The 118,111-nt window shown below is 40.8% G+C and overlaps 2 protein-coding genes across 2 annotated transcripts; one reads left to right on the forward strand and one right to left on the reverse strand.

Moving 5' to 3' along the window:
• Window positions 1–9,817: 9,817 nt before the first annotated feature.
• LIN28B (lin-28 homolog B) lies at window positions 9,818–81,986 on the forward strand. The gene is made up of 3 exons (XM_035109315.2): window positions 9,818–10,584; window positions 50,547–50,731; window positions 77,706–81,986. Exons 1-3 carry the CDS (start codon window positions 10,228–10,230, stop codon window positions 78,076–78,078), a joined length of 915 nt encoding a protein of 304 aa, XP_034965206.1. The 5' UTR covers window positions 9,818–10,227; the 3' UTR covers window positions 78,079–81,986.
• Window positions 81,987–94,332: 12,346 nt separating this feature from the next.
• BVES (blood vessel epicardial substance) lies at window positions 94,333–115,629 on the reverse strand. The gene is made up of 9 exons (XM_035109313.2): window positions 115,458–115,629; window positions 113,829–113,877; window positions 111,320–111,553; window positions 109,823–109,947; window positions 104,732–104,919; window positions 103,926–104,034; window positions 100,572–100,739; window positions 98,066–98,207; window positions 94,333–97,052 (listed from the first exon to the last, which is right to left on the reverse strand). The coding sequence occupies exons 3-9, from the start codon at window positions 111,540–111,542 to the stop codon at window positions 96,946–96,948; spliced, it is 1,062 nt and encodes a 353-aa protein (XP_034965204.1). The 5' UTR covers window positions 111,543–111,553; window positions 113,829–113,877; window positions 115,458–115,629; the 3' UTR covers window positions 94,333–96,945.
• Window positions 115,630–118,111: the final 2,482 nt, after the last annotated feature.

A 118,111-nucleotide genomic window follows, 5' to 3' on the forward strand; every position in this document is an offset into this window, starting at 1 on the left:
CAACAAGCTTTCTGCGTTGCAGGAGGTTGGACTAGATGACCCTTGTGGTCACTTCCAGCTCTACAGTTCTATGATTCTGTGATCTTCATGAGAATAATTTGATGCCTGCCCAACATTAGTACTAATAAAATGCAACATAAAAAGTGTTAATAGTGGCTTGCTGATGGTATCCTATTTCAGAAAACCTTTTATCTTGTATAGAAGAATTACATGCAGGTGATATACTCCTATTTCATCTATTTCATCCTATCACAGACTTGTACATGCTTACATGGGCATAGCCAGGATTTTTGTTGGGGGAGGGATGGGCAGAACCTCAGTTAGCTATGTATTTTTATTGCATAGGTAGGCAAACTAAGGCCCGGGGGCCGGATGCGGCCCAATCGCCTTCTAAATCTGGCCCGCAGATGGTCTGGGAATCAGCATGTTTTTACATGAGTAGAATGTGTCCTTTTATTTAAAATGCATCTCTGGGTTATTTGTGGGGCATAGGAATTCATTCACCACCACCCCCAAATATAGTCTGCCCCCCCAAGGTCTGAGGGACAGTGGACTGAAAAGGTTTGCTGACCCCTGACCAAGTGTATGTTTGTAGGACTGCAGCCTAACAGGCCTCCCACCCCAATTTTTTTCTGTATTCCTCCCCCCCCCCAGTGTTCTGCATACCCTCCCTTTAGGAATTCTGATACAGTACAACATAGCCTGTTGAGATTGATATCAACCATAGGCACAAACTCTCCATTTCCTTCAACTAGTGAAGGAAAAGGAAGCTGGCTTGGGTGGGGGGGTAGTTCCAAGAGTTTGCTTTTTCATTTGCCGGGCTAGGGGTTGCTGGAGTTAATTCTGCTGCTGTCTTGCAGATTATATTAGGCGCTTGCAAAATCAAGTAGATGAAGACAAAAGCTTACAGATGTTTGAACTGTATAGAGCCCACACCATCTTATTTCCAGAGGATCTCTGATCTACGCTTAGTACCCCCGGCGTTCGGCGGATTAATCACAGACCAGGATGGGTTGGGGGACCACCCCTCCCAGCCAGTGCTAGCCTACCTTTCCCCTTATCCGCCTCTTGACTCTGCCTCTTTCCATCAGGGATACGGTATGCTTTCTCTCTCCAATCCCTGTTCCTAGTAGCGAGAGTGCCTGCCAGCCGGAAGGCATCAACACGACGCCCCCCGCCCTTTCTTAAAGCTAGCTATCTTCCATGTAGCCGCAGGCCAAGTGGTGGTTCCTTTATTGCGTTCCTCCCGAAACTAGTTTACAGGGTCAAACTCATTCTCGCTCATCTGTTTTCTGAATTTATTGGCCAATAAAGCGCGAAGAATCTCCCAGCCGGCCAGCCAGCTAACTTTCTGGTCGACGGGTGCGTGGAACTTTGCGCGCGCTTACCTGGGAGCAAGCCTCCCTTCGCCAGAGTGGCGTTTACTTCCGAGTAAACAGTGCCCTGGCTTGCCCTGTGAATCCTGAACGTTTTGCAGCCGCCTCTTACCGCCAATCACTCTTCCCAGTTACTCTTAGCGAAATTCACCTTCGATGCCTCGACGGTGAGCCTCCTAAAAGGAACTCCTGCAAGATGCCCCCGCTGCTCCCCTGCGTTGAAAAGACAAAAGTAAAAGCTGCCGACGGACGAGGAACCACCCTGGTGAAGCTCCGAGTAGTCAAAGCGCCCTAGCGCCGTCGGCTCCACTGCCCCGGACTTACCTACCGTATTGAAACAGGGTGACCGCATCGATTGCTTCGGCTTAGGAGGTGAAAGCTACGAATGCACGTGAATGCAGCTTGAACGTGTGAACAGGCTCCGCCGCACAACGCAGTGGCACAGGCGATGAATGCATTGTGGTGTTGCGGTTTGTTGCTTTCCCTCACCTGCTTGTCATCGCTGGATGAACACGAATGCTCCCTTCTCGCACGGCATTTTTCCAGCACTGCATTTCCCCGGCTCTCCCCGTCCTCCCTACCATGTTCTGGCGCATGTTCAATCCGAAGCAAATTCCATTGAGTTAAACGGGGCTTGCCAAAATACTGCCTTCCTTCCAGTGGCTCTTGAACGCCAACTCTCGTCAGCCCTAGCCAGTGTGACCAATGGTTACTGTCAATGATGGTAATAGTTCTACAGAGGGTGAGGGTGACATCGTTGGTTCCTCCGCCCTCACACGTATGTGTAGTGTTGCAACTAAGATTATACATAAATTACTCAGAAGTAAACGTCCTTCAGTTGTATGCCCATGCATAGGATTGAAGCCGTGATGTAGCAATGCTGCTTTTTCCTTTTTTGTTCCTTAGCCATGACTTAGGAAGTAAACTTGGCGAACATGCATTAACTGATCTCGGAATGTGCTCAATTGTCGTCTTTGGCTGGAGCCACGCGGCTCCCTGAACTCCAATGTATTTGAAATATGACACTTCGCGGGGTTGGCGGGCAATCATAGGAGCCCCGAAACTTTCTCTCTTTCCCACACTTTGGGCTTGGGGACTAAATTCTTTCGAAAGGTGCTACGTCTACCGGATACAGGTACCGTAGGTAGCCGTGTTGGTCCGCCGTAATCGAAGCAAAATACAAAAAATCCTTCCAGTAGCACCTTAGAGACCAACTAAATTTGTTATTGGTATGAACTTTCGTGTGCATGCACGCTTCTTCAGATATGTCTACCGGAGTAACCACAGCTCGTTAGGTTAAATTAGAAACGGTGGTGGTCGTGGTGATTATTAGTATGGCATCGATTTCTCGAGAATAACAGTCTGCAAACTCGGGCATGTTTACTTGGGATCCCATTATCTTACTCCTAAGTCAACGTGATTAAGGTTTTCAGCGCAGCTTTGCTAAATAGACAAAAGGTTTTATTTAGATTTAAAGGCGCTGCAGAAGGACTCTTGGGTCTCGCTGTGAGACAACGTGCCTACATCTCCGATAGCTTCTGATTCGAATGGTTCCTTGTTGCTTAACGGCTTTACGCTAATATATACACACCTGTTTTGTGTGTGTGTTGGTGGGAGTCGAGGGAAAGGAGAAATTGCGGGAAGGGGGTAATTGGTCCCCCCCTTGCTTTTCTTACGCTCCAGATAAAGAAGGTTGTCTTGTTGCTAAGCTAAAATATAAGGAAAAAAGGAATTCTCCCAGCATTCTTCAGGGTACTCGTTACTTTGAACTTTTTGCTTTGTCCGACGTGGGGTGGCTGTGTCGCCACACTTCTCTCGTAGGGAATCGGAGCCGTGTACGAAAGCACGTGTCTTTCGCGCCTCCTGTGCACTTCCGTGGACTTTGCGCAGATGAAAGATCCGTTCCTAGTTTTCTGAACGTCTTTGGCAATATGAAGAGGCAGCCCCCTTAAAGCAATCTTGCCGTGCGTAACACAGTAAAGAAGCAACTCTCGCAACGGGTGGTTCCAGGAATCGGATCCTTTCAGAAACGTCGAGACTTTGTGGTTGTTGTTGTTTGTTTGGGGGGTGGCAGTAAAATATAAACCAGGAAAGGAGGAGAATAGGACGCGCGCTCCCACACACCCCAAAAATTGAGCCGATGGCCATAATTCAGCAACAGGTAATGAAGACTGGGGTGGTTCCTGTGCCTTCATTCTCACGGCACCTTACTTCAGGAAACAACTGTGCGTAGGTCGAGGGCGCTTTTCCTTGCGCGTTTGGTGTGAGCGGGGTGGGGCAGAAGCCAATTTCGTGTGGCCTCTTTTTCTTCTTTTTTGAAACTTGCCTTGGGCGTCAGCTTAACGTACGGGCACAAATTAGTCTTCCCTGCGGTATTTTAACTGCCCTTCTCTATCAACTGTCATTGGAGGGAGAAGCCGTTTCCTCGTACAGCTTCAGCCTCCCCCCCCCCCCGCCTTGGAAAGACCAAAATATGGACACGGACGAATTTATCTGTAATCATAGACGCATACAAAAGCGCACGAGCAAGCGGGCGACGGAACTTGGTATCCCAAGGCTACTTTAGGAGAGATTCTACCAGGTGTTAAATAATATGGTGATGGTTGGACAGTGTAATTATTAATAATTTATTCAAAGGAAAATGTCTTTTCAAAATGCTGCAGAGGTTCTATGCGTTGTGAAAATTCCTCGACGTAGACCTGGATAATATATAGTGGGATCGGGGGTGCAGAGAAAGAGCGGGGGCCATGCTTTCAGGTCACTAAAGGAGAGCGGCGAATGCGGAACAGCCAGCAGCAAAGGGAATTGAGGGGAAACTGAAAATCGGTGTGTGCAAAACAAGAGTGCCTCTGAACATGTGCCGATTGCTTTCCATTATCCTAACTTGGATGGACACACTCCTTGCAGAAATGTTTTCTGGGGGAAAGCAGATGAGGGGTGGGAGAGTGAAGCCTTTTCCAGGGAAGGGTGGCTTTGCTGGGCGCCGGCAAGTCTCAGAGGTCAGCTATGGAACAGTTCCGGTTTGTAGGACGCCTGCGGCAAGAGAAGCCCCCTCTCTGAGATTGTGCTGCTCCGGGTCTGCTTTTGATAGAAACCAGGGGCTAAATAATAATAATAACCCGGGATGCTCGGTTTCCTCTCGCTGGACCGCTGCGACAGCATCAGGGGTTGGGGGGGGCGCTTTCGTTACAGGCGGGCAGCAAGGCTAATCCCCGCTTTGCTTCGATCCCCGCTCCAAGCCGCTTCATGCTGCGCCGCCACCCGAGGATGCAGAGAGATGCTTGCCCGAAAGATGGGCGTCGAAGTTTTCTCTTTGATCTGAGCACGTGCATTCCCGGGGAAGCCTCGCTTAGGAAGGACGGGGGATGGAGAGACCGGAAACGAAAGAAGGAACCCAGTGGACGCCGCTGGGCAGCCCAACCCGATCCATTGCAGACAGAGGCGCCCCTGAGCTTTGGAAAGCTCTTGTCCAGGCAGGTCAGTCTGGTGGAAGTAACGTAAAAACTTCCTGGGTTTTTTACATTCACACACTTCCGAATTTTTGTTGCTTCTGCGCTTGATTTCTCTGCTCACTCCCTTCCCCACCGCGTTTCGATTTAGGAAGTTTGCGAGAGTTCCCAGCTGGCTCCGGCTCTCTACCTTCCACGGAACTTAAAAGGCCGAGGGTCCGTGGCAGGAAATGAATGAGCCGATAACATCTGACACCAGTGACCAGTCCGCTGACCCCCCCAGCCTTAATTCCGCTAAGACTGGAGGCCTCCAAATTTGGGGAAGCGCGCCTTTCGTCGAATAGCGCCGCATCTGCTTTTCAGATACTGCTGCTTATGGTTTCCTACGTCTTAGGCTACTGTTGCACTGTTTGTAATTATTTCCTGAGTTAAAAGGGAAAGGTACTCTTCAGAAATTAGTCATCGTTGCTGAATCAGACGCTAAACGTCCACAGTTCAAGCTTTTTTCTCTCTCTCTCTTACATGTCTTGGTGTTTCCTTTTGAGAGAATTCCTAGAGTTCCTGCATGTTTACTCTTAAGTAAGTTGCACTGTGTTCAGTAGGGCTTACTGTCCTGAAAGTATGGTTAGGATTGCAGTTAAAGGCGCAACTCATTGCACAGGTTGTCATTTCTCTCTCTCTCTCTCTCTCTCTCTCTCTCTCTCTCTCACACACACACACACACACACACACAGAGAGAGAGAGGAGATACTGAAAAATATTTTGAACAGAGTTTGCAAAGTATTACCCGACAATTACGTTTTTTTCTTACCACCCCTGGCCAAAGGAAACACATTGCATTGGCTTCTGAGTCAATGGAAGCCGGGCTGTTGCCTTAGTAGGCAACAGAACTGCATAAAGTGATAAATCAAGAGAGTTGCTACATAACTTTATGGAAATCGTTTGACCTTTCAAAAAGGTACTGTACTCTGAAACATAAGTATATTCATCGCTTTCCTAAAGGCAAAAATCAGTCTTGTTTATTATGAGACATTCGTTCGTGGACTTGATGTCTCTAGGAAACCTCATGCTATAAATGTGCAAGTCTTTAGTGACGAAGGTTCAGTGACACCAGACTTTGAGGGACGTGAAAGCCTCTCGTTCGAATTTCGCAAAACAGCATCCGGAAGAGAAGGCGCACAGATTCATTTGTCTTGTCCCGCTGTTGCTAGAAGCGTGTAGGAATAACTACAGTACTGTATTTGCTCCCCTCTGCCCCCAAACAAAACATACTCCACCAACGCGCATCTCCACCCCGCCCCTACCAAGCATATAGCACTTTAAATAAAACAAAGATCTGTCCCCCTTCCTGAAAATGGAGAATGCACCTATCTATCCACTTACGCGTGCAAGGCCGGGCTGCAGAGGCCATGAATTTCAATGAAGCGCAGACCGATTCTGCGCCTGGAAAGGGCAAGCTCCGTGAATTCAGCGCAGGGCACTACTCCGGCGACGCAGGGCAAGGAGGAGGGGCCGGGGGAGGGGCGGCAGTCGAAGCCGACACTGCTGGGCGGAGGGAGGCCGGTCGAGCGCCACTCTTGAAATAACCAAGAGGAAATTTACGGCTGAAGACGGCGAAGGAATGTCCTGATCTCGGGCGCCTGCTCCACTGAAGCCCGCGACGCGTGCATTACTTTCATTCAAGCAGAAAACCGCCCTCGTGGCACGAATGTTAAGAGGGGATCACCTTGGTGCCAAAAAATAAAATCGCGGAAAGAAAGCTCCTGCCCCGCAAAACAACCAAAAACGGGAAAGGGAAGAGTAAATAGGCTCTTTTAGCCAGTCCGGAGGCCTTCTGTGTTTGTTCAGACTGCCTGTCGCCAGTTCTAACACAACGGCGGACAACCTTGCAAACGCATAAAAGCATATTCAGGACAGATCAGCAAACTGGGCGGAGGGAGGGAGGGAGGGTGGGCAGAAGAGGAAGGAGAAAATCTATCTTGCAACCTGTCAAGCCGCAACCGTCCAACCTTTAGGCTACGAGAAAATTTTTGTTTTCTTACTTGGCTTGAGTGGTGAGACCCGGGGGCCTGAGAGCACTTTTTTTCGGGTAGAAACGCTGAGGAAATCAATTGGTGGTGGAGGAGGAGGCTGATCCATGTGCTTAAAAATTGGGGGGAACTCTGGAACAACACTTCTATTAATTTCTGAAATAAAATATATCGATCAAGGTATCAATTTTTACCACTTGTTCCAAGTGGTGAAATGAATATTATAATGGAGACTGAGCGCGCGTAATTCCTGTTAACGGTGGTTCGGTCTTTTTCTTTTTCTTTTTTTTTGGAAAAGGGATAAATTTGGGACCGCACAGGGAAAGTGCTACCAGTAGTGTCATACGGCTGGCGGGCTCCTTAATGCCAAGAAACAGGGTGTGCGTCCAAGCGCCGCTCGCAGGCCCAGTTTATTCCTCTTCCCTTTGTTTTCTCCCTCCTCGCTAGCTCGTTTCCTCGGGATTCCCCCACCCACCTACCCGGCGCTTTGCTTCCTCACTTCTGGCAAATTCTCTCTCTCCCCCCCCCCCCGTCTGCGCTTTTCTAGGGTCTCTCCCGACCCAACCCAACCCCCCCCCCCCGCGGCCTCCTGGAGAACAATCGTTGCTGATGGAGGCTCCCTGCACCGCTCGGCTTGCAAGCTGGCCTCTTATTTAGGAAGTCATTAATCACATCCCCTTCCCCCGGAACGCGATGGCGGAGGAACCTGCGCAACGCAACCCCCGGCCGGGCGCCTCCCGCCCCCCCCCCCGATGGCCGCCCTTAAAAGCTTCAGAACGCGAAAGGCGAACGGAGGTGCTATCGCGTTTCCGGTGGGCGTTTCAGAATTGTATAGGTAATGAGCTGGGGAGGGGGGGTGGAGGCGGCTTTCACCGTGGATCATCCCTATATACTGTGCCTACATGCCATGGGAATATGCTTCATATGCCATTTATGTTCAGCGACTATAATTTGTATGTCAGTTCAAAGCTGCTTAAGAGCAGGCGCTTTCCTTCCCCCCTTTAGTTCACGTGGTATGTGTCTTTTCAGCAGTGTGATCTTAATAGGGAGGATATGGATCGTAGAATTGGAAGGGAACCCGAGGGTCATCTAGTCCAACCACCATTGTAATGTAGGAATCTCAATTAAAGCAGATATCAAACCTCTGCTTAGAAACCTTCCAAGGAATGAGTCTACCGTCTACTCTATCCGATGCTGTTTCAGTTTGACGTGGTTTTTCTTCTATGTATGATATACGCCCTCAACCCATTAGCGAATTTTGTGTACTGTGCTGGGCTATGTCCCTATATCGACAGTGGTGGGGGTTGAATTTCTTTGCTTTCCCACCAACAGGCACCTTTTAATTTGTAATGCTGCCGCGCACCCTTTTGGGGCGGGACGCTCCATTAAACTCGGTGGGGCTTACTTTTGAGAAAACATATAATAGGATTACGCTGCCAACCTATTAAGATACCGATCCTATGCTTGAAAATAAATAAATAAAATTATTATGCATGGCCCTGCTAAAATAAGTCCCACTGTGTTGTGAGATTTCTATTTTATTAGCATTCGTCAGGTAAATGTGCATGGGATTAAATCGCGGCCTCATACATCCCATAATCCACTGAGTTACTTTCAACGGGATATACCGGTAGCTTGCATCCTTACGCCAAGACCCTAAGGCTGCAGTCCTCAACCCTGGGAGTAAGCCCCAGTGAATTGAGTAGGACTTACTTCCGAGCAGAGATAATGGCTAGGATTGCGCTGTAAATGGATGAAACAAATAGCGCGTTTAGGATTGCCCCTTTCCTCGGTTTCAGGTTAGGTAATTCGCTTGCCGGCCAACGAGGCGCGCGCCCGCCACGCAAGTGCCCCAAACCGAGGGCCATTACGTATTGGCATTTGCACGTGGGCAGCGAAAGATCCGCCGCTATATAGGCAGCGCCGCAGCATTAGTGCCCGAAAATATCCCTCTCGAACAGACACGCCCCGCTCTTCCAACCGGCGCCTGGATCTACGTAGGGAAACGTGTTCAGCCGCGGCCAGGCGAGGGTGTTTTGAAATTCCGCCGTTCATTCATAAATTATTGCGGTGTGTCAAGCCCGCTCGAGGTGCCGATTGGCTGCTCCTCCCCCTCCTCCTCGCCGAACCCCCTCCTCGCAGCCGAGGTGAAATTAGTAGCAAGCAGGCATGTAATTGACGGAGTCACGTGCGCGCAGGGGCCCAGAAACGGAGCGAGAGCCCAGCCGGGGGCGAGGGATCACGAGAGGGCAAAGCGCAGGAGAGCGAAGCGGGCGGGCGAGCGCTCGAAATCAAGATGTTAAACTGAGTCAAAAGACTCCCGCGAGTCAGCCAGGGGGAGCTTTTCGCCTTGCCACTTGGGAGCAGAGGGCCGGTGGGGCAACATGGCCGAAGGTTATTCCCCCACCACAATCCCCGGCCAGCCTGGCTCTTGTTTTGCCTAGGCTTTTTGTGTTCTAGGTTTTACTTTCCATCGTTTTCTTAAATATGCAGTACATACAAGAGAAGTAGGGGACTACTGAAGAAAAAAAGATCACTGGTTTTTTTAAAAAATAAAATCAAGGACGTGAAGGGGGGAACTTCTGTGGTTGTGGGTGGGAGAACCTATTGTGGGCGAGCTTTCCCCAGTGCTCTGCCCCGCCCCCTTCGATTCACCCAACTTGAAAAGCTTTCCGAGGGGGCTTCTGTTCGAATTGTTCCTGCGCGATTGAGCAAGCAGTGGCCAGGAGGGGGGAAGAAAGGGGGGGCAACGAGGAAACTTTTGTACACCTGCCCCCTTCTTCCTCTCCTCGAGTCCAGATTAAAGTGATTCCGGAGTGGGAGGGGAGGATTCGGCGGAGGAAGGATAGGGGAAGGCGCTGAGCGCACTTGGAGAAGGAGAAACACGCCGCTCGCTGCTGGATGGGCCGTTCCAAGTGGTTGCGCAATCGCCTTCTCTCTCGGCTCGGCTCGGCCCCTTCCCCTCCCCTCCTCCTCCTCCTCCTCCCACCTCGCCTGGCCAGGCAGGGCTCATTCGCCTGCGAATTCCTCTGGGGAGGGATGGGATCGGTGCTCAACCAGCAGTACCCAAGTAAAGTATCGCTTTCTGGGGTGGTTTATGTGGCTGAAAGATGGAGTTAAAGGGCAGGATCGCACGTATGTACAGAGCAAACGTGAGCTGGGCTGCTGCGTGTGGGGGGAGTGTGAGAAATAGAAGCGGAGTGAGTCACAGCAGATGCTGCCTTTCCTTCGACAGTGCCCTGAAGCTTTGGATGTTTTTGGTGCGTGTGTGCGTGTGTGTTTTTTTTTTAATAAAAAAATTACTACTTCCTCTGTGACTTTGGTGTACTTAATGTTTTTGTGCGTAGGGGAAAAACAAAGGTTGGTTTCGTAATGTTTGTTCGTGCGTGCATGTGTTTTTGTGTCATCTGTAGCAATCGTTCTTGCACAAGCGCCAAGGAGATGTTACTAGAATTTAATTCTTTCCCTTTTTGTGTGTGTGTACGTACGTCCTTGTTCTCCCACAATCTCCTCTTCAAATCAGCGGGGGCGCGTAAAGGTGGAGATGAGCCCGGGAAATTGCCGGAACAAGAAGAAGAGGAGGAGGAGGAGGAGGAGGAGGAATCCCAGGTTTTCAACGGAACAGGCCATTGCAAGTGGTTTAATGTGCGAATGGGGTTCGGATTTATTTCCATGCTCAACCGCGAGGGAAGCCCCTTGGAGACTCCGGTTGATGTCTTTGTACACCAAGTAAGCCCGTTTTGTTGTTTTAGTCGAATCTCAGCCCCCACCCCCACCCATTTTCCTCTAAGCGATGCTTTCGTTTTATGTGGTCTAAAAACCTCTTCTCTGCATGCTTCCGTAGATGTTTGTGAGCTCTGTTTAAAGCCAGCTTCAGATAGCAGTTTCTGTTTGTCATCCAACCGCCCTCCCCCCACAAATGAGATCAGTATCCATGGCTTGTTGGTCCTGCAGAAAGAAAAGTGTACTATCTCAACAGGTTTTTTTTTAGTAATGTACAAAGTTTTGCTTTTGTTTAGCCTTCTCTTGCTTTGTTTGTGGGTGGATTGTGTTTTAGTTTTTCGTGATAGAAGAGATTCTTCTCTGCTAAAATGATACCGTAGTAGAAAAAAAGCAAGTCACCTAAATGACACCCAGGCTGGAGCTCTGTGCATACTTATCAGAGTTAACAGTGGGACTTAATGTTTCAGTAAACATGCACAGGATGGTGCTGATAACTTTCCCCATGGTGAAAATTAAGATCCTTTTAAGTGCCGAGGGCTCTTTCTTTCTTTTAAAAAAGCTAGATAGTGTTGTGGTTTGTTTTTATGATGTTTATGTTCAGATCAAACAGTAGTGCACAACTTGTATTTGTTTTGCTGCAGTGTAGTGTGGATATTAAGAGTTCGTATAGTGGACTATGATTTATCAAAGGATCACTGGTGTTTTGTGTTTTTGTGTGTGTGGAGGTCTTCTGACTGGAAAACATTTTCCTGACATGTATAAGGCCATTGTCTCCTTAAGGGCAGAGGGCTCAAAAGCCAAAGTACAAGAGGTGGCTATTGTCCTCATATATGTGTCTATAAAAGCAAGTCCAAGCCAATGTTGATATTTACTACCTATAAAATCATTACAGCAATAGTGGGAATGTAACAAAATAATAATAATACCTGTGGCATGTGTGTGTTCTTAGAACTGTCTTCTTTACCCCTTGATTTTCTGAGCCCTGAAAAGCAGTACGGTAGTTCAAATATGAATTGTAGTGTTCTTTTTATTGTAGTAATCTCAAAAGGGTAAATCATTGGGTTACTCATAGAATGAAATACCCTTAAGCCTAAATATATTTTGCTAAACTTCAAATTGATTTAAATAGAAGTCCTTAACCCCATATGTGCTTACTATTGGTTATAGTTTGTTTTCAGAACATGAGTTGTGACCATATGAGAACTGCTAATGACAGCCTTACGTTTTGTAATGGTGGTAGTCCTTTTCTAGCAAACTGACACATTTGTGTGCTTGGCTTTAATCTCTGTGTACGGTGTATATATATCATTCCTGAAACCCTAGTTTGGTCCAAGCCCTGCACAGTTTGGGAGTCCCCCTCATCTATTTTGTGGGTCCTATTTATAATAGAGCAGACTTTAATAAGGACACGTGACCTCAGTTTTAAAACCACTTGCTGTTGCAATATTCAGTGAAACTGCTCTGGAATTAGTGACTTTATAATTTCTATTTCTACCAATAAAATTGGATAATGATCTCCTGTGATTGGGTGTCTGTTTTGTAAACTAGAAGTGTTACTTCTGTATAATTTTAAACTTTCAGTTTGACATTAGCACATGAAAGCTGCTCCTTTTCTTATGTGCCTTTCTGAAATATAAGTACTGAAGCTGTTGTCAGTGTTGACTGCTAGCAGCTTCTGGGCTTTGCTCCTGTTCTCCCCTGCCACTTTGACCTTTCTTGAGGTCACTGTATCGAGGTTTACAATGCTAAATGCTTATCATGTTATATATGAAGGAATGTTTTTCTGGTCATATGCAGTATTATTTTCTTTGCTCTTCAGTATGAGAATCAGAAATGTTTACAGCATAACTGAACAAACAAACTCATTTCCAATAAGTGCCTTTTGATAAGATCACTCATTGAACTGATCATGCAGCTGGACCTGTGCTTTCTGACTTCAGTGCTGCTATTCCACTGCTGGAATAGTATCTGTTTGTGATGGACTATTCATTTGGCTTTGAGAATTGCAGTGGCAAGACTGGTGTCACACACAGCCCTCTTCCAGGGTTTTTTTTTTGATTCTGAACAATGTATTATGTTTGGAGGTGGAATATACTACTGGCTATTGGTATACATTTTAAAACTTGGGTAAGGAGGGAATGGTGTTTTTTAGAAGAGTGCATTTGATATCCCACCTTATCACTAAGGCTGAGGGCAATTTTTTTTATCTTATGTGTTCTCTTCCAGATACAGTGATGCAAGTCATAGTTAAAATGGAACTGAGATAAATACCCTGTGTTCACTCTCTGTGTCTCACTCACTCACTCACTCACTCACTCACTCACTCACTCAGAGTCATCACATGATAGCTGCAACAATCACAATTGTATGTGAAAGAGCAATCATGGAATCTAATGCCACAGTTTGAGATTTTCTATCACTTTAACTCCAATCTCCACTGAAAGTTCACAGAAACACACACACTACTGCTTGTCAGGTGATAAATTTTCAAGTGGTGTAGGTGCATATGTGACCTGGCGCCCAATAATTTTGTAGTAAGCGGAGTATATGAATCCATATATGGAGCCAGCGTGGTGTAGTGGTTAAGAGCAGTGGACTCGTAATCTGGTGAACCGGGTTCACTTTCCTGCTCCTCCCTATGCAGCTGCTGGGTGACCTTGGGCTAGTCACACTTCTCTGAAGTCTCTCAGCCTCACTCACCTCACAGAGTGTTTGTTGTGGGGGAGGAAGGGAAAGGAGATTGTTAGCTGCTTTGAGATTCCTTAAGGGGAGTGAAAGGCAGGATATAAAGTCCAAACTCCTCCTCCTCCTCCTCCTCCTCCTCCTCCAATGATCCCTTCTCCATGTACTGAACATTTATAGTATGCAGTAAGCAAAGCAAAGCCAAAACCAAGAGATAAATATAAATGTGAAGGAATATGTTAACTCTCTATGATATGTGTAACTAGTATTGTCATCTAAGTCAACAATAACATCTCTTGAATACTGTATGTGTATTGTGAATGTTCATAATGGACTGTCTTCATGTACAGCATTTTGATGTAGCAGTTCTGTGCTACCAAGGGGTTGTTCTGAGAAAATGTTGAATAGATGGGAAATTTGTTTTCAGTTGCGTTTAGCAGCATGTCTGGAAGTATTTAAGAAATTAACTGCTTATAATTGTGCAGGTTTTAGTTGGCATTTGGAGATATTTTTTGCTTGTGGAAAAATGTTCGGCAATAATGGCAGTAATTGGAAATAATGTTCCTGCGTTGCCATGCTTTAACAGAAAGTATGTTTTGCCAGCCTAACTGGGACAAAAACAGTACTGAGGTATTGAAGTGAACATGCTGAATTTGTCAAAAGGAGGATAATATTGGAGAAGGGAATGAGACAATTTGTACACATAAACCCTATTCATACATTTTGGAGCAAATACGAGTGAGTTTAAAGTGGTGGGGGAATGAGGCATTCAAGCAGCCCCTACCCCCATTTATCCATGCCTACATCATCTCCACTTCAGACCTTCCTACATTCAATGTCAAGGTCTGAAAGAGGATTCTAAGTATGTCTGGGTCAACATGCTAATTCAGATATTAATGATGAATGTTGAAAAGCCTGCAACATCGTTTGCATGTGTGGACATTGTGGAACCTCCCCACCTTAATCCCACATTTTTTTGATCTGAATTCATAAAGAGGGCTATATATTAAGATATAATCTTAATTTCAGCAAAATTGGAACGAATTTTGGGTCCATGGTTATTGAATATTTGATGCTTCTTTCTAAACGGGGTGCTAGGAATGATATAATTTATCCACTACAGTTTCAAATAACCCATACTTGAACTAAACATTGTGCATGTGTTCATTTATTGTAGCATCAATTAATCTTGAAGGATGGGAGCAATGAGATTGTTGGGTTTCCCCCCTGCTTATCCTACTTATTCCAGATTTATTATTTGGTGGTAAATCCTATTGATGCTAGCTGAATTCTGTGCAGTGGATTAAAAAAAATAATGGATAGACATTGTGATTTCTTTTTTAAAAATAGAATGGCTTCTATGCTTGCTTTTCACATGTACCTGAAATTATCCTACAGATTGACACAATCATATTTCCTATATATACTTGCATTAATGTACGTCCTATTCAATACAATATGATTTGAGTTTTGAGTAGACCTGCATAAGATGACACTGTTAAAACTGCACTTCCTTCTAGCAATATTTTTACTATCTTTAGTATTCCCAAATTTTAGGAATGTGGCATGTTTCATAAAAAAACAATCAAGGCCCCAAAATATTATGACCAATCCAATTTTTTAAAAAAGTATTGATGCTTGAATAAGACACCCATCTTTACAATACAATCCTAAGTGTGCTTATTGAGAAACAAATATTATCAAGTTGGATCCCAAGATCCTGTGCCATTGACCAAATGAGTCCTCCTACTGGGCTTTTAAGGTTGGTAGAAGTTCCAATCAATGGATGGGTGGAAGTAAACCTCTCATTCCCCCCCCCCTGCAATCTTTTCCACCACCTTCCCACACTCTTCCCTCCAATTATTCAGAGCAAATTGTTTAGGGCTGCTGTGGGGGTGGGAGAGTGCAAAATATGTTAGCAGAAGCAGGAATGTAATTCTTTGGATGTAAGCTTAGCTGCATCAAGGTGTGTTGGTTACGTCTAGTATGTATACTTGTGACTGCAGATTGCAGCTTATTTGTAGCTCTTACTGTGAGAAACACAATAAGAGAGCAATATGCTCTCTTTGATAAATGGATGGAAGAGTAATGTATCTTTTGCCATTGATGAATCCTGAGACAGAGAAGAGGAAGTCTTAAATGTCCTAGAGCCTCTTCTTTTTTGCTTGTTAATAGTTATGTTGAATTGGGCTTTATCTACAATTAAAGATTTATGGTTGCAGCCTATTGTGTCATTCTGTTCACTGAAAGCTCTTTGATCCAGCATGTTTAATGTTTAACAGACTATTGCATTTTAATATTTTGTTGGAAGCTGCCCAGAGTGGCTGGGGAAACCCAGGCAGATGGGCGGGGTATAAAGAATAAATTATTATTATTATTATTATTATTATTATTATTATTATTATTATTTTCATTTATTCTTCCTTCACTTTGCACCTCTCCCAATTTTCTCTAGAAGGATGGGTAATCCACTGGAACAGCATGGAAGGTGCTTTAAGGAAGAGAGAGAGAGAAGGAGGGAGAGGTGAATTTGTACAAATCATCTTTCTCCTATCTCTGGAAGCCATTGCTGGATCAAACAGCTTTTCATGTAAAAGTAAAACATTCTTGTCTGTACACTGCAATTAACATTAACTTCTGAGCCAACTGACTATTCAAAATAAAGCTATTGAAACTATTAAAAATAAAATAAAAATAAAAACAGGCAGTGGAGCTCAAGGACAAACAATCTTACTCGTTGCCATCTTCATCCAGAAGCTTTCAAGGAACAAAACAATGCTATTGAACACAACTCTTAATAATTGCACCAATTTAGACTGCAGTTATAAATTCCATTTACCTGGAATTGCACCTCATTGAACTCAATTACACTGCTTCTTAATGGATACGTATAGTTTTGCACAATAGGTTGATTAAACCTTGTAGATTTGGCTTTTTTCATATTATAAGCTGCATAAATGTTGGTCTGAAGTATTCTGAAATATTGGAATATTTGCTAACATTGCAGTTGAGACATGGCTGTAATTTTTTTTGTCTGTAATTTAGAATGACCAGATAGTCTAAAGAGGTGACAAGAAACAGACTAATTTCTTAACTTCTTTTTTGAGGTAACTATTGGAAGAGAAGTTTTCATGGTGGGAAATGTGCAAACCGTTTCAACACCCACAACTCATGAGCTTTACCACAAAGTTCCTTTTTAAATAGGCTAGAAGTGAGAGATGTCAACTTCTTTTATCTTTCTCTCTCCTTTATAATGGGACTAAATCACACCCATGGCCAGATAAATGTACTCAGGAGCTCTTCACTTGGAAAATTTATCTCACATTGATTGGCCAGCTTCGCTTTGCCAGTAGTGGTTTGCTCAAGTCAAGAGAATAACTGTTCAAGTCTCCTAGATTTCAAGCAGGGCCAAAAAGAGCCCCCACCCCTAAATTATTGACTAAAATAGTCAATAATGATAAATTAGTGCATGTAACAATGGTGTTTCTCTGATAATTGTGCACTTTCTTCCCATCCAGCTATGCTACCTCCATTTTCATGTTGGTAGATTACAAGTATCTGCACACGAAATGCACACGAAAGCTCATACCAAAATATAAACTTAGTTGGTCTTTAAGCTGCTACTGAAGGAATTTTTTTATTTTGCTTCGACTCAGACCAACACGGCTACCTACCTGTAAGTATCTGCTGGTTATTTACTTAAGCAAACACCATATTATTATCTCTCCTCCTGCTCCTGCTCCTCTACCTCTACCACCACCACCACCACCATTAAACCATGACTTCTCAATACATATTAACCTGTGTTTACATTTGGTAATTGGGAATCTGAGCTTGGTTTTCAATAAGAATCTTGGGAAATGCCTAGGACATCCAAAGAAGGAAGCACTTATGCATATTGCCCATTCTCATCCCTATCTTCCTTCCCAAGGTGGAAAATAATACAGGATTTTTTCAAGGCCCTGTTACTGGAAGGAGCAAACATTACATTGTTTAGCAAGGATTCATTGGAGATTTGCTAGCACCTCTGGTGCTAGTAGCCATGGTGATTCCAGCTTCAATAGCATATTATAACAGCTGAAGTTTGAAAACTCACAGCCAGCTCTTTGAATAGAGTTGTCGGTCCACCATGAATCCAATTGGTAATAACTGAGCATCACTGGGACCTGAAATATTTATTTGAAAAAAATAAAGCAACCCAGTTGGTGGAATGCTCCAGACTGTTAAGGATATACAGCTACTGCTGATTTTGTTAGAATTTTCTTAATTGGCATGTGTGACATTATGGGGCTCACCATACCATCAGAATATATGGGTGAAGTCACAGAAGAATTAGCTGTTGGGACCTCCCATATGCATTTTCTTTGTCTCTTTCTTCCTGGCGGTGCAGAAGCAATGCTGGGTGCAAAACTACTTTCTGAAAACCCTACATCTGAAAACAAGTGACCTTAAAACAGAGGATTATTTGAACAATGTATTTTAAGAACTATGCAAGTTGACATTGAATATGGAAATTCAAGTTAAGTATGGATCCCTTCCATGTTGTGGGCCTTCTATTGAGCTTCTGGTGTCTCTCTCTATATATATTTGGTATCTATATTTGGTATCTCTCTATATTTGGTATCCTTGCTTCTGTACTACTAAGAGATCCACTTTATGTGCATTGATATATATGAAAGTAATTTCCAGAACAGGCGTGCATGACCATCTCTTTTTACTTGATTTAGCACTGGTCTGTGATCTTGATCTGCTTAAAAGTTGCTAAGCTGCAAATAGAAAATTATTCTTAAACAGTTTGCAAATTTATTTAAATGATTTGAACATAAGTGTAAAAAGAAAATCTATTGAAAAGGACAGCAAAATGGGAATGTACATATGTAAATTGGTGGTCCATAAGCATGGAGCAAAGATCAGTGAAACAAAACAATTTTACGTCTCATCTACTTTTCAAAAATTCTGGCACTGGATGACCATGTCCACAGCTCACTTAAGTGGAGAACTCCTATTTAAGCAAGAGAAATTCATTAACTCACAATGCAGTAAAGGCTACTTGGACATCTGATTGTTAGCTGTCTCCTTGAAACATGAGAGCAGATTCCTCAACCAAATTTGCTAGTGGCTTAGACACACGGCTGCATAATAACCACAGATATTTAGTATCATCTCTTTGAAACTTAATACCTCAAGTTATATAGTTAGAAACTTGCAGCTTGTTCTACTAAGTCACAATATAAATTGAAATTTAGCTTTGGATATTGACTTTGTATTTTCATATTTCAGTTTGCTGTGGCTATGCATTAACCCTTCATGCACTGCAGTAATCGGCTCAGGTTATCAAAGCTTGGGTTGAAGCTGGTAATAGACACTTATTTCTATGGAAGTTGTTTGGGCTTTCTGTAACAAACCTGAATTCAGGAGTCCCCTCACACTATAGACCTGTTCTTTCAAGGGCACTGCATCATCATCTAGAACAGGCCATCTACCTGATTCCCAGATCTGAGAACTGTCAGCCCACACCATCTCTTGTCCTGGGTTCAATTTAAACAGTGATCTCAATGGAATTCAGTCAGATTAGAAGTAGTTGGTCCTGTGGCAATGGCACTTTTCTTTATTAAGACATTTATGTTGTGAAATTACTGTTTTCTATCTTCCATGTTGCTAGCTAGTATGTGCTAGTTTCTTTTTAGGTACTTTATACTAGTTGTTAGATTATGCTCAATAGGGGTAATAAAGCTTAGGCCATGGGTAGGCAAACTTAGGCCCGGGGGCGGGATCTGGCCAAATCGCCTTCTAAATCTGGCCTGGGGACGGTCTGGGAATCAGCGTGTTTTTACATGAGTAGAATGTGCCCTTTTATTTAAAATGCATCTCTGGGTTATTTGTGGGGTATAGGAATTTGTTCATTTTTCCTTTTCAAAATATAGGGACAGTGGACCGGCCCCATGCTGACCCCTGGCTTAGGCAATCAGGAGATGAAATAGTGGGCTGAAATTCTAAACTTTTCTTTTGTAAGTGCCTTGCACTGAAAGTAGTAGGATTTCCAATGGATTAACCTGTTCCTGCATTATAAATCCACCTGCAGAAAGATGTTACACATGGTGTTATTTTTATTGTGGGAAGTGGGGTTATTTACCAGCTGTTGCCTATGGCAGGGAGAGACTGTATCCTGTGCTAGTGCTAGGGCAATGCATCTGCAATGCTTCATTTTGTGCAGTAGGCATAGTCATTATAATCTAATCATGCTTACGGTGAAGCAATATGATCAGATATTAGAGTTTTGAAATTTTTATCTTGGACCCATCCATTGCTGTTTACATCCAACTATATGTAGATTTATCCCAAAACTTCCTAAATTTTAATTCATGTATCATTTAAAAGAGAGGGAGCAGAATCCGATGGGACACAAACAGACTTTCAATTATGCACCTTGATCTCTCTCCACCCCCACCCACCACAGCAGCCCTGCATGGGTGCTCAAAAGCTGCTCCAGAAGGTTTCCCAACACTCTGGAGCATATTTTGGGTAGACATGTTGGAGTGCAAAAGTTGCCCTGCATGTATGGAAGTCTGTTCCACTTGCAAGCAGACAGCATTGCACGGAACCCACCTTTTCTATTTTACTAACAATCAGATGCATATGCAGCTTTTTAAAAAAAGACATTTGCTTTATTAAATGGCTTTTTTAAAAAAAACCAAAATGTTTCTGTTTACCCTGCACTATTTGTTTTTAATAGAGTTTCCTAATTTTAATGCAGTTTAAAATTGTATGTATTGCCGTTTATGCTGCCTGGAGTATGTTATATGCTTACACATCAGTTGCTGTAATGGTAGATGCGTTGCTGAAGATGCAGAGAAAAATGAGTTAACTAAGGAATGAAACAGGAACCCTGTCAACTTCCAGGAATTTGTAAAGCTTTAATTTGACAGCACTTGGTACTGCAGCAGGAATGTTGCTGATCAATGTGTACTTTATCATTAATTTTTCAGATAGGAAGGGCAAAGGGTTTCTCTTAAAGCCTCTTATTTCATCCCAGTAAGAGAACTGTGCATTTCTTAATTATTCCCAGATATCCAGCTAGACAGTTCTTTGGTACAGAGTACTGTACTGGTACTCTGATTTTCTACAAACTAAAATAACTTGGTTGTGTATAGTAGAGGAGTCCTTCTTGAAAACCAACAAAATCAAACTACCCTGAATTGCATTGGCTTTGCACACCCAAGCAGCAACTGTTATTTCATTTTTACGACATCATTTGGCAAGTTCTTAACTCAAAGGTCTCTTGAGATTTTATTGGCTAATTTCATCAATATTAACCTATTGGCTGATATGCTGCCCTTGTAAAGTATTTACTGCACAGCAATTTATCAAGAATGCTTACTTGTACACTTAAAAGTGTGACTACACAAATGCTTAAAGATTTACAGTGGAAGAGTCTGTTTATTGATTTTTAATAGGCTACTTATCAAGGCCACAATGAAGTCCTAACATTTTTCATTCCTGTGCTGTCTGCTTTGCAATGTAATACTGTGTGTATAAACTGGTGCAAAATTATATTTTTAGTTCCCCACTCCACCCCCGAAATAGATAGGGGGAAAGTTTACATAGGCTTAAGAGTGAGTGCTACTTTGGTGGCTTAGAGCAATCACTAAGCTTAGGACAAAGACAGGAGAGAGATTCCAGAACTTGTCCCTTGCTTTGCCCTTCCATACCTGCATTAACCACAAAGATGGATGGGAAAGAGAGCATGCAGGACACTCTCCCTCCTATCAGTCATTAGACCATTGACCTACTGTATATGGTTCTTTTTTAGGGGCAGGGTCTAGATCAGAGATGGGAAATCATGGGTCAGCCCTCCAGTCTTCTCTGTCTGGTCCTCATAATTCTCCCCACATCACATCCTTTACTTGCACCCCCCTTGGATGGAATGTGTCCTTGAACTTGGATCATGTAGGATAGAGAGGTGCATTTGTTGCCTTGTGTTTTGCCTCTGGCTCTGCTCACATAGTGCTTCTGGAAGGGAAGGTCCTTTGGCTGAAAAAGCCTCACTACCCCTGGTCACACCTGTGAGACACTTGTGGTTAGTTTGAGCAAAGCCTTCCAGGAACAACAATGAAGGTGAAGCAGAATAGCTGGGGAGGTGGTGGTGGTGGACAGGAAAAGGTTAGAGCTGAAATTGAAGCTGGAGGTAGCTACATCCTGTTTTGGTAACCAGAGGAATACTACCTCTGTGAATATAAATAAAGATTCTGTTCTAAGCTATCATGACTAATGACCAGCGTGTTGTGTACTGGGGGGGGGGATTAAACCAAGAGAAAGTGGATTTTGTATCCTGCATGAATTCTGTACTCTATTTGTAACTTTGCATGGTTTATTTTGGTTTTGACAAGCATGAGGAGAGAGCATTGTTATGTTCAGTCACATTTCCCTTCTTTGATTTAAAATGGCATTGGCTGCACTTTCAAGCTGCACCGCGGCTTCTTTCTCCAGAACTGTGTTTCTCAGAAAGCTAAATTCTGCACTAAATTCTGCACTCAATATCAGATTCTGCACTCAGGGATTTTGTATTCTGTGAAATACTTTCAGTTACAAACCTTACAGCTAATCAATATTGATGACTTCTGGTGAATAAAATTACTTCCAGTGGATCACACTTCCTTGCCTACCCCTTCCTAATTGCCTAGCAACCTTCTAGCCTTTTTAAAGTTCAAAAAGTGGTGGGAATCAGCCCTGGCAGCACAGATCTGTACATTATGGAGGCTGCATATGCACAGGGTCCTTTTCCTCCAAATTTCTGGAACCTGGGATCAGAAAGGGGAAACCAGCCCTGTGCTCAGTTTTCACATTGCAAAGAAGGCCAGTCTAAGGGCTGGCTTTATCTCTCCTGCACAGGGAAAATGGCATGGGCCACAAAACAGATTAGGCAAGCTAAGCACAAAGTGTGAGATCTTTTCTATCTGAATTATTATTTGCAATACATACTGGCTATTAAGTAGTTTCCTAGTTGGGTGAGGGAGAGGAACCAGTCAGCTGAAATCTGCAAGATGCATTGAGTAAGAATGGTTGCTAACTGGGCTCTTCCAGCACTGGTTAGTAACCTTTTAGCACTTCCTTAGCACTACACATGTGTGAACAGTTCAGAACTTGCTGCCCTTTCATCACTAAATACTGCATCAGGCTAAAAGCTCAGTGCAAAACACATCCTCAGTTTCCTCTCTCTCTGTCTCTCTCTCCCTCTCTCTCTCTGTCTCTCTCTCCCTCTCTCCCCCCCTCTCTCTAATGCAACACAGATTTCGCATTAGAGAGGCCTCTCCAAGATGGGAGGTGGTGGAGGGAATATGGCTTTCTTTTAGAGCTGGAAAAATATTCACATTTTCGTAGTGTTTCTATACAAAGTCCTGATTAAAGTATTTTTTCAAATATGCAAACCATGAAAAGAGAAGGATTGCAAAAACTACAATATTGGCATAGCTCTTCAATACATTCCTGAAACAAAATCCTAAATAGATTCATTCACTAATGAATGTTTTACTTACCGTAGTTTTACAAGAGTCACAAAAGTAAGTTTAAATACTCCTGTTGGTGAGAAAAGTAGCTATCCAGACAAATTAAAGTGGGTGAGCTTGAATTCAGTGTTGAGCTTGGATTTGGTTTTCAGTGGGTGCGATTCAGCTAATGAGGTCCGCTAATGGAAACCTGTGCAAGAACTTCCACTAATGCAATGGGGCTTTCACCCCTTTCTTCACCAAATTGGCTTGGAGGGTGGGCAGAGAACTGCTAGAGCAAGCATGTGGGGATGAGAGCAAGGAAACCTTCCAGCTGGCCAGCTGAAATGATTCTGCTGATGGAATGATAGGGGTGCAGTCTTTTCCGATACCTCCCGCAGCCCCTTGCCCCTCCTAAAATTTTGTTTCAGAACACTGTAGGGTCTTCCAGAGCATCATGAGAGGAGGCACAGGGGATGAAGGATTGGCAAATATGACTTCTCGCCCTACGCCAGCACAAAGCCTTTGCTGTATCTTGGTGCCTTGGTCACTGGATGGCCAATCTGGATTTGGTCCATTGCCTTTTTGGTTGACCAACAATAGTGACATTTGAAAATAGATTTTTCACAGGTGCAAACAAGCATTAGCCTACATTATACTCGTTTAATAGCATAATCTAGTCAGCATTCCAAGGTTTTGCAGTTTGTATATGATGACTATTGTCTGATTCAGAATATGTACCCGTATGTGCTAACATTTGTAAAGGAGTTCATTACATTTTTTTAAAATTAAGAAAAAATACCGCCTTGGGGGGTGGGGAGTAAGAAATCTGATGGTGTAATTAAGCTATTTATGTTCATTTTTTCATGTTCATGAGCTGTATTTTTTTCTTTTTAAGTACAGAGACAGCATCACACAACTGTATGCATAATATCATTAAATTCCTTAAGTGTGATCATTCTCAAGCGTTATCAGAAAATCATAAGTATTTTTTTACTTTTAGGGGTAACAGCTGCTTAAAAGATGCAATTTAATTTTTATTTGTTTTACAAATGAGAATAAACAGAACTCTTAAGGTGCTTTCTATTGACTGGAGCCTCCTGTATGCTGGGCCCTCCAAACTCTGATCTATTCATTGATAAAATAAATAAAGAAATTTTAAAAAATGTCCAGTAGCACCTTAGATACCAACTAAGTTTGTCCTGGGTATAAGCTTTCGTGTACATGCACACTTCTTCAGATACAAAAAAAGAAGGTACATGCACCTGAAAGCTTATACCCAGAACAAACTTAGTTGGCCACTAAGGTGCTACTGGACAATTTCTTAATTTATTTCAACTCCGTCAGACCAACACGCCTACCTACCTTGAATCTTTATTCATTGTTAATTTGTGTTGCACATAGCAATGGGAATACAGACATTTTGAGACTAGCCAATGGTCAAGGATGATGGTAGATCATCAATGTCTGGAGGGCACCAGAGCTTTGTGCACCAACATGCAGCATGCACACCTTAAAGCTGACTAAACTGTACTTTGTGACGTAGTCTTACATGCAAGCACAGCCAATCTGTATGTAAATAGGTAGACTCCACCATGGGAGCAGGGTCGGGGCGAGGGAGTGCTAGAGTTCTGTCTAGTCAAGTTGCGTGGGATCAATTCCAATCTGTTACCTCTGAGGATGTGGACAGGCTGCTTGGACGAGTGAAACCAACCACCTGTCTTCTTGATTTGTGCCCATCCTGGCTTATAAAAGCTAGCCAGGAAGGCCTGGGCGATGGGCTTTGCGGGTTGGTGAATGCTTCTCTCTGTGAGGGAGCCTTCCCAGACCTGCTGAAAGAGGCGGTTATTAAACCGCTTCTTAAAAAACTATCTTTAATTGCGTCCAATATGGCCAACTATTGCCCAGTCTCAAATCTTCCATTCTTGGGCAAGGTGATTGAGCAAATAGTTGCTGAACAACTCCAGGCATGCCTGGAAGAAGCGGAGCATTTGGATCCCTTCCAGTCGGGATTCAGGCCTCATCATCGGACTGAAACTGCCTTGGTCGCACTGGTTGATGATCTCCAGCAGGCTAGGGACAAAGGTGAGAGCTGTTTCCTAGTTCTGCTGGATCTCTCAGCGGCTTTTGACACCATCGACCATAACATCGTTCTGGACAGTCTAGGGGTTGGGAGCTGGGGGCACTGTCATACAGTGGTTCCACTCCTTCCTCCTGGGCCGTGTTCAGAAAGTGGTGGTGGGGGATGAGTGTTCAGACCCCTGGAGCACTTGTGGGGTGCTTTAGGGTTCTGTCCTCCCTCATGCTTTTTAATATCTACATGCAGCTGCTGGGAGAGATCATCAGGGGGGTTGGGCTGGGTGTTCATCAGTATGCAGATGATACCCAGCTCTACCTCTCTTTCAAATCAGAACCAGTGAAGGTGGTGAAGTTCCTGTGTGAGTGCCTGGAGGTAGTTGGAGAATGGATGGCGGCTAACAGATTGAGGTTGAATCCTGACAAGACAGAAGTACTGTTTGTGGGGGACAGGAGGCGGGCAGTGGTGCATGCTCTAGTTATCTCTCAATTGGACTATTGCAATGTGCTCTATGTGGGGCTACCTTTGAAGGTGACCCGGAAACTATAATTAATCCACAATGCGGCAGCTAGACTGGTGACTGGGAGCAGCCAGATGGGCGGGGTATAAATAATAAATTATTATTAGCATTATTATTATTAAGTTTAAATGAAACTCTATTCCATGTATGCATGCTTAGGGTGACAGTCTCTGACACCTTTTTTAAAAAACAAAACAAAACTCTGAAACATCAGCACACAAACAGCTCTGTCTGATATAGCTTCATTAAACACTAACTAAAATGTTGCAAATAAATCTGTATTGACTGTTTTATAGCAATTGTACCTACACATACCAGACAACATGTTAAACCACACTTCAACACTATGTGAATGAGATTTTTATTCCTGATGGTCTCTCCCCTGCTCAAATTGTGCTGGGATTTCCTCTCTTCTTTCCTCTCTGGTTTTTGGCAACCATAGTTTGCTGTTGAATGTGATTTCTGCATATCATGCAAAACTGGGTTGGAAATTGGGAGCACAGTGTGGTATCCAATCCTGATTTTCAGGGCCAAGTAGAAACAGTTTTCCTGATCAGGCAAAAGGACAAACCATTGTTTTCCCTGAAAAAAAAATGAGGGAGGGCATAAGAGGCCTCTGAAGTTCATTTATAAAATGCCAACCCTTTTAATTGCAAACCAGCCCTCACTGTTCCGTAATGCACTGCTAAAGCCTAATGATCCACAGATGTTCTAAGAGGAATGATTTTATTCAGAAAAATAAATGGCTTCATATTCATATAATAATGATATTGGTGCATTGTTGCTGTTTACTGTTTTGGGTGCCCCTCCTCTTTTGCTGTATACAGCTTTATTAACACATGCTAACAAATAAGCAAGTCTACCCAACGCTCCTTGCTACCCTGCTTTAATTTAAAAGTTTCTTTGCTGACCAAGTGCTTCACCATTTGTGCAAAGTCAGCACTGGTCTTTCTCATCCAGTGGCTTTTCTTCCTTTCTCTCTCCCCTCCCCCCACCCCTCCCCTCCTTGTTGCAATGAGTGGCATGGCCATCCCCTATTCAGCAAGGCTTTCCCCTCCTCCATTTTGTGGAGATAGGATATCTCCTGTTTAGGGCAGTATTGTGGTACTAAGCATAATGTCAGGGTTGGTTTTTTTTTTAAGTTAAAAAAAATCTGAAAAGGCCATATAAAACCATTTCCTATTTAACAAATTGAAATACTTGCATTTGAAAACAAAACAAACAACCTTGTGGCTAAATCACAGTGGATGTAAACTTGTAAGTGCTGAGCTGAAAACTGCAGTCTGCCTTAAGGCTTCCCTCCCCCACTCTACTCAAGATTTAGAAATGGTGAGGAATTTGCACCCTCTTGACTCAGGTTGCAGATCCTCTTGGTAAAACCAGGGAAGCCGAGAGGTCACAGCTATTCATTGCCTATTATTTCCACAGGCATTCCATTGCTCTGCGGAGTTGTCAGAACCTTTCTTTGCTATTGGTCTACAACAGATTTTAGAATTCCATTTTTGTTAGCCTATTATGATGTGCATTGTGTGTAAAAAAAAAAGTGCAGCAATTCTTAATATTAACCTGCTTTTCATGTCACTGCAAATGCATCTAAAATACTTTAAAAAAATATGTCAGTTGCATTAAAGCTGTGTACAAAAATATAAGCATAGTGTATCTTTTGGAGCAAAGTAAATTATTATTGCACACTATTTCCAATAGGATATAATAGACAGGAAGTTGGAACAGGAACTGGGACAGAGATGGCTAATCCATGCGTTGTTGGATTCCCAGCTCCCATCAACCCCCACAAGCACAGCCAGTGGTCAGAAGTGACAGGAACTGTAAAGGTAAAGGCTCCGGGGTTGCGGCACTCATATCGCGTTATTGGCCGAGGGAGCTGGCGTACAGCTTCCAGGTCATGTGGTCAGCATGACAAAGCCGCTTCTGGCGAACCAGAGCAGTTTACCTTCCCACTGTAGTGGTACCTATTTATGTACTTGCACTTTGCACTTTGACGTGCTTTCGAACTGCTAGGTTGGCAGGAGCTGGGACTGAACAACGGGAGCTCACCCCGTTGCGGGGATTCGAACTGCCGACCTTCTGATCGGCAAGCCCTAGGCTCTGTGGTTTAACCCACAGCACCACCCGCATCCCAGACAGGAACTGTAATCCAGTAATATATGGAGGGCCACTTTTAAAGATAAAGATATTCCGAACTTAAAAATGGAAAGCGTACTGCTGGTGGTCAAGGCAAATCTTTAGAAATTTAGTATAAACACTGACAACTGGGAAACACTGGCATGCGAGCGCTCCAGTTGGAGAACAGCCTTTACCAATGGTGTCATGGGCTTTGAAGAAACTCGATCTCAGGACGCAAGGGAGAAACGTGCTAAGAGGAAGGCACGCTTGGCAAATCCACACCGTGATCAACTCCTGCCTGGAAACCAATGTCCCCACTGCGGAAGGACGTGTGGATCCAGAATTGGCCTCCACAGTCACTTACGGACCCATTGTTAAAACCATGTTTATGGAAGACAATCTTACTCGGCTATGAGTGGTCGCCAGAGGAGGAGGGCCACTGGGTAGCCACGCTGATCTAGGAAATCTAGGTTCAAAACTTGCCTCTGCTGTGACTATGTGGCATTTTGCTTTGGATGTAACTCAGTAGTGTGTGGATGGGCATGATCCTTGATGTTTTATCTGAGCCATTTTGAACACAGTTTTGGAAAAGAGGTGTGTCTATAGTAAATCAAATCAAAAATTTGACCGCAATCCTATACACACTAACTTATACCCCTTATCAATCAGTGATACTTCTGAATACAAATGTAGAGAAGATTGTGCCACACATATCCTGTGTTTAAGATGGGAGCATTGACCCACGAAGGAGCTGAACTTTATAGAGTTGTTAGAAGCCTATCACAAGGGTGGTAAACCTCAATGCGTATCAATATTCCTCTCCACAGGGTTATTGTGAGGAAAATTTAAAATCTCTCTGTAGTGTAAATAATAGCATAAGAATAAGCTTTTTAATTTGGTAATGTTACTAGGTTGATAAGACTAGACACAATGTTGCAAAAGTTAAAAATGTGAAAATTTCTTTGGTTTCAATTTAATGAATAAATAAATTTATTAGGAGGCATTTTAAACATGTGTGCCTAACTCTACCATTGGAATCAGTGCTGCTCAGCATGATTAACATTTGCTAAATTGTGCCCCCTGCTTTAAGAAAATTGCCATATTGAGGAAAAGGCTGTTCAGCTGAATAATATACCTGCCCCCTCTCCACTTAATATTTGTCCTGACACTTCCCAATAAAGGGTTGTTTACATGATTTAGTATTAAAGCTGCAAATACTGTAAACCAAACCCAAATTGAAACAAATGTCTTATGTTTTGTTCTTATCTCTGCATCCCAAACACAGCTTTGGTGCAAAACCTTTTGGACCACAGATCTGTCTAGTTATCAGATACTCTTATTTATTCAAGAAGCCTTTGAAGTACACACATGGCATTGGAAAGGGGAAGAGCTTTTTTTTAAAAAAAAAATGCATTTTTTTTTTAAAATGGCAGAACAAGTTGAGGTGACTCTCAAGAAGTAAAGAGGTTGTTTTGTTTGGAAATGATGAATTGATGTCCCAACCAAAGTCTTTTGATTGTAGCTCTGGCTTTAGATAAAATGCCTGAATAATTGCTCTTGCAGTGGGCCTGGGGAAGATGCCGTTTCACTTTTTTGTTTTGCTTTTTTTAAAAATTGGGTGCATTCAAAAGGTTAAAGTGGGGCCTCCCGATAAGATTAACTCAGCTCCATTATAGCTCCTTGGCATGCAGGCCCCACCCATGAATAGCCCTGTGCTGCTAATACCATGCCTTTGTTTCTTTTGCTGGAAGGGTGTTTTATAAATATCCCCTCCCCCCAGAAAGGAAAGAAAACAGCTCTTTCCCTTTCAGTGCCTTTGGTCACGTGACTTCCCTTCCTCCCCCCCCTCCTGCCCCCGTGAGTCATGGCTAGGGGTTGAAGGTGAATCAGAGAATGATTCAGAGATCAGAAATCCTATTTTGACATTTATAACAAATTTGGGCCGAAAATGCTTGTAATTGAATTCATAACCACAGACTAATAGACACACACACACACACACACACACACACACACACACACAATTACCTTAATTGATGCTTATCCTGAAATGCCAACATATTATTTTTAAGGGAGAGAGAAATGTTAAAATAAAAAAGTAGTAGATTTATAAGGCTTAAGCTGTAGAACTCAATAAGAGTTTAAAGGGAGGTAGGGAGAGAGAAACGGAATTCTTTCAAGTATACACATGTATGTGGGGGTGGCACATGGAGGCAGAAGGAGAAATGTTTCCTGTTTCTGGATAACTTGAGGTTACTGAATGATACCATATTTTCTTAGAATGTACATGGATGCTGAAGTGGGGGAGGGGCACCAACCCACCCACCTAGCTGGTGATGGATTTTATGTCAGACTGAAATCTAAAGACGGAAATGTTTGACCGACAGCATTGCAGGCTCTAGATCTTGTTGTTTTGCTCATTATTGATAATTTGGTTTGGTTAGCTGCCCCCCTTTGAGGAAATGTTATTTCCTATTCTAATTAAGTACTTATGTCATCTAAAATCATGGCGCTGTTGTAGGTTGAAATCCTAGTTAAAGGCTCATTTTGAGGGTGGCTAGTTTGTAATTGAGTGTTTTCTGTCTTGCTTTTTTAAAAAAGAGCAATTGGTCATATTTCAACATCAAAACATTGAAAGATCTCTGCTGGAACCCTCCATTCATTTTTATTTTTGTTTGTTTGTGTGTTTAGTTCATTTTGTCTTGGTTTTGAGGGTCTTATCTTGTATGATAAAGCTAATCTGATTGATTGATGATGAGACAGGCTGATTGTTTAAATGTTTGTGCCTAGTTAAGGAAAAAAAGGTAAATGTACCCCTGACCATTAGGTCCAGTCGCGGATGACTCTGGGGTTGAGGCGCTCATCTCACTCTATAGGCCGAGGGAGCCGACATACAGCTTCTGGGTCATGGTGCCAGCATGACTAAGCCGCTTCTGGCGAACCAGAGCAGCACACGAAAACGCCGTTTACCTTCCCGCCAGAGCGGTACAGTACCCATTTATCTACCGTATATTCCGGCGTATAAGGCGACTGGGCATATAAGATGACCCCCAACTTTTCCAGTTAAAATACAGAGTTTGGGATGTACTCGCCGTATAAGAAATATGACCCGGCCTATAAGACGACCCCTGACTTTTGAGAAGATTTTCCTGGGTTAAAAAGTAGTCTTATACGCAGGAATATAGAGTGTACTTGCACTTGACGTGCTTTCGAACTGCTAGGTGGGCAGGAGCTGGGACTGAACAATGGGAGCTCACCCCGTCGTGGGGATTCGAACTGCTGACCTTCCGATCGGCAAGCTCTAGGCTCAGTGGTTTAGACCACAGCGCCACCTGCATCCCCTTAGCTAAGTATAAGTCAAGTCAATGAGCAACTGTGTTATGGTACAGAATTATTTTAGATCTAAAGCACCTTTGAACATTTTCCCATAAATATTTTTTCTTGAAGTTCAGCAATGATTTAATTATATACCTGGTGGTGGGGGTGTCATGTATTTCTATGCTCAAATTACCCTTCTAGACTTCTGTATATACTCCAAAGCAGTTGGTACTGTCAACTCTGATAAGCTTGGAGCAGGGTGGAACTGAATATAGTTATGGGGCATCCCATTTTGCAGCAGGTGATTAAGCCCTGTCATAACTGTCAACACCAATGACATGGTGGAGGGGGAGGGGAGTAGACTAAATATTTGCTAACTTGTTTTCAGATTGGAGGCACTGATTTGTGGAAACTAGCACTTGAAATAGCTGGGTCTGAGGGGTATGCCTGTGTTTAAGGGAAACTCTTTTTAAAAGAGAGTTCAAATAATTTGTTCCTCATTAAGAATTCATGAATGAATTAGAAAACAAAGGAAAAACTGAGCCATGAAGATCTTTTTGGTTTTAAAAATGTGATCTTTTTACCCGTATTTTCTTTCCTGGGACAATGCTACTGGTATGGTTTTTCTTCTTTCTCTGTTCAATGTTCAATGCAGCTGCTTAGGATTTCAATTTTGTGTTTTGTTGTTCTTTATAAAGATATATTTCACCCACAAAGCATTAGTTATTAGGCAGCTAAGAAATATAAAAAGTAAATAAGGCTTGTACCAGTTTTAATGACAGTAATGTTTCTGACTAAGTTACAGGTAGGTAGCAGTGTTGATCTGCCAAAGTCGAAACACTTCTGAAGAAGTGTGCATGCACACGAAAGCTCATGACAACCTTAGTTTGTGTCTATTTTAGTATGGTGGGGAGTGGTAATTACCTCTTTTGGATGTAGGTCTCCAAAAATTCTTCATGTGGTAATGCATAATGTTTATACTAAATTTACTGTGCGAGTCAGTCTAATCACACAAGCATGTCTTGAATGCAGGGTGCCTTCCGGGATTAATGGTTATACTTGCTAAACCTGGGCAGCCAAAATGCTTAATTCAAGTGCAACATTGTAAGCAGATCTTAACAAGTAAACAAGCTTGCGGAAAAGTTCAGCTCTGTGTGTTTTAACTTTGGCCTCCTTCATTTTAGCACTATCTGATTAGCCCTCATAACACTTACTTTTATATTGCTTAGCAACCCAGAATGAGGGGGAAGCTGATTAGAACAAAGGCAAAGTCAGGAAATTTTCAGAGAAGTAGAGAGGGGAGAAAGAGAGAGAAAGAGTTTGCTATCAATTTCTCTGTTTCAGTGTATTACATTCTCCCTCTTGCATTCTAAGAGAAGCATCGATGGTTTCCCCCATCATGTTCATCCTTGCAGCAACTTTGAATGTTAATCAAGACCCTGACTTGCCAAAGTCTCAAAGGGAACTTTACTGAGTAAGAATTTTCAACCTAGACCTCCATGGTCTAAGTCTTCAATGCCCAGTTCCACAGCATCTGATTGATGCCTGTTTTAAAATTGAGTGTTAGATAGGGAAACGTATCAAGCCTGCATTCAGGATATAGTTTATGTCTTGTAGTACTACTTTGAACCACATTATAGTTTGTGGTGGGTTTTTTGTGTTTTTGTTTTTTTGCAAACTGGCAAAACTATCCATTTCTCCTTTGATCTTGGAAGTTAGCCATACTGAGATAGTGGTGTTGTCAGATCTAAAGCTTTGCAGGCATTATAGCCAAATCCATAATGGGTATACGTCAGCACCACCATGATACTGGACAAGGCAACATTTATCTTGAAGTCAAAGGTGAAATCATGGCAGCTCCTGACTAATCTTTTCTCACATAAATCCAGTGAAGTCAATATGACAACTCCTTTAATTAAGGCTTGATAAGATTGACAGAGTTAGAAACATCAAGCTTTTTTTTATTAGAGAAACAACAGAGGTATATTTAATAAGGGGCCTGAAAACTCATCCTTAGTTTTGTGTTTTTGACCACAAGATGATATTGACTCTTTTGTTGATTGTTAGTACTAAACATTTCTATGGTAACTTTGAAACTGTGATGCTACCAGTGTCTTATCTTTAGTAAGAAAACTTTACAGAACCAAAAGATGGATAGTGAAGTTCATGTTTTGCTATATAGTGTGTTGGTAGATCTGGTCTGTGAATTTTCCCATGTCTTCTCCAATATCCTGCTTCACTGAGAATGAAATTGCCAATTAATTTCATGGCATGTATAACCCTGTCTTTTCTCTCAAAATGAATCCCAAGATGGCAAACACCAAAGGTGAAAGGAAGTGGAATATTCTAATGTCATCAAATAACGCTGTGTTTGGGACATAACTCGTATCTGGTGTCCATATTGCGAAGACAGAGAACGGAAGCAATAGATTTGAGCTGTGAGAAGGTAGTTTTAGGTTAAACACTCAGAGCAGGTGCACAATGGGAAATCTTTACCTCATTTGCTAGAGGCTTTTAAGGAGAAGCTGGATAAAGCTTTTAGTGACAACAGTTTTAGCAAATCATTCCTTCAGTACAATGTACAGTATATAAAAATTCTAAAATGTATGATGAAGATTGGCATGATCTTATGTATGTATTTATTCTAAAGCATGAATTAAGTCTTAAAGTATTTTTCTCTATTCATCTGTGGCAACACTGAACTTCCTAACTTATTTAGGAATATTAATATTTGAAATGTTTGAGAAAGCTGAATTTATTATACTCCCCTATACTTCTTTCGTATGTGAGTTTGTTGGGTGCAAGTTGAAAGGAATTAGTTTTTTTGAAAATTTTGCTCTGTCCTGTAATACAGAACCTCTTATTTTGTGTTTTTAAAATTTTCATCCATGAATCCTTCTAGCTTGATTTTATAATCAGGGTTCTGTGAGGATTCTTTTTCACTCATGTTTTTCAAACACAGTTGGATGCTTCAAGTATAACACTAAAGTTTGGCGTCATAGCAAAGCCTAGGGTCATTTTTGTATTTTCAGTTAACTACAGCTTGCTGTGTCATCTAAACCCAGACAAAGTGGATAATCTTAACAAGAGTTGATGGAGACAAGCCAGCTTCAGGCCAGTACCGTATTTGTGAAGCTCACCTGTTTCACTAACCATAGTTAAGGTTAACCATGGTTTAGAGTTCAGAGACAAGGATAAACTGTGGTTGCTTGTAGCAGTGCTGGAGACGGAATGCATGTACCTGAGGCTCATCCTCTTAATGCTTAATAATGGCTTATAATTATATATGAACAGGGTCACAAGTCCCAGTGTCAGTTTGGGGTTTTTTGCATGTTGAACTGGAACCAGTGTAGCTTTGAGGAATAATAGTGTTGCAAACATTACAAGGCTAACTGTGGTAAAGAGAGCCATTGTGATAATGTATCAGTGGGAAGACTGAAGGAGATGGGAGCAAAGATAAAACTGCAGAAAACTGAAACAATGTGTGTGTGTGTCAGAGGGGTGTTTTGAAAAGCAGGATGAAGTTTAAGGGTTTGACTACACCTGTGTATTATTCTGTTCAATTTCTCTGAAAACTGTAGAGATTCAAGTGAGCCCTGGAGTTACATGATGATCAGTATTCTGTTTAACTCTTTATCTTCCCATATGTACTTTATTTTAAAACATAGAATAATAAATATAAGAATATAAGACATTGTACTTTTTTTTTTTACTTGCTAACCTGATGTCTTTGGGAACTCCAAGGACAGGCTATGAAGGCAACAGCGCTTCCCCAGCAAATGGTATTCAGGGACATTCCTCCTCTAAATTTGAAGGTTCTGTGTATCTATAATGGCTGATAGCCATTGATAAGAATATCCTCCACGTATTTGTCTATATCGCCTTTAAATAAATCCATCTAAGTCACATGGTTCAATCACATTTAAAATGAGGCAGAAAAAAAATGAACATGCTGTCTAGTTTGCTTGTTTTAAATAGCAATAACAGCAAATTAATAATAAAAGGGAGGATTTTATGTTTTAGCAATCAAAATTGATTTATTAATTTATTCAATAATCTATTCTAGTATTTTAACATTTGTATGGTTGTAAAGTATGGTTGTAAATTTTTATCTATTTTGTTGTTTTATCTTTTTTGTAAACCACTTTGAGGGTTTTTTTCTTCAATCATGTATAATTCCTACTAAGTAAGTAAGTAAGTAAGTAAGTAAAGTTAGGTATGTGCATGGGCCCCAAGATTCACCTTGCATCTGTTTTTTTTTTAAATGCTGATTTATTTCTAAGATGCTCTGTACATTCTCCATTTCCATGACAATTTTGGCTTTCAAGACATTTTCTATTCTCCCAATCATTGTAATGGGGAATCAAAAGAACAGCTCTAACTTTCCCTCCTTTGGGCAGAAATGGATGAAATTTACACCCATAGGGAGCCCTTCCAAAGTGTCGGGGATTTGGGGAAAGTGTTCCTTCCATAATTCATATTAGGGCAATATATTTATTAGACTGACAAAAATTCCTAAATTTATATTAGTTTCATCTTTTAAATGGAGTTGCAACCATTTGCGTTTCTCTTATCTTAAGATAAGATGTGGTTGAGTGGTGTATATTCTTGCTTGTATGTTTTTAAAAACTTTCTGATGCTTCTTCGTTCCTTCAAGATAGAACTCCAGGCTTACAAACTGAGGCTATCTGGAATGCTCCCTTTGAAATTCTGAAGAGCTCTGGGGCAGGGACAGCAGAAGCTGAGGGATTGTTTAATAAAGCAGAGCAATGTAGGCTTTTTGCTTTTGTTTTTAAATGAAGCTTTTACCTTTCCAAAAAAAATCCTTAGTGGCTGTTCAGTAATAAAAATAAATACAGAACTCTTCAGTATTTGCAGGCCACATTCAAGACAGCCTTGAAAAAGCCTGTGGACCTAGAGAAACACAGGGATATAAGGGAACATAGAATGAAACAACAAAAAAGCAACATGAGAGATTCTGCAGGCCCTCACTTGGGGAGGTATCGACACCATGATTTAATCCTGGGGAGAGACCCCAAATCATCCCAATTCACCTTGCTATCCAGCCCCCATTCAAAACTAATGCACACCCCAGTTGACAGAGGTGTTCAATGGATACCAGCACTGAACATCACTGAGTTTTATGTTAGTTTTTAAAGTTTGCTCTTTTTCTTTTTGAAGAAGTGTTCCACAGGATTTCAACAAATTAAGATTTCCTCCCCCAGTCCAAGGTTACAGTTGTTGTTTTTAAAAAAAGCAATGGAATTTACTGTTGGGGTTTGAGGCAATATAAATTGGTTCTCAAATGAGCTCCATAAAGACAATATCTGTGTTAGCAGATACATCCTTTTGCCAAGGGTGAAAGAAACTGCTTGACTTTGGGCACCTACCTGTCATTCTATATTATCTTTAAGCATCCTCACAGATATCTGTTGTAAACAAAATATAGGTCTAGTTAGGAGGTTTGTTGATTTGACTCTTAAAGGTTTTTCTGTGTGGTTCGGATTTTCATTATGAAATAGGAATCTTTAAAAAAAAACCCAACTAATCAGTGAGAGACATTTTGTACCAACTAAGTATTTAGATTTTAGAAAATAATAGATTTCCCTCATTGTTTACACAGTCTGGCAATGACAACATCTTAGTTACACCTAAGTCAAACTAAGAGATTGTTAGCTTTGAGAAATAATACAAGGAGCGAAATTTGAATCTTTAAATCCCCCCAGTCTGTCATTCACACATGATAACCTTGTAAATATAAGTAGATCTGAATAGTTTCCTGTTTCCAGAATTGTTACACTATTACAATGAAAAGACAAGATCATAATAAAATAGAATGCAGAGTTTTAAAATGGCAGCCCCAGATGCTAGTTGTTGCCAAGTTGTTCCCTCTGGTGCAGCAAACTAACAAATAGCTGCTTAATTGACTCTGCAATCTGTGAAGTCCTTTGCCAGTGACTTGCTTAGAATCCAACCAACTGTTGCTCCTGTTAGGCCTTTGCAAAGGAGATTTGAAGGTCAATGGTTCAAATCTGGTTTATGTCAGGAGATGTTAAGTGTACATGTGTTTTTCATTCTTTCAACTTTTCCTGTGGAATAAAACCCTGGATTTTAAAATTTCAGTGGCAACCTTTTTTTAAAAAAAAAAGTGCATAGATTGTGTATTTATATGTGCAATTTCAAATTTGAAATCCTTGGTTTTTGTTGCATTTGAAAATTCTAGAACTTTGTCAAACAGATGGAATACTGGGTACATTAAATGTTAACTGTGCATCTTCACTTTTCTGAATCTTTCAGAAAATCAGATTCAGCCCCTGTAGCCCTCAGTCTCCCACCCCTCTCTAACACACACACACACACACCTCACATGGGAATAGCATTTTTATAAACTGAGTTGCGTAGAAAGCTCTGTTTTTATTGAATATGCACCAACTGATTTTTATTTTTTTAGGTTAACTTATTTAACCATCTCAATGGTGTTAGAGTGGCTGGCTATTTCGTTCCATATGGTTAACTTAGTGTACAGCCATATGGAATGCTGCACATAACATTTGTTCACAGTAAGGCAAAGCTGGAATTGTTTGCACATGAAGGCATGGGTGTGCCCACCGCCTAATAGCTTAGGAAAGAACATAAAATGAACCTGTTGGATCAGGCAAATGGCCCATCTAGTCCAGCATCCTGTTCTCACAGTGACCACACAGATGCCCGTGAGAAACCTCGCAAGCAGGATTCTATTACAAGAGCACTCCCCACCCTGTTGTGGTTTCCAGCAACTGGTATTCAGAAGCAATGCTGTCTCCAGCTGTAGAGGCAGTGCATAGTCATCATGGCCAATAGTAATTGATAGTCTTCTTCATGAACATGTCTAGTGTTTTAAAGCCATCTACGTTGGTGGCCATCACTGCCTCCTATGGAAGTGAGTGCCATAGTTTTAACTTTACACTACATGAGGAAGTACTTTCTTCTCTCTGTTTTGAGTGTCATGAGAGAGGTAGGAAAGCTTTTCTCTATCCACTTTCTCCATACCTTTTCCTGTTTTCCTGCGCATGTTACCTGTGGCCCTCCAGATGTAGCTGGACTCCAGCCAACTTCCACCAGCCCTGACCCTGGGCATGCACTCTGAGGCTGATGGGGGCATAGAGTCCCAGCATCTAGAGGGCAAAAGGTTCTCCACCCCAGCATATAGTTTTACCTCGCTAATGTTTCATCAGGAAATTTGGGTTGTTGAGCTTATAAATATTTCTCCTTTACTGGAGACAGTGTATATCAATGTTCCCTTCTTAGATGAATAATAATGTGTATTATTTTTGTAGCACTTAACATCTCGGTATTGTGCAAAAATAAAGCAGGTATGAAAAGAGACATTTGAGGGGTTGATAATAGAAAGGTGGGAAATGGAGATGCATGAGTGCCTGGTGGGAGTTTCATAAAGGAAGACCTGAGATAAAAGTTGTAGGCAGGTGAAAAAGAAAGAGATCCTTGGTTGAGAAAATAGAAGCTTGGCACTAAAAGGAAAGAACTGAGGAGGGTCACAGAGAATCAAGGGAAGAATGGTAAGTGTAAAAGGAATGTGATCACTTTTAAATAAAAAGGAGTTTAAATTGAAGGCACCAGGTCAGTCAACATATAATTCTAAGCCAAGCCATAGCTTTTCCTTTGTTTACAGCTCATTGCCTGTCTGGAAGGGACAACGCATTAAGCCTAAGCATGGCTTAGTGGGCAGCAGGAGCAGCAGCAGGAGCAAAACAGTCTGCTCTCTAGGAAGCTGCACATTCATGCTAAGCCATGGTGTGGTTTAGCATGACATGCAAACTGGGAAAAGGGAAGACAAAGGTTATACAATAAAGGAAATGCATGGTCGGTGTAAAAAAGAAGAAGAACACGAGTAGCAGGATGGAGGTATAACTGGATGGAAGTGAGAAAATTGGAAGAGGAAAAAAGCAAATTGCAGTAGTCAAGTTGAAAGAGAATCATATGGTAATGTCTTGGCAAAGGATGAAGTCTAGAAATGTTTTAGAGTGCAATAATATTGTATTGCAGTAGGCTAAAGGTTTCAGGGGAGAGGATCAAGTATAATCTCAAGACTGTACACCTGAGTAAAAGGATAGATGACAGCAGAACCAATAAATCAAATAAGAGAAGGAGCTGCTGCCAGAAAATCAGGAAGACAGTTGAGAAGTTCATTTTTAGATGTGCTTAATCTAAGAAAAATGTGAGGAAGACAAGATTAAACAGCAACAAGACACAACACAGGATTAAACAACAAAGCAGAAGGATATGGGCCAAAAATGACTTGCAATTCATCTGTGGAAAAATTAATAATCCCACATGAATGTATAGTAGTAGCCAAAAGGATAAAAAATAAACACAAATAAGCGGAAGTCCTAGGACTGACCCTTGGAAGGACAGCAGGAGAAGGGAGGAAATAAAGAAGATGAGCCAGAAATAAAGGGAGGGGGGAATGAGTAAAGAGCAACCAGATTGCATAAAAAAGCAATCCATATAAATGTTACTTGAAAAACTAATGGAAGATAAAATAGACAACAAAATGGTAAGATCATTTGCGTAAAAATCAGATACGGTAATTCTAAAAGACTCTGAAATTATCACCGGTAATATATTACTAGTGATAAAAATCAAAGCAGATTTAGTGGAGTGGCAGGCATAGAAAACCGACTGGAACAGGCCAGCTAGTAACTAATCATCAAGAAAAGACAGACACGATGTTGTAGAATTTCAAAAATACAAGGAATAGTAGAGAGTGGAAATTGGAAAAGTCAGCAAAGGACAGAGAACTGTTCTTGATCTAAAATATGCAGAAGATGGAGACTTGAAATATGCAGAACAATGGTTAAAGTTAAACAATTAGGAGAAAAAAATAATAGCTGGTCAGCAACTTGTCTTGCTAGAGTGCCACTTGAGAGAGTCTTGGGGATGGCTGGTGATTGTGAATGGGTTTCTGGGCAATCTCCATACAGTATTGAATAGGTGTGCCACAATAGTTGCCCTATTGCGGTTTAGACAACTCAAATGCCTCTAATGTTTTAAAATATTAGATCTTGCTTACTGTTATAATGTGCCAAATCAGATTTGGCAAAGACTGGGATGAGGTGTGTGGTTTAATTAGTTGTTTAATTTGTGGCAGAGGGACATAAATACTTAAAGTGGAGGAACAGAGAATTGGACAAGGAATGGTTCAGGATTTCATGGCTACCATATAACTATCATTCACTGGGCTGGTCCATCTCAAAGCAATTTACAGCATTTGAATCCTACCCTTCTAATAAACTACTCAATAATAAAAGCAATAAATACCGATAAAAATCAGGACCACAGTGCCTCAATGACCACCTATCTCTATATAAACTGACCCAGACTCTGTGATTATCATATGAGGTCCTTCTTCATTTGCCTCCTCCATGAGAGGAGGTGGCAACACAAAAGTGGGCCTTTTCTGTGGTGGCTCCCTGTTTCTGGAACGCTCTTGCTAGGGAGGCTTGCCTGGTGCCTTGGTTATATATCTTTAGGTGCCAGGCAAACACATTCCTCTTTGGCAATCTCTCTCTCTCTCTCTCTCTCTCTCTCTCTCTCTCTCTCTCTCTCTGTGTGTGTGTGTGTTTGGGTTACTGTTTTCATTTGTTTCTATACTATGTATTTTTTATATTTTTATATTATATAGCCACCCAGTGTGACTGGGGAAACCCAGCCAGATGGGCGGGGTATAAATTTAATATAATTTTTAAAAAAATATTGACTTACTACACATAGCAAGACATACACTGGACTGCTCTTCACAAGGCAGTTTGGTGATCTTATGGGCAGTTTGGTGATCTATAGTTTGAAGGATTTTCAATAATCGAGTTGCCATAAATAGATCACTTCCTGGTGATTTTTAGACTCAGTGGCCTTGACATTTTGCAAAGAGTAAATTGGGCAAGTTGGGTTGGTCTGCCTTGCCTTGGCGATTCATGGATTCAGGCAGAGGGAGTTTGCAGTTGGTATGGCTGATGTTCCTGTTGTAGTTAGTTGTGGAATGCAGAGATGACTCTGGTGGTATATACCAGGGATGTCCAACCGGTAGATCACAGTCTACTGGTAGATCCCTGGGTGATCCTGGTAGATTGCAGGATCCTTATCTTGTACAAAAAGTTACAGGAAAAAAGCTTTAAAACTCTGTGCAATCCTCCCCCCAAAATCTCAACAACCCTGGGCAATCCCCCCACCCCACGCACACTCCTCCTCCCTCCAATGACAATGGGTAGATCACTACCAGTATTTTTTACACTGGGAGTAGATTGCAGTCTCTTGGGAGTTGGACATGCCTGGTATATATTATTGCTCCTAAGTGCCCTTTCCTGGGGAATTGAAGCCAGTCAGCTCCTTGGTTATATGAGGGAGCTTGGAGCACAGAAGCAGCTGGCATAGCTGCCAAGTTATCCCTTTTTTTCAGGGATTTTCCCTTATGCTGAATAGGCTTCCTCGCGAGAAAAGCGAAAACTTGGCAGCTATGGCAGCTGGGAAGATGGCTAGAAGAGAAGCAGATGACCAAGTCAAACCCAAGTACAGTCTTCACAGTCTGTTGTGGCATTGATGGCACCAAGAAGGGAATGTTTTTTCAGTCATCATTGCCTTGACACCGCATCTTTAACTGTTTTAAGTGGAAACAGTTTCACAGGTGGTATGCATACATTCAGTTAAACATATGCCAATGGCTCTCCCATGTACCAGTATGCCCAAGCTCCAAAATGCTGGTAAAGTGCAGCTGGTTACACTTGTAGTGGATGTGTTATTTATGCAATGTGAATATGGTATCCTATGTTGTGGTCAGGTCAAGCCTTGCCTTGGACCTGTATGGTTGTCAGTGGCAGAAAGGAGGGAGCTTTGCTTTTAAATACTTTTTGAGTTTATGGAACCCTTGAAGCTTTAGGTTACTGAACTGAATTGTAACTATATGCAAACATAGTAAAATGTAAACCAGACTTGAAACTGAAAGTGAGAAACTCGATGGAAAAAGAAGAGAAGCATCAGGATTAATAAGAAATCATTTAAACCACGTGGCTACTCAAATACTGTAGAGTCATTCTAGATAAGAAGAAATTAGCATATTTATAACACAGTTTGCACACATGCAGAATTTGGGGACTATGCTGCTAAGCTAGTATGAAGGGCCTAGAATACATGGGGAGATTAGGTTTGTTGGTACAGTACATCAATTATACTGTATTTATGGTTTCATCTGATTTTTTTTATTAAAATGGTAATCCTATATGATAACAGAAATTAAATCCACAACCCACAGATCACAGTAAAGTTACTAATGTCCCATATAATTTTAAATCGTAGCTACTCAAAATAATGTGCTTTCCTTTTACCCTGTAACTTTCTTCAGAGCTTCATGGAAGAAACAATGCAGCGACTAAGTTCAGGTTCTATGGGAACCAGCAATCTTGGTTTCTTACCACAAGAAGTGTAAGCCAAGCTTGCTTCTTCACCCGCAGCTAGCTCATGGTTTGTCTGGTGGGGGTGGGGAGAACCATGAGTGCACATTAGCATGCTCCATGAAGCCAGTCTCTGGTTTGTTTACCCCTGGTTGAGAACACGTAGGAGTGGTGGGTGAGCTTAAATGCTCATTTTTTTAAACAACATGTCATAGTATATTTTAAACTATAGTTTAAGTGATGTGTGAACTGTTTGTGTGAAGAGAATGTATTGGGGCTTCTTGGTAGGGGATGTACGCGGACAGCAAGTCTTGGTTTGGATCCTGATTTGTTGCTTTGGAAAGCAGCCTGCCTCAGTCTGAGGCACTTTGCAGTTCACATACAGTGGTACCTCGGTTTACAAACTTAATCTGTTCCAGAAGTCCGTTCTTAAACCAAAGCCATTCTTAAACCGAGGCGCGCTTTTCCTAATGAGGCCTCCTTCCGCCAGTGCCCTTCCACCATTCGGATTCCGTTCGTAGACCGAGGTAAAGTTCGCTAACCAGAACACTACTTCCAGTTTTGCAGAGTTCTTATACCGAATAGTTCATAAACAGGGCTATCCTTAAACCAAGGTACCACTGTATTTGGCTTGGGACCCAATCAGATCTGCTCAGTTGTTTCCCCCCACTATTCAGAAATTTTATATAAAACCCTTTCCCCCATTTAACAGAAATGAATGAAATTTGCAAGCATCCTAACCTCTCCAAAATAGATAAAGCCTGTGACATAGGTCCAATAACTTTTATTCTAGACAGCATTTAACATCTTATTTTAGAAATAAATAAAAAAGAAATGTTACTCCTTCTGAGAACATAATTCTTCCCTAATTCTATGATAGGTACAATGATTTTCCTGCAGTGGCAGCTGTTAGCTTTTGGTTGGTTAAAAAAAAAATCACTTAATCTCCCTTAGTTTTATGTGGATGGTTGGCCTGAACATTACAGGCATGAGATAAATGCTCCTGCAGAAGAAAAATGGCAGATTGCAGACATATTGATCCAGGTGCTTTTTTTGCTAGGTATATTTAATTTTGAGATGGAAAGAACTGCAAGGGATTTGCTTCCCAGATAAAAGTAAGCACACTGATTACAAGTGTGGCCTGTTGGGCTCAATGGAGTTCTTCCTCTGCTCTGTCCCCACTTTGGTGTTGCTCTCCCTCTGTCACCCCCCACCTTGGTGTTAAGCTTAGAGAGATTACTTTCTCTTTCAGTGGTTGCTTGTCTGTAGCATCTTTTATTAGCGTCTGGGTTACCAAGGTGCCACAAAGTGCTTCAGGGGACCTGGCTTCAACTTAGGTCACATTGCCCACATCCCCGCGTTGCCTTTTGCAAACCAAAAATCCCTCTGTGGCATCTTGGCTTCCCTTCAGGATTGGTCCAAATCTGATGCATATGTGATCATTAGGTGGGAAGTCTGTATCTTTGCTGTTGGAATATAACCTCATAGGGTCTTCCTTTGTATCCATCTGTTGGATACATTATCATCATCATCATCATCATCATCATGGATACTTTATTATTATTAGCATTAGCATCATCATCTATAGCAACTGTCATTTTTTAAACCTAGTAGTAAATGACAACACCGGTGAACTGTGCTCTAAAGCTCTCTTATGACCATTTTCATTCACAGTCTATGAGCTGTAAGCACTGATCTTCTATTCATGCAATGTGTTTATTTCATTCCAGGCAATACAATATTCTCAGTTAGGATGAAAAAATAGTGCAGGCAACTTCCTCAGAACTGGCTTTATAAAAAAAACACATGAGTTGCAAACTATTATCATAAATGAAAATATTATGCAAATTATCAGCTAAACATGAGGCTTGGCATTAACCAGCAAGCCTAGTACACTATGTACTTATTCGGCAGCAGCTTCAAATGTGGAAAAAGTTAATCATTACTTGAAAAATGTTGATATACACAGGCATAGGCAGAAATGATGGAGTGAAAGTTGCACAACTGTGCAGAACATTACAGCCTTAGTACCGGTAATAGGTAGGTAGATAGGGCTTCTTTTTACTTGTCTACAGTTCTTATGCAAAATTTGGCATTACGTCTTAGACTTCTGTTTATGAGTTTGAATTACTTGTAAACTAATTCCAGTACTTCAACACATTTCCAGAGATGGTTAGTCACTATTATAAGCTCCCTGTGTTCAGATACCTATTAAATATTTTAAGTGATACGCCATTTCTATCAGGCAGTTGGCTCAGGCTAAAGCAGGCATCCCCAAACTGCGGCCCTCCAGATTTTTTGGCCTACAACTCCCATGATCCCTAGCTAACAGGACCAGTGGTCAGGGAAGATGGGAATTGTAGTCCAAAACATCTGGCGGGCCAAAGTTTGGGGATGCCTAGGCTAAAGCATATATTACCGTACATTGTTTCTAAAAATGTAATATATTTCTACTACTGATTTAGTTAAACTTCTGAAACAACCAATTATCTGCAGTTTCTATAAAACCATTTTCTCTGAACTAAATACCTAATTATTAAAAATTGTGTTGGCCAGAAACATCACTAATAATGCTATAGCAAGCAGTGAATCTATCTATCTATCGATCATCTATCATCTCCTGTGCTTCACATGCACTTTCAGTCACAAATGTTTCTACATTTGATAATGTTGATAATTTGTAAGCTGGGATATAAAATTAATGGGTATTCAGCTTGTGTTTTTAAAAAAACTATTACTGTAACATAAATGACATGCATCTGTTTCATGTTTATAATTTTACTGCCGTATTTAATATTTCAGGAAAACAAGTTTGGTCTCAAAATTGCTAGCTGCACTATACAAAATTATCAGTTAGAGACTATTTATCCAAGGTGCTTTAAAAACTTCCATTATAATTGAGAATTATTTTCACTGAGAATATACTATTTTAAAACACAGAATTTCTTTCTTTCTTTCTTTTAAAAATAGTAAATATACTAACCTAATATAATTTGCTAACTCTTTAGTTTCTCATGTAATTTATTGATTTTATGCAGACCTGGGCTTTAATAGACTAGAATCTCTATCAAGTGGGCTTTAAAGAGGAGCAGAATCCCAGCTGTTTCATGTGCACTGACAGATGTGGCCATAATGTACAAGTAATTTCTCTTGTGAAGCCGCTGAAAAGGCTTGTGCTATAGACAGCGCAAAAGCACAGCTCACGGCACAATGAGTGTTTGGCTTCTTCTTTGTTGCATAATATTTGCAAGTCCGTTTCCCCCCCACAAGCACATGTAGAGCTCCAGTTTAAGTCTGGTGTCTTGGTAGACTAGTTTGGAAACTGAATCATCATCATTAGTAGTAAAACCGAAAACAACAACAGAATGTGTCTTTGTATGTGTGCTGTAAATAAAGATGTGTTTCCAGGAGCCTGAGCCATAAATGTACTTTTTGTGATGCAAAGAGTTTGCTGATTCATTACCTTTGCATTCAGAATATCCTTCAGTATTGGCTAGAAAAAAACATGTTAATAGTTATTTAAGCTATGTGGATTCATAAGTCAAGGTGTGTATGGTAAGCAGGGAGGCAGGCAGGCATTGTGATCCACTTCCACCCAAATGCAGTGTAGCATGTGATCAGGAAACTCAGATATCTTGGCAGGAACAAGCTCTATAGCCTCCCAGTGCCGATGAAATATGTTTTTGAGATCTGCAGAAAAATGCCACACCATGAATCCTCCTCCTCATGAAGAAATATTTAGGCACTATTGGCTTATTTTTATAATTAACATTTACGTTTAAGGCTGGCTGTGAAGTTGTCAAATATGCTAATTTAATGGTATAAGGTTGTGCTTCTCAAACCAATGAAATAAAATGCAAGGAAAATATTGAGAGCAAGGTGAATTTCTATAATAAGCGAAATATGTGTGTGTTTTTCTCCTGAGCTTTGCATGGTGCATCAGCAGGTGTTCGGACCCTGACTGGAAGCCCACAAAAGAGAGGAAATTCTGAATTAAGGCTTATTATGGGAGCCCTTTCTCCCTCCCATGCTTGTATGCTAATAGGAGTAACACAGGCATATAAAGAGGTGAATAGATAGCCATAAAGAACCCCAACTTGGAGTTTCCTTCCTTTTGTGAATTTAAGTCAGATTCTGAAGCACCCACTGACACTGGGCACAATGCATCAGAAACGTCTTCTGTACAAGAGCACTGGAATTAATGGGACTCTCAGAAGGATGGAATTTGTGCAGAGGATGCTGCTGGTGGAATATGTAAAGCCAACACTTTTTAAAGACAAAACACTAAGGAATAATTTTATCAGGCATTGTTTCTTGCTCAGTTTGCGATTATTGCTACAGTAGCTAACTGGTGAGTTAAGCTTAAGCAGCCAATCGACCAGAGGGTAAGTAACACTCATTTATCTAATTATTTAGTTAATTAAAGCATCAGCTTAAACTAATAAGGGCACAGGAGCTAAATCCTGTAATAACATATAGCTCTGAAGCTAAATCTGTTGAACGGCAGATCTGTAGAAACCTAGTTTTCAGTTCTACCCTAGCCGGCAAGTTTAGGGAGGTCACAGATACCCTTTATTATTGTCCCTTTTTTTGTTTTCCATTGGTTTAAATGTAATGTAAGTTGTTTTAGTTGCTGTGGTGTATGGCTGGGGGCTTCAGCTCTTGTATTTGCTAGTTGTTCTTAGCCTATGTGATTTTTATTCTTTATTTTATTGTGTCTTTCGTTTTGAGGTTCTGTGCAGGGTTGTATATTTATTTCTTTATTGTGAAATTTTCCTGTCCTGTTATGTTTTTGATTGATTTTATATGAGCTCCGTCTCCCATCAGCCCCTGCCAGCATGGTCAATTGCCAGGAATAATGGGGGTTGTAGTTCATCAGAATCTGGAGAGCCACAGCTCCCACACCCCTGCTAGATGGTATGCAGTAGCAGACAGTATTGCAGGATATTGACATGTGAATGTGGCCCAGGTGAATGGCTAGTGGTGAAGATGATGATGGTGATGATAATTAATTATTTTATTATTTATACTCAGCATGTCTGGCTGGGTTGCCCCAGTAGTCAACTCTGGGGAGCTTCAGTTTTCCTGCCATTTTCCTAGATCTCAGTTCAGACATTGCATTGAGCTGTTGTTGTTTAGTCGTTTAGTCATGTCCGACTCTTCGTGACCCCATGGACCAGCATTGAGCTACAGCACACAAAAATCCCTCAAGCCACTGTAAATCAGTCCAAATTCATACCTGAAAAGCCAGGCTTCAGGTGCATTGCTAAAAGGCCAGCAATGAAGTTGTGACAAAACTGTATTTTTATGAGGTAAATTCAAATGCAAGAATGTTGTTAGGATATGAAAGCTTTTTGACTTTAAAAAAATGGCTGACTGTGGTTGTTTACTCCTGACTATAAAGCCAGAAAAGATGCAATATATGTGGTTCAGCTGGCAGCCTGCCAAGAAGCAGATAGGTCGCTGCAATTTCAAAAAGATGTGTTTTGCTTACATATTTGTGAGTATTTCAGTTACGGCAGTTAATCTAATATACTAGCTTTTATATGAGTATTATAGTGGTACCTCTAGTTACGAACTTAATTTGTTCCGGAGGTCCGTTCTTAACCTGAAACTGTTCTTAACCAGAGGCGTGCTTCCGCTAATGGGGCCTCTTGCTGCTGCTGTACCGCTGGCACACGATTTCCATTCTCATCCTGAGGCAAAGTTCTCAACTTGAGGTTACTCTTCCAGGTTAGCGGAGTTTGTAACCTGAAGCATTTGTAACCTGAGGCGTTTGTAACTCAAGGTACCACTGTATATGGCAATTGAAAAGGAGCTGAATTCTGCTAGGCCCTTTAGCAGATATTCCATTTGAAATCATTGGTCTGGTTATAGGCTGAAGAGGATTTGGAATTCCAGGAAGAGCCTGATGATTGGCCAGAGGGTCCTGAGTAGAGTGGATATAAAGGCAGGCACAGGGTGAGTAGTGGGGACTTGGTAGTCAGTCATTTGGTCAGAGGCTGAAGAGAATGAAGGGGCAGATGGGAGCAGAGAATCGCTGAGGGAAGCCAGGCAGGAGGCGGAGATTCCAAAGCAGTTGCCCAGGATAGCTCCTAGCCAGAAGGACAGCAGCTGTCAGTTGATCACAGGAGGCAGGAAAGACTTCAGAGACACAACTGTGACATCTGTGTGGCTGAATTTCCAGCACCTGACCTGAAGAGGGACTTCAAAGGCAAGCAGAAGCAAGCCTGTCAGGGAGAAAGTAGCAGCAGCACCGAGCGGCAGAGTCCAGTGAGTGACAGCTAAGGGACTGTCCCACCCTGTAATCTTTCAGTGAGCCCTGATCAGGGAGAGGCCTTCTTTCACCTAGATATCTGTGAGTTAACTAAGGGAAGAGTAGCAGAGAATTGGGTTCCTAGTTTTGCATAAGGAGTGAGAACTACGGCAAGTATGTAGCCACCTCTCTGGAAGCAAGAACATCAGTTTTAAGGCAATGGTAACATCTTTTAAAGTGAATGCAATTAAAAGTAACTGCTACCTATTGAAGCAGTTCTCAAAGTGTTGTTAAATAAGGTAACTGCAAATAAATACTATATATCTTTTTTAAAAAATACTATGTTATATTTATCCCCATGTAAACTCTGCTCCTCAGTCACCAAACACCTCTCTTTTGTGGTGCATGGAGAGACATTACCCCGGCAGGGAAGCAAAGATTGTGCGATCACAGGCGTTATTCCTGCTTGCAAAGGGTACACATGTGTCAAGGCCACAGCACTGGCAGACACACACACCCCAAGTGCCCACCCACCACTTCATATGGCCATTAAACCCTGGTTTATAGCGCTACTTGCACAAACAGGAAAGAGCTGCCTTGAAACCTTGTGCTCATATGCTGCCCACTTCCCTCTCCTCTCACATACCCAGGAGAAACGCTTTCCTTGAATTATCCAGGGATTATGGGTTAAAAACAAAATTGTGATCAGAACAGAACAAAAAAATAAAACAACCCATGAACTTCAAACATTGGTTTCTGAAGCTGGCTTGTTAAACTTAACCAGAGTTTGTTTTTAAGCCATGATCCCTTGTCTAAGCGAGAAGTTGGCTGACATTCAGGGAAAGTGATACTAAATTCTGGTCATGCAGGAGGGAGGAGAAGGGAAAGCATTTGAGTCTTCCTGCAATGCTAAGGTATGGTTTGAGAACTGGGGCACAGTTCCATTCTTTTTAGTTTGAAAATGGCATTCCATCTATTTATTCTCTTCATTTAGCAGTTGCCGTAAGTTTTGTATTCTCAGGAAACTGACAGGGTTCCTAATAAAAGTAAATCCTAGAAAGTCATTGGAGTTGCTGTTCCACTTCATAACCTTAACAGTAATAAGTTTAAAATGTATGCTTTTATGGATCAAGCAAAAAGAAAAAAAATCTATACTGAACTCATGGTAGCATAATAGATTTACTGGTGATTCATTGTAATCTGATTTTATTTGCCTTTTTCATGAGAGGTTTTCCCACTTCTTTTATGGATGTGCATGGAAGTTGTGTTGGTTTGAAAAATTGATGTTTCCACCCCTTTGCTTTTGTTCTGAAAGTGCTGTTCAATGTCTACATAAGAAAGATTCAAAAGTGAACCTTTTCCACTGTTCACATTCCATTTTAGGAAGTCTTTTCACTTCTGTTTGTTTATCAAAATACCCGTATATTCCGGCGTATAAGACGACTGGGCGTATAAGACGACCCCCAACTTTTCCAGTTAAAATATAGAGTGTGGGATATACTCACTGTATAAGAAATACGACCCGGCGTATAAGACGACCCCTGACTTTTGAGAAGATTTTCCTGGGTTTTAAAAGTAGTCATACACAGGAATATACTGTAAATAATATAATATGAAACAGAACCTTTTTTTGCAACACTTTAAAATACACTTTGGCTAGCTAGTGTTTTCCAATAGTGTCTCTGTGTATATATTTAGAGCTTATGAACCAGTTTTTCACCAGCAGGTACCCACAGTTGTTCATAAAAAAATTAAATCCATAATAATTCTTAGTTACATCCACCATGGAACCCTACTGAAATCCACATCTAATCTGTAAACACAATGAAATGGTACCAATTGTAGTGTAGTGTCCTAAGTGCCCTTTGTTCTGCTAGAAGTTCATTTTTAAATGAATTAAGCAAAAAAGATAATTAAATGTGCCTAAGTATGTTCATAAAAGGAGTCAGTTTTTATATTTCAGAAATATAAGTATGTTGTCAGGTTTTTGTTTTGTTTTTGACACACTTCAGTATTGTTCTATTTTCCCTAAGTCTATGGTAACTAAGAATATGTTTCCTGTTCACAGAGCAAGCTTTACATGGAAGGATTTAGAAGCCTAAAAGAAGGAGAACCAGTGGAATTTACTTTTAAGAAATCTTCCAAAGGACTTGAATCAATACGGGTAACAGGTCCAGGTGGGATTCCCTGTTTAGGAAGTGAGAGACGACCCAAAGGAAAAACAGTACAGAAAAGAAAACCAAAGGGAGATAGGTAAATACAGTATTTTTTTTCTTCCATTTTTACATCTTTCGGAAAACTTTTATTTGCGGTGCTTCTCTGCAGACTCAGATGTACTCATGCAAAGATAAGGATGTGAATGGTTTAACTTGTGATTCTGGAAATGGCATATTCTGATTCCTTCCACTAGGAAGAGCTGTAGCTTGCTGGTTTACATGCAAAAGGATTTGAGCTCAATCCATGGTCTCTCCGGGTAGGACTGGGTGAGGCCCAATCTGGAACCTGGGAGAGACAGTTCCAGGCAGTGTTGACAATAATGATCAAGATGGACCAATCTGTCCCAGATGTACAGCATGTGTTTGCTGTGTGGGACTTTACATATGTGTAAGAGCACTCTTGCCATGGCGATTTGTTGCATTTCATATTAGGTTCTGGTACTGGAAATGGGTTCTAGTTTTCCTCACATAATGTACTGTGCTGTATATATGTCCTGCCACATGTCTTTGGCTCATGAAGTAATTTTAGTGTTACATGCAGAGGCAAACATGTTCTGCCAGCTCATATTGGTTTAAAAATTTCTTTCATATTATGCAACAGAATAATGACAGGCCCTAAGTATTTCAGGACATCAGGTGAGCTAGGAGTAGAGATAGAAGGGGGCAGGGCACAGAGAGAAAGAGCTCCTACCAGAGGCAGGTTGGAGATTTCAGGTGTTTCATTCGGGGAAAAGTCTGTTCACAGACATAAGTGCTGCCCAGAGATGGTTGCAATTTTGAGTGCATGGTTCCCGAGATTAAGATACGTCTCAGAGGGGAGAGATGCGTAGAAATTAGTGAGGCCACTTGATTTGAATATGTCTCATTGGGGATTGTGGGGAATAAATGCGGAGGGCCAAACCACAGACATTGAGCTCCTGGGAGAAAAAAATGTGGGATGGTAATTCAGTAATTGCTCAGTCCTGCTTCGGGCGGGGGGGGGGGAGAAGATTTGGAAGAACCCATACCCATTTCCCCCCCAAAGCCTACCTCCGCCTAGGCTCCTCTTGGATGGCAGGCAGATGTTTACTCGTGAGCAACCAAATGCCGATGGGCATTCCTCGCGAGCAAGCACGTCTTGGATCACAGCCCAGCCCCGAAACACTTTTCCCAGGACAAAAACTCGCTAAGGTGATGGCAGCCGTTTTTTTCCTTGGACACGATCCCCAGCGGCCCCAAGGGGGATTCCTCTTGAGTAAGTGCCGGAGCCCTGCGTTCCTTGAGAGCAACCTTTCCCTGCCTTCTGTGCATAGCTCACAATCGGTGTGGAGGTGCAGGAGATGGAGGGCGAGCCTGGCTGGAGGAGGAGGCAGCTGGGGCCACCGAGCTGGACTGCAAGGACAACAGTGGCCGGGGCTGGATTGGGTGGCACGCCACGGCATGAGCGAGCAGCGTGGTGCCTGGGGATCAAGGGCGGCAGACACACGTGGGGAGAGACAGGCCGGAAGGCAGGGCAGGGCCTGGAGGGGGAAATCCTGAGCCGCCTCTTTCCCTTGTTATGGAAAATCTGCTTAAAGGCACAGTGGCCCAAGCTCTCCAAAGTTGAGTCTCCTCCTTAACGGCTTCGCGGCAGGTTCTGCAATGGCCGGGTGGACCAGATTTAGGACCCTGGCGGGGTGGATCCAGCCCTTGGGCCATAGTCTGAGGACCCCCGAGTTAAGCAAATTCTTCTCTTTGAGCCACATTTATTTATAGTTTTAAATTTAGTATTTGTTCTCATAGCATGGAGCCTTTGTCAAGAACTGCATTCAGAGAAGAGTGTGAGAAGTGCTTAAAATTACATCCAGTTTTTCAAGGAATAGTCTTCAGTGGCTTTAGAGGTGGGTAGAATTGCTTTCCACCCTTTAGGTTTCAGACAGTTTAAATGCTGATCAATTTAATGTAGTTCAGACAGGTTGGCAAACAATAGCAAACCACAGACTGCTCTCATTTCATTGCCTGCCATTAATGTTGCAGTACCCTTTAGATCAAAGTTAACTGGGCTACTTTGGTTTCATCTGTCATATTGCTATATCTGATACATGCACTTTAAATTGCTTGCATGTTGAAATATTGATTATACATACCGGTACATACATACATACATATATATATATATATAGAGAGAGAGAGAGAGAGAGAGAGAGAGAGAGAGAGAGAATTATCACAAATTTATAGAGCTGCATCTGCCAGCATTTATGTTGGACAGTGTGGCCACAATTCACATCCCTGTGCCTGTGGCAAAAAGTTCTGTTCAGCTAATACTCCTTGTGGAGTGAAAGCAGATATTTATTTATTTTATACTAACAAAACTAAACTACCATTCCAATTGGCTCTAGTAAACCTTCCTGCCACCATTCAGCCATTTACATTTCTTTATCACCAGATTATTAGGTACGCAAGTTGATCTGGTTAAGAGTACAGTGTTTTTTTACACTTCAATGACGTCACACTGTCACTTTACATACCAACAATGTATATTCAGCTATTAATGTTTACTAAAACAGCTAAGCTTTAAAAGGAGCAGCTACCTACCCAAATGTTTTGGCTCCCAAATGCCGCAAACTGTTCTGGTTTGTGAACTATTTTTGGAAGCTAAACATCCGATGGGGCTTCTGCAGCTTCTGATTGGCTGCAGGAACTTTCTGCAGCCAATCAGAAGCCGTGCTTTGGTTTCTGAAAATTTAGGAAGTCTAACGGACTTCCGGAATGGATTCCCTTTGACTTCCAAGGTATGGCTGTATATTAAAACCCTTTAGCCAAATTGCCCATTATTTGTCTCAATGCCACTTAAGCTTCAGCAACTTAACTCACTGCTTTCAGGTCCCACATTGACAGTTAAACTGGACCCTAACCACACTAGACGGAAAACTTCTCACTTCAAATGCATGACAGTGGACATTGCAATAGAAAGGTCAAAAGACATTACACAGTGCCCATTAAGACTTAGACAAACAGTCCTAGATTAAAGCTGAGAGCCTCTTCTCTCTACATGTGCCATGAATAAAAGGGAAGAAACAATTCTTGAGACAGGATGAATACTTTGCGGTCCTCTGGATGTTCCCATCAGACTCAAATAGCATGGCCTGTGGTTAAGGATAACGGGAGTTACTGGGCAAGTCCTAATGTCGGAGGGAATATGATCAAATTCGGGCACCTTTTACCATATGTGGTGGTCATGTGACATCAATTACTGTGGTTTTGGGTCATGGTATCCTGGAAGATTAGTGTAATAATCACAGGACAGACAGTCCCATGTGTCCCTCAGTTAGCACTGTTAACTCTGCTTGAAGGAAGCTTAAAAGAGCTGAAGTATAAAGAACACTATAATTCTGATCCTGGTTATAGCAAGACTCGTTATAGCTCGTAAACAGAAAGCTTTAGAGTACAATGTCTGCATGGAAGCTTGGCTGCAACAAAATGAACTACCGTAATAGGGAAAAAAATAACTGAACACCTGATATCAGTGCGGAAAAATGAGGCTTTCTGAGGAATTTGTTGCAGGTTGTTGCATATAAATTTAGAAACATCCATGTTCACAAACACTTTCTGTTTTGGCTTTAGAATTCAATGCCATGTTGATATTTAGGAGCGGCGGACTTTAAAAAGGGATGATAGGAGTTTTAGCCCAGTAACATCTGGCGGACCACCAGTTCCTTATACCTCAGTTAAAAACAACAAACGGGAACCGGCTCCTTAACCATTGTTTTAAGAAGGCTATGAAAAGAGGTTGCTTTGCTAGAATTGAGAGTAGCTCTCAGGAATTCAACTACTTGTGGATTTGGTTGCCTTCGCCTCATAATTTTAGCACATGGTAGTGGTGAGGACCCAACTTTGGGAAGAATTAAATGTCTCATTCTTCCAATCATTCCTTGTTCCAGCATTTTAGCTTGCTAGATGAAACAATCCTCTCTTTCACCCCACTGTTCTGGGGGTTCTCCTGACCCTCCAAGAGCTTATATTGGGGGACAAGAGAGGTTGGAAAGTCCCATCACACAAGTGGGCTTCTGTTGATGGGGCTGGTTATGTGAACCCTGTTCTCTGACATGCTAGTCTGTTATATCTGTGAACTATCTGTTATACACTGTGAAGTAATTGTAGTGTTGAGGACTTGCAAAATTGCTGTGGAAGGGTTAAAGTGTGAGTGGAGTTGCTTTTGTTATTTTTAAATAGAAAAATAGAATGCTGGGTTTTGATGTGGAAAGCCTGTATTCCAGTACCCATTCACTAGGTGGCCTTGTGGGGGGCCGGAGTATATTTTGGAAAAAAAATATGAACTAATTCCTATGCCCTACAAATAACCCAGAGATGCATTTTAAATAAAAGGACACATTCTACTCATGTAAAAACACCAGGCAGGCCCCACAAATAACCCAGAGATGCATTTTAAATAAAAGGACACATTCTACTCATGTAAAAACACGCTGATTCCCGGACCGTCCACGGGCCAGATTTAGAAGGCGATTGGGCCGCATCCAGCCCCCGGGCCTTAGTTTGGGTACCTGTAGATCAGCCTGACCTACATAAAAAATGCCAAAACACTACATTGAGCTCCATAGCAGACAGGCAGGATGTAGAATTAACTCCTCATAATTTGGAAGCCAGAAAGTTGATTGAGCCAAGCAGGATTGATTTCTAGTCTTACGTTTTTAAACATAAGCATTATAATGATTTATTAAGCCTCTTTTGAAGGAGTAAAGTGTGTTGAAGCGTTTTGAAGAGAGAGACACTTTGTTTTTCTGCAAACAATCCAAAGAGAAGCTGCATAATTGTTAAAACGCAGCTAAAATGAAATGGGTTGCATTGTGACTGATAAGCAGACTGGCCCAATGCCCCAACATTTTAAAGCAATCTATTGTTTAGAAATAAATAGTTCCAAAGACACATCATCAACAACTGAAAAGCTCAGTGAACAAGGTAGAAGAAAATAAAACATGTAAACCCTTTAAGTGATCTTAATTAGATTTCAGAATTATTAAAGCACAATTGCAGTTCCCCCTCTCCCAGCCCTGGTATGAAGGCAGATTTTGGTAATATTTTATAATGAATATGTTGAAATATTGCTTAAAAGTGCTAGCCATTTTAGGCATTTTAAAAACAGCAGCATTTCAGCATGTTTCAATAAATGTTGTAGTGGGGCTTGTGCTTTCTAAGACTTGTTTTGTCAGATTTTGGAATTTGCTTTTTAGTGGTTTCTTTTGTAGGAGAGAAATCTTTCAGGCATGAATTGATAGTCCAGATCTTTTGCGATCTGTCTCTTCTAACCTATGACCCTTGTTCCTACAAGGTCAACATCTGAGGGCAGGAGATTAAGATAGTTTAAAGACTGGAATGGGAACTGGAATGGAAAAATTAGCCAGCCTATTTTGGTTGCAAAACATCAAAGTCCCCAAACCATTTACTTATTTTTCAATGTAGTTTAAGAGTAACAAGTTAATTAATTATACTGTGCTTGGCAAATAGATGTCTGGAATTAAAAGGACCATCATGGAAGAAATTTTGGTTTGCATTAAATATAGCAAGCATATTGTGTTACACGTACCATAAAGAGTCTATAGCAGTTTTCAATATAACTTGGAATCTGGTCTTGCAACTTCTTTGCCCAATTACTTCTCATTCTCATTAACTGCAACACTGACACCAGTAACACAAATTTCCTGTGTAAGGATCTAACCATGATGGTGTACCCAGTGACTCCTGAGATCATGTGCTGAAATTGCGAGTATGTTTCCTAATTAAAGTTTAATTATTAAACCAGTGCCTCTTGTGCGGTTTCTTTACAAATGCAAATGTTCTCTGTGTAGTGGCATTGTCCATTACATAAAGAAATCAACCCCTCTTCTTTTTGGTAACAATGTATGTGCCATTGCATGAAATATTGTTCCTCCATCTGCATAAGTGTGTTTAAGGCACATGTATTATGTGCATGAGTTTGTATATGCACATGTACGTAGACTCCAGTATCAGTTGTAGAAGCAGTGTTTTTTATGAACAAAATGCAGGCTGCTAGTAGTTCCCTTGCTGTTGCTGTTTTTACAATATAAATCTCACATGGGCTTTGTTCTTTCATGGAAAAAGGAGGAGATTATGCCTTCAATGTATAAGCAATTTTTATGGGAAAGTGCTGTTTCTTCTATCATTCAAAATCTGATTGATATCTTTATAGACTTTGGCGGTTTTCTGATTGTTATTCTGCAACGAAAAAAGATTTCAAATTTAAATAGCTTAAACTACTGTTGGGAAATGTACTGTGTATATATATATAAAGAGGTTTTGCCACTGTCCCTGTAATCACATGGCTTCCCCTGCCTCAAACAATGCATGGGCAGCTGCAGGAGAAAACCTTTCTGTATAAATAACTCATGTTCGGTAGAATCCTCCTTGTGTAGCCTTTCCCCTGAGACAGCTATACATGGTGCAGATGTTGGGAGCTTGCGTGTCTCCCAGGCAGGGCCAGCAGCACCCAAAGGCCGCCGCCCCGCACCCAGTGCCTCTTCACATGCAAAGGGTACTTTATAAGGAGCTGTGAATAAGGAAAATATAGGTTATCATGTATAAATTCTGTTGGCACATAAAATGTTGGAGAGCAAGTTTGTGCATAGTTTTTCACAAGAGCTTGTGTGAACTGAAGAACTCGCTTGTATTTGCAGCCCTTTTGTAGATCCATCTAAGGTGCTATAGTGTGTTTTGTTTCAACAGACTAACATGGCGAACCTTTTGGAATTGTGCCCTTAACTACCAGTGACTGAAATAACCTTAGGGTTTGGATGTGCACATAAAAAAAGGAGAATATGTGTGACTTGTTTCCTAAATGGAAAGTGTTCTAATAACGAATTATTCTATTATAGAAGTCTAAAGGAACAAAACAAAACCCTAGCTTCTTAATTCTGCCTTTGCAAATTGGTTGGCTGTTTCCTCTAGCCTGTGCATCTGGAGAAAGGGCACCAGTGGTTCTTGCTTTTGTATATGCTTAGCTATTTAAATGCACATAAATTAATTGTCTCTGACAGCAGTTGTAAACTAAGAAAACACACTGGGAGGTGGTCCCTAAAGCACTGTTTCTGAACCTGTGGCCCATGGGCTTCATATGTAAACCTGAAATAATTATTGCTTACAGTCTTTAACTGGTATGATGAATACCTCTTGCAACCTTTTTGTTATGTTGACAGGTTTTGGCACTTGCAACCGAACACTGGAAAAGTCTTACATTTTGACACTTGAGAACCACTCTCTGGCAGCTATCGGTAGTGATGGTTCCAATGACTGTTGCACCACAAGGTGCTTGCACAGGGGACCCCCCCCCCGGAGTGTCCCCCACAGACTGCCTCTGATGCACGGCCTCCAGCACCTGCGCATCAGAGACAAGCTGCAACATTCACTAAAACCAACTCCTTGTACAAACACCCGCAGTGCACCACCACTGGATCTGCTGCTAGTGTTAGTTAACAGTGTGACTAGGAGTGATTAGAATTTTGGGGGGGTGGGGGGGTGGAAGTATCTAATGCTCCTTAAGTAACTGGATGCTTTGTAGAATAATTTTTTTATACCTTATGAAGCAATATCCTGTAATCAGATGGTTGGTGTTCTTAACATTCCTGTAACAAAACCGTGAATAACCCTAAATATTTAGAAGTACTCTAAATGTTTCAACAAATTACACATTAATAGGGGTGATATGTCCTTTTTTGCTGGGATGCCTCAAGCATAGGTTATAAAACAAGCAATGTTGCAATTAAAAGGCATGACGCCGATGGCTGTTGAGGGAAGTCAGCAGTTTGGAAGGTCCAAAACTCATGTGACAATAAATGGATGGGACATTAAACCTAGTGAACCTGGACTTGTATATTGCTATACCTAAAAGACTGGGAACCACTGTCCTAAGCAATAATTCTAGAGTAGTTTTTAGCTGCAAGCCCTGAGTTCTTACAGGACTAGAGGGAAGAGGAAAAGAATATCATTTGAACAATGTGGTGTTTTTTTATATATATAAAAGTGACGGTACAAAAGTATTTGACTTACTATGTGATTGACAAGATGCTGTAAAACAGGCATCCCCAAACTGTGGCCCCCAGATTGTTTTGGCCTACAACTCCCATGATCCCTAGTTAACAGGATCCCTAGTTAACAGGACCAGTGGTCGGGGAAGATGGGAATTGTAGTCCAAAACATCTGGAGGGCTGAAGTTTGGGGATGCCTGCTGGAAAAGATTGTTCTCATCAGATGCAGGTGAGGAAAAATATTGCTGCTTACAAACATTAAAGAAAGATAAAAGGCCAGTTTGTCTGAGAACAGAGCTTGATCCTTTTCAGACAAACAATATATTCAAGGGATGAGAATTTATGATGCCCTATGGACCTATGGGACCCAGGTGGCGCTGTGGTTAAATCACTGAGCCTAGGGCTTGCTGATCAGAAGGTCGGCAGTTCGAATCCCTGTGACGGGGTGAGCTCCCGTTGCTTGGTCCCAGCTCCTGCCAACGTAGCAGTTCGAAAGCACGTCAAAATGCAAGTAGATAAATAGGAACCGCTACAGCGGGAAGGTAAATGGTGTTTCCATGTGCTGCTCTGGTTTGCAGAAGCGGCTTTGTCATGCTGGCCACATGACCTGGAAGCTATACGCCGGCTCCGTCGGCCAATAATGCGAGATGAGCGCACAACCCCAGAGTCAGTCACGACTGGACCTAATGGTCAGGTGTCCCTTTACCTTTACCTTTTATGGACCTATATCCCAACATTATGGAAAAATGCAAAGCTTGAACAATGAGTGATTCTGGGTGGTTCAACCTGACTCACCACTAGCACCCTTAAAACAAAGTGTGTGGGTGGATAGATTAGGTATATAGATATAGATATATATTATATATGGTGTGTGTGTGTGTGTGTGTGTGTGTGTGTGTGTGTGTGTGTTTTCTCTTTGGATGTAATGGTAATGGTACTTGCTGAAAACAAGTTAGTAAATATAGGGAAACCAAGATTTGCCAAATGCTTAGTAGAATATATAAAAAAGAAAATTCTCCTAAAATACGTCTGGTGTTCCCACCTAGATCAATTTCAGAAACATTTTAGGTGTTTTGTTTTATCACTTACATGTTTGTTGTCCTGGGCTCCTTTGGGAGAAAGGTGGCATATAAATAAAATAATATGAGTCCTTTTTAGCAACTGGTATGTGAAACCAAAGCATTGCTTTCAACAACATATATTTTATTTGATGTATAAGGGTGCTGGGATGATTGAGAGGATGAAGAACTCAAATTCTTGAGAGAACTAGAGAGCATTTTACTTAAATTTGATCAGTTTCGTAAGTTTAGCTACCCATCTATTGGTTGCTCTTTAAAAGAACCATACTATTCTGCTGATGTTAATAATATAATTTCATGTTATTTCGTTAAATCATTAAAACTGTTGTGCACTATCCTATATTAATAGCTCCTTCAAGAACCATAGCATTGTGTTTGTGTTTGGTACATATATAGGTGTCTTGTGGTTGCAAAAGAGAAACTCTGGCTAGTTGTAGCATGCATAGATGGCTGCTTGGCACTAGCATCTCTCTGTCCTACTACAAATTGTCATTGGTATCCAGAAACTTATCGTTCTTATTTTCGAACTTTTAAAAACAGCTTTGAGCCAACATGTTTTTGGAAACTAGTTTGAAAAGCATGACACTGAATGACAGGTAACCAATAAATAAACAATCCCCAAACCAAGCAGATGGATAGAACCTATCCCTTCCTGACATTATTCCTATGCCTACATCAAGATTTGTTAAGATCAGAAGTTATTTTATAATACAGAAACAAATATTATTTTAAAGTATATGTTAAGTATATAGAAAGATGTCAGTGATGCATTTTGACTTGCAAAAGTCAGCAAGCCTTACTTTGAGTGGTCATCCCACATTTGGAGAATCACTGCAGAAAAGGCCTGTTCTCATGTTGTCACCCTCGGGACCTTTCACGGAGGAAGCTCACAAAGAAGAACCTCAGATGATGATTGCAGGATCCAGGTTGGTTCATATGGGGAGAGGCAGTCTTTGAGGATTAGACAATCTGGCATGCGTAATTGCTTTGCAGCCAGTTGTATAATCTTCAGTGTTATTGCCACCGTCCTATTGTCAAGTTGGCAGAATAGAATTAAAATACGCTATTCTTCTCCAAACCATTGGTCAATTTCCAGATAGTACATAGATCAGGCTTCCCCAAACTTCGGCCCTCCAGATGTTTTGGACTACAATTCCCATCATCCCTGACCACTGGTCCTGTTAGCTAGGGATCATGGGAGTTGTAGGCCAAAACATCTGGAGGGCCGCAGTTTGGGGATGCATGACATAGATGTTTCTGGAAAAAGGGAGATAATGGAGAAAGCAGTCAAATGGTTTTTAAATTTACTCTTGTGTCTCTCTTTAAATATGAAAGATGGAATTCTTCTTAGGTCCCTAAAATCTTGTTCTCCTTTTCCTGATGGGACCTCACAAAGCCTTCTGTTGGTTGTGTTGCCTAGAGGATAGCTGCACTCCTCTGTTCACCATTGTTTCAGGATTCCTTGCCCTGCCATTTATAGATGCTGCCTATTCATTATGTGTTCAGGAAACCTGTGGCAAACAGCATTTCCACCCTGCCCCCCCCACCTTTTCGTGCTGCTTATTCTCTCCAATTTATTGGTATTGGCCTCTCTGTCTCGCCAACATTCAAGATCGACTTGTCATTCTGCAAACTGCATTTTCCGTTCAAGGGAGTCTCCTGCAGAGGATCCCAGCTGCTTCCACTTAAAACACCCAGAAACTAATCCTCCAGAATCAGCTTGAGCAGGCCAGCATCTGTCTTTCACATTTTGGTCCCCTCGAGGTGCCTCAGATAATGCTTTGCACCTCAGTCAGGGCTGCTATTCCTACCTTTTGGCCAGCCTTTTGATTCCATGTCTGTTGCCAAACCCTTTTCTCTCTCTCTTCCAAGTTTTACTACGGTCGAAGTAATAAAGCCATTTTCTCTGAGGAATATTCTGGTTTATAGACAGGTTTTAAAAACCCACTAGCTTAAAGTCAGCCGGCCTTCATTATGTGGTTACCACAAGATCAGTTCATTTATGAACATCCACTAGTTTGTGGGTAGAAAAAAAATATGGAGAAAAACATTCATGAGAATATGGTATCTAGAGTGGTTTAGAACTTTTCTGGTGCTGACTGGTTTTGCCAAAATACTTACTATTAAGTTTTTATTTCATTTAGCTAATCTATTTTCACTAGATAGATAGATAGATATGCCTATTCTTATATTTAGATCAAGGCCAGGCTCTCCCAAATTCAATATATTCTTATTAGTTTGATTATTGAAGTGACATTCATTTAGCTCAGTTGGTTAGAGTATGGTGCTGATAACACCAAGGTTGCAGGTCCAATCCCTATTCCTGCATTGCAGGAGGTTGGACTAGATGAGATCCTTAGGGTCCCTTCCAATTCTGTGATAAGAAAGAACAAGCCAGTTAACACCCTTAAATTTCAAGAATTTAATTCCTCTCATTCTCCTGTAAGGCTGGGAGGAGTACTGTTTCAGAGTTTAGTTTCAGTTTTGTGTTCCCAGGGACCCTGGTTTATATAGCAAACTCTTAAGTTTCATAACAAGGAGATAACATGTGTTTTAATGAAACTAGCTTATTAAATTAACCCACTGTGTTGAGTTTGTTTAAAACCAGGACCCCTGGGTTGAATGTAATGCTGATTCAGAGTTCAGTAATGCTAAACTCTGGCAGAGTCCTCTAACCAGCCCCTGTGCCAAGGGCTACAGTCCAGTATTCCTTATATGTACCAAATCACCTCCGATCTGGGAGATGTAAGAAGAGGGGTGCTGGCAGTGATTATAGCTAAGACACAACTGACCTACCCTATAAACCATTTGTGCAGCCTTAATTTTTTGTTGCAACTGGTTCCAAGCCCATTTTAACCTCTCAGACATAAAAAAAAATGTAGCAAAAGTTTAATAGAAACCAGTTGCATTGGATCTTGAAATTAGAAACTAAGGAATAATTTTCAGAATTTCTAAAGCTTGTCTTCTCCTTATGCCATTATTCAATAAATGTTTCAGTAAAATAAAACTGATTGAGATACTGTTTCGGTTTAAAAGCAGCTACTTGATTGTCACTTTGTTAAACAAAGTGTTTGGAAGTTTTGCACACATTTATGGCTTAAATGCAACAGCAGCTGAATCTACCACAGTTCTGGGCACATAGGCTAGAAAGATTTGTTTATTTCTGTGGTCATAGAATAAAGCAGCCTGCAGATAAGGATTGAGATGGGGTTACCTGCCTGCTACTTTCTCTGGCTGCTAGCTCTTATTGCTGTGGCTGTTCCACCTGTGTGAATGCACTTATGCAACGGTGGCCAGGATGCATGAAAAGATCAGGATGTGTCATTGATTTACACGAATACTTGATTTCACTTTTGCCCAAATATACATGCATGTATGGTGTGGCAGCTGCAGCTGCCCTATCCTTCCTTGTATTGGTCTAATCCCAGGATAAATTGAGTTAACTGAGAAGCAGCAGGTGCAAGACTGAGCAGGTGACCAGGCAGGCAACTGCCTTATTGCAAGGCTGGAATAAAGTTTTGGCATCACATTAACATTCAGTTTCTTGCTTCAGTGGTGACATTTGATAGTCATTGATAAAAATGAGGAGAACAGTAGACCCTTTAACTTTGCAAGGTAGCTACCCAAGCGTAGCCCACTTAAACTTATGTTGTTGTTTCATGTATTTAGCATTATCTCCCCGAACCCATTATGTGAGGCAACCAGGAGAAGCAGAATTCTGTGTGCAAAAGGTGCATGAGTATGTATCTCGAATGCATGTTCACCTGCACTGCAGTGCATGAGTCCAGTTGTGCTGCTTTGATGCATATGAAGCTGCCATTATATATAACTAGTTGCACATGCCTAGGGTTGGATCAGGTAATTGTGAATCAAATTTGCATCATTTTCATGCCGGATTATATTATATTAAGTAGATCTGTTGTGGGATGCATGCTTATTTATTTATTGTAGTGCTGTTGTATTTTGGACTAATGTTGGTGTCCTGTAGCTTTAATTTTAATATTGGAAAGTGCTTCAGACTCTTCTTTTGTGGTGAGAGCCAGTGTGGTGTAGTGGTTAAGAGTGGTAGACTCATAATCTGGGGAACTGGGTTTGCGTCTCCGCTCCTCCACATGCAGCTGCTGGGTGACCTTGGGCTAGTCACACTTCTCTGAAGCCTCTCAGCCCCACTCACCTGACAGAGTGTTTGTTGTGGGGGAGGAAGAGAAAGGAGAATGTTAGCCGCTTTGAGACTCCTTCAGGTAGTGATAAAGCGGGATATCAAATCCAAACTACTCCTCCTCCTCCTCCTCCTCCTCCTCCTCCTCCTCCTCCTCCTCCTCCTCCTCCTCCTCCTCCTCCTCCTCCTCCTCCTCCTCCTCTTCTTCTTCTTCTTCTTCTTCTTCTTCTTCTTCTTCTTCTTCTTCTTCTTCTTCTTCTTCTTCTTCTTCTTTTTGCAGAAGGAACTGTGATCCTGAGAGGCAATTTTCACTCACTTCTCCTCTCCATGCCACCTCTCACACCGTTTCGCCGCCCCCCTCACTTTCAGGAGGGAAGAGGAATTGGCAAAGTAACCTTCCTGCTATTGCACAAATGGGATTCTGCACATAGGAACTCTGGATCCAAGCCCAAATATATAGAAATTAAGTCAACACCCGCCCTTATTCATGTATCGTTTTTCTTGATGCAGTTGTTTCGGTATAGCTGAACTGAAAATCAGATCCGAATGGAAGAATAGTAAAAGGTAAAGGTAAAGGGACCCCTGACCATTAGGTCCAGTCGTGACCGACTCTGGGGTTGCGCGCTCATCTCACATTATTAGCCGAGGGAGCCGGCGTATAGCTTCCAGGTCATGTGGCCAGCATGACAAAGCCGCTTCTGGCAAACCAGAGCAGCACATGGAAACGCCGTTTACCTTCCCGCTGTAGCGGTTCCTATTTATCTACTTGCATTTTGACGTGCTTTCGAACTGCTAGGTTGGCAGGAGCTGGGACCAAGCAACGGGAGCTTACCCTGTCACAGGGATTCGAACCGCTGACCTTCTGATCAGCAAGCCCTAGGCTCAGTGGTTTAACCACAGCGCCACCTGGGTCCCGGAAGAATAGTGCCATACCTTAAACAATCGTAATTTGCCAGTTCAGACAGTTCAAAATGTTGCAAACACTTTACAACTGTTCAAAACAATCATCATTTCTTTTCCATTGGTCAGTAATCATTATTAGCATTAAACTGACTAATGTGTAGTCATTCCTACAATTTTTAAACTGAATATTAGCTGAATGCTGGGTTGAATTGAAAGATACCTGCTGAAGCAGAAAATCACTTCTGTTCATGGAAGTCTAGCAGTTGTTCATCAACCCTCTCCTACACACTAGAAGCCTTCAACTGCTCTTAAGATTTGTAGGATTCTCTGTAATTCTGGGAGGTGGTGCAGGGAGTTCAATAGATAGAGAGTAAAATTGGGAGACCTGCCTTAGAGGAGTGCTTTCTGCTTGTATGAAAGCACCTTTTCATGCAGTCATTGATTTAAAGCAGGGATGGCCAATCTCGGCCCTCCAGATGTTTTGGGACTACAATTCCCATCATCCCTGACCACTGGTCCTGTTAGCTAGGGATGATGGGAGTTGTAGTCCCAAAACATCTGGAGGGCCAAGTTTGGCCATGCCTGATTTAAAGTAATTGCCTTTTACATCTTATACTTTACATAAAATCCAGACTTGCATTCCAACTTGTAACTTCATTTTCTGTGGCTGCTTCACAGCCTTCATTTCAGAAGAATGCACGTACCAGGTTACAAATCAGGAAGTTGCAGGTTCAAATCTCACCTCTGCCATGAACTGACTAGGTAGCCCTGGCTCACAGTAGCTGGACTGATGGAGGAGTAACAGTTTTCTGTCCAGGAACCTACACATTCATTCATGCCAAGTCATGGCTTGGCTTAGTGTTGTTAGAGGAACCAGATCACTGGATGGCCTTAGGCAACCCACCCTCTCTGACTTTCCCATCTGCAATGTGGGGGAAAGTAATAATTGATTATACAAATTTACATGGTTGTATACAAGAATTAAAACTAAAAAATGCACGTGCAGTTCTTTGAGCCCCTGGAAGTGTTGACAAATGGGAAGTGCTGGGAAAGCTCAGTTGCTAGAGCGTGAGACTCTTAATCTCAGGGTAATGGGTTCAAGCCCCACATTGTGTAAAAGATTCCTGCATTGTAGGGGGTTGGACTAGATGGTCCTTGTGGTCCCTTTCAGTCAGCTCTACAATTCTGTGATACCAAGTGTTGTTGTTTTCTGAATACCAGAAAACAGGAGAGCTGCACCAGTTCACATGAAAAGGGAGGGAATTCCCAAAGGTTCAAACTAAGTCTGGGTTATCAGAGGGACTAAGTCAGGCTTGTTGCTCTTTCTCACGTTACTCCAACACAAAAATACATAATAATAATTTATATGAATTAACATATCTGTATTAGCAAACAAATATTTATAAAATGCTATCCCCTTTTTACTATAAAATACTAGTTATTCTTTTCCACCACCTATTTCATATGGTTATCACATCTTTACATGTACTGTATAACGCTTATTTTTCAAATTCTTGCCGGGAAAACAAACTTTTTTCACGTGTGTGTCTCCTTTCTCATAAAAGTTTACAGAAGATGACAAAATATCATTGAGTGTTATTCACAAACTGTTTATCAGCAAATAAAATAGGTTCTTTATTCTGTAAGGTCCTATCTCTCATTATTTAATACAAGTAGAACTGTCTTCATTTCTTTATTGAAATGATTATAATATATTTTTCTCTGTAAACTGCTTTAGAATTTATTTGTAATAGTAAGCAGAGTAAGAATACTGCTTACTATTTTTTAAAAAAAACTTTGAAAACTAGAAAACTGGCATTTCATGCTGCTATTTTAACAATTTCTTTTAACAGATCATGAGTAGTTGTTTCTGCACAGTGACAGAAAAGTAGTATTAAAATTGTTTAGGAGCTAAACATGCAGGTTTATATTTTTTGCCCCAGCTCCTTTAATAGTAGACAAGCCCTCTTATTTCACTTGCTTTTTCTTCCTGCAAATGTATTTCTTCCCAACTGCCATACAGATGCTTCATAAATTCAATCATTGGCTCAGGTGCTGAATCTCTCTTCTTCTTTGCATAAGTTTAAAACTTTATTTACCAGCATGTTTCCATGTAGACACCGTGAGTATATCATCAAGAAGCCATTTCCCAGAAGAACGTAAAGATGGCTATATCTTCAGCCAATGCATGTGTTCCAGTGATTGGCTATTATAAAAAGAAAACACTTAGCACATGCATAATTTTAATTGAATTAATTAAAATGGAATTTGGCAATATTATGATATGATTTAATGTCATCCAATATTATTAAAATGCAAAGAAGGATTATAAGATGTGTGTATGGTGGAAATGTCTGAGGAAATATGCATGAAATGAATTTGAAGTCCCTTGTATTCACTTTAAAGGGGGAGGGGAATAATTGAAAGCCTCTAGTTTGCAATTCCACATCCAGAAACTTCTATGTACCTCATGAATGAAAGGAAGAAAACTTGTAGGCACATGCAAGATTTTATTTGAACTTGTCATGTCCAGTTGATAACCAAAACAATATAGAAATTTATGACAAACTTTAGCAGAGGTAATCTGCATGTTAGCAACAAATTAAGATGTTAAAGTATCTGAACATTCTTCAAGTGTTTTTGCCTTGAGGTAAATCAATAAAACAGAGATGATTAGTATTCACTTCAGTTCTTTTATTTGTCGCAGCAATTATATATTCAACTATTATAATGGTTAAAACAATTCAGTTTTCTGTTTAAGAAAACATGGGAATAATCCTGATTAACTGCAAAGAAGGTTCATGTCTCTTGAATTTCTATTTTTCAAAATCCCTGCATTCTTTTTAAAAACTACAGGGGAAGGGAGTATTTTATACAATTGTTTCTTGTGAAATGCATTACACTTCCTTAATGGGCTTTTTTTAAAAACAACAACAACAACAACACTTTCCTTTATAGTATTCTAAATGTCTTTATGGAAAAGGAGGAAGATAAAGAAGCCAAATTGAATGTCATACAGAATCTGGAGCCCACATGAATTCCTCTCTTTTCTTCCCCCTTCCCCCATCTCATTGTAAGGTTCCATCATGCGTGTCTCTTCTGAGGCTTCTCAATTGTTCACATAAAACTTGTTTTGTTTACTTGGGGGTGGGGGGAACCGACAAAAAGTATTTGTACTCAAGTGCCGGTAGCAGCATTTGTCTGTTTAATGCTTGTTGTAAAACTCGCTTTCAGTCCATTTTCTTTTTCAGTGTTTGTAGTGTTCAAACTAATAATATTAATCCCCGGTGAACTTGCTCTAAATGTCAATGGGGTTTACAATTAAAACAATAATGTAAATATGCAGAACAATTTTTAAAGGCTCTGTACGTGTACTTTGTGTCTTTTAGATTAAGAGGCACAGGCCATAATAATAAGTTATTTCCTAATATAAACATTAAAACGATCAATTTCTTTAAAGGAAAAACTTGTCTTCTCATTATAACAAGAAGAGATTTGTTTTTGTATAATGTTTTAAGGTGCAGGTCCAGGAAATTGCATGTCAGATTTCCTGATTTAAAAGATCACAGTGTGTGGGTGTTATCTTCCAGGGTTTTTTTGTACTGAGAACCCTTTTAACTAAGCTATAATCATCTTAATATTTTATCAAATGTCGGATTAGCTATACTTGCACAGTAGCATCTCTTTAAAAAATGAAAAACAAATGGCTGTTGTTGTTTTTAATATTATAATCTATTTTGTCATTCCCTCTTTAGTAATGTATGTTTGGAACCAAAAGAGGATAATTATATAAATGTTCCTGTTTTTTGCTTTCTCAAACACTAAATTTCCTTCAGATGACATTGTGGAGTTGGTTGGTTAACACATACCTTTATTTTTATAAGCTGTTCTGCCTGATATGCATTGATTTCCATTAGTTACTCCTGAATAAGTGTGCATAGGATAGTAACTTTCTTTTTAGTTTTTAATTTATTCAACTTCCTAATTTTCCCCAGCTTTTTAGAACACATGCCACATTTTATGAACAACTAGCTTGTATTCCTTATACACATTTTGACAAAGCTTTTAAAACTCTTAACAGCAGAAACTTTTTACAGATCAGTTCCCCCACATTCCATCGTTGAAGAACACTATTAAGTGAGTAATTCAAAGCTGTCTGCATATTGTCACTTGTGGATAATTCTGGCAAAAATAAATAATTTTGGCAACAAATTGTATTGTAAACCACACAAATGATAAGGTTGTTTGCCATGTATATTGGATTAATGGTCCAAATCGTATTATTATAGCTTGAAAAAGACTATAGTGCTTGCTTTCCTTGTTGCTTAAATCAGCTGAGCAGAAATTAAAGCCAACTATTTACAAGTCCCTTTGCACTGGAAAATATAGGCCAGAGGTGATGTAAAAGACAAAATAAATGTCATCTCTATGCTGGAAACAAATGTTAGCTATGTGCAATCCACTTTCAGCTTCAAGTTCAGCTTTTTCGTAATAATTTATATTGACTTTGCTTTCTCTTAAATTTCCCCTGCCCAATTGCCAGCAGCTCAGGGTAGGAAATAGAGCCATCTTCCCCGCTCAACAGCATAAAACTTAATCACATTTCATGAATGAATTCTTTTTCTTACCTGACTTAAGTTGATAAACAAGCAATTTCTATGATCCAGTGGTTACAGTGGTTGACAAGTTTCAAAATGGTTTCAGAATAGTTTCAAAATGTTTATCAATTCTATTGTCTCTAGGTACTGGAGATAGGACAAGTTCTGTGATATGAAAATTCTTGAGAACTTTTTTATTGTTGTGTGTAAGAATTCTTTAAAAATTTGCATTCAGTAGCTCACTGTCATGTACAGAAAATACAACCTGTTCTTATGCAGGGAAAGATGAAAACAATTTTAAGGAACTGCAGAAAGAGGGGGAGGGAAGTCGAGATTGAAAATATTAGAATTACTGTACTGTTGAATGATTTGTGAAATGTTTTCTTTTTTTTGTTATAATCGAAAATCATAACTAAATAATAATAAAAGAAAGAAAATACAACCTGTTCCTCTCCATTTTGAAATATGGGTATCTTTACATTTACTTGCCATTATTTATAAAAAGAATGAAGATTCATCATAGTAGCTTTCAGAATCAGCCAACATGTTAATTTTTGTTTCAAAGAAAACAAACTACTGGTAGTATTCACTTGTTTGCATACACTAATAGGTACATTTTGAAGGATATATTTTAGAGATCTGGGGCAGATCAGCAACTTCTATGCACAGTGTAAATATGTGAGTAGTTCTGTTCATTTTCTGCAATATTTTCATTAGATATGAAAGGCAACCTTTAATTAGGGTCATGGCTTTATGTCTGATGAACCAGTTTAAATGCTTTTTAAGAAACCTGCCATCACTTTGTTTGCTTTATATTCTGAATGTTTTTGGGGAAAGGGCTGCATCTCTTAGCTGGAGTTTTCCCTCCCAATAAAACAATAAGATAAATAATCTCCCCCTTTTTTATTTTAGAAACATTTAGCATAAAATACAAGTCAAATGACTTCGAGTTTCTCTGCTACATAAATCATTAAATTGCTATTTTTAAGAGCAGGGTTTACTCTGATGTTTCTACACACGCCAGTCCTGTTATGGCACACAAAATACTCAGTATATCCTTGTATATACCACATGGAAAGTTAAACTGAGTATTTTATATGTCATAACAGAGTAAGTTTCTGAAGCTGCAGTGTATATAGTTAAGGAACACTGTCTAAAAAGAGTTCAATTGTTTTGAACCCTCTATTCCCACCACTGCCCAATTTTATATAATTCACAGGTGATGCTGTGATGTGACATTCGTGCATTCAAAGCAGCTACCCATTTTCATTTTGGTTAAATTCCTAGAGAAAGGAGATATTTCAGGAAATGGGTGTGAACTGATAGGAAAATAAATCCTAACATGTTTAAGTCGGCGAATGTGCGACATCATGCAGTCTTTCGACCACAAAGTCTGTTTGCTAAGTGACAAACAAGGAGTACTGAATCTTAATTACAAAGTGTTTTATTTAGAAGGGAAGTGGAAAGCCTAAAATTCAAGCTGCGTTTATTTGCAAATGATAAATAATCCCCTGCACCTCAAACTTTCCTTATTTTTATTTATCTATCAAGGGTAAACCCATGTGATCTGCAAAGGGTGATGAGGCCCCCTTGAGTAGAATCAAGAGCCCTGACAGCTGGCCAATTGGGAAGGTGAAATGGTTCAGTGAATTGGATAACGGCAGTACATACCATAGTGACTGATTAAATTGATTTGTCCATGGCTGCTGCCTACCTCTTTTCTGCTGCTGAAACACTTTAGCCTACTTTAGAACTCACAAAGAAAAGGGTGGGGGCTGTACTGTGCTTCTGGGTGTATATGGACCTAAACAAAAGCAGCTGACCTAAATATGGGTTCCCATAAAAATGTTGACTTTATTTTGTCATTTAACTGGAGTTTATAGATTTTTCAGAATGAATTTCCTTCCCCAGTAAAGGTAATACTTTGAGTCTGATCTTCTCTAGCACAGGAAGAAAAATGAGCGTACTGATATTGACTGAACTAAATCTTTCCTCGGTATGTTTCAACCTAGACGTTTATATTTACTTCCTTAACAACCCTTAAGAAATGGGTCTGTTTGCTGTGGTGAAGGGGATGGTTTTAAGTTGTCTCGTTGTAACCAAATAGGCACAGAAGCCAAAGTAATAGCAGAATGTTTAGTTGAGAAAGCAAGGAGGGCAGGCACGAATCCTTGTTTAACAAATGAAATTACTGAGGAAAATCTAGCAAATATATTTACTATGATATTAATTCCGCATAGAGTAAAGATATAACATATGAGCAAATTAAAAATGCTATAGTCTAGGAATGAATTTTTCCTATTTTGGGTTCTACTCCAAACTCAAAAAGCAGTTATTTATTTGGTTTCTAGTATTTGGAAAACAAAGATCTTGAGCAAATGTTAGTTGGGAAGCAGTAACACAGACTATGGATTACTCTGAATATGCACAGGTGAATGTGGTTTTGTTTTGTTTTATTAAGCAAAAGGACCATGGTCTGCCAAATCCAGTTCCTGTATCACATCAAAATATTTTCTGCTATGTCATATAAAGTAGATTTATTGCCTTAGCTCATGAGCTTCTAGGCAGACAAATATGCAATTTGGTTCACACCAGTCTACAAGATGTTGTTCCACAGCATTGCTTCAAGTTCGTTGTGCATTGTGAAATCGTGGTGGTTTGGGGAGCAGGATTGAGGACAGTTTTATTGACAAGGCTTTCAGAAAGTATTATAACCACCAGGGAGCCTACTACAATGTGGCAACTGACTAAATTCCCTCCTGTTTGGAGAGGCAACTCTGATCCTAAAATTCCTCACTCCACGGAGAGTTGTGGGGCTGCATAGAAGGTACATGGTCTCCTGCTACACAGTGAGCCAAGCAACCACATGTTCCCAAAAACCTTTAGAAGTCTGAAAAAGGTGGGGAGGCTAGTGGGTGGCTCACCGCATTGCCAAAGTCCATGTTCTGTTACATAACAAAGGCCAACAGGCAGCATAATGGATAGTTAATGCCCCACTTGTCATGTAGAGAGTGCTACTTGCCATGTGGAAAGTGTCAGTATTTTGATTCTCCATCTCTCATCTGCACCAAGCTCAATCTCTCCCACACATGTGTACAAGCATATATTTGTGTTGCATGATTCCTTTAAAAAAAAGTTCTTCAGAGTAGTCTTTCCAAAATATCTGGTATAAATGCCCCCCATTTAAAATAAGGACTAGTTGTCCATTCCCCCCCTTTACAAATTCACTTTCCCTCAAGATTGTATACAACCGTATGAAGTTAGCAATGGTCCCTCTTACAAAGTGGGCCATGGATCTCTGCATCACATGAAGGATGCAACAGTTGTCAAAGTATTATGATAAGGTTTGTTCCTTCTGTGGAAAGGAAATGCCCTCCCCCCGCCCCGCCAGTTGCTAAGGTCCCCAGTGGGGCATTGTGGTCAGTACAAAAAGCAGGCCTTGAGAAACAATTCCAAAACTACTTCTAATTGCAGAGAGATCTTGGGTTTCTTCACTGGAAATTTACCGGTAATCTCTCTGCATATGTTCATTAAAAGGTGAAGGAAGCTTAACAAATTTACTGAAATTGAAGGGAAACATCTATCAGAGAAGGTAGACAAGCTTATCTTCAGTTCTGGTTTTCTTAATGGATCAGTAGGACTCAGCATGTTCAGTAGGGGACAGCTACTAAATCCAATTTAAAGAGGGCTCTTAACCATATTATAGCCCACAGGTGGGGAACTTTTTTGGCTTGGCCCCATCCCATGCGCCAATTTTGGCAGGTGGGTGGATCAACCCACTTGTCAATCACAAGATGTCACTATAACACCACTATGCTAATCAAAATGGGTGGGACGGTTACACTTCTTGTCCTTATATCTTTTCAGTTTATTTTATAAACCTATTAAGTGTTTCACAGTTCAGGGAAAGACTATAAACAAATATTTTCAGTAGCTGTCTAAACATCAGGATGTTAATTGTCTGTCTAATTTCAGCTGGCAACTGATTCCAGGGGGCTGGAACTGTAACACTAAAACCCAGCTTGTAGTACTGTATGAACCCTGTCAGAGGAGTACAGTTGTAAAGCAGGTGGTACAGCAGTAAAACTGGTAGCACATTTGCAAAGCTCAGCAGCCCAAACCCCCTCAACATGCAATCCCCCATCCAGTTTGAAACCATGCCAGACCATGCTTACCTTTGCAAATGTGCTAGCAGTTTTATTGCTGCAGAACTAGGGTGAATTTATCATTACACAGTGGGGTGGTTCAGAGAGAGAGAGAGAGAGAGAGAGAGAGAGAGAGAGAGAGAGAGAGAGAGAGAGAGAGAGAGAGAGAGAGAGAGAGGCATATCATCTGCATACAAGTGACACTTTGCTCTAAATCCTTTAATGATCAGTGGCTTCATATAGATATTAAATACCAAAGGAGACAAAATAGTGTCCTGACGCAACCCATAACACAGATGCTAGGGAGCCAAATATCATTTCATCAATGCTGTTCTCTGGAACTGATTTGCCATGTAAGACTGGAATCAATATAAAAACAGTGCCCTGGACGCCCATCCTGTATAGCTAGTTCAAGAGAATACCATGGTCAATGGTATCAAAACATGGAGAGATTGAATAGACCCTCGTCCCTCTCCCAATGAAGGAAAGACAAAGGCAACACTTCGTGTTGGGGAGGGCAGAATCTCTGTTAAGTATTTTTTATTAATTTACTTGATTTAGGGGGGAAGCTGCCCCCCCTGGCCACCTTGGCTACACCCATGGCAACAAAGGCAATTCAAGCCACTGAAACGGGTCCAGATAATCAGTTTCAACTAGGAAGGGTTGCAGCTGCTCCAGTTCTCTCAATCACCTTCCCAAGAAAATGCATATTAGTAACCAGTGAAACCCCAACTATCACATACTAGTGGATTCAAAGCAGAAGGCACCACCCCACCGTATAATGATAAATTAACACTCTGGACCCATCTAGTCATGCTCTGCTTGCTAGTTTATATTAACCACAAGGAACAGGGTTCATGCAGGCGTGTGGTCAGATGCATAGTCACAAGCAGCTTGTCATAGAATCATAGAATTGTAGAGTTTGAAGGGACCACAAGGGTCATCTAGTCCAACCCCATGCAATGCAGGAATCTTTTGTCCAGCATGGGGCTCGAGCCCCCCCCCATGACCCTGCGATTAAGAGTCTCATGCTCTGCCGACTGAGCTACCAAGAGATTGTTTCCATAAAACTTGGTTAAATGTGGGTTGACATCTCATGTGGTTTTGCACTAGCTATGGTATCACAGCGCCCAGCAATTTTACCCTAGAGTGTTTCCAAAATCTTAACTCCCTCAGGGGCCAGTAAACCTCCAAACCACTCTGAAGAACTCCGCGGGACTGCTAGCAGCAGATGCAACGCAGGCAGCAAACTCTGCCTTCACTGTAAGGTGCTGGGAACAAATTATATGTGCTCCAAGCAATGTTTGGAATGATATTTCCACCACTTGCTGTCTAGCAGAGTGGCCTAGACATCTTTTAAATCACTGAATAAGCATATGAATAGATAAAATTTATCTGAACCCTCCAACATGTGCCAATACTATAACGATGATTTTAAAACTACAAGAGAGTGTTAATTGTTTGGATTCTTGCTGCCCTCTAGTGGAGTATGTTTAAACTTTCAAAAAGAATAAACACATAAAGTACTACTGTATCTTTATGTCAGTAACTCATTGCCAAAGATTTCCTTTGTTTCTTGTATTTCTGACCCCCTGGTGCACTTTCTCTTGTTCAGTGGAGGCCTATTCACACTCAAAATTATTTGAATGTATAATGCAATACAATGTATAACATTGTTTAATACGTTTGTGTGAGAGTTTATACTGGCAGTATTGTTATCCTATAACTTAGTGCTGTTCGTGCAAAGTTCCTTTGGTATAGTTTGTTTAAAAATGATTGCAGTACAGTATTTTGGATGCTTTGTTAAAGACATGAGCTTGCTTGGATAATAAGATAAATTAGCTTGAGGAAAGTCACAGAAATTTCCTGTCCCCACTGACACTTTGAGAACATGATCAGGTACATAGTTTGGAAATGCTCATTGGTACTAATAGATGCTAATTGATCCTGCATTGCCATTAGAGGCACAAATCATCTTAGTGACTCAAAGCACCTTTTATTAACTGATTGTCCAATTGCCAACTATGGCAATTCCTCAGGGGCAGTAACTTCTGTTAACCTGTTTGTTCCTGTTTGGAATATTGTGCTGTTGTATACATGGGGTTGCCCATAAATTTCAAGTGGTCCAGAACAGTATTATAGAAATTTTATAATTGGGGACCGAATGATCTAAACATATGCTAGTGGTTTATCATCTGTACTAGTCCTTTGCCCATTTCCAAGCTCAATTCATGGTTCCAATTTTGACCTCAAAAGTCCTAATGGATTTGGACCAGGGAATTAGTCTTCTCCCACATGTACTTATCCCTTTATTTTAGGAGGCTCTCCTCTGGGTGCCCCAGCCAAGTAAAGTGTAACAATGGATCACAGGAGAAAGAGGCTTTTCTGTGGTGGCACCTACCTGGGTTATCACCCTTCCTAGGCAGGCTCTCTAGAAACTTTATTCCCCCCCCCCCACACACACACCAAGCGAAGACCAACTGAAGGTGGCCCTGTTTTTAATGTTTGATGCTGTATTGTTTTTAACATTCAGTTGGAAGCCGCCCAGAGTGGCTGGGGAAATCCAGCCAGATGGGTGGGGTATACTGTAAATAAATAAATAAATTATTATTATTATTATTATTATTATTATTATTATTAATAATAATAATATCATGCTTTTTATATACAGCTATTATTAATTAATTAAATTTATATGCCTCCCTTATACCCACAGGTCTCAGGGCGGTCCACAAGATACTTTTAATCCATTGGATTTTATATCAAAGACTCAATACTTGTATTTGCTCCCATGAACCCTTGTTATCTTTCGTTCTCCATTTTCTTCCCTCTCTGCTGCATCTTATCTTTGCTGACCCCTTCCTTGCTGCTCTGTCATTTGTCTTTCCCTGCCTAGCTCAGTTAAAATTTAGCTTGAATCTTCTGCACTTCTTCCCCTACCCATATTGGTCTGTAAAATAACATGTCGGAATGATAAACTTCATTGATCAGTTTGTTTTTCTAATATGCCTATGGTTCTTTGCTGACCACCACCCATTCCATGATTCATCATATATTCTGAATTTTACATGATTTGTAGGCCATGAGGTGGTTTTCTTGACAGTATCTTTGAATTGGGACTTCGTAAAGAGTTAGTTACTGCCAGTTCTTCATTTAATTCATTGTGTCATTACCTTGTTTCTTGTGGACTAAGGCAAAATAGGCAAATCTCCAGTGACAGACACTGCTCTGGTAGATTGGAGGTGGCATGTCTTTGAATACCAGTTGCTGGGGAACGCAACTGGAAATGGTCCTTTTGTGTTCATGTCCTGCTTTCAGTCTTTACATGGGCCACTGTGAGGAAAGGATGCTGGAATAGATGGGACTTTGGTTTGATCCAGTAGGGCTATTCATACATTCTTGTGTAGATATACAAGTGAACATGCACCAAATGTATGCTCACACATGCCAGCCTCAAACACACTCAGCAGACAGTCTCTGGATATGTAAGTGCCTGGCTGTTCACCTGCAACTGCAATGGACATCTGCCTAGCTGTGCAGGTCACTTGTCTTTTGTTTGTATTGAAAAGGAGCAGGAAAATGGCGCACTTCTTACCGGACTATGAGTACTGTGTATTCCTGTGTATAAGACTACTTTTTAACCCAGGAAAATCTTCTCAAAAGTCGGGGTCATATTATACGCCGGGTCGTATTTCTTATACGGCGAGTATATCCCAAACTCTATATTTTAACTGGAAAAGTTGGGGGTCATCTGATACGCCCAGTCGTCTTATACGCTGGAATATACGGTAATTAGAAGAAGCCATAGATGTGTGAGAGTTGTCTAAATCTCTTTGGTGGCATGAATTCTCATTCTGCTCCCAAATTGGACAAGCATGTACAATGACCCATAAATCCTTGAACTTGATTTTTTTTCCTCTCCATTTGAGGACAACTTTGAATAATGAAGAAATCACTTCCTTTTAAAAATAAGTCTTAAATATTTTGGGTCACCCAAACAATTGCAGATAAGGCATCCCCCTCCCCCACTTTTTGATGCATAGAGCCAAAAATAAATAAACAATGCACCTGTTTTGCCTTTTCCATTTTAAGAAAACCTTTCTCTTTTGCAGATGCTACAATTGTGGTGGCCTCGATCATCATGCTAAGGAATGTACACTACCTCCGCAGCCAAAGAAGTGCCATTACTGTCAGAGTATCATGCACATGGTGGCGAACTGCCCACATAAAACTGTTCTGCAGCAGCCCACTAGTTATCAGGGAAGATACGAAGCAGATCCCCAGCCCTCCACTTCAGCATTCCTGAAAGAAGGGTCAGGGGCTTATGGCTACACATCTCCATCCTATTCTCAGGAGGGAAGAGCAGATGTCTTAGAACGCTCAGGCAGGTCACCGCAAGAAGCTGGAGCATCGAGTAAATTATCTCCATCGCCTGAAGAACAGAGCCGGAAGGGGCCCTCTGTTCAAAAAAGGAAAAAGACTTAAAGCTTTTGTCTGTCATCTCCTTTACCCTCTTGGGATGTCTACCTCATTCAAGCACAAGGAGAATAATTCCACATATCATGCAACCAACTTCAACTTTTAACTACTGTTGAGAAAACTGTGGTCATTCTGAAAACAACCAGACCAATCACTCCAAGCAAACTCCATTTGAACTGAGTTTCCTCTATATCATTCAACTGCTTCAGACGCCACAAGAAACCATGACTTGCTATGATGAGGATAAGCTGCAGCAAGCCTTAGGATCACATGCTTCCCACAATTCCCTGCTACCTCTCTCCCTGTCCAGCACAGCTGCAAGGAGCTGGGAAGCTTCTGGTTTTCTTCTTGATTATTTGCAGCTTGATGTTTTGTCCAAACTGACAAACGGGGGTTAATCTTAACTGGCTTGCTTGAAATGAAACAAATTCAGATTGAGGGTTATGAGCTGCTAATTTCAGTAAACCATAGTTAAGATTAACTGCCGTTTGTTTGTTTTTGTTTGTAATTGAAAACGTTTTTCGACTGCATTTATGGGCAAATGCCCATTCAAAGCCACTTAGAAGCAGAACAAAAGATTATAAATAGTACGTGTTTAAACCACAGGACATACAGCTGAACCTGCAGTTAATCAAGCATTAGAATTGCAGCCGTGCCAGGAAAGGAAGGTGGGGGTGGAGGAAGCAGGCAACCTGCAGCTCATTTCTGTCCTCATAAACCATCTCTGACTCTGTGCATGTCTTGAATGTATACATGCAACACTCTGTTTCCTTGGATACCCATTGGAAAGCAATAGCCTGAGTAATTTTTGAATAGGCATTCCTGGGATTTTTCTTTAATATATCATTGCTATTATGGAAGAAAACGAAAGGGTGGGGAAGAGATCACCACTGTTATTTCATGGAAGCCCAAAGAATTTTTGCTACTTAAAATCGCCATTGCCATGGTACTGAAGATATTAAGACATCCCTGTAGGGTTCAGGGTAAGGCTTTTAAAAAATAATAATTTCTTGCTCCCATTATCCAGGATAGCGGTGCTTTTGATAAACTTCTCACCTTGGAAGGGTAATGTCTTGGTTTAAATAACCCCCAGAATTGCTACAATGTTTAAAGGATTAAAGGTATTCCCCTCTCTTTCCCCTCCCCCAAAGACTATGAATGTGTAGTTTTCTGTGCTGGTATCTCAAATATTGTATTAAGTTAATATGGTTTAAATGCAGGCGAGGTGACTTTGAGGCAGAATGTATACATTGATATGATTGTTTAGAGTTGTATTGAGATACCACCTTGAATCTTTATTTTGTGCAAATCTTGAGGCGTTATGAAGGCAGCAGTAGCAATTAGCATTCTCCTCTGACTCCGTTTTTACTGATTACATGCTATATAAGTGAATAGATTTTTACATCTTTTGAAAAGGGAACACAGGTAAGATTTCCTTTTTGCGTCTTGATTCTATTTTGAGAGACTGGACTTAAACCACTTGGCCTTTTAATGTTACAAATGTCAAGCTTTAATATTTACAGTGCAATGGGAGTTTTGAAGCAGGTTTATATAGAGGCAAGTTGCATTGAGTTCAATGGGGCCTACTCCCATGGAAACTGGGCGTAGCAATGCAGCCTTTTTTAAAAGTCAAAATTTAATAAGAAAAAATTGTAATCTTCATGCACACTAGATTTTTAACAGTTTCTTAAGGAGTTGCCAAACTGATTTGATGTTGAAAACTCCAACTTATAGTGAGATTAGGAAGCCAATCATTTGACTGCCTATTATTTTATCATTAACCCCAAAATAAGCCTGTGTCCACCATAGATATGTCATGTTGATCATTAGAATATTTCTTTATCCTATTGAACATAAAGTGTTCTTTTTAAATGCTTTGAAACTAATCCCCTGTGTTAATATTAAATAGACATAGGCTCTGGAATAGTCATTAAGGCTACTCACGGTTAATGACCTTGGACCTGTAGCCAATGCTTGTAGCTAGCTGGTTTCTCTAAAGCCACATTACTAAATTGTCACACATCATTATGCATAAAGGTACCATGTGCATTGCCAGCATTTTCTTTGAGGTGTTTGCTGGATTATTTGCCATTCCCAAAGATGCAAGCATGTGGTTTTTCTTTTTCTTTTTAAGTTATTTGCCTCCTAGACAGCGGCAGCTGCTGTAGGAACAATCCAAAGAAACTTTGGTTGTATGTAAAACAATTCCCATTAAAATCTTGCCGGAACATTTTCCCTTAACCCGTTGCTCACTTACCTGAGAGTAAGCCCATGCAAACTCAGTGGGACTTCCTTGTGATTAGACTTGTGCAAGATTGCACTGTGAAATGCTTTGACCAGAATCTTCCAAGCCCCGTTTTATCTGTTGTTTCACTGACAGCAATATGACTTGTTTTGATAGGCCTCCAGTCAAGTCTGATGTAACTCCATTTGCTGCATCGGAGTTACGCAGAGAAGACATTTGTTCCTTGTTGGAGGACCCAAACCTTGAATTATTCCTCCTGCTGCTGCTGCCGCCACCACCTCTCTCCCCGCCCCCCACCTCACTGCAGAAAATGTATATGTTTCAGCGACCTCAGTAACAGGCACAAAACCTATGTCCCTTTGCTTGAATTCCATGACAGTGTTTGAGGGAGGTGGATCTCAATGGTTTATACTGAAGTTATTGGTGTGCTACGATGAAAAGTTTTTTGTTTGTTTTTTTGACGATACTGAATGTGATTATATGTATAGAGGAGTACTTCCTTGCCTTATGTAAGGACTGTAAACTTATTTAAGTTATGTAGACAAATCAAAGTGGCATTGCATAACCTTTTAGCAGGTATGATAACTGGGTCAAACAGCAACAATGCAAAACCTAGGTCACTTTGAAAATGTAAACCAAAGTTCCTTGACCATTACATATAGTAAGATGGAAATGGTGGATTTGAAAACTGGCCATTCCTCTGTTTACATACTTTAAAATTCCAGACCAGAAATTATTAGGAAATGAATAAATTCTAGCAGCCACAGACTGAATCACTGAGAGCCTATCAAACCTATCTTATTATTAAAAAGTTTACATTTTATTTTTATATATCGGAGGATGGTCATTATTACAAAATAGCCTTCTCAGGACAAAGGACCTTGCTCAGGGAAAATGCCATGTTAATCTTTTATTTTTGTTTTACAGATGACTTGCTTTTACTTGCTTGCTCAAAACAAACCAAAAAGAGACCTTTTATAATATATACATGTTATGTGCTGATGATAGTAGCTACCTCTGTTTACATATAAAGGAGTTTCTGATAACTCAAAATATCAACCTTTTGCATTATGCTTTCCCGTTAAAACAGAAGCACAGTGGTAATCCTGTTTTTAAGTGAACGTTTGTGACATGACATTCACAAGTGCGGCTGACTTTCAGAATTGTGAGCTGAGCAACTCCTCACCATTTCTGAAATTCCAAGCCACATTGTTTGCATAAAGCATAGTAAAGTTATTCTGTTTACAAGCAAACAACTACCTCATACTTGCCACAGAAGAAACACCTTTATGCTGTTTAGGACTTAAAGGTGGCTGTTGATCCTATGGTACATACCAGTTGTTGTTTTTGAAATTATTCTGCAATTAATACAGCTTTCACTGCACAATGTTACAGCAAATATGTATGTAATTTAAACATGATGTGTCCATTTGAAATGATGTGAGAGTCTCTTTAAAGTTTAGATTTGCTTTTCTAGCTCAAAGGGAAATGGGTGTTGTTTCACACACAAACGCCACACGTGAAGGTAACCGATTTTCTGGGAAAGAAGCAGCATGTGGCAATTAATTGAGTATCCCTGGATTACAATTAAATTACAAACATGTTGTTGGTTTGGGCCAACAATTACTTAAATTATCTGCTTTAAATAAATATAAGCAGCACACACACACACACAAGCAACTTGGGCGTACTTCTAAATGTAAGGAACATTTCCATTCACACCCCAATTCAGTTGGTGAAGTAATTTGCCACCCAGCTGTGCCACACCAAAAATTCTAGTTACTTTGATAAAACTCTTCAAAATATGCACTCCTGGCTTTTAGTATTTTGACTATGGGCAAGCCCAAGTAAGCAATCAATACCTGGTCCAGATCTGAATAACCAGCTTTAAACATAACAATTTCAGTCCAATAGACCATGTTTTGTCAGACTTGAGAATGAGCCTTGCCCCTGTACTCTCCCTTCCCTCTTCCACTTTTATGCTCAGCTTTGAAGAAGATACTGTGATTTGTTGAACCAGAAAACTGGTTTAAAGATCAAACCAGGATCAGATCTTGGTTTATAAGCAGTGCTTTAACCAGGAGACTGGTTTAAGAAACCACATTAGCCTCATTCAAGCATTCTGTTTCATGCAGTTATGGTTGCATAGAGTGGAAGAGCAAGACTGCAGCCACAGCTCCTGTTGTAGCCAGTGTTAGAAACTCAGATATATAATCTAATCACCAATTGGCACCTTAAACCTATGTTACAGTCACCACAATGGAATGTCTTGGTGCCTTTCTCCCCTTTTTTGCAATTGAGTTTATTATCATTATTATTAATTTAATATCTAGGACCCCCCTCTATATATATATATATATATCTCAAAGTGGTTTACAAAACATTAAAACATCAAATAAATCAATCCGGAATAAAACAAAATCAAGCTTCAAGAAAAAAATATCCAGATCCTTCTCTAAGTGATATTTTGCTTTCCCCAGTTGCCAACCTGGCATCCAGAGATCTCCACATGGTCACAATTGGACCCACACCAGTTGCAAAACATGCCTGGTGCCTGGCTAATTTCTAACATTGGTTGTAGCCACTGCCAACCCCGTGTAGGTTCTTTGCAGTGCTTTTTTTTTCTGGTGTACACATATGCCTAAACATTTTGTGAATCTTAAGTTTGGCCTCATTAAGGGACAGTATTTCAATATAAGTAGGAAAATAAGAGCACCCCTAAAACATTTTTTGAGGGGAGAAAGCACTGGTTCTATGTACGTATGTAGCTTGCATATGTAGGTTCTACATCGGTTGGTTCCCCTTTTGACTGAGAACCCTGTGCAATCCGGATTTTAAATCCTGAAGGGAAGCTTGCATATATAGAGTGCACTTCCTTCTTCAGACCTCACCTCTCTGGATGGCAGCACGGGAGTGCGGCCAGCAGACATTGACCTGCTCTCCCTCTCATGTGATTGAGCATTCTTCCCAAATGCACTGACAAACAGGGCTAATATCTTCTTTGAAACTGGTCTCATGGTGGGAAGGAGGGAAGGGGGCAAGGCTTGTTCTTGGACCATGGTTGTTGCATCTGAATCAAGCCAAAATAATGACCTTAAGGCTGGTGTCATAGCTGCCAAGTTATCCCTTTTTTTTAAGGGAAATTCCCTTATGCTGAATAGGCTTCCTCGTGAGAAAAGGGAAAACTTGGCAGCTATGGCTGGTGTCAACATCCTGAAATATTTGTGTGCACACACTAGCAGCAAAATTCAAATGGTCAGTTTTTCCATTTGAGTATCATGTTAAGGAATCTATTGTACTCTCATTCTGGATTGTATCCTGAGCTTCTGTTGAAATTCCACTTCGTTAAACAGCATGAACTTTGAACAGCACCCCTGGGCCAATGTTTCAAGCAACAAGCTTGTCAAATTAGATGAAATGGGGCTCCCAACCAGCACATGTCTCCCCCAACCCCAGGAATGGAGCCCCTCCTCTCCTCCACAAACATATCATAATTGATCTTCGATAAAGAGATAGATAGACCCAGAGAGCCTCTCCAGACACAATACTGAAGTCAGCAGGGGTTGTGCCACTGAGTTGACCCCAAATACTATGTGCACACTTGCATAGCATCTCTTGGAAAGACCATTCTGGAAGGGAAAAGACAACAGGTGCTCTTTGGGCACTAAAATTGGCTCTAAAAATGTGATATTTTGCCAAATAAAGGCTACTCAATTTTAAAAAACTTTTTAATTTGTGCTAGTGCTATCCCAAAGTTACTTCTAGTATGTAGTTTTGTGGATGGAGACCTATGAAAGTGTTTATAGACCTTGTGACCTTCTTTGTAAGAAAAATGATAAAGAACATGGGAAGATCTCATTAAGTCTTAAAGCTAATTTAAATTAATTTATCTCTAAGAAATGTTTATCATAAAAATATATGTGTGTGTGTGTGTGTTTCTTCCCCATGCGTTACGATGGTTATAAAAGTAATTTGGGAAAAGGTGTAAAAGTGTGCAGATGCACTGAATTTAATTTTACTAGATGTCTTTAATGAGATTTGATTATTTTGTCTTTGCTCGCTTTTGAAGACTTGTTAAATGTGTCCTTTTTTCTGTTTTATATGGACAGCCTGGTTGTGTTACTTCTGTCATCATGACTGGTTAGTAACAAGATGTTGGCACTGGAAACTCTTTATTATGATCATGGAGCTGTGTGTAGTTCAGTGGCTCTGTTAAGCAGTATTTGTTGGGGGGAAAACAATTTGTAATCCCTTGGCCAAATTCAGCCACCTGGAGGTAATAGGAGCTGTCTCTGCCGCCCCCCAACTGCCAAGCCCAGACGCAAACCAGGGGTGTGGAGGAGCAGAGTCAGTAGCATCAGGGCCTAACAACTGAACCTTTTGAGGGTGCCCTAATCCAATTGGTGCCCCTCCAGTAAAACTAGTTGCCAACTAGGCTTTTATGACGTTCATTTTGAGGATACAGCCACTACAATAACCTGCTCATTAGAAAGTATTTGGACACTTGCTACAATTGTTGCTAACCTAAAATGGGCAGACTAAGGAAGAACATGACGATGGTTTTGACTACCTCTTGCATTTTACTACTTTTTAACTAACAAACTGGTTTGACAAGTATTACACCAGAGTAGCTTGACTCTGTATGTTGCTAATGGTAAACCCATAGCCAGAGACCAAAGTGAACACAGATATCTGTGCGTCTTGAATATTGTCTTTTTATCTAGTGTTTTTAAAACTATCCTCTGTAGTATATAGATTACCTTATGGTCCATTTTGATTCATATTTTGTTTACAAGGTATAATTTTTTTTAAAAAAAATCACTTGAATCGTTTGAGTCTTTTAAAAGAAAAGACAGGGAGTTGTTGATTTTTAAAAGGCCATTTTTCACATGTTTACTGTCTCTGTCTCATTGGACTGAAGCACTGATTGCCTTTCTACATATCCTGTATTTTATATATTTTTGTTTAATGCCTATTGCCTACTGTTATTATTTCTATCAATCATCAATTTGTGACTGAGGTTTAAAAAGATTACATGATGAAAAATAAAACACATAACGTTGGCATTTACCAATGGTTTCTGAAATTTTGTTATGACGTGCATGAAGGATGGGAAAGAGAGAGTGTGTTTATCTTTTTATTTTTTTAAATTGCATTAGCTTAAATCCCCCATGTTTCCTGAAGATTTTCTTCCTCCTTAAAGCTCAGTTTGTAAGCTATGTTAACTAGAAGAAAGACAAACCCAAGTTTGAGATTGTGAACATTTTAGAAATACCACTTGAATGCTTTGGTTTTGAGAATGGTAAGGAAATAGTAGCCAAGGGATGTTAAGACAAAAAGAAAAATGAATGCTTGGATGAACCACTGTTGCTTCTTATTTTCTTTATTATTACATTTATGTTCCATCTTTTCCTTCGTGGAACTCCAGGTGGTGTACATGGTTCTGTCTCTCCACCCTGTGAGATAGGTTAGGCCAGGCATCCCCAAACTGCGGCCCTCCAGATGTTTTGGCCTACAACTCCCATGATCCCTAGCTAACAAGACCAGTGGTCAGGGATGATGGGAATTGTAGTCCAAAACATCTGGAGGGCTGCAGTTTCGGGATGCCTGGGTTAGGCTGAGAGGCAGTGACTGACCTAAGGTCATGGCTCTCTGGGGATTTGAATGCTCCCAGGTCCCAGCCCAAAACTGGCCACTCGTTAATGGACAAAGGTTTATGCATGCAGAGGAAAAGGGACATGAAAGGGTTAAGTTAGATGTGCACTGCTGGTTAATTTTGGTGTGTGTTTTTCCTGCACCTGTGGCTAGTTAAGCATGTGAGAGTGAGTCGGCACAATCTCAAGTATAACTACACCTGTGTTTGAAGCAAGCTTGCTCTTGGCCCCTGCCCTTAGCCTAGCCTGTGTTGGAACAATGCAAGGAGACAGTATGCTGCTGTGGAAGGACACTATATTACAGCTGTAGGTAACCTCCAATCTGTGGAACTGCTCTAGATTTGTCAGTAAAGGGGCTGACCTTACCTAGAACTGTCTGGAGTTTTCCTGTTCCATTGGCACAGTCCGCCGGCGTGTTGAATGGGCACTCTGCACATACCCCAACAGGTTGTGGGGCCCAGCACAGTGCTTTTAGACCTAGACAAGTGCCAGAAGTCTTGTTCCAGTTTTTCCTCTCTTGGACTGCAGAGGTTGCAGTGGTGAAGAATAGCAGTGAGGCTGGTATGAGCTGGGAGCTGCTTGGGTGTCTCTGGCTGCCCAAAGGCTTGGGGAAGAAGCAACGGTGAGGAGGTGAGCACAATATTTTATTGCAATATTGTATTGTATTATGTTTTACTCTTTTTGATGGGAGCTGCCCAGAGTGACTGGGGCAACCCAGTCAGATGGGTGGCATTATTATTAAGCATATGCATACATTATAATTGCTTAATAAATTGAGTATATACTTTAAATAATGTATGAAATGTAGGCTTAACATTAACATTTTGGGGCAGTTGCATACATTAACCTGCAAATTAGGCTTGTGATCATCTGCAGTCTTGATATCATTTCCACATATACTGCTGCCAAGCCAGGTATCCCTTATCCTAAATTGTGCACTTGGGTGTGTGTGGGTGTGTGTTTGTTTGTGTACGCACATGCACATAAGTGCAAGACTTTGCAATTGTCTTTCCTAAAAAATATATGTTCTTTTCTCAGCCCAGTTTTCCTGTCTATCAAGTCAATTTGAATTACTTTACCATCTTCTGAGATGTTAGTTGTCTATTTGTGTTTTGTGTTCTCCGCAAATTTGATAGATTCTCTCCATTGTCTGGTTTTTAAATAAAATATTTTTGTCTTACTGATCAAGTCCTGTGCTGTGATTCTGTGATCCCAAAAATTTTGGAACACAAGATCCCCCCCCAAAATATGACTTTAAAAAAGAAGCTGCCCTTGGCCACTTTTACATTTTGCTCATGCCTACTTTGATATGTAGCCCCCAAAGAGTTGACAATGGGTCAGTGTGACTCTTGGCCTAAAGAAGGTGAACCATCCCTATCTTAGTCATTGATTAAAATATTGAAAAGTATCTGCCAAGGGTGGCATCCCACTGAAAATCTCTCTCCAGTTGATGAGAACAGCCTTGATGAGCACTCTTAGTAATGTCTTCCACTCAGCTGTGGAAGTGTCCTTCCCCCTAATCTTTCTCTCACTTGACATATTTGCAAACAAAAATACCTTGGGGGACTTTTGCTAATGCTTTGCTGAAATCGTGATAATTTTTGTCTGTGGCTTTTCCACAATCCAATAAGCTAGTAACCCGATCAAAGAGATAAAGTTAGTCTGGCAGGATTTATTTCTAGTTACAGGTAGGTAGCCGTGTTGGTCTGATGTAGTCGAAACAAAATTAAAAAAAATCCTTCCAGTAGCACCTTAGAGACCAACTAAGTTTGTCATAGGTATGAGCTTTCTGAAGAAGTGTGCATGCACACGAAAGCTCATACCTATGACAAACTTAGTTGGTCTCTAAGGTGCTACTGGAAGGATTTTTTTTATTTAGAATTTATTTCTGACAGACCCATGCTAAAGTTTTCAAATGCTGGCCTCATTATCAAGAGGCTTACAAACAAACTTCCTTCTTAATCTGTTCTAATATCTTCTCTCACATCGAAGTCATATTGGCTCAAAAAAATAAAAGAGGAAAGATCACCAAACCAATTCAGGGACCATTGGATTTTGTCAGTCATTTGAATGTGAATTTCAAGGATAATGTGCCACAATATTTCTCTCATCCTTAACAGATTTGCGCCAAATGTATTGCTCTGCTTTCCTTTGGGCCACATCAGTGAGGCTAAGAGGGGGGGACTTATTGTCTAGCCGGCCCAGGACCTCCATACCCACTGCCCAGGCTTGTGACCCAGGGAGGTCACTTCACTGCTGCAATCGCAGGTGTTTAACTTCACCTCCAGAGGTGCACTCCATTGTCTCTGAAGCCCGACAGATGCCAACAACAACAAAACGAAACATACTTATTAAAAATAGGGTGCATTTCCTAAATTGCGATTCCAGTAGTTGCAAAAGGAGATAAGAATGACAAGTCTCTTAAATACTAAGAATTAAAGATTACCCGTTTCAGCAGAGAGAGAGAATGAGCTCTTCCAGTGAGGTGAATGTCATAAGCAGGTTTCCTCTTATCAATTCTCATTGGTTAAGCAATAATGCTTGTTCTTAGCTTAAAAGCCATAAAGAGGTCTACAGCCTCAGTGCCGCTGTTTGTGTGCACAGAGGAACCACATAAAGCAGTCCCTGGGATGAATATTGCCACCTGGAGAGTCATTCATGTGCAGGGCTAATCAAATTGATAAATAGCTTCTTCACATCACTGCAAATGGCTTTAAAAAGGAGATCCGAAGTAATGGGGGTGAGGCAGAGAAATAATCAGTTTATCTGCATGTCGAGTCACACTACAAATAAGGGGCAGTTCATATATCTCCAGCTATAATGGCTACTCTGATCCAGGGCGTGTGTGACTCTCTGGAATCCTCACCAGGTTCTAAGGCACAGTTACTGATCTGTTCTGGACGGGAGCTGCTTTCCCATGCGCTTTTCTCTACACGACAAATTTATGCTTGTTTTTATGCCAGTCTAACTGTTCTGGCATCCATAAAAGAAATTTATTGTTATCTTAACAGAGTAGCTGTGACTTCAATGCAGGGATGTAGCATAAACCATTCATAACACAAAGTAACTTCATAAGAGCAAAAATGTAGCGTGACAATTCAGCAACAACAATAGCTTTATTAAATAAGAGCAAAAATGTAGCAAGACCATTCAGTCAGCTGTCCAAATCCATTGACTGTCATACACCCCACAAGTCACATGGCTTACTCTGATTCTAGTCTTTTAAAAGTACTAATAATTTTGTGTTGTGGTTATAAGCATAGCAGCTGTCTTATGTTTCTTCTCCCTGAAGCAGCCTTGCCACCACCACCATACAGCCAAAATAACATACCGTATATTGTCTCTCCCCTGTGTCTTCTTTCCTTCGCTTTTCCGTGCCTTTCACTTTTCTTTTGCTAGCAGTGCTGGTGGTTTAACTCCCTTGCTGTAGCTTCTATCGTGAGCCAAAGCACCACTGCAGAATACAGGATATAAATACTGTTCTCCTTTTCTCCCCGATACTTGTTGAATATCTCTGTGCAATTATTTAAGTATAATGAGAAGGATTTCCATAATATTTCAAATAGAATCTTCTCCCCAACCTTTAATCTTTGTGCACTAGTCCTCTGGGGTTAATTAATATTTACTGGACCACCATGATTCACGTCGGGTTGTTTTTATAGTTAAAATCCAAACCGTTCCCCCTTTTCCTCTTAGTCTCCTCTTTAGTGACCCTTTTTCTAGGTTAAGGGATTAAGAATATGGGAAATTTTGCCACCGTTCTTACCCTTTCGGGTTTAGAGGCTTGCTGTCGAGGGTTGTTCACCTCCTTGCATCCGGGTATACTCCGTTGTCTCACCTTTTGTTGAAGAGGTCCCCCTAATCCTGGCTTATTTCTTAGCCCCGACTCCTGCTCTCCTCTGCTTTTGCTCTTAGGTCTTGACTACTAGCCTATCTACTAGCTGGCTCATGCAACACTGTTGCCCATGGCCCAGCCCTGACAATACAAATATGCAAATACTACAAATTGTGGGTGCATCTTAGATGGGGAAATTGTAATCCTCCCTATGCTTTGGATTGCAGCCCACAACATCCCTATTCATCCCTGGTCACTGGCAATGCTAGCTAGAACTGATGGGATTTGGAGCCCAGTAACAATCTTAAAAAGCAGAGACATCACCTTGCCGACAAAGGTCCGTATAGTTAAACCTATGGTTTCCCCAGTAGTGATGTATAGAAGTGAGAGCTGGACCATAAAGAAGGCTGATCGCTGAAGAATTGATGCTTTTGAATTATGGTGGCTGGAGGAGACTCTTGAGAGTCCCATGGACTGCAAGAAGATCAAACCTACCGGTATCCATTCTGAAGGAAATCAGCCCTGAGTGCTCACTGGAAGGACAGATCCTGAAGTTGAAGCTCCAATACTTTGGCCACCTCATAAGAAGAGAAGACTCCCTGGAAAAGACCATGATGCTGGGACAGATTGAGGGCACAAGGAGAAGGGGACAACAGAGGACAAGATGGTTGGACAGTGTTCTCAAAGCCACCAACATGAGTCTGACCAAACTGCAGGAGGCAGTGGAAGACAGGAGTGGCTGGCGTGCTCTGGTCCATGGGGTCACGAAGAGTCAGACACGACTAAATAACTAAACAACAACAACAACATCTGGAGAGCCAATTATTCCCCTGCCTGCTCTAAAACATCCTATGCTGACATGAAAACTTTAACCAGGAGTGTATACATTTTCAGCTACACATCAGTAAATAGAACAAACTTAGTCGGTCTATAAGGTGTTACTGGGAAAAGTTTTATTTTTATTTCTACTACCATACAGTGATTATCTTCTGGAGAGAGGGAAAAGGTGCTGCTACTGTGTACCCTTGAGAACCCCCAAGAAAAAACCACTGCTACTATACATGATTAGACTAATATCAAATTGAAATTGTTGTTATATATTATTGTTTTTATTGTTGATGCTTTTCTTTATTTTTATTATTTCAGGGGAAATGATTCATAAGTGAAATGAAACAATCTCTCCAATTACAAGCAAATTCCTGTGCCTTTAACATCCGTGACAGGCAAAGGTTTCATAGAGGAAGCTTTCCCATCATTGCAACTGTTAAAATCACATAGCTACCCTGAAATCAAAGGTCCAGTTAATGGAACAAACTGAGGTATGAGGTTATATGCTTTATACCTATAATTTCAGGTTCCCTCTAGAATCTACTGTCAATGGCGTTTTTAGTCACTAAGGTGTTAACTGCTCATGCACTGGTACTCCTGAAAATGACATGCAATACCTGTGACTATTTTATAGTGGTCCTTGATACTCCATTACTGTTTGATCCCAATAGATGCAGGCAAGTACAACAGTTAACAGCATGCTAGCTTGGTCTTTGATTCAGTGGTTTATTCTGTTTTGAGTACTAATGCAAAACACTGCATGTACAAAGAATGCATTGAATGCTTTTTACTGTTTGAACTCAAAAAATATCCCCACTCCTTCTGCCTTGGTTTTTTAACACAAACACACAGCTCCTTTGTCAAAAGGGAGGATAAAGAGAATTAACATCATTGAACTCAACCATCTAATCCAGGCATCCCCCAAACTGCGGCCCTCCAGATGTTTTGGCCTACAACTCCCATGATCCCTAGCTAAGAGGACCAGTGGTCAGGGATGATGGGAATTGTAGTCCAAAACATCTGGAGGGCCGAAGTTTGGGGATGCCTGATCTAATCCTATGCACTCAGAAGTAACACTCCAATCTTAGGCATAGGAACAAATACATTAAACTTATTGAAACTGTAATCAACACCCCCCCCAAAAAAAAACACCCACAATTTGATGTGCATGTAATATGTGGAATTAACTTCCTGTGACTTTTCTGCTCTCAGATCTTCAGAATTCAGAATGATGTTTTAGACCAGGAATGTGGATCAAGAATCATCCCCCCCACCCGCAATATCAGGGGCTGGATTCTTTCAGGTGGAATCTGTTGGCAGTTGCATGCTTGCTGTGGATGGGGGAGCAGCCAAAAGCGGGTGAGCCACCCCCTTTTTTAATGGTTTCATCATGTAGCAACCATGTCTTCTCTCTCCTTCACTCTGTCACACACAATATGGAAGGGGAAGTTTTCTGCCCCATGGTTGCCTGGAGAGCAAGAGGCCAGAGGTCTTTGGGTCACCCCTGAATTAGACACTTAAAAAAAATACACGTGGTGTCATTTGGAACTAGTGCTGCCACCTCCAAAACCTTAAGTAACACCTGTAATTTTGAAGAATTGCATGGAAATCAAAGACATCACCATGCTGCAGTGATCAGAGAAGCCCCTGCCCAAATATTGCCTTTTACTCAATTTTTAAGATGGGTAGTAATGGTCGTTCTCCGCTCTCTGAAAGCACCTTTTAGTGGCTTGTCTGTTCAGTGTTTGGGGTGCATAGTATCCAAATCTGCTCTGCAAACAGAAGACACAATTCAGCGGCAATAGCAAGCAGATACTGGACTAGCGATCAACTTCTATGCCTTTAGTTTAGAGTAAGTGGGATGCGGCACACCAATGACCTTATTCTAGTTTAATTACAGGGAGTAATGAAATCCCATCTCTCAGATATTAATGCATGTACTCAGTGGGATTACTGCATTTGCTTTACACATACAAATCCATTAACACTTTGATTTAATGTTGGTGGCTCTGTATAATATTGTTCAACATACTGCAGACACAATGTACAAGCTCCTTGCTCAGTTGCCAGGTCTGGGCTGGTGACTAGAGTGTTTCAAGAAGCATATTATCTATATGTATATTTTAAGTGTAGCAATGTCTGTGAACAGAGCAACCTCTGCTTTGCTTGCTTTTTGTGTCATAGGTGGCTGGGCTGATTGTTTTAGCTTAAGTCAATCAGTAGCTGAAATTTAGTTTCTGCATCACCTTTTACTACAGAGGATGAAGGGGAATTCATGTCCCAAGAGTAGTTTGTACAGGAAAGCAGGATGTAGTCTTAATATTTTATTAATCTCCAAGGAGGAAATTAAGGAGAAGCATAAGTGCTCCGTTACTAGAACCGGATGGTATTTAGCAGAATACTCTGCTTATAAGCTTGTTTGTGGGGGAGGTTCTAGTACATACAAGATTTTCCCGAGTGCACTTTTATTGCCCAATTCTTACAACGGAAGAAATCCTTATGCTTCCGTTTCTGTATCCTAACTAGCTTTGAAGCTTGTGAAGGAGGCTTACCTAGGGCTTAGGAAAATTCATTGTTGTTGTAGCATTAATATTTCCATTTCCAGTGCATGTTCTGACAGCTTTCTATTCCAGCGTTAAAAAGAATACCAAATGCAGATAGGTGGGCAAGAATTTTGTATGCCAGATAACAAAAATGTAATCTGATAATTTGCAAAGTTAGGCATTTCAGGCATAAGAATAGGTATTTTAACCATAATAAATACAGCTGAATTAAATTTTTATATGTATTTATTACCTTTTATATAAAATAGTATATTTACTGAATACTTGAGCTAGTATGACACTTCGTAATGTTTCCTATTCTGAAAGGCTATTAAAATGTTTAAATGTAGAGTAGTCTCTCTCCCCCCCCCACACCCATTATTTCCAATCTTACATCTGCAATAATTCTTCTGTCAGAAAGCCAAAATTGTTTTATTTTCCCTGTTAACTTTTTCAGGAGTACAAGTCCACCCCTTTTCACAGCTGTGACTAGCGTAATATGAAAGTCAGAAAAAGCATTTGATTCAACCCAACTCATGCTTCTTATGACTAATATTTTGAAACCAACTTGCATGTTACTTATGGGGGGAGGGGGGGTCCCTTTAAAACATGAAACGTGCATGATCCACAAAAATATATAAAGTTTGATAAGTATATTGGGAAAGCTTCCTCAACTAGATTCCATACATTTAATGGCATAGCCTGGTGACCACAATTCGGTAATAGAGGACATCTAGAAGCTCATTTTCATTGTTTGGGACCACTTTGCAGGCCTAGCAATGAAGTGGGGCTGTTTCATGGTTGCCACAAAACCCCTTAGGGTTTAATATGTTGCTGTTCAGATGGGTGACAACTCCCAGAGAAATTGGCTATGCTGGTTGCGGCTGTTAAGAGTTAGAGTCCAAAAGATCACCTCAACACGGATGGTACAAGTCCTACAGCAGATTGTCTTCAAATATCAGCATCAGGTCACCAGCAAGTCGAGGATACTGATGAACCTAATAAGAATGTGGTTGTGCATTACAACAGGACAGAACAAATTCCCTATGCTGCTAGTGTTTCATATTAGCTGGCTGATAAAGAAGAGGGCTAAAGAAATGCAGGTATGTAATATGTATTTATTGTTTTATTGTACAGAAAAATTAAATCTCTCTCTTATATACGATTGTTTTCAAAAAGCTTTATTCCAGTTAGTAACATTGTGCCATATGTGCAGCATCAATGTAGCAGTGAATTATAAACTTGTCTATAATCTAGTCCAGTCACATTCATTTTTTAAAACATAAATAACAAACATACTGGAAAGCAGTATTTCTCTGAAGGATCAATCCAGCAAAGGTGCAATTCTAGCTACTTTACATAAAGGGAGGCACCAGTGTGAACAAGGCAGGTGCTTACGCGAGCTGCTAAAGATCATGGGGTTATTTGAAAAACTGGAGAAGAGATCTCAATGCTGCACTTCCTAGCCCTCAAAATCTTCAGTTAAGTCTAGTAAATATCTGTATGGTGCAATCTTATGGGTGGGTGGTCCCTGGGACCAAGGAATCTTGTGGATCTCCCTCATGGCTGTAGCCACTGTTATTCAATCATTGCCTGTGTTCCAATAGCTAAAGGCAAAAAACAAAAAAGTTGTGAGGGAGGAGTGGAGGTAGTTTAGGATCTGCTGGATGCAAAATGCTGCTGTTTTCCGAATCCAATTCTGAAATAGAGATGAAAGTTTGCCAGTCCTGCCCAGGGCTAGTATAGTTTTTTCCTTCCTACTGGGACTAATGGATATGGATTTTTTTTAAAGCATGCCAGCAAAGAGGGGGGGGGAGGATGACTCTCTCTTTAGCTCATCTTTGTGGTTTGCCCACCATGACAACTACATTTCCCCTCCCATGTATGATTTCTTTGCCATTTAAATGAGGTTCTCTTTCCAGAGGCTTCTGCTAATGACATCCCACTCTTGTAGCCTTTTCATTATGATACTTGCAATTAACAAATGTTTGCAACAGCCAACTTAGAAAAACCACAAAGATGAGCTAAAATTATATACTTCCATTATTTCATTGGTAGTTAAGCACATCCTTAAATTTTCCAGTTTTAATCTATGGAAGTGTTTAATTTGGGATGAAGAAATCTCTGTATTACCATAAATATATATCCGATGCAGCTGGAATCAAAATAAAAAGGCACTGTGTTATTCTCTCCATCAGCGTTTATGCAAAGTCCAATGAAAAAAGCAGCATTGGATGTATTCTATTCTTAGAAAAGGAGTGTAACATAAGTACATATCAAACATTGATGCACATAATGAAATACAACCTACAGCAGTGATAGTGGGCCTCCAGCTATTATATTGGAGAACCAATTTGCCTTAGTGTGGTGAATGTGCTATATAATGGGGAATTGTTGTTCAACAACGATCTGCAGGGGAACAGATTTCCCACCACTGGCCAACATCCCATTGAGGTCAATGGCAAACGCCCACTGATTTGAGACTAATTCAAGCACTGTGACTCTGCCCTACCACATGAAATACTGGTGCATTTACCCAAAAGTACACCGCAAATCATTTTTGTTGCAATAGTATTTTGAATACTTAAGGTCTTGTGTCCAGTTACAATAGACATCACATTATAGAACTATACATTACACATGGCTGAAAGGGGGGAAATGTGGTTACAATTAAGTTATATTTATGATTGCAATATTATTTGTACCAGTTCACAGAGTGTGCCATGATTAAGAATACAGTCATACTTTGGAAGTCAAACGGAATGTGTTCCAGGGGTCCATTTGACTTCCGAAGCGCGGCTTCTGATTGGCTGCAGGAAGCTCCTGCAGCCAATCGGAAGCCCCGTTGGACATTCGGATTCCAAAGAACATTTGCAAAGCCGAACACTCACTTCCGGATTTGCAGCATTCAGGAGCCAAGATGTCCAAGTGCCAAACCTGCACATCAGCAGAAAATGGGAGCTAGGAGAGTGTGAAGCAAGTCCTGTATCCCTCTTACAAATAGACATACAGTGTGATTGTGACACACAACACAATAGATTGATTACATATTTCAGCTTTGACCATGCTCAGTCTTAATATTATTAGGCAGGGCTGCTGAAGATGGGAGTGGCCTCAGCCCAGATGTCTGCTTTCCCCCTACTGACCCAACAAGTGGCCTAGGGAGGGGAAGGATCCTGCACCTCTGCAAGTGCAGCAGCAAGAAGCCGATTCCTGCGCTTCCAAGTCTCACAAATGTGAGGTCAAAAGAAGGCTCAAGTGTTAAGCGTATCTGTGTATCAGTACTGCATTTATTGGCTTTTTAAAAAACCAGTTTTTAATGGCACAGCTTCGCAAATGAATTGATTTGTTGGAACATAAACTGCAAACCAAAGTTTGACACCTTGTTTAAAACCCCATTTCCAGACACATTTGCTCCAGTCCAAGAATCCAAAGCTGTGAGGACTTTCCCATTCACTTCAAAAGAGAAGCCATTCCTGTGCAGATGGTTCCATTACAAGCACAGACTTTCCTACACTATTGCTTCAAACGGGGCATTCTACTCCTCCAATCACACAAAGCCCCAGAATAGGGCTTCAAGTCCCACTAAAACCAGCATTATTTATTTTTCAGGTAATATGGTTAAGGGGGTTCACTCAGTCTTTTTTTTCTGGCATATGTGTGTCTGGCCAAATATACATATGTATTTTTAAAAAATAAAAAATTAACCTTATGCGTTTTGACTACGCTTGTAGTAGTTCACTGAAATTCTGCTTGGCAAGATCACTGCTAAACTTTAGTTGATTTGACTGATGGGGGATCAAAGACATCATCTTCCACACTTTCATCAATTGGTTTCATTTTTGCTGATGTTCTTAGACAAGGAGATGGCTGACCTGTCAACAGTGAAAAAAGGAAATAAAAATAATTACACTTCAAAAAGGAGACAAAAACCAGCACCTCCACCCACATTCTAAGTAAGAAGGTATATGTCCTTTCAAGGAAATGAAATGTTTCGGTTTAAATCTGAGCAAGCTAGCTTAGAGGGAATACTGGTGTCAGACAGGCAAACAATAAAAAACAGAATTACTTAGTACCACCTATGGTTCATTTTCAGTATTGCTCCCCATCTTGAGCAGTACTATTGAGGATGTGAGCACTTTCTCATCTCTTGGAATCTAAAATGCATGTACTGTACATTTCTTGGGGGGAAAATCTTAAAAGGGTGCAAGCATACAAAAACAAAGCATTATATCAGTTCAATTTGAAAGTAAAGCTGAATGCAAGAGAGCAGAATTATGAAATCCATAGCAGCTATTGTTACTTCATTCCTTCAGGGTTTTTTTTATATATATATATAAAATCTGTACTCCCTAACCAGCATTTTAAGTACGGTAGTTCTTGCTCAGATCAGCATCAAACAAATTGGGGCACTGCATCAAAGCTTGCAATAAATATTACAATTCATGGCCTTTTAAACTACTGTACATAGGGGCACTGTTTTCATTTGTTAGTATGTTATGTGTTTTTGTGTTTCTATATTGTAAACCACCCTGTGATCCTCAGATGAAGGGTGGCATAGAAGTTTAATAAAGTAAAACCTGCATAGCATTTGATAATTTGCGACCATGTAGAAACTGCAGCACATTGAGATACAAGATATGAATGATGAGCCTGAACTGCAATGTCCCATCCACACATGAAAATCATTGCTTGATTGCAGTCACTGTGCAATGAGCATGAATGTGAGGACATGATTATTATTTTTTTTAAAAAAAAATCATGGCCTGAGCCCACAGACTAATGTCTGAGTGTAAAGGTATTTCCCCTTGTGCTAAAGTATTTTCCCCACAAAACATCCTCATGACACTTGCAATTGACTAGCTGGAAATGTTGGTTAATGACTCACGAAGGGTTGAGGTAGTGGAAGTCCCACGGAGAAAATGTTGCAAGCCATCTTCACTGTCACTTGAACTAGCCATGCTGTTTCTCATTTGCATCACAGAAAGTTGTGAGCACAAATTAGGCTGTCGATCTATTTTCTGGGATGTCTGTAGAGAAACAAGTTATACCAAATCTTTCATCATTCATAAACCTGAACAGATCTTTATTTGCATTTCAGTACCAGTCTTACTTCTTCCAAGGATCTCAGAATGGCAGACATTTCTTCCATTCCCACCATTTTTTTGCTCACAAAAGCGATTACGGTGGTACCTCGACTTACGAACGACTCGACAACCGAATTTTTCGACTTACAAATCGGGCTAATGGCCGCGCGCTTACGAATGTCTCGACATCCGAAAGGAAACCGCGGCGGTTTTAGATAGGGATTTTTCGACTTAAGAAAATTTTCCATTTCCAATGCATTCCTATGGGAAATCGCGTTTCCAATGGCCTTTTTCGACTTATGAATTTTCCGACCTACAAAGGTGCCTTCGGAACGGATTAAATTAGTAAGTCGGGGCACCACTGTATTATTTGTATGCCACCCTACACCCATAGCTCTCAGGGTGGTTCACAATATAAAAAAACAGAAAATACACAATAAAGACAACCCAATAATCCCCCCCCCTTCCACAACACATTTTAAAAGGGCGTCAGGTGTCAATTTTCACCTGGCACCATTAGCTGAGCTAGGCTAAGAACTGGAGAATGGTCCCAGGGTCACCTGATGAGCTTCATAGCTCTGTGAGGATTTGAAATTGCTTCCTCCTGATCCAAGCCTGACACACTCCTGCATCACTGGAGCCTGCCATGTATGTGATAGGGCATACATACCTTTTCCAAGGAACTGGGACCAGCTATTAGCAGGGCTCATTTAAGTAGACACCCCCCCCCCAGGCTGGATTTATAGGGCAGGAATTTGAAGATTTGGGTAGATGATTTTTTGAGATGCTCTGCTAGTAAGAGGCCTTTCGAGAATTATTCATGGATTTCTTACTTTCCACAGGTGTATGCTAAATGCAGTTTTCCTGGAAACTTGAAATTGGTATGACAGTCATCACTGTGCTCTTAGTAAACTGCAAGCTTAACGGGAGTCAACAGTGTGATGCAACAGCAAAAAAAAGAGCTAATACTATTCTAGGCTGCATCAACAGAATTATAGTGTCTAGATCAGGCTTCCTCAAACTCTGCCCTCCAGATGTTTTTGGCCTACAACTCCCATGATCCCTAGCTGGCAGGACCACTGGTAAGGGATGATGGGAAGCCTCAAAATAAATAAATAAATAATATTTTATTTATACCCCACCCTCCTCAGTCAAAACCAGGCTGAGGGCGGCTAACACCAATAAAATTACAATAAGACATAAAAGAAAAGACAATTAAAATACAGATTAAAATACAATATTAAAATTTAAAATGCAGCCTCATTTTAAGTACCAGTAGTCCATAAATCAAAACCATGAGGGAGGAAAACACAGGGGTCAGACTGAATCCAACCCAAAGGCCAGGCGGAACAGCTCTGTCCTGCAGGCCCTGCGGAAAGATGACAAATCCTACAGGGCCCTGGTCTCCTGTGAAAGAGCATTCCACCAAGTCAGGGCCAGTACTGAAAAGGCCCTGGCCCTAGTTGAGACCAATCTAACCACCTTATGGTTCGGAATCTCCAGAATGTTATTTGTGGACCTTAAGGTACTCTGGGGGGCGTACCAGGAGAGGTGGTCCCGTAGGTACGAGGGTCCTAAGCCGCAAAACATCTGGAGGGCCGCTGTTTGGGGATGCCTGGTCTAGATCAAGGGAAGAAATAGTTCCATTGTACTTTGTCTTGGTCAGACCACACCTTGAATGCTGTGTCCAGCTCTGGGTACCACAATTTAAGAATGATATTAACGAGCTGGAATGTATGTAGAGGATGATGATCAAAGGTCTGGAAACCAAGTCTTAAATTGAGGAAGTTGGGCACATTTAGCTTGGAGAAGACAGAGCAGATATGATAGCCATCTTCAAATATTTAAAGGGCTGTCACAGGGAAGATTCACTCCCTTGAGAGGTGGTGGGCTCTCCTTCATTGGAGGTTTGTAAGCAGAGATTGGATGACCATCATTGTTCTGAACCTTAAACCCAAACTGGCAGGCTGCTTTGCTGTAAGTCTTAATAAAGCTGCTTTTCGTAATAAAGCACAAGAACTGGCTATTCTGAAGTTTTTGACATCCTCCTTCAGCAAAATTGCACCCAACCATTCCCACCAGCCCTCCTTTAGGCCTAGAGTTAAGGACATTCATGAATGATCTAGTTGAGATTACTGCATTGAAGGGGTTGGGGGGCCTTCCCAACTCTACAATTCTATGATACTATTATTCAAAATGTAACAAATATATAAAAAGGTAGCATGGAAAGGGAAGATGCATTTTTAAAATTTGAGGACAACTATATAGCAGCTGCACAGTTTCCAATAGCAGAGATAAAAGCCTTACCTTATCATTTAGTGTTGGATCATTTAATGAGTATAACTTGTTTGTAATATCTTTTCCAATAAGGTACTTAAATATTTCAAAGAGGAATGGTTCAGATTCCAGAAAAAAGGTAAGTCTCTCTCTGGACCAGCATAAAAATTTGCAGTTATCATCAGCAGTAATGGAGACCTGCAAAGAAAGTATATTCATAGAATTAGCACTGCTTTAATGGGTACCACTGACCACAATGCATTTTAGTTTGGATGTTCAGCAGAAAGAGACGTAACACAAATGTATCAATAGTGGTTTGTCCTTCAAACACTACATCCACAATCTAACACAGAATGTGCTTAACAGATAGATCAGGACCAATGGGTTCCCAAAATTTCACAGAAATTTGCAAGGAAAACTCTTCTGACGTTTTGGAAACCTGCCTTCCAAATCCATTTAATTAAAGGCACCCTGTGAGCAAATCTATTGCATAAAGGGAATGAAAAAGATGGACACCAATGTCTGGGATTAAAAAGGCCAAATATGGATAAAGGAATATAGATTAACACACTATATGCAGGCCCCAAACTTTGCTGTTGTATGTGGTCTTGCTGCTTCTACTGTCATGGTCCTATCAACAACAAAAATATATGCACTAATACAATATTTAAAAATAGCAACCAATTATTTTTACTTTCAATATATACCAACAATAATGATAATATACAAAATGTTAAAAAAGAGCAAACATTAAAATAAAGATTTAATATCACTCTTTTTTGACCCTCTTTTTTTTAACTAGTGCTGCTGTTTGAAATAGACAATAAAATTTTAAAACATTACAATGTTTAATTGTCTTGATCTGTTGCACACCATCTTTATGGCTTAGAGAAAGACAGCAGCAACAAATTTGGGTTGATTCATATATACACCATCCAGTAAAAGCAAAAGGTAGCTAGTTTGCTAAGATTGACATGCATCCAGCAGATGGCACCAGTGTACAAAGAAAGAAAGAAAGAAAGAAAGAAAGAAAGAAAGAAAGAAAGAAAGAAAGAAAGAAAAGAAAGAAAGAAAGAGAAACCCCAAGCCAAAGCCTACCCCAGACTCATAGGGAAGAAATGATCAGTGATCCTGACTGGGAAGTGAATTATGAATGTGCTGTCTCCCGGAGTGTCAAACGATATGTAAAAACAGAGATAGCATGGATTGAATATACACTCTGTGACAAAAAGAGGAGAGTATGCTGATGGAGATAACAGGAAGTCCAAAGATAAAATTTACTTTTTTTTCTTTTCTTTTCTCCTTTCCCTTTTTTTTTCTGGGAAAGGAGGATTAGAAATACGATACGAAAAATTGTAACAAACAAACATAAATGTATATGTGTATGTATATGTATGTATATGTATATGTATATGTATACAAGCATGAAGAACAATGTTCAGGTTTGGTGATGGGAAAAAATAAATAAATATCATTCAAAAAAAATAACAACATGAATGTGCTGTCTCCCAAAATATGTTAAAGCAAAATTATCTATGCCCAATATAAAAGCATGCCAGGAGATGCCATGAACCAGTTTTTAATTTGGTGTACACATTTAGTTAAGCTATTCATATACCACCTGCCAAGTAGGCATCTTCAGGTGGGCTACAGCAATACAATGTCCATCCCTGCATATATATAGAAACAGAAATTTGGGAATGTGTACCCATCAGTCATAAAATGAACATTTTCCATTTCATGTAAAAAAAAAAAACCCCAACCCAAACCCTGATCTAAATAAAAGAGATACAAATAACTACTCCTTTAAAATTAGGTGGTTTCCTCTCCGCTCAGAACAAATAAATGACCAAGAATAATCTATTAGGAATAGTGTTAAGTATCCCATAACTTCCTTCCAGTGCAGAGATGAAGATATCTTGACAGCTACTTCACCTTGGCTTTATGCCCAGTTCTTGACTGGAACATATTACATCAATTACCAGTTTTAGACACTGTATCAACCCTCTGTCCTGGCTTTACGATCAAGTAGATACTGCATAGTTAAAAACAAGAACTCACTAAAGATCTGCAGCCTCAAAACTGGGTGCTATATATATTATTTATTTGTCTTCCCAAGTGATGTGTAAAAATTTTCAGAGAGTGAATATAAGTGTCTCTGAAAATTTTTACAAATCGCTTGGGAAGACAGGCGAACTAATATCAGTGTACTGCAAGAAGCAAAGATCACCAGTGTTGAAGCAATGATTCTTCAACATCAGCTTCATTAGACTGGTCATGTTGTGCAGATGCCTGAAGATCGTCTTCCGAAGCAACTACTCTATTCCGAAAGTGTAATGCTGGTGGTCAACAAAAGAGGTTTAAAGACTGTCTCAAGGCAAATCTAAAAAAATGTAGTATAAACACCGACAACTGGGAAACACTGGCCTGCGAGTACTTCAGTTGGAGAACAGCCTTTACAAAAGGTGTCATGGGCTTTGAAGAAACTATCTCAGGACGCAAGGGAGAAACGTGCTAAGAGGAAGGCACACTTGGCAAATCCACACCATGATCAACTCCCACCTGGAAACCAATGTCCCCACTGTGGAAGGATGTGTGGATCCAGAATTGGCCTCCACAGTCACTTACAGACTCATTGTTAAAACCGTGTTTATGGAAGACAATCTTACTCGGCTACGAGTGATCGAAGAAGAAGAAGATCTATATATATATATCTATTTATATATATAGAAAGATTTTCTTGGTTTACAAAAGTTCATGCCTCTTCTCTTTTTTCAGGTTATACAGTCTTTTCTACAGATCAATTACATTTGTTATGAAACATTAGTGTTGAGTTCAGTTTAAGGTCAGGAAGAAAAGGGGAAGGGGTGGTGGTGAAATTTATATTTACAATTGTCAGCATTTTATGAAAAAACGACAGGGGCCTCGGGGTTCAAATCATTTTAGAATATGGAAGAGAGAGTACTACTGCTGCCCTTATTCATCTTGAATGCTTCTTTTTAAGTAGATTAGTGTTCAAATTAACATTAGACAAGCCTGGATAGCTCACTTGGTGAGAGTGTGGTACTCATAACACCAAGGTTGCAGGTTCAATCCCCATATGGGACAGCTGTACATTCCTGCAGGGTCCCTTCCAATGCTACAATTCTGTTTCTTTAGTCCCACAACAGATTCATATGATTATTTTATCCAATATTTATTATGGTACTTGTGTTAAACCTTTAGAATCCAAAGAAACTGTATAATTTTGCAGCTCTCAACAAGCAACACAACACTGCCACTTGTTAAGTTAAGACAATTAATTCAATGCTGCCCATAAAACTATAGCACTTCAAATTTTCTTCATCAATAATTACATTCACACCCAACAGAACAGTTCCATACCTGGAACTTCTCACCTCGATGCATCTGAGTTGATCGAAATTCAGGAGAATCTATAAAGGCACAGGGGTAAATATTATGCAGAAAATGCCCTCGATAGGAGACCTTCATTCTGATGATAAAAATATGAAAAACATATGAAAATACCAGAGGCACAACAATTCAATTCATACTGGAATACAATAATTTACTGTGTTTAGAACCCTGGGAAGTTGGGATTCAAAAACAGATATGTTTTTTAATATAGCAGGCTTCCCACTTCAAAAGGTAGACTTGCATACTGTATCCTGCAGTGAGGAGTGGGGGGAGAAATGAACTAGACATGGAGAATTATGGGAACTCTATTTCATTAAAGGTCACAGAGCAACTCCCTTAACAAACAACATTCCCCAGGATTCTCCATGATTGTTTAAGTGATATAATATTGCTTTGGGGTGGGTATAGCTCTGATTTAACACTAAGGTATAGTTAAAGTGAATCAACAACTTAGGAATCATTGTGGCATGAGAGAGTGCTACAGCTCACTGACACCACAAAGGTAGGTGAGATGCCAAGAAGCAGGTTACTCAAGCATTGCAGAGATCAGTAAAAGCTACTGCTACCTCAAAGCAGTATCTTAAAGCAGTGGAGGAAAGCAGCATTCAATTGCTACTGCATAAATTCAAATTATTCAAAGCTAATGTTATGTATAAAAGAGGACATAAGTTATTGTGTACTACAGTCCCTTTCGATTTTCATTTCCACTTTTCCATACTTCAATTATGCCATGAAAAGGACTACTCCTGTTCAAACTTTTTTCAAGCACGTACTTTCCTTTTAACAGGATGCTTAATCGATCGTCCACTGATGTTTTGTCCTCTGCAGCATACGCTTGACCTGCTTTTAGTGTCTGAATGTTGCAGAATTGTCCTGTCAGTCTTTGGAACAACTCTGGAGGCACATGGAGTGGTTCAAACATTCTCTTATACAGACTGTTGAGCTCCTTATCTATCTTTATCTATAACACAAAAAGTAAGTATTTTTCAGCATTGACTCTAAAATATCCTTTTTACCCAAAACACAAACATACAAACCAGTGACAACTTTATTCCAATGTAGCATCAAAGAAACTGACAAATGGGATACATCTAACACTATAGTTATACATATAAGCAGATGTGCTTTTACCATAGAAATTCAAATAATAATATCAGAGTTAGAAGTTGCATTGTATTTTTCTGGGTGTGGAAATACCAGTTTCTTCCAGCCTACATTTAAGCTAGGAAGTGCCTGTACAGTTTAAAATGTTTCAAAAGGCACAGGTAGCACTGTGATCTAAACCACTGAGCCGCTTGGGCTTGCTGATTGGAAGGTTAGCAGTTTGAATCCACACAATGCGGTGAGCTTCCATTGCTCTGTCCCAGCTTCTGCCAACAGAGCAGTTCAAAAGCACACCAGTGCAAGTAGATAAATAGGTACCACTGCGGTGGGAAGATGAATGGCATTTCTGTGTGCTCCGGCTTTCATCACAGTGCTCTGTTGTGCCAGAAGCGGTTTAGTCCTGCTGGCCACATGACCCAGAACGCTGTCTGTGGCCAAATGCCAGCTCCCTTGGCCTGAAAGGAGATGAGTGCCACACCCCATAGTCGCCTTTGACTGGACTTAACCATCCAGGGGTTGTTTACCTTTACTGTTTCATTTTGATATCACACTCATGGCTACAAGCAGATGTAACCTATGCAGTAATACAGATATAAATGGCAATAGAATTATATTCTAATAAAATAGGTAATCAGATATTTCCTTATTTTCCCAGTTATTTCTCTACCTGTTGTAGCATAGAGCTGGTGAAGCACAGTGGCTAAGAGCACAATCCTCTAAACGTTTACTCAATGGGACCTGCATCTGAGTTCAATGAAACTTGCTTCCATCATGTAGATGTTTATACCCGAAGAAACTGACCTACAAATCAGGATGCATTCAGGTCAAATCTCAATTTGGCTGTGAAATAGCTATGTGACCTTCAACATGTCTCATTATATCGCCACACACTCCCAACTGCAAGAAGGGGGTTAAAAAAATGTCACAGGGCTAGAGTGAGAAAAGCAAGTTATGTGAAGCACTTTGAGCACTCTACAGGTAATGCACAAAAGCAAAGTACTAATATAATTCTTTTGGTTCTTCGCTAAGAAGTGGGAAATGGCCAGAGAGCCATGCAAACAACTCTAAAGGCTTGCAAAAGCCAGTCCATTATAAGATGCAGTAGGAAAGAGAAAAGGGTGTCTAACATTCTACACTCATTTATGCACCAAAACAGGAAAGAGGGTGAGAAAAAACTGGCTCATATCTAGCTGTGCTCCTGAATCAATAGAGATACTACCCAGGACAGTGTGTCCTACCGTATCTAAAAACATTAGCAGATTGAGCAGAGACCAAATTGGTTTGCAAAGAGAGGAGAAAGTGGGTGTCATGAAGAGCAAAAACAGGAAAGGCTTCAGCACTAGACAAATAAGTATCAAAGGCATAACAGAGCCATAATTCAAGGGAAGAGAGTGAGTTTGTCTGTAGTTTAGATTATTTCTTGCTAATAAATAAGAAAGGAAAAAGGTGTGTATGCTCTGTGGGGAAAAGAGCATTGCCCTTGGGTTTATAGAGAAATGTGAGTATTCATTTGTCATAAAGATGTTAGGAGTCTTGCAAGCTGTCCTCCATTCTCAATTTTTTTGCCAAGTAATTAGACTAAACCACATACTGAATTTTCTCCTTTATCCTTCAGTTCATTTAGGTCAAAGTGTTTTTTCATGCTTCATTTTCATACTGTTCACTCATGCCACAGTGAACAGATGCTACAGAACAGCTGTAGAAAGTTCAGTGTGAGAGGACTACTCTAGATGAAAATTATTCAGTAGTAAAGGAGCAAATATCATGTACATCTCCATATAAAGTGTGCCCATATACAGTGTATCGCAGAACTAGAATGACTTTATTAGCAGGAAATAATTCCGTTCACATTTAAGGCAAACCTATGTATGGTAACTTACACTTTTCAAACATGTGAATTGAAACACAAGCATGCTTTGAAATTTGAATTTCTCTTAATTTTGCCATGCAATTCTTCAGCCAAGTAAAAATGCATAGATTAAAGCTAAGTGTGCATATATATGGAGAGATAGCACTGCAAATATTATGCTATGCAAAATAGCATAAAAATGTGTGTATTAGGAGAAAATAACACTAAAATGCTGGTGAATTTTCATGAGGCAAGGAAATGTTGAGAACTGAGTATTAGAAAAATGAGAAACAAAAGTGACAGATTTGACCACCCCTACTCAGGTTAACATTAAAGGCAGCATTTTAAAGGCTTCTAATAAATTGCAGATCAGATTCCTGTTTTCCCATGCCAAAGCTTTCGATTGTATTGGTGCTCTTCTGATGGCAGATTCAGCTTAGGAGGAAAGAGATAAGCCTGAAACACTAAGTTTTTGTGCAATGACTGTAAGAATGAGTCATCTAGCTTGCTGTGCTGTTTTCATTTTTTATTTATATATTAAATCAAGTCTAACTGGATTAAATGAAACACTCTTAATATTTCAATTTTGATGCGGGTTTTATATTCATCATGAATAACCAAACTATGAAGGATGTTGGAAAGCAGATGAGCTATTGAGTTATACACAGAGAGAGAGCAAGACAGACAGGAAGAATATTGATAGCCAGAAAGCAAACCCACTGTCTAAAACAGGCAAGCAATCACAGTCACATGAGTCTTCACTCTTTTGAGAGGTGGCTTCAATATTTCATGACAACATTTCAAGGAGGGAGCTGCAGCCCAAGATAGGAAAAGAGGTGGTAAGGGAACACCTAGCTACTTTAAATGAATGCAAATCTCCAGGGCCTGGTGAGCTATACCCAAGGGGACTAAAGAAACTTGCAGATGTAGTGTCAGAGCCCCTGTCTATAATCATTGAGAATTCTTGGAGAACAGGTGAGGTCCCTGCAGACTGCAGGCAGGCAAATGTTGTTCCCTATCTTCAAAACAAAAGTGTGTGTGTGGGGGGGGAGAAGACCCAGGTAACTACCAACCAGTCAACTTGACATTAATACCAGGAAAGTTTGCTTTTGGGGAGGGCAGAGGGAGGGAGAAAGGTTATCCCATGTTTTCATGTAATGAAATTTTATAGGTTTTTGTTCCATGTTGCATTTACTGTGATTGTCTGAATTGGTATATTTGGAGCATAGAATCATGGAATTGTAGAGTTGGAAGGGATCCCGAGGAGCCAACCCTCTGCAATACAGAAATCTCAACTAAAGCATCCCTGACAGGCAGCCATCCAACCTCTGCTAAAAAAAAACTTCAAGGAAGGAGAGTCCATCACCTTTTGAGGAAATCCTTTCCACTGTCAAACAACTCTTACCATCACAAAGTTCTTCCAAGTGTTTAGTTGGAATCTCCTTCCTTATAACTTGAGTCCATTTGTTTGGGTCCTACCCTTCAGAGCAGGAGAAAGCAAGCTTGCTCCATCTTCCATGCTATAGCCCTTTAGCTATTTGAAGGTAGCTATCATATCTCCTATCAATGTTGTCTTATCCAGGCTAAACATGGCCAATTTCCTCAACTGTTCCTCATCAGGCTTCCATTATTATAATTTTTTAAAGCAACTTCACCAGTGCACAACATGACGGAGAGAGGAAGGGCTTAAACTTCCCCAGTCCAAATCATTCAAGATGGTTCCTTCACCCACCACATGTTCCAGATGTGGGCTGCTCAATCAAACATGTGTTTAGTATCCAACAGGTGAGCTCTGAATCAGCATGTTCTTAAGAAATCAGGCTACAGTTAAAAGGAGTTGTATGAAAAATGTAACGCCTACAGTAGACATTCATTTTTACATGTGGCATAGATAGCAAGAGAGGGCCAAACCAGCTTTTTAGTTTCACACATGACAAAGCAGCGAAACATCAACTCAGGTGCAACACTTAAAGGGAAAGTCAATACCGAGCAACACAGAATCAATTTAAAAAATCTTAAGAGGCTGGAGAACAGCTTCAGTAGGGGCTGCTAGGTTGTATTGCTAGGCACTGAAAGATACACAGTTGCCCTCCAAAAAACAAAATAGCTGAGGAAGCAAGGCACACCCACCCCCTTTTAGAGAATTAACTGCTTGTCACTGATCTATAGTAACTGAAATTTGGGACTCTGCTATATAGAAAGAAATTATTTGCTGATGGCTCAAGATAACTTTGAATGACTTACAGTACAGTTGGATCTTCCAACAGGGCTTACTCTCAGAGAAATGTTCATAGCCTTAATCATGTACAAGGAATTTTCCTGCTTATTACTTAATTGATGCCTTTCAATTATATCCTGTAAATTGGTTACAGTATTACACAGAAAACCATTTCATATTTGATACAACAAAAATGTCAGTACAATTCAGTGATTACTGGTCACCAGCACAAACTGATTTAAATCAATCTATTTTTCCTGCCGGGGTAACTCGTTTAGCAGATGAGTGGAGGAAATACCCGAAGACTTGCTACCCTAGTCATAATGAGCCGGATGCCCTACATCATAAAGAATTAAGTGTCCTGAAAACGGAAAAACAACCACCGCCATAATGGACACCGCCATAATGGACACATTGGATTCATGTTGAACCAATATGGCAGGTTACACAAATGAAAATTTGGTGGCTGTATACTAAAAAATAAATATAAAAAATAGGAATTCATAAAGAATTAAAGGCCTCTTTATGAAGGATTTTTATGTTTAAAAAAACAAATACTTGAAAGCAAAGCTCTCAAGAGTTGTAGGAATGATAATTCATGTATAGACTTGTTAGAATCAAGATGGAAGAGTATAGTCCTTTTAAAGTAGCACCTTAGACATTTTATCAATAGTTTAGTGGTGATGTACATACCGGTCTTCTCTTATATAGCAAGTATATAAAATGCAAAAGGTTGATAACAAGGAATGTCGTATTCCAGATCATTATATCCACAGCACAACGGAATAGCGTTGCCCAGATGATGAATAGTGCACATCCTGCCAAAAACAAAATGTGTCAAATGACTATGTATACACACACGTGTCCAAAGAACTATGATTCCATAGAATACTGTGACTGGTCCCCCCCCCAGCCTCCTCAGTTAGGTATTCCAAGAATAAAAATATTCTGTTTAGTTTACTTCCATATATTAATAATAATGCTGCTCCTCCTTAGGGCAATTAAGCTGCAAGGCGTACACTGGCCCTTCATAGGCATGATATGAATGCAAATGCATTCCAGTGCAACTACAATATAATGTGTGCCACAGTGATAAGCATGTATGGACAATGAGCAAAGCTAAAAAAAAAAAATCCCAGAAAACATAATGGCTGGCAGAAGGTCGCTGTGCATGCCATTGGCATGTATGCGTGTCACCAAGTACACTGGAGGTGTATTGGGACCATACAGCTGTTTGTATGTATAGGCTACCTTTCTATTAAAATAATATCTAAAGTAGTTTACAAAAAAAATGCTGCAATATCAGAGACAACTAAAAACATTAAGACAGAGAATTTAAAAAAAATAGACACAGTAATACAATCAGTATAGCAGTAATAGGAATTCAATTAAGTCATACACACAAAAACACATAAATACTAAAAGCTATGTAAAATGACAATAGTGTTAGTGGTTCCTGAACCTGTCAGAGAGGATTCTATAAGCTGGGTGCCACCACTGATGAGGCCCAGTGTAACCTTACTAGTAGGGACACCCAACAGATCAGATACACTCTAAATCAGGCTTCCTCAAACTCAGCCCTCCAGATGTTTTGGGACTACAATTCCCATCATCCCTGACCACTGGTCCTGCTACTGTGTTTCTCCGAAAATAAGACACCTTATTATATTTATTTTTCCTCAAAAAATACACTATGGCTTATTTTCAGGGGATGTCTTATTTTTTCCCTCCTCCTCCTCCTCCTGCCGTGGGTGGCATTGCTGCTGCGCCTATCACTATGTCTTATTTTTGGGGTATGGCTTAAATTCCTTGACTGCTTAAAAATCCTGCTATGGCTTATTTTATGACTACGTCTTAAAATAGGGGAAACAGGGTAGCTAGGGATCATGGGAGTTGTAGGCCAAAAACATCTGGATGGCCGAGTTTCAGGAAGCCTGCTCTAAATCAATGCTCCCTCAATATGAGAACAGAGCAGTCATGTACGAGCCAGAGTTACCTCTTCTGGCTTTAACTCTTCCATGCCATGCTAAACTGTAGAATCCTGTTCTGCACCGCAAATTACTTTTGTATTTCAAAAGCAGTTTGTGTTGTGGTATGGAAGAAGTGGGGGGGGGACTAGTATGCAACAAGAAGAAAATCTATTTGGCATATAAAAGCTTTTGTGTATTCCTAAATATTTGTTTGTCCTACCTATTATTACCATGGCTCGTAGGACAATCATATGAAGATGGAAAGTGGTTGGAATAACCAATCCAACAGCAAAACAAATATTGGCCAAATGAAACACGAGATGATGAATCTCTCTCCAGTTTTCACAAAGAGTTTCATTCAAAGGCATAGAGATGGGATTGTTGACATCTGGGTTGAAACTCAAAGGGGTCACCATGATTGAATTTGCTTCTGTAGGATTCATCTTGAATTTGCCTGTTAAAATTGTTTTTTAAAAAACAACAACAAAACATTAAAATAAGAATGGAAAATACAACACATAGTTTCACACTTGCCGCTTGAATCAATGTTTTTTCCCCCAACAGATACAATTGTACTGGAGACCATATTCACAGAGGTTAAAAACTCTTAGATTTAACATTCCGAAAAGTTTTTGCATGTGTGTGTGTGTCACTATCACTCTATTTTTAAATAAAAACAAAAGACAACATATGTATCCAAGCTACTCCAAACTGTTTTGCTGTCCACGGCAAAATATCAGCTTTCTGCATGCATGAAGTGTATGCCAAAGGTGGCTTCTATGCTTTAGATCAGTATTGGCATGGGATACTTAAAAATAAAGTGAGTCTCCCTTATCTATCCCACACCTATCAAACTGTCATGTGGCAGTGACATTAAATAGTTCTACTAAATATAGCACTTTACAATGCTTGAGAGGCAAAAGGCTGCACAATTTTTCTGACAGCCAATTTTAAGTGCAGCAGAAACAGGTTTACTTTATCTCCAAATACGACAGAAGGGCAGATAATGCATCTGACCACAAAGCAGAACTGTCCATGCATGGGCATCAGTAAGGGGCACTTCTTAATTAGATACACAACTAGCCCCTAGTATTGAAATTGAAAACTACAAAATGTTATGCTTAACAGGGGCAAAGAACTCTTAACTGTTTTGCTTCTCTGCACTGTTTAGTTTTAACAGTGGCTTTCTTGGCAGTTCCTATTCAGTTTTTTTTTCCTGGTTTGTATTCATGCTTTTCAAGTTGAGCCAAGTACTTTTTATTGCCTGGTAATAATAATGTCAAAATACCACCAACACATAGAAGACAGGGAAGGAAAAGAACACAAATGTAACAACTTATATAGGGTGGAATATTTTAAAGTCGTTTTTCCTTTTTTTAATAATTTGAATTGAGTTTTCCTTTTCCTACATTTTAAATTAAACATTTTACAAACTTTAAAATATCCAATGACTTCCCTTCTTCTCCTTCCATGGTTCATATTTCATATCATACTTTCCTGCATATTTTACTATAACCATTCAAATCAATTTTCCACTTTCACTTCAATCAAATATTGTTTACTCTGTTGAATTTATCTTAATGCTGCCAGTGTTTTCAGCTGTGTACAATTATTTTCCATATATTCAATAAATATTTTTCACTCTTCTTTAAATATAAGTTCTTCTTGCGCTCTTATTCTGTGGGTTAAACCTGAAAGTTCTGCATATTCTAACATTTTAAGTTGCAAGAACTGTATGTACAATTACCATGCAAGCACAAAGGTGGGGTGGCAGTTAGCTATACAAGAAAGCACATCAAAATTAATTTGTCGAAAGTCAGGCCCACATTAGATTTCGAATTTTAAAAGCACAGGCATTCAACAATACTGTATCTTGAAAAGGCTTTTAGCATTATATGCATATCAGAATCAAAACTTCTTTCTTTACATTTAATGAGACAGTAAAACCTGGCATGGGCTAGAATGTAAAATCTTATTATCACCTGCATTTTATCCTGCACTAATATTTTATTTTTATTTATTTATTGCTATTAATTTATTAGGATTATTTATTTATGCCTATAAACATTTACACATGACACAAGTTACAGGGAGGTAGCCGTGTTGGTCTGGCGTAGTCGAAACAAAATAAAAAATTGTTTTATTCCAGTAGCACCTTAGAGACCAACTAAGTTTGTCATTGGTATGAGCTTTCGTGTGCATGCACACTTCTTCAGATACACACATCATGTGCATGAAGAAGTGTGCATGCACATGAAAGCTCATACCAATGACAAACTTAGTTGGTCTCTAAGGTGCTACTGGAAGAAAAAAAATTGTTTTGACAAATTGCTCAGTACAGGATGAAATACACCTTTAAGGTTGCAGTGTTTACTAGAGAATAAATCCCACTGAATTTCATGCCTAGGCTTGGGCTGAAAGTAGTAGGGTATTTTTGCACACTAGCACAAGTCACTGAGAAGAGGCAAGCTATATATAACACACCACACACACACAAAAATCCTAAGCCCTATCCGGGCACACTGCAAGCGTGAAAAGCCTACACACAAGCTCCACCCTCTGCATTGCCCTCCAACTCATGGAGTACAACTGTGTGAAGTGGGGAGGAGTGGGAGAGAGATAAACTCTGAACTTTAGGTATCGTGAAATACTGATCCCTGCACAGCATCATAGATAAACAAACCATTGTGGAAATTCCTCATGGGATACCACTGTGTTTTTTGAATCACCTGGCTTTGTGCTGCTTCACAACAAGTGTCCTTAAAAATAGCTGATGACCTGCAAACAGACAAAGTAATGCATTAATTCCACTCAGCCTTAAAAAAAAAAGACAGTAGCCAAACCCTTGACTCAAAATGAACATTAAACCAAGGTTTTATCCACCCCACCCCCCGAAAATAATCAGCAAAACACATTTTATTGTTAATGTAGTTTTGCAGGCTTTCAGTATGCTCTTGTAAAGCATATCCATAAACATTTGGCAGGGTTATTTCAAGTAGATCGTGACTGCATCTATTTATATAAATTAATTCAGTTTGCATTTATTTTGCATCCTATATTTGCTGGGCTTCAAATATGAAGTGCACCGCCTTTCATATACCTGTGAGCAGATACTTATTAAAGAATGTATTTGAAATGAAGAGGGTCAAAGCAAGGAGCAACAGCAGGAGTCGCCTCCTCAGTAAGCAACTGAAGGCACCCAAGGAAACAGGGGTGGCAGATAAGCCAGTACAGTATAGCCCAACAGCCAAATTACTGCAGGCTCTCTTCACAAAGAACCACTGTAAAGAGATAAGCAGGCCACCACTTGGGGGTGTCTCCACTGAAATGTTCCTTGACATTCCAGCCTGTGACAGAGCTTTGCACACAAGCGCACCAGAAAACAGGAAGGCCCTGGCTGGGGACAACAACAGGTGCTCAGCTTAAATTGATCCAGGCCTCAGAAAAGCTTAGGACTTAAGCATCAGGACTCATTCAAGCAGTCAGGTGCTGCAGGAGTAATAAGCAGGAATAACTCAGCATGTGAAGACTGCCTCTCAAGGAAAGGAAGCAAGGGGCTCTACAGTCCAACTCTTAAACTCCAGCTGTGTGTGTGTGTGTGTGTGTGTGTGTGTGTGTGTGAGAGAGAGAGAGAGAGAGAGAGAGAGAGAGAGAGAGAGAGAGAGAGAGAGAGAGAGAGAGAGAGAGAGAGAGAGAGAGAAAGGGGTGATTGAGTACTATGGGAACCAATATATTCTTTTGCGCTTGTCACACTTTGAGCTCACCTCTGACAGTGGCAGCATATGAAATTATCCCCTGGGATAGCTCAGTCGGTAGAGCATGAGACGTTTAAAATCTCAGAGTTGTGGGTTCCAGCCCCACATTGGGCAAAAGATTCCTGCATTGCAGGGGGTTGGACTAGATGACTCTTGAGGTCCCTTTCCAACACTCCAATACCATTTAGTTACTACACTATGTCTCTATGGCACAGACTAGGCAGGTAGGTGACCTTGCTAAGCTTACCCAGGTCTGGGGAAAGAAGGGACTGCTATGCGCAGCTGCCTTGCGCTCTACTGAGGAAATGCGGGAAACGGATTCAGTCTTACAGCTGCGTCTCTGAGCACGCGCAAAGTGAATTTCTGCCGCCCCTCCACAATTTTTGCCGTTCTTCGAAGGGGTTTGCCTGCGCGCGCGAGGGGCGCCCGACTCCCGGGAAAACTTTCTCCTGAGCAAGGGGAGGCGAGCCCGAAGGGCCACCAGGCTGCCAAGAAAACCCCTCGCGGGAGCCTCTCCCACATCCACAGCTGATTAGTCGGCGTCCCGTTTCCCGCGCTTGCCGCCGCCTCGCCCCACTTCTTCCGTCGGGGCTGCAGCCTTACCTGCCGCTCGCTTCTGAGGCGCCTCCGTCCCGCCGTGGGTCTCCTCCGGCAGCAGCTCCTCCGAGGGCGCCCTCTCTCGCTGAAGGAGTCGAGGCGAAGCACGCGCGAGCCCCCGGGGCGGAGGTTTTGACTAAAATAGGCAGCGGGCAGCAGCCGCCACCAAGTTGCGGGCGGCGCCAGCTCTCCCTTCGCACGCCGCCTGCTGCGACCTCTCGAGAGCGGCGGCGGCGGCAGACGCAGCGCGCAAGCGCCGGGAAGGCGAAGGCATAGCTCCGGGCAGACGGGCCCTTCCCTCTCTTCGCCGGCTGTTGGACGGCGGGGACTCAGGCAGATGTAAACAGCTGTGGCTCCCGCCGTTGGGAGGCGTTTTAAACGAGATTCGGAGTGCATCTGAACATGGGCCGAGTGTTTCTTTTCAGCACTGAATAGCAGAGAATCTATTAGGTCCCAGCTGCTGCTCCTCCCCCCCCCCAAAAAAAACCAACCAAACGCATAAAACAAGGTTTAATTAATGCTTCTATTGCAGAGGGTATTAGGCTGCTGTGCTTTGGTTCAGGAACCAATGGCCACCGGAGTACCACGGCAGGTGTGAAATAGCCTGCTAATTTCTCAGGTGAGGGAGGAGCTACGAATTAAAGAACGAGGTGATTCCCACATTTACCAGGAATCCATATTCTCCGACTAGATGCCCTAATTCCCAGATAAGGGAGCAGGATTTGGACACGATGAGGAAAATGGAAAGGCTGTACAGTAGCTCCAACAGGTCCCATATTCCACCCCTGGCACCTGCAGGTAAGGCTAGGAGACACACCTGTCCTGAAACCAAGGAGAGCCACTGCCAGTCAGTGCAGGCCACACTGAGGCAGATGGGCCCATGGGAGTAGCCAGGATTTATTGGGGGGAGGGCAGAACCAAGTTATCTGCCACACAATTGGTCAGTTAAGTATTTCTATTTATTTACTTGGCTGGGGGAGCAGCTGCCCCCACCACACACCCCTGGCTATGCCCATGGATGGGCCATTGGTCTGACATGGTTTACTATTTCCCCCGTGAAATATGATGGTGGTTAAACTTAGGCAACAGAGCTGGCCTGCAGGTGAGATGGGGTGAAGCAGCCACTTTGGGCGGCAGAAATGCAAGAGGCAGCATCCTGTCTTCCCCGCCACTTCAGCCATCACCAGAGAAGCTCTGCTTTGGTGTTGGTGTCCCCCACCCATTGGAGGGAGGGAAGACCACTGAAGCTCTCCAGAACAACTCCCTCTTGCCCCGTTTGAGCAAGAAGGGGGCATGTTCCAGATAACCTTGCAGAGTTTTGCCATCTCCCCAGTGGTGAGGTTTGCAAGGGCCTTTCCTTGATGGTCCACGTGTCTAGACCTTCCTGTCTCTCTCTCTTTCCCCCTCCCTCTCTCTCATCCCCCCTGTAATTGTATCTAGATTTTCTCTTAGTCTTCTTTCTTCCCATTTCTTACAATGTACGTACTCGATTACCTCTTCTCACTTTGTATCGATTCTCATCTATCTAAATACATGCTAATAAAATAATAATCTGATTGAAATACTTTGGAAGAAGGAAAATGGGTATATATGTTTTAGAATAAACTGTAATAATATATAATATTTTGTAATTCCCACAAATGTGGGAGGTATTTCTGCTTTTCTCTACTCTCTAAATAATCGTGATTGTCCTATAAAGGCAATGGCAGGCATGAAACTATTAAAATTGTAAATCTACACCAGGGGAAGCGGTGTACAATAAATTGTTATTCATGCTATGCATCAAAAATACATCTAAAGAATGTATCTCAATGTATCTCATTAATTCAAAGCCAAGGAACAACCATTTGAAAATATTATGTCTTCATAGCTATTAAAATATTTTCTTCTAACGTTTCTGAGCATCTTGCTGTTCATCTCGTCTTCTACCAAAAGATGAAAATACATTATTTCACATCATATATAATAATGAATGTATAGAAGAAAATCCTCTTCTACTTCCTCATGGAAGTGGTTGCAGATAAATTTACTGATGTCTCTTGGGCAAACCCAGCTGCTGCAGCATGTTGGAAAGGGCCACAGGGAGGTGGCAAAGCATATGCAGAAGTTCCCAGCTTCAATCCCTGAATGTTCTAGGTAGTAGGATTGGAAATGTCACATACCTGAAACCCTGGAGAGCTGCTGCCAGTCAGTGTAGACGATTCTGAGCTAGATGGACCAATGGCCTGACTTGGAATAAGGCAGCTTCCTATGTTCCTGTGCATTAGGAACTGCAGAAGAATCATCATCTGTCCACACAATTCATGTAGGGAAGATGCTTCTGCATACATGAGCCAGACATTTATTTTGTTGACCACCCAACTTCCCAGTCAACAAAGTCCTCACACTAAGTTCAAATGAAAACACCAAGTTTAATCAATAGCTAGTCTTCAGATTTTAGATGCTCTACCACAACCATGATCGCTATTATCTTAAAATTTCAAAGTGAGCTTCTAAATAATCTGATTTATTTTGCGCGGGCAATAGCATAGGTGCAGAACAGACCTGCCTTATATAAAGGTCTGAAATATAAAGTTACTGCAAAACTACTTCTGAAACTTCCCACCACCACATATTATATCAAATGCATGATCTAAAACTATTCTGGACTGTTAAGAAAA

This window comes from Zootoca vivipara, chromosome 3 (assembly GCF_963506605.1).
Source record: "Zootoca vivipara chromosome 3, rZooViv1.1, whole genome shotgun sequence".
Classification (NCBI taxonomy): Eukaryota; Metazoa; Chordata; class Lepidosauria; order Squamata; family Lacertidae; genus Zootoca; species Zootoca vivipara.

What these genes read in the sequence shown, in the direction of transcription:
- LIN28B (XM_035109315.2), top strand. Translation starts at nt 10,228, where the DNA reads ATGTTTGTTCGTGCGTGCATGTGTTTTTGTGTCATCTGTAGCAATCGT. An exon ending in TTGATGTCTTTGTACACCAA is followed by an intron (nt 10,585 to 50,546) that starts GTAAGCCCGTTT and finishes TCCTGTTCACAG; the next exon opens with AGCAAGCTTTACATGGAAGG. An exon ending in AGAAAACCAAAGGGAGATAG is followed by an intron (nt 50,732 to 77,705) that starts GTAAATACAGTA and finishes TCTCTTTTGCAG; the next exon opens with ATGCTACAATTGTGGTGGCC.
- BVES (XM_035109313.2), bottom strand. Translation starts at nt 111,542, where the DNA reads ATGAATCCTACAGAAGCAAATTCAATCATGGTGACCCCTTTGAGTTTC. An exon ending in AGCATCCTGTTAAAAGGAAA is followed by an intron (nt 104,035 to 104,731) that starts GTACGTGCTTGA and finishes TTTTATCATCAG; the next exon opens with AATGAAGGTCTCCTATCGAG. An exon ending in TTCCACTACCTCAACCCTTC is followed by an intron (nt 97,053 to 98,065) that starts GTGAGTCATTAA and finishes CACTGTTGACAG; the next exon opens with GTCAGCCATCTCCTTGTCTA.